Source organism: Drosophila suzukii, chromosome 3 (assembly GCF_043229965.1).
Source record: "Drosophila suzukii chromosome 3, CBGP_Dsuzu_IsoJpt1.0, whole genome shotgun sequence".
Lineage (NCBI taxonomy): Eukaryota > Metazoa > Arthropoda > Insecta > Diptera > Drosophilidae > Drosophila > Drosophila suzukii.
In genome coordinates this window covers 80,996,894-81,100,478 of record NC_092082.1, presented here as the reverse complement: position 1 = coordinate 81,100,478, position 103,585 = coordinate 80,996,894, and the positions used below count along the sequence as shown (strand labels likewise).

At 42.5% G+C, this 103,585-nt stretch overlaps 11 protein-coding genes across 15 annotated transcripts; 7 read left to right on the top strand and 4 right to left on the bottom strand.

Annotated features, from left to right (window-relative positions):
• The first annotated feature begins 17,789 nt into the window (after positions 1–17,789).
• LOC108007621 (uncharacterized) lies at positions 17,790–18,304 on the top strand. Its single transcript, XM_017071328.4, has 2 exons — positions 17,790–17,947; positions 18,016–18,304. Exons 1-2 carry the CDS (start codon positions 17,890–17,892, stop codon positions 18,201–18,203), a joined length of 246 nt encoding a protein of 81 aa, XP_016926817.3. The 5' UTR covers positions 17,790–17,889; the 3' UTR covers positions 18,204–18,304.
• Positions 18,305–25,926: 7,622 nt separating this feature from the next.
• LOC108014753 (uncharacterized) lies at positions 25,927–27,344 on the top strand. The gene is made up of 3 exons (XM_017080936.4): positions 25,927–26,033; positions 26,088–26,480; positions 26,712–27,344. The coding sequence occupies exons 1-3, from the start codon at positions 25,991–25,993 to the stop codon at positions 27,317–27,319; spliced, it is 1,044 nt and encodes a 347-aa protein (XP_016936425.3). The 5' UTR covers positions 25,927–25,990; the 3' UTR covers positions 27,320–27,344.
• A 3,359-nt stretch (positions 27,345–30,703) lies between these two features.
• Positions 30,704–32,373, top strand: LOC108007613 (uncharacterized). Its single transcript, XM_036817690.3, has 3 exons — positions 30,704–30,797; positions 31,303–31,695; positions 31,763–32,373. The coding sequence occupies exons 1-3, from the start codon at positions 30,749–30,751 to the stop codon at positions 32,371–32,373; spliced, it is 1,053 nt and encodes a 350-aa protein (XP_036673585.1). The 5' UTR covers positions 30,704–30,748.
• Positions 32,374–33,159: 786 nt separating this feature from the next.
• LOC108014757 (uncharacterized) lies at positions 33,160–35,451 on the bottom strand. Its single transcript, XM_017080941.4, has 3 exons — positions 34,912–35,451; positions 34,559–34,853; positions 33,160–34,505 (listed from the first exon to the last, which is right to left on the bottom strand). The coding sequence occupies exons 1-3, from the start codon at positions 35,427–35,429 to the stop codon at positions 33,255–33,257; spliced, it is 2,064 nt and encodes a 687-aa protein (XP_016936430.3). The 5' UTR covers positions 35,430–35,451; the 3' UTR covers positions 33,160–33,254.
• Positions 35,452–35,999: 548 nt separating this feature from the next.
• LOC108014759 (uncharacterized) lies at positions 36,000–37,718 on the top strand. Its single transcript, XM_065866377.2, has 4 exons — positions 36,000–36,177; positions 36,273–36,480; positions 36,555–36,953; positions 37,008–37,718. Exons 2-4 carry the CDS (start codon positions 36,414–36,416, stop codon positions 37,658–37,660), a joined length of 1,119 nt encoding a protein of 372 aa, XP_065722449.2. The 5' UTR covers positions 36,000–36,177; positions 36,273–36,413; the 3' UTR covers positions 37,661–37,718.
• Positions 37,719–37,823: 105 nt separating this feature from the next.
• LOC108014043 (uncharacterized) lies at positions 37,824–40,465 on the bottom strand. The gene is made up of 3 exons (XM_017080059.4): positions 39,970–40,465; positions 39,593–39,887; positions 37,824–39,537 (listed from the first exon to the last, which is right to left on the bottom strand). Exons 1-3 carry the CDS (start codon positions 40,440–40,442, stop codon positions 38,287–38,289), a joined length of 2,019 nt encoding a protein of 672 aa, XP_016935548.4. The 5' UTR covers positions 40,443–40,465; the 3' UTR covers positions 37,824–38,286.
• A 1,335-nt stretch (positions 40,466–41,800) lies between these two features.
• Positions 41,801–72,934, top strand: LOC108014761 (ankyrin repeat domain-containing protein 50). Its single transcript, XM_065866764.2, has 6 exons — positions 41,801–42,538; positions 64,561–70,157; positions 70,232–70,542; positions 70,719–70,908; positions 70,968–71,226; positions 71,300–72,934. The coding sequence occupies exons 2-6, from the start codon at positions 64,715–64,717 to the stop codon at positions 71,481–71,483; spliced, it is 6,387 nt and encodes a 2,128-aa protein (XP_065722836.2). The 5' UTR covers positions 41,801–42,538; positions 64,561–64,714; the 3' UTR covers positions 71,484–72,934.
• On the bottom strand, positions 72,492–74,781 carry LOC108014751 (FERRY endosomal RAB5 effector complex subunit 3). The gene is made up of 3 exons (XM_065866765.2): positions 74,509–74,781; positions 73,148–74,447; positions 72,492–73,090 (listed from the first exon to the last, which is right to left on the bottom strand). Exons 1-3 carry the CDS (start codon positions 74,693–74,695, stop codon positions 72,970–72,972), a joined length of 1,608 nt encoding a protein of 535 aa, XP_065722837.2. The 5' UTR covers positions 74,696–74,781; the 3' UTR covers positions 72,492–72,969.
• A 457-nt stretch (positions 74,782–75,238) lies between these two features.
• Hrb98DE (Heterogeneous nuclear ribonucleoprotein at 98DE) lies at positions 75,239–81,317 on the bottom strand. 5 transcript variants are annotated; one of them, XM_065866768.2, is made up of 6 exons: positions 81,171–81,314; positions 80,024–80,501; positions 78,199–78,383; positions 77,830–78,133; positions 77,433–77,523; positions 75,239–75,556 (listed from the first exon to the last, which is right to left on the bottom strand). In XM_065866768.2, the coding sequence occupies exons 1-5, from the start codon at positions 81,225–81,227 to the stop codon at positions 77,450–77,452; spliced, it is 1,098 nt and encodes a 365-aa protein (XP_065722840.1). In that variant the 5' UTR covers positions 81,228–81,314; the 3' UTR covers positions 75,239–75,556; positions 77,433–77,449. The 5 variants fall into 5 exon arrangements, with proteins under 5 accessions (XP_065722840.1, XP_065722839.1, XP_016936445.3 ...); XM_065866767.2 differs by lacking the exon at positions 75,239–75,556 and adding an exon at positions 75,929–77,046 and having other exon boundaries at positions 81,171–81,311; XM_017080956.4 differs by lacking the exons at positions 75,239–75,556; positions 81,171–81,314 and adding exons at positions 75,929–77,046; positions 80,661–80,833.
• A 464-nt stretch (positions 81,318–81,781) lies between these two features.
• On the top strand, positions 81,782–83,367 carry Noa36 (zinc finger protein 330 homolog Noa36). Its single transcript, XM_017080959.4, has 2 exons — positions 81,782–82,341; positions 82,789–83,367. Exons 1-2 carry the CDS (start codon positions 81,850–81,852, stop codon positions 83,245–83,247), a joined length of 951 nt encoding a protein of 316 aa, XP_016936448.3. The 5' UTR covers positions 81,782–81,849; the 3' UTR covers positions 83,248–83,367.
• Positions 83,368–97,436: 14,069 nt separating this feature from the next.
• fkh (fork head) lies at positions 97,437–101,583 on the top strand. Its single transcript, XM_036817647.3, is given in 1 exon segment — positions 97,437–101,583. A coding segment is annotated over 1 exon segment (2,100 nt). The 5' UTR covers positions 97,437–98,065; the 3' UTR covers positions 100,166–101,583.
• The last annotated feature ends 2,002 nt before the right edge of the window (positions 101,584–103,585 follow it).

The window sequence follows — 103,585 nt, the reverse complement described above, 5'->3', positions numbered from 1 at the left end:
ATTAGATACACAGGAGCCGACTAATGTAATGACTAATTGAGTACACGATATATGTTCACATGCAACGCGGACTTCAACGGGAATGTTGAGCCCGTAAGGCTACAGTGTCCGACTAAAACAATGGACTAATCCTTGATTTAACATGGACAATCATGAAATTAGAGCCAGAAAATCTCTTGCCATTGCGGTCAAAATACGGTCATTACCGTAATCATTTTATTTTCTTGGAACTATTAAGATTAAGTTAAGTCTTGGAAATGTTTTTAAACCTTTAAGCCTACGAGGACGAGAAAAAGATGCTTAAAAGGCGTGAAACGCCGCCTTTCGATATGAAATTCATTCTTTATGTATACTTATTAGTAAAAAATTATTTTATAAAGTCATAGTTAATTTTTTCCTTAATCCATTTATAATTTTATACATATTATGTCAATAAAGACGGAACCGCTTTGATTTTGTTTTCCTACACCATAAGTGCTTCTCTTCAAATAATGCTGAACTTTTGATTTGATTGCTTAGCCAGTGTAATATTTTCATTTTGGTTGTTATAAGTAATAGAACCAGCACACTGGGTCGATGATCCCATTTTCCCTTCCCAAATAATAAATAAATACAACCATTTCACACTGAATATAACGTTCAAATTGTTATTTTCTTGCGGGCAAAAAAGCCCGAAATCAATAAGCGTTATGGCGCAAACGAGCCAAAGCCAAAGCCAACGCCAATCTTCTATGAATTCCAATTCATCAAGCCCAGAAACAACAATTAAAAATTGTGGGCGAGGGAAAACAAAAGACAAAGGGATAAACGCGGGGGCGGCGGGATAAATAATGGAAAATAAAGCGGATCGATCTCATTACTTAGCAACGGCCGGGAGCACAAAGCCAGTTGAAGTGGCTGTAAGTTTAATAACAGAAATGCTCAAAACATAAGCCACAAAGGCGGAAATCTCATAGAAATGTCCAGCGTTGGCAAACAGAACAAAAAGTCTGGAGAAAAACCCGAAAGCAGAACTCAATCAGGCATAAAACATTAAAAGCTCCCCAAGTAGCACGAAAGAAATGGCACAGCAATCGCTCGAAAGAAAAGGAAAATCCAGCTGGAAAATGGGGGGGGGGAGGTCCTGCTGCTGACCCCCGAAAAATGGCTGAGGAGGCGGAAAAGTGTAGCAGGAAAACTGTGAGCTGGGGAAACGGATGTAGTGCAAGTTAAAGTTTGTAGCAACGGACTCCATCTTTGAATTAGTGAATTTCCGGTGGCAGCAACTGTAACGGGTAAAAATGTTTTTAATTCTGTTTTTCTTTTTTTTGTTGCTGTGTTCTGCAATCTCGGTTGCATTGCAACAATTGTAAGGGCCAAAGGGAAAATGCTTCATCTATCTGCTGGTCATTTGTGTGCTTTCAGTTTTAGTTTTTGTTTCAGCTGGACAGCTGGATAGATAGATAGATAGATAGATGTGTTTTATTTTTCCCTTTTTGTTCTTTTTTCTTTTGCCAGCAAAGCTTGGCTCAAAGGAATGCAGAAGTTTTGCTTTGACTGCGATAAGCCGCGTGCTGTTGGCCAGCAAATATGGAATCGGTTAGCGCCAACCAAGTTAAGTCAATGCAATGCAAACAGTTGGTTTCGAACCCAGACCGAGGCCACAAAAACAAACATTAAGGCCCGGCCACAGGAGCCATCAACATGCTGGCCCGCAAATCGATTAACTTTGGCTTCTTAATTAACATCTTTTGCGGTCCAGGGGCACATTGGTAAACTCCGGACATGTTGCTTGAATAAATTACATGCGACAAGCCGCAACATGTTAATCCCCACGTCAACACAGGCTCGTTTGACGATGGTCGATACCATATGCACAGGCATCGCTCATTTAACTGCTTATCAAGTATGGATGGGGATTGCAGTTCTGGAGATGGGTGAGTCCTGTGATGTGGTCACCATGTCACTGCGCCCATAATAACAATAATAATAATAGGTAATTCCACAGACCGGTGTGCAATCAGCGGATGCGCCTTAATGTATGCAATGATTGATATTATGGCCGAATCGAGGGGTCATGTCACGAATTAGGCCTTGTCGTTGGCCATTAGTTTTTGGCAGGCAGATGGATCGGTGTATACGTATCTGTATCATCCGGGCAGTGCTCAAATTGTTTGCGTTAAATAATGCATTAAATTAAATGGCCGACATTGAGACTGCAAAGGCAAACAGCTGGGCAGGTAAGAGCTACTTCTGTGGAACCAAAACGATTCCGATTCGAGAAAAATGCCCCCGCACACAAACAGACCGTAAATGCAGTTGCAACCAACAGCCAACGAGCAAACGACCAAAAACCAAACCGAAGCAAACCAAAAGCCGAAACGCACAGGCAAACCCGCAAATTGCATACAAATGAAGCAATTTGCACTTGAGGCTGCCTGCCTTCCAGGCGAAATCAATTTTCAATTAAGAATTGCATATTTTTGTACACCCGCTTACACACCTTTACATATCTCTCTATATATACATATATATATATGTATAAAAATAGTGTATAGATGCAAGACTGCAATGGTTTACACACATTTCACACATTTTGACTCGTGAAGCGCTGGCGCTGGTTTAATTGGAAAATCAAATTAAATTTCGAGGCTTAAGCACATTACGTATACGCCACGTTGGCCGCACATAAAACTCCTCCACTTCTCTCGGCGCTGTCTGCGCAAGTTAAGGCATTTTTAACAGCTTCCGAGGAGCTGAGCTCAGTTTGAGTTGAGAGTTCCGAACCATCCCCATCCCATCATCCTCATCCGGACTCGCATCCCCATACCCATACCCATACCCATCCGTACTTTTAGCCATCGGCTGTTGCTCCTCTAAAAGCTTTGCCCCATTTGCAACAACAACTAAAAAGCAAGAAGAACAACAGTTACAATAATGGCAAACCCAGGAGATAAAAAGATAATATCCATTTGTCTGTTTGTTGGTTGTTTGCAGTGAAAGCAGCAGCAGCAGCAGCAGCAGCATCCACAGCAACAACATTTTAAGCGGATTTCGCTCTGCTGGCTGTCAACTTTTGGTCAGGATCGACCGCTTCGTCCATTTTAATTGATTTGCATGGAACATTTCAGCTGGGCAGATGGATTTTGGCGGTGGGTGTGGCCATGTGGCTATGTGGCTCCGTATGCCATTGGTTTTTAGTTTGTATTCGGCTGGACATTTTCGCTGATTTGCGCTGAATGTGACCAGTTCAAATGAGACCCGGATACCAGAAAGTTGAGTTTTTCGGCCAGGACAATGTTTTAAATCGAACCCCCGACCATCGATGCGTAACGGGAACAAACTCTAATTGGAATGGATCGGCCGGAAGGAATGCTAATGTGCCGCATAACTTTGGATGAGTAGGGGGGGTATACATCCCATATGTATAAGCCGGGCAAACACATTTGTCATCCAACGTCAGAGCTTTATTATAATGTCATCATGGTTTGGCAAGTGTCAACCATTAAAACCGAACATCATCATCTATTTAGAACGTTTTTATTATTATTTCTGTTCGCTGGGCGCAAAATAAAAATCCACATCGTTAAAAATTTGCGCAACGCCACGACATATTGGCTAAAGTATTTCATCAAATTGAATTCAATCACGTGCCAATGATCAATCGATACTGTCAACGTAAAATACAATGCCAACGGAGCCATGAATGAGGCATCGTCTAACTGGATTGGAGCTTTCAGTTCAGTTCGGGGTCGACTTTGCTTTACTCTCGGCATTCTGGCTGATTGAATGACTTTTGACATTAGTGCACAATGTCGTTAATCAAAATGCTTTCGAGTATCCAGCATCCCGCATCCAGCAGCTGAAATCCCGACTCCCGAATCCCGAATCCAGAATCTAGAATCCTACACATCCAGCCAACTGGCAGCCTAATGCCTGGCATGTGTCGAATGTCAATGGTTGGCTGGTTCTGGTTTTGTGGAATGGGTACGGATGGATGTGGAGCTACAGCTATGCGACCTATGCCCAAATCGGAGCACCCACAAAACAGGCCCACCACACTAATTCAATGAGATGGCTTACACAGACAGCAGTGGCATTATGACATGCCAGGGAATTCCATTTAGCGACCTTGAAGTGATTTTTGGCCAACCAAATGTTTTGGGCCACTTCATTGAAATCGCCTGTGTTGTCCTTTTTGGCTGTCTGTCTGAATGTCTGGCTGCCTGCCCGTCTGGTTGTGCGTGCTGCAAAGTTAATTCTGGCACAATAAAAATCTGTTTTATGGCGCCGAGTGTGTGCCTGCTCATTAAGCATCTTCCGCTGGCAAACAGCTGCGAATGTGTGTGAGATGGGCGCGGAAAAGGGGGGTTTTTAGGGGGCCATAAGCGCACTCTTATGTAAATGGAGCCAGGCACGAACTGAGGGGCTGCTACCGCTGCTTATTTCCTGTGCACTGAAATTAATTTAGGAATATTTGTAAACGAAAAAAAATTAAGAAACTTAAGGTTAAAGAACCTAGGTATTTAAAGTGGATTACCAACAATAGAACTAATAATTTGTTCTTCAAGAAAAAAAATTTCAGATCTGAAAATTTCAGTACTCAGCCTTATATCCAGAATCATCAACTAATTATTTGGGTAGCCATTTTAGCTTTAATCTTTGTTATTGCTTAAATGGACCCCAAAAAGTATGCAAGAATTTTCACAAACGAAGTACTTGTAGGCAATTTGACATCGATAGTATTGCTGCAAAACCTTCGATAGTGGTATCATCGATTTTTTTCGAAAACTTGAATACCCTAAAATAAAAAGTTTTTCTGTGTTATTATATATATAAAATAGCTAAGAATTTAAGATTACAAAATTTGTCAACGCCTGAGTTGGACCCTTTTGACCTGTGTCTAAGAATTGAATAGGCATCTAAAACCAAAAGTACCTTTCTTACTTTAGGTTCTTAAATATTTTGTGAAGCTTTATTTTTTTAAGTATTTTCTTTCTGTGTATGTTAGTGTGTTCGTCTGCTGTCCCGCTGTCTGCACGTTCTGCGTGGTGCATGCATTTCGTAGTAATTGTGTAAACAACCTCACACACACGCTCGTATGTACAACAGACACTCCCGGGTGGCCATATGCCAGGTCCCCTGCCCCCCCCGAAAACCCCCACTCCTTTGGCCACTACGTTGTTGCTGCTGCTCCTTAGTCAAACGCATAATTATGTCACGTAAGTTTAGAGCAGTTAACTGTGATGTTGCAATTTAGTAGCAATTCACGCTCAAGTTTGCAAAGAGAGTCTCGACTCGAATGGAGTCGACTCGACTGGAGGCGCCTCACCATCGCCATCACCATCGTCGGCCGGAGCGACCCGCAAGTGGCCTTTAGTGTTTTACGGTTGACAGGCTGTCAGCTTGTCCTGGCTCTGTGTCCTGGCTGGAGTGTCGAGTTAATATGACAGAGCCTTGTTTGCCGGTCAGCGGTAAGAGCACTCATACGCCCCATTGGCCAATGGCCATTGCCTCGACTTTTCCAGCCATTTTAATTGAGCTGAAAATCACTTAACCCACTTTTGCCCACACCAAAACTAAAGCGAGAAAATCAACAAAAAACAAAAATTGTGAAAGAAAAGCGGAAAAGTGGGCCAACCATAAGTGCATGAGCACCCAAACTGGAGGAATAGAGACGCAACATCCATTATTGCGGTCATTATGCACCTGCAAAAGGTGAGACTGGCAGCATGTGTGCCATGCCTTTGGCTGAGTTCATGAATGCACTCATTTGGTTAGATAAGTGTGCGGAGTGAGCTCCTATTTGCTGTTAATGGATTACCGCAGTCGGAGAACTCCAGGGGATAGAACTTCTAAGGACTAAATCAGATTGGATACGAGATTTACCAGGGAAAAGGCTTAACCAGAACAGTGGGAAAAATATTACAAAAATGAAATTAAATATAAAATATAGTTAACATTACTTAGGCTTAAAAGTAATTTGAACATGTTTTAGGAATATAGATTTAAGCCAAATATATACAAAGATTTTACACAGATACCGGCTTAACAATTTAACATTTTATGGAAGTTCAAGAATATATTTTAACGAACAGAATGGAATTATTTAAGTTTATACATAAATAAGATATTTTAAAAACTATTAATAGATATATTAGATTTTATCAAAACGGGTCTTTCAAAACTATACTTTAACAAACTGATTGAGTTTTAAAGTTTGTTATACATTATTTAAGACTGAACAACATTTTTATATAATATTAATAGTGACAGATATATCTGAAATTCTCGACTACTTTGTACCCAAAAATCGTACAAAATTCCTAAACTCAATCGGACTTGTACCATTGTGCAATGTTTAAGGAATTACCCACTCACCCAGTTTAAGATGCATTTGTGCACGTAGAATAGAAAGAACTGTCGAAAAAACAAAAGGAATCCGAGCCTTCGCTGCCGAATGTCTGCATGTCCCCGCGATGTTTTGTACGCCATCTTTTTAGCTGGCTGCAATAAAACATGCTCAACTATTTTGCATTTATTGCTGCAGTAGCTGAAAAGTCCTTTTGTCGTGAATAATTTATGAAAAACTAGGGAAAAATAGATGCACATTGTTTAGCCGGCCCGGGCATTGCATTGTCTCACTGTGCTCGCTAATAGCTCAAATATTCAGCTGCCAGAGCTTCTAATTTTCTCCACTCGGATCTCGGATCTCAAAGCTTTGTGCCAGAAAATGAAAAATTGAAAGTTTTCCCTGGCAAACTGCAGCTAATTTCATCTGCAAGTGGAACTGAAGCACCACGACTAGAGATAGATGCAAATGCTTATCGCGAAAAAGTTGAGGCAAGTATTCCATTGTGTCTTTGTGATCCAAATTCGAAACTGCTAAAGCATTTAAAACTACAGAAAAAGGGGGGCAAAACCCGCACAGATGGGGTAAATTTTTCGAAAACTGCTTCGGGGCGACGACTTCTATGCTAAAGTTTGGCAACTGTTTGTCGGATTAAACAAGCTATATTCCATCTCCTCCTTTTTTTGTGTATCCAAAAGCTTGCATGCGAGATAAAGGCCACTTATGAAGCATTCAAACACACATAACAAAACCCTCGAGGCAACCAGTTGGTGTAAGCAAAAAGTTAACAAGAGTCCCGGAATAACTGGAATCGGGCGATTGACCAAATGTTTTACCACTTTTGCGGAGAATGCCAATTAAATTCAAAACGATTGCCAGTCTCCTAATAATTTCGTCAATGAATTATGACAACAAATTGGTAGTTAGGTAGAGGGCTAAGAAAAACGACTGCGTGGCACATGGCACATAAATTCGAAGCCAAATTATATGGCGAGTGTAAATAGAAGGGGCGTTCTTCGGGGGGGGGGGCCTGAACTGAAATTTATGAGAGGCACTCAACCGAGTTTCAAAGGGTTTTCGTTTTCGACACACAAGCACACACACACAGCTTAAACAACTCGGCAGGCCAAGTCCTGAGACCTAAGGACTAAGGATGTGTGCCACGCCCCATTCGGGGCGGAAATCCGCAAATGTGCAAGTTAAATATTGAAAAGTATTTGTTGATTGTACGCAGTAAACGAACATTTTATTGTATTCAGGGCGCACTCAAAGCAAAAGGCAGCCCCAAAAAGTAGATTGGTATCCGGGAAAAGGGAGTTGGAAGTTGGGAAGCCCGGGTTCGAAAGCAGATTACCAAATCGTAGCAATGCCCCAGAGGCGCCGATGCTAAAAGGTAATGCACACACGTGTAGCTGCCAAAGGAACACGATCCCAGAAAACAAGGACCATCAGACTTTGGACATCCAACTTTGGACACTGGACATTCGACAATGAAGTGAGGACCAGCCCTCCAGCCTGCCTTCCAGCCTGCCGTTTTCCTTCTAATCGAATTTAAATATTCAAATGCTCCCAAGCTCCTTGGGAATCTCAAATGGAATGGCTGGAATTTTTGTAATTTAGCTTGCTTAGTGCCGATGCAGAAGCCGAGATATGCATATGAAAAATACACAAACTGATTGCATTTCATTTGCATCCTGCATTCATTTGCATTCGCATTGTTTGCCGCAAGAAAGCTGCTCTGCTCGCAAATAAATGACAACGTTTTTGATCCCGAGAACTGCACTTCCGCACACACCCAGAACTTCTGTCAAATGTAAAATATATAAATTTGTGCGTGCCATCCAGCTGCGCCTCGAGTAATTTGTCAGATTTGTTTGACATTTGTGGGGTTTTTGTGTGATTATGTCGGATGCGCTAACTTTGCCAAAAACCCATGTTAGTCTAATGAGAATAGTACACAGAAACAGCTGCACACTCAACAGCAATGAACTCTGAACAAGCAGTTGCATATAATGTTTACAGATATGTTAAAAACAATATGAGGCTTAGAAAATAATTTTAAATACTAAAAAATATTGAAGATAAATAAATTTTCCACCAAATAATATCCTATCATTTAAAATACTATTTGGAGAATATATAACCTATAAATGAAAGGAATATTTATATATTTACTTATATTTTTTTTCCCCCTACCTGTGCATTTGCGAAAAAAATATTCCGCATCGATGAAATCAACCAGTAAATCTGCTGAATGCATTTTTAAAAGGTAAAAATGTTGTATTCTGTGGGCGAAATAAAATGCAACAGCAACCGAAAGCCTTTTATAATTCTATCAAATTGAAATGCTGGCATTTTAATTGCTTACAAAAAATCTGCTTCATTTTTATTAAAATTTTAAAACAGAATCTATAATTTCAGCCCGAATATACCGAATATTTTTCCACCTTATTTTTTGGTTGGCCCCAAATAAAGTGGGCTTTTAACTGAACCTTCGGGTGAGTGACTGCTGCAAATCAGCGTCAATGGTTGGCCACAGTAGACACGTCTGTGAAAATCGCTCAGGAGATGACAGTTTGTGGCATGTGGGGAGTGTCACACATTTCGAGTGGCATATTGCACTGGCAGAAGGCATTTTTTCATTTTTTTTTTTTAATATGCCAGATCGCACAGTTGGATCCCCAGATTATCAAGGAGAAGGTGGAGGTGAGGAACTCGCTTTTACGGGCCAAAACTTCAGCACTTGACAGATCGAGAACACGGCAAACTTTCACACAGATAAGCTGAAAAGGACAGGGACAAACTTTCATGGCATAATTATCGCTATCTTCTGATTTTAGGGCCACTTAAAAACGTCGGAGGAATCGTTTGGCCAATCAAAGTGAATTGAATTCAGCTGCCGGCACAAGGATATTAAGCCGTGCTGAAAACTGAAGAGCCGAATGAAGAGCGATGGCCATGGCCAAGATAATCTGATGGCGGTCTTTCCTCTTTTGCGACGATAGCAATTACCCATTGGCTATTGGCCGTTTCCATTGGCAGCCGGGACACGTGTACCGATTAAACGCTATTGCCGCGGAGCATAAAGTATGCTAAAGTTGTTACCATCGAACATCCTCATCGACCTGGTACATTGTCTGTTGCTCAGTAGCATGAACTCATGCTACAGCGTTTTGTCGGCAGGTTTTTCGGTGAGTATTTTATGGCCACGTGGCGTATGCGCAATATTGCTCACTATATCAACGGAAAAAATATATAGTTAGTGCATTCAACAACAGGCAACAGCAACAAATGGCAGGCCATATATATTCAGGGGGAGGGGGGGTATAAAATAAATGTAGTGTGCGGGTGCAAAATGGAAACATGCCACCGACAATTTACCCCTGATTCCGTAATTCCCGGCGCCTTTAATGCACTTTACTGTACAACATGGCAGAAGTTTCATTAACTTGCTGCCGCTGCTGCTGTCCGATTCTTGAAAAATAAGCCAGACAAGCCAGTAGCAGCCATCGAAGTTCGGTTGGAACAAAAAGCCTTGTCTAACCAATCAACTGTGGCTAACTTTTGGCCACAGAACTTGAATTACACAGTGGAATGGGTGGGGATTGCCTCCCCCCCTCCCCAAGCAATGCGACACGAAGGAGCCAAGAAATAAGAGGAGAAAAGTCGGAGAAAATCGAGGGGGGAAAATGGGAAAATGGAAAAAAAATAGTCAACTGGCAGACACAAATGAGAAATCAAATAAATACTCAATCGAGCGTAAAGCATTCAAAGCGACAGCGTGCCAAAGAGCAAGAGCAGCAACAAATGGGCCATGCCATGTCGGGTTAAGCCCGGTCGATGGGCGAATGGCGACTGGCGAATGCCTGCCAATGGGTTAAGTGGGCGCTCCATGGTGGGGTTAAGTATCCGCCTTGTAGTGCGGTTCACCTTGGCGACGTGTGCATTTCGCACAAACTGCTAAGCGCATCAATCGAGCCATCAGCCATCTGCCTCCGCCCCTCAGCCAAAAACGCTTATGCAATTGTTTCCCATTTCCCGTTTACGACACAATACAAAGCATCTCAAGTGTTTATAGGAAGTCGAAACTTTCTGCGCTGGCAGAACGTGATCGGATTTTGTAATTCTTTAAACAGTGTGTAGCATTTTTGCCGAGATTTACGAGCCCGCTAGAAATTAAGCCACTGAACACAGCAGCTCGGGAGCAGCTTAACTAGCCCTGGGCAATGGGACGCGCAGGACTTGTATCCTGGGGGGTGCTTTAACTAATTTCCAATAAACAGCTCGAAAGTTTTTGTGCGACGCGCGTGCAGAACAGCGTAGAAAATTGCTCAGGACTCGCCCTAAATATATATATATATATATATATCTAAGTATCGCCTATATATGTCTCTGTTTTTTGTGTTTTTTTGTGGCACTGGCCCCAACAAGAGTATCCACTTATACACATGCCCCAGTGTGGGTGAGTATCTAAGCTCAGTGGCGCGTGTGTTTGCGTGCTTGAAATTCATTTAGAGGATTTATATGAAAGCATTGTCTTGCATATTTAATATAATTTACAATACCGAATGGGAACTGCTGCTCAGCTCATCCAGATCTGGAGACCAGGATCCCCAACAAAACAAGCTCGATGAGGACAATGTGAGACATGGAATACAATTTATTATACTAAACGTCAATTTGGTATATATCGACAATCGACTTTGCGTCGGCAAACAGCAAGCTACCAACAGCTCCTCCTTCTTTTCAGCCTTTCCGCCATATCGTGTATGCAAATGAGACCTAGACGATACCCTGCGATATGTGGGGTAGTATGGGTTTGGTAAAAAAATATACATACAAACAAGTTCTATGCTATATAGTATACCGTTTTTGCTCTACAGTGACCCTCCGGAAAACTTGGGGCACTAATTATAACGATTTTATAAAAATAACATTTTATAAATTACAACGTTACTAGAAATTCTTTATCAGAAAGTAGCAGCCATAAATTTTAATTTAAGAAAAAAGTCTTAGCTATGATATTCATCCTGTTAAGCTTGATACTGACTAAGTTCCTTTTTTCTCCCTACTAAGTATCCCCCTGTCGAAGCCCCTTTGCATTTGCATTCTAAATTATATATACAGTCGATGTATGTGGGTTTTATACCAACGGCTTATCTGCTTGTTTACAGCACAACAATTTTTTTGCATGTTTATTTTGCAAACAAGGCGATGCTAAGCAAAATCGGCGGCAAATTTCATTTGGCACTTGTTGAACGAACCTTGGCTTATGACATCGCACGCATATGGTTCCGGCCTGGCCAATTAACGATTCGTATATTTATAAATTATTCAAGTGAAATTGAAACGCCACTTACACCAAACCCAATTGGGGAGCTCGACAAATTAATTTCGGGCCATGTCATCCATTTGTATTTATAGGTTGGCTAATGACATGTCACGCATACGACAGGGTGGCCCGAGACAAGTTACTTATACGCCCCGTATGCCGCATATGATGCGGTTCCTAATTAAACGCGACTAACGGGGGGAACACAATTAAACCTCATTAAGCATTGCAGGACATTGGCATTCGAGGAGCTGTGGCTTTGATTGCCAGCAGCTACATACATACGTCAGAGACTCCTGGCCGCCAAATCGACACAACTGACACTGGCAGAAAGTTTTTGTCGGGAAGGGTCGGGGGAAATCATTAATTTATAAGTGCGACCGGAACTTTCTCTCTAACTCCAATGCAAAACCAATGAAAAGTGGAAACTTTTGCAATTTGCCGAATGCATTTTTGCAGCCAAACCCCGAGCCCGAAATCCGAAACTCGACGCTGTGGCGTTTTCGAACAATTGATCTCGATTCGCATCTTAATTCATTACTTAATAGAGTCAACGTCAGACTGACTGGCTGCCTGGTTGGCGGTTAGGGAGCAAAGTTTGCTCTGGTTTCGGCTTTCGTTGATTACATTTGAGATGCATGGCCAATGCAAATGGGGGAGCAGAAGGAGCAGATGGACCAGTTGAAGCTGGGAACCTGGAATAGGGATCCTGAAACTAAAAACTGAAAACTGAAAACCGGGAACAGGACGTGGATAACTTTGCATTGTGTCATTTGCATGCGGTTCTGTTGTATGCAAATTGCGAGTAATTGGTGTGAAACGTCTGCAATGAACGTGACCCCTGCTCAGCAGACACCGAGGAGTCCTCGGAGTCCTTGGAGTCCTTGGAGTCCTGCAGCCGAGCGATATGCATTCATTATTTATAAGCAAAATATCATAAAACTTAACAAGAGAACGAACAGCCAGCGGGTGGCACAACTATTGGGGTTACTACTGGCAACATTTTGTCACGTGTTTCGAGTTCCAGAATAAAATCAGAATCAGTCCATCTCGGCAGGGGGCAGGAGGTGTACAAGATGGATGTTTAGCAACAGCTGAAACTACAAGGGCGAGTCTCCAACTGCTGCTAAATCTGCGCTTGGCCCACGGGCCATGGCGAACTAATAAACTACATAGTTTACGCATTAAGTCCTGGCATAATTTCCTGGTAAACGCTCGAGAGCAAAACCGCTGAGTGGCAAAAGGCAACTGAACTGTCGTTGTCCTAGCAATCGGGTTTTTGAGGCAGGACACGAAATACGAAACAGCCCGAGGGATACAAGAAATAGCGAAAGCTTTCAAATGTACTAAACCAGCTAAGAGAAGGTTTAAGAGAGTTTCCAACAACCCTTGAAAGCTGCACTTACGATATTCGCCTCCAAAGGATAATGAAGGACTTCCCCCTCAGGAGTCCTTCCTTATGCATGCATGTAAAATGTTAAACCGAAATTGTTATTTGTGCAGTCCGCTTGTTTAGGCTACATGCAACTACAACTACAACGACAACGGCAACGACAGCAGTGCTAAACACGACTGCGAATTGTTGAACAGGCCTCGCAATTTCCATTTAACCAGCCAAGTTTCACATTAACCGAACGCTTGAGCTAATTGACTAGACAGCCAAACTGTAGTTGAAACAATTTTGTACCTGTTTTTGCAAAACCCTCGGCTTTTCCTCTTTTTTTTTCCCTTCCCTAATTAGCTGGGAAAACAGCAAAGGGGCGTGCCATGGTGGGCATATAAATTACGCCATCAACCCAATAAGTTTACACCTATCGAGAGTTCGTAATGGATTGCATTGCAAATTTGAGGTGCCTCTGCTGCCAATTCAAAAATGATTTATGCACACGCACTCTGCCCCCTGAAAACCCAAAACGCAAACGCTGCGTATACGTAACATATATATATTTTGGGGCATCCAGCTTCTGACCGAATATCTCGTACACCCCAAGTTAATTAATGTGCGGTCAACATAGGTTTTTGTGGCTTCCAGCTGCTTGGTGGAGAAGCAGGAGCTTCATCTCCTCATATATTTATGTTGCCATGTGTTTTGCATTATTGTGGCCAAACATGGTTGCTATAAGGCTGCGGGGTTCAACAACACACAGGGAGAAGGAAATGTCTGCGGCCAGTGCATATCATTTAATAAGAATTTTAATGCAGACACTCGGCCCGGCACAGTACACACATTCCAGCAGGAAATTGAATTCCTGCCTCATTTCATGATGAATTTATGTTGTGTGGTTAAATTAAATAAGACATTAAGTGCTGCATTATGGCCGAGCAGAGTGCATTCTGTTCCAGCTGGTTGGGCCAGGCAGGCTGCCAGGCTCACAATCAGTTTGTTTCCAGTATTAAGATTCCGGCTCGGTCTAAGCCAAATAACTTGCCAAGGCAAATAAGCATGCTGCCAGTCCTGGTGGTTGGGCCCTTCAATTTTAATTAGCATTCCAGGGCAGTTGGCTACGAACTCGGGCCCGTCTTATCCCAATCCCAGTCCCCCTCACTCGGGTCCACCGCCAGGTAATTAACAATAACAACTACGACACTCTGGTGACAAAGCCGCCAACCGAAAACATGACATAACAACAAGCCGCCAAGCTTATTTGCCTGGCAATGGTCGGTCAGCCCGAGTTGAAGTCAAAGTCCTTGGGCCCGTGTGGCTAATTAAAATGTATTGCTTTGTTGCTCTGTTTTGAATAGAATCTGAGTCCGAGTCCAGTGGGATGTATTAAGTTGGCATAGTGCCTTTAAAGATTCTCCCCGCACATAAAGGGGGAAGGTTTTTCGTGTTTTACATCAACAGCATCATTATTCAAGGAGTAGACATTTCGCCGAAAGTTCCCTGGTAGCGCTAACGATCTGCCAATGTCGAGCTGTAGATGAAGCTGAAACTGATGCGAAATCGAGCCGAACCGAACCGAGTTGAGCTAAGCTGCGACCATGCACCATTAACGATAACATCATCAAAGAAAATCCTTTACAACCATGTGTCACGTCAGAACGCACCGCCCACCCATCCCATCCCATCCACCCACTTGCCTTTCGAAGGACACACCCACATCCTCATGCTCGCAGGGAGAGGCGCAATAGAAGCCTACGCTTCCTGTCACAGGACAAAACGCACAGCAGCAAATTGGCAGCAACGACAGCAATTGCTACAAAAGGGACGACCACCCGAGTGGGCCCCGGTATCCGAGAATCTGAGTATCCCCGGTATCCCCAGTATCCCATCCCATCCCGTCCCAGTATCCCTGCTCCCGAACATCCGAGCATCCTTCGGCGCCGGAGACGCACGTCGCCAAAGCTCAACTGCACACACATCAAAAATAAACCATCAGGCCAAGGCTGGGAAAAAACCGACAACAAAAAACGACGACATATCAACATTAGTCAATGTCGTGTAAGGGAGTACCCGTGTCTAGGCCACCCAATCTCCCTATCTCCGCTCTACACACCCGGTTATCATCGAGTAAGGGGTATATTGCATTGGGGTAAATTTAGATTTCAAAGGGAAGATTATCCATTCTTAGGGTTTTTTTGTATCGCAGTTATTTTTTTTAGATCCCTGTTATAAATAAGCTTGGCTTATCATATGGAAAATAATAGCTTCATGTTTATTTTTCAGATCTAAAGAAAACAGAATGCAAATTATCTAAAAACATCATTCATTTGATCAGAACTCTCACAATAAGAACGTTATTATTATAAATACCTAAAAATAGAACAGAAAATAATGTATGGATCAAATAAATATCTTAAGTTCTTTTATAATAACCACTTTCTTTAGACTTTGCTCAACACTAGTTAAGTTCTGTTCTCTAAAAGGTATCCCTTAGTCGTAGCCCTTGGTAAAACCTTTTTTCTTTGTTTTTCGGGTGCGGGCTGCGCAGCTGTTTTGAATAATTGAGCTTCGCTCCGCTTGTGGATTTTGTAAAGTATGAAAAATATGCGTGTCTTACTTAGAGCCGCGCCAGAGGCCTAATGAAGTGCTCGGCCCCCAAAGGGCTGTCCCGCCCCAGCCAATAATTAAAACGTGTCGGGCAATTCCTCTCAATTTACACGCCTCTGGTTCCGTTTATCTATTTTTTTCCCCCTATTTTTTTTTCTTTTGGCTGCCACACAAGGTGGCATCGTTATGGCACTCGGGCTGTCTCCAATTCAAGCTGCCTGCTGGTGCGAATGGAATGCAATGGAAAGGATCGAGTGCACCCAAGATGGAGCTGCATTGGCACGAGCTTGTCATTTATCAGTGGGTCTGGGTATGCTCTTGAATTTCAATGCAGCTTATACAATTTGCCGTACTTTGCATAAAAGCAAATGCTTGCCACTCGTTGCCATCATCGAAACATTTTCAGAGCCCCTGCTTATGTGTGTTCCGATGTGCCGATGTTTGCTTAGTCGTGGAAATTTTAGTTTTTGGAAATTTGTAGGAGCACGCACCGTATTCTCGATTGGCAGGCAATGGGATTGAGAGGAACAGGATGGGCAGGATGAGCTGGAGGAGCAGGAGGAGCAGTCCCTCAATCCGCTGGCTCTTTTATTGACTTGCACTTTGTGGCGCTTTGCGGTATTGCGTGGCGCATACAAAATGGCCGCAAGACAATTCGCCAAAGGAAAGCGTCAGTTCCAGAAAAATAACAGAAAAACAAAACAACCGAAACAAAAAACAATTTTCACTTGCGGTTCGTCTTTGAGCGTATTTCACTTTTCGGTTTTCTTCTGTTTTCGCAACTCTTTTTGGGCTCCTTGTAACACTAGGGTATCGTCTTTGGCAGCTTACACTAGTCCACAAAACAGGATTTATTTGGGATTTAAGAGATTAAAGCTCAAGATTATGCTCAACAATTTTCTCTTCTTTCAGATTTTTAAAAATCGGTGTATTTTATATTCTGTTCATCAGTACCAGCAGTAAATCTCGATTACTCCAATTTCAATCTTATCGGTCGCTTTAAAAAATGTGTTGGCTTACATTTTTTTAAGAGTTTATCAACACTATAAAAATAATTTTATATTCTTAGATATTTTAGTATTTAGTAAACTTATTTGGTAAAATTTATTAAGGGCTTACCAAGAAAATTAAAGTGCCTTAGATATCTTTACCTTCTTTTGATAAACACTAATTCATGATTTTCAAGAGCTAAGTTATCATTTATTTTCTATGCACGAAATTCATGTTTAATTTGGCGTAGACAAGGAAATGGTTCTAGATCCATTGTTTTTTACTTGTTTTGTTCAATTAGCCTGGCACTTTTTGTTCCGACGTCCATTCAAAACTTGCAATCGCTTATTAAGCGACCTACGGGCCATGTGGCGTATGCGTAACGCAGACAGGGGAATGTGACACGTAACAGGTGATTTGACCTAGCCAAGCGAATGCAGACAATGGCAAAAAACCGATAACGATAACTTTATCCCAAGATCTTTTGACATGAGCAAACAAATAAAGAAGAAAGCACGCAACAGCCAAAGGAGCAAAAGGCGAATGAAATGGAAATGCTGTGGGGAAAAAACGTGGAAAAATACAAAGTGCTGTCATTCATTGTGCTCTGCTATTTGCCAAGGCAAGGCAGTTCCACTGACATTCTCCTGTCCCCCACTTTTGTTTTCCCCCCCCCCCCCTCAGGAAGGACAGCGACACCCACCCACAAGGACATATGGGTGTGTATGTGTGTGTTTGTCCAAGTCCAAGTCTTTGTGCGTGTGACGTTTTATCTCTGTCACTAAATTGACACTTTAGTTAATGGATTTTGTGTGTGTGAGTGTGCTATTTGTGGCGCTTACTTTTTATCTGTGCTCCTTGGATTTTGCCACTGTTGCTTGCTCCTTAACATATCAGAATCAGGAGAATCAGGAGCAGGAGCCCTCAAACAGGACACGCACTTGCCCGAAACGTTCAGTCGCAATCGCAAGTGTAAGTACTTTGAATAATAAGAATGCTCACTTTGATGGATGCGCAACAAATCTCTTTAGATTTATCAGCGGAACGATGACAACACTGCGGATGGTATGGTTGATATACCTCCAACCCCCAAAGGCCCCATGATCCCCCCACAACAATTGAGGGATTATTCACATGCTTGTATCACAGTAAAACGATTTGCCATGACTTACGTGTCACTTTAAGCACGCCACCCAGTGTATAAATATTTGTTAAGTATATGTGTCTAGATTTCGGTTAAACAAAATGCCTCGTCGTGTACTGAAAAACTATGAATTTGAACCAGCCCAACAGCAATGTCTGCGTAAGTTCCTCAAAATATTAGTTGTGTATACATATACAGTATATATAATATATGCATGCCATATGCAGGCAAGTCAAAATTGGATCCCAAAGGTAAATGTGGCGTTGCCATCAAGAAACAACCGAGGGAGCAACCTGTTGAGGAGGAGAATCCATTGCAGTTCCTAGAGCAAAAGGCCGATGCGGCACTCGTCGTGCATTGGACTCGTGCTGAAGGACGAACCTTTTCACCCATCAAGTTGTTGCCTCCCTGGTAGTAGTGTGTAATGTGCCCAAAATTTACGATTATCCAGGCGCTAGCAGAACTCAGGGTCAAATCAATAAAAATGCTCAGTATTTCCTAGCCATACAGAAAACACTTAAAATGTTGTCAAAAATTCCTAGAAATATTTTGCAATATGCTAGATATGATACAAAATATTTGCATATGTAGTAATACTATTATGCAAAATGATTACTAGAGTTTAAAGTAAATCACTAAATGAGCACTTAAAAATTGCTTAGCAATATGCAGATTGATATATAATCGATTTCCGTACTGCTTTTTTAATGAAAAAAACCAACAAAAACCCAACGAAATAAAATATTTCATGCTAAAAGAGGTTACCAACTTTGAAAAACTTTGAATGATTTCTATTCACATCATTCCAACAAACTTTTTCGAAATTATCATAGCTCAGGGAGTTTGATGATTGTAAAAGCTCTTGTGGGGACCGTACCGTATCGTAGAATCCGAGAACACACTTTAAGCTTACTTTCCGGATTTTCGAGGGGGCAATACAAGGCAGATCCTTGGCGTTGAGTTAAAAATAAATATAAAATATTTAATGCCCCCCGGCTTATGTGCTGGATTCCGATTCGACCTGGACCGCGTGCGATAAATACACATGTGTATATCTGTCACAGTGTGTCAAGTTTTAAATCGGCTTTCGGGTCACCCCGGCAGCTTCAATTTGACGCAATAATTTATATGTGATTTGGTCGCATTGCGGCGGCTTGTCAGGGCTCCAATTCGTTCGGGGGCAGGGATTTGTAAGTTCTGTTGACAAAATAAGCAAAATAATAAATTACAAAAGTTGTGGCACGCGCATCCGCCGGGATTTGGTTAATCGAATATGCACACAGTGGGGGGGGCTATGGGCTTCCGATTCCAATCACTTTTCCCAACCGACTCATCATCATCATCATCATTATGATCATTATTATTATTATCGTATGCAGGCCCTTGACACATTAATTGGCCCAAGTGCACGGCAAAGTTGAGGGGGCTCCTTTGGCAGTATTAAATAAATATATGGTCATGTGCTTTATGCAGCACCCAGGTGTGCTTCAAACTGGCCAAAGCCGAAGTGGTAAACTTTCCCTGAATGTGCCAGCACATGCAAGTTGCAAGTTGCCAGTTGCCAGTTGCAACATTCCCATCCATCCAGCCATCCAGCCACCCACCACTTGGGCACTGGGCGCGAACTTGGCCAAGCAAACTTTTCCTGTTCGGTTGTGGATCGCTTTAAAGCGACTCTATTTGTGCCAGTGGCAGACTAACCTCTCACACTTGAAGAAATATAGTTTTTTGAGTGAAGCAGATACTATGTGGCCAAAGTTAGGGTTAACTTGGAAAGGTAAGTCGTTGATTGGATGGAGACGGCATTATTGCATTATAAAGACAGCTTAATTTAATTGGTTCCCTCAACACATAGTCCTAAGAATATTTTAGCTATATCATAAAGTAGGTCAGAACATTATTATGGATTTATTAAACGATTTGTGGGGAATTTTTTCATTGAATTTTTAAGAAACTACTAAAATTTTGCTATGATCTAAGTGTTAAATATCGAATAATAAAGACCAGAAAATCTCTTTCATTTAAAATTTTTTCTGAAACAAGTGTAGAGCAAAATCTCTAAGTCAAAGTTAATTAACAGCTACCATTAAATACTAATTAAATAGTTTTTTTTGTATTTTTTATAAATACTCGTAGTCTAGATAAAAAATCAGAAAAAAAACCTATTAAAAGTGCCATAATCCTACTTTCTGAGTGCAGGATGCAGGCTGAAAGCGGGCTTTGGTCACCGGGTGCTCATTATGCCCATTGCCGAGGGTATCGCGCTAAGTGGCTCCTGCATTGGGAATGAAAACTAAATGAATGGCCGCTTTAAATGCCTTGAAGCCCAAAGGATTAAATGCTCGCTGCACACACAAAGGCGGCGGACTTTGCCACCGCATTGTGAAAACAACTCATTTATCATAAGCGCGCTGCAGTGGGATGATGATGAAATGGGGAAGGGGTTGAGAAGGGGTTTCAGAAGGGGTTTCCGAAGGGGGTTGAGAAGGGGATTTCAGGGGCTCAAGAGGACAGCGGACTGAGGCTTACTACAAAAGTAACTGACAACTGCAGATGAAATGTTGAAAGCGCGAACTGAACACACAGCGCAACAATTAATTGTCTCCGCATTCATTTGCCCTTCGCCAAGATGCCAGATGCTTTTCACGGGCGGAAGGGGAAGTGGCAGGGGCTCCAGCAGGGGTCAGGGGTCAGTGGGCAGGGGGCAGGGGGCAGGTGGTCCGTCGCCCGGTCACGGGTGCGCCAGATCGTCCGCCTGGCACGCAATAATCGCCCGGCATTTGCCCTTAATTAATGGTTGAGCGCAAAGTAATAAACGATATTTAAACAGAAATTGCTTTGTTTTTTCTGTTCTGCTTTTGTAATTGAAAGCAGACGTAATTCATATTTTATGCGGCTGTCATAAAACTTTAACAACTATTTTACCCAAAACAAATAAAAAACAAACAACAACGGCAGCCATTTTAATTAACTCAAAAGCTTGAGCATGCGATAAAGGCATTGGCCAATAATTACTTTCCTTTAATTAAAATATTATTAAATTTGATATGGGTGGTCAGCAAAAAAAAAGAAAACAACGCACTAGATTCGGGTAAGATAAATTATTTTAATGATGACAGACTACGACTCAGGGGTCTGTGCGTGCCATGACAAAAGCCAAGAAAAGTAGGACCAAGGATGGGTCACAGGTTATCAGTTAAAGGAAGGAAAGTGTGAAAAAAAATATGAAATATATTATATTGAATAATGAATATCTAATAAAGGTTTATTGGTTTAATATCCAATTTGTCATCCATTTTTTTTGTTGTGCTTTCAAAACTTATAACCCTTTACCTCAGACACCCATCAATCAGCGGAGCATTCACCCCATCACCTCAATTAATTCCGAAGTCCAGCTCTTTTCGACTTGCCGCAACATGACCAATCACTTTCACCAGCCGCAACGATCTAATTAATTTGTTGCAAAATAATTTATTAATTAGCATGTCAGTGTCAGAGATTTTCGGCCATGGCTTATCATTAAACAAAGGAAAAGCCACGCGGCAGATGGATATTTTATGCGGGGCGAGAGGTAAATAGGCAATTAATCTGGCTCAACTGCGGACAGGTGTGCGCGAAAAAGTTGCATAGGAAAACCAGGAAAAGCGGAAAAAAACTCAATGGCCAGTGTTTCTGTTTCTGTTTCAGTTTCGTCCGGACACCGAAGAAAATACAACAGGAGACCGGACTGGACAGTCAGACAGTCAGACAGGGAGAGTCCGGCGCAGATGGAGGACAGCCAGCGGGAAATTGAACGAGCAATTATTTATTAATTTAACAGACACGCAATGCACACGGAGTTATCTCGATGCGATTCCTGACATCCGTTCCGATTGCGAGCAATTCGAATTTTTGCATCGCACTGCAGTCGAATGTCAGGATGTCCAAGGATGCAGAATGCTGTTGCAAATGCAGCTGCAGATGCAGTGCGTGTGTGTGGCCATTAACCATTTATGATGTGCATGTCGACGGCGGGATTCCAGCTCCAGGCAGGATTCGCAGGACTCGAAGGACTCGCAGGACCCACCGTTGCACTGATTTCCCTGGCGAACTGGCAACCTGGCAACAGGACAACCCGTCCTCCTCTCTTTCACAGGACTTTCCGGCTGGGCTGCTTTAATTCAACAGCCCGGCTTAAGAATCATAAGACAATTAATCAATTGCCTCGATAAGTTGCCTTTAATTGGGCAGCTCTCGACGGAATCAAGTGATTTTTGTCACATCCCCTTAGAGGAAATCAATAAAGTGTTAATCAAATGTCAGTTGTCAGCTCTTAAGAGTTTAATAAAAACCAACCCTGTGTTTTTGGCTTTGGCCTACTTGTTCCAAATCGCCGGAAGGGCTTGGCATTTTGGCTGGGTTTTAGCAAATTGCAGGGAGGCATTTTTCCCAAAATGAAAACTAAAACGTCGCATTTTGCACACTCACATCTGCAGAGCTGCATTCGAGTCTCTGGGTCAGCAATTTGCCAAGTTTTCTGGCAAGTGAAAAGTGAAAGCCCTCAGTGTCTGTGTGTGTGTGTGCTTGCAACGGAAGTGGGTAAATAGTGCCAGGAGGAAATGTACAAATAAATATTTGCAAATGAAAATGAACAAGGAAATGGAAGCGCCATGTGGCAGCGACAAGCGCTAAAACGTTTTATATACGTATGTGTGTGTTGAGTGTCCGAAAGGATAATAAATGCGGCTGTTTTGGCCACACAACAATTTGCAGCAACCCTGATCCCAAAATACCTCAGAGAAAATTCTTTGAAAATTCGTGCATTGTTTCACTACTGCACAATGGGCGGAATTGTCGTTGGGTTTTGTTTTTTTTTTCTTGACACAATTTCAAATTAATTTTCGCTCGAAATACCTCAACTCCAATTCATGGAAAATTCACTTTCCCATTAATGTTATTCATTGATTCATGCTGTGCGAAAATAACAAAGGTAACCCTTTGACAAAAGCAGAATTTAAATGACCCCAGATTGATATTTTCAATACAAAAATTTAAAGGTAAGCTGATGTTTTTAAAATTCAAGCAGTTTATTATTATCAGTTCTTCTTTAGTACAAGCCATGAAATCCCCTAGGATGTCTGAGCCCCAAATCATGATTGAAAATTTAATGCCCGAGTTTAAAGCCAAAGATTATCGCCAGTGAATCAAATTAATTCGAGTGCAGAAATTCCAGATAAAAAAGGAGCAAAATATGTAAAGGCAAAAATGCTAACCAACTGAATTATTTTCAAATCATTCTAGGCAAAAGCAATTTGCATCTCAATTGGTGCTCAAAAATCGTGGGGCGGCGAAACGGGAGTGGATAGAATTTGTATGGGGGATGGGATACGGATGGGAGCAACAAAAAAATGCTGCCACAAAGCGGCAATCAGTAACAGTTATAGCGGAAAATAGCTATAATATGTATAGAGCCTGATATGAATATCTAGCCCAAAACAGGCAGAAAATTGCAAAAGTGCCTAAAAAGAGGAATCCACAGAGAAAGAGGGTCGCAGGCAGTTGCACACATGACTGAAATTAAAATAGCAATAGCAAAGGCCCAGTAGATGGGTATACGAGTATAGGGATACTGGGGGGCCAGTTAAAGGAGGACGCCCGGCAACCACACAAAAGCAATTTCGATCAGGCTCAAAGATAAGGAGCGGATTCGAGGAGCCGAGAGAGAGAGCCAACGCAGCACATCAGTTACAAAAATGTAGGCTACCCCTCAAGAACCCCCTTAAAACACCCCCTGGAAAACCCTAGGACCCCTTGAACCATCCCCACACCTCAACAAAGGACCCGTGAAAGCAAAGCAGATAAAGACGAGCCCAAAAAACGAGCAAGTATAAAGGACCCGAGTATCAGGCACACACAAGGATGCGCTGGAGGATTCGTGGTTTAGGCCTCTTTTTTTTATATTATTTTTCTTTCGTTTTTTTTTTTTGCGGCTGCTGTAGGTGCGCTAAAATTATGCAAATCATCGTAATACTTTCCCGGCGAAAGCAAAGCGGAAGGAAATTGTGTAAAAGCGGCAAGAGGCGACGGCTTCTTGTCTGTCTGCTGCTGGCAGCCTTTTTGGCAGGCTACAAAGCAAATAATTGCCCCAGAAATTGGGGCCATGCAAACTGTAATGTAATGGAGCCGTTTCGCTTTGAACGTTTCGCTCGTAGTCGCATGTGTAGTCCTAATGATGATATTTCCAAAAAAAAAAACCAACTCGGGAATCAAATAAAGCGGTTGGAAAACAGTAAAATGAAGTGAATTTCTTTGGCAAGTGTTTACTCAAGCGACCGCATTCGATGGGTGGGTAAATGCTTAAAGAGTTAAAGTTCTCGCGCAGTGGAGCATAAAGTGCAAACCCACCCAGAAAACCAGGATGCAGGATGGAGGATTCGGCCTGCCAGCTTCCTTGGTTTCCGCTTCCTGTGGTTTTCGGTCGAAAAATTTAATAAACGTCAAGCTGCGAGGCAACCGAGCGACGGACCAAACATTGCACCTGCCGTTGACCGCATTCGAGAATGTTAGTGAAAAGGTGGGACTCTGAAATGCATTCTTGTATGCCCAACCGTTCGTATACGTATTGTCCACACGAGAAGGCGGCGTTCGGGAAATATGCAATATAGCGTATACGACCCGTGACACATTTGGGACAGCAGCAGCTCGCCTCCTTGATCCCAGTGATATCTCAAGAAACTTCATAAGTCCCATCTCTGATTTATGGTCTTTAACTTGCTTAACTTGTAATCGCTCATATGTCTTTTCGGGCTGCCTTATAATTGCACTTCTAAACATGAACCATTTATAAATCTTAGACTTGCAAAACTTTTCCCATTTCCCCGATAATTTCGCGCAACATTAACGAGCTTATTAATCGTTGCCCACACACACACACAACGCGGAACAGGAACATCAAGCACGATTCACCATTTTGTTCCTGAAATGAAGGACGCCTGAAAGGACACACATTTCCCTCAGAACCACAGTGATGTGGGGTTGGGGTTAAGGTTTAGGTGGGGGTTAAGGCATTTTATTGGTCTCCCTGGCGTTTGGCATACCTTTTTTGAATAGCGCGACACATTAACTTAATAATTTAGTGGGTGTCGAGTGGGCTGTTATAAATATTTATAAGCGGTGGGCGATGGGTGATGGGCGTGGCCTGAGTGGGCCGTCGATGGCAGGACTAGATCTGCTGCTAAGAGCTACTCCAAACTATCCTGCCGTACAGGGATTCTCGGGGCTTCTCAGGCTCAATTGCGCGTAAAAGTCAAATGTCTTTGCCTCTCTTCCAAAAAGCTTCCTTGGCACTTGACACTTGGCTAACACACACCAACCTACGATGCCAATACACACACATATGCAGAGCATGCACGTTTTGGCATATCCATACACATAGCTCTCTAAGTCGGCGTTATATATGCGCATGTATTAGTTTTTGGCCGCCATTTCTGCATGCCGCACAAACGGAAAAGCTTACAGCCGTTAAGGGATTTAGCAGGCAAATATAAATTTATGAAATATTCGCCAAGGATGTGTGCGAGTGTTGTGTTATTGGGGGGATTGCCATTGCACCTTTCCGCAAACAAACCAGAAAGTCAGACCGTTTTGGCCATGTTATAGCCCAGCTTTACTACAAATACAATCTGCAGCCACAGCAAATGGACATTGGGACTATGGACACTGGCCACTGGCCACTGGACACATCGAACATGGACAAAATCAATGCTAAACCAAACCGAACTAATGTTATTTGTGGAACAAACAACGATAATGAAATCATGGGGCGCTGGGCAAATGGAAAGTGATTCGGTTGGCTCTGGTCAGGTTGTGGCATCGGGCCAATAACTAATTTCATTTACTCTGCCAGGCACATTTGCCATCGAACGGCAGCAGCATATGCACACAAAAGTTGACATTATCCACATGAGGCCCCTGTATATTCCGCACATTACCCGAACCTCAATCTGCAAGTAATTAAGGTGATTAATCCAGAACTTTAAAATGGTAACCTTGTGCTATCAATTCTTATGTAATAATACTTTTAATTTTGGGTCGCAGGTGTTAAATGCAATTGATAAAAATTCCACAATGAATTGCAATTATAATAAAACAGTTGTGCAAATGGTTCCTTAATCATATAAATAGACCTGTTATCCATCAGCTGTCGAGTTGAATCAAATTGAAATGTTGAGAATTCTGCTGCCGCTGCTGGCATTCTGTGCCTTGGGTAAAGAAAATATTTTTAAATATTTAAAGATTATTATAGATTTATTTCTTATAGCCCAGGCCCAGTGTCGATTCACCAGGGCTCAGGTGGAGGGCACCAATCGGATATTTATGATACGTCTTCAGAACCGCCAGCTATCACTTAAAAGGACAGCCAGTTCAGCGAATGGAGAAGTCCTGCAGATGTGGTGCAGTCCCCAGGACATTGTGGCCACCACCTGCCAGGCTGCTCGACCTCCAGCCTTCCGACCACCGTTACCCATGACCTGTCGAGCTGCTCCGGCAGCCCTGACCACGCCTGTTCAGGATCGCAACTGTCCGGCTACCATGTTCCGAGTGGGATACAATGTGGGCAACAACCAGTTCCTGGAGCTCTATCGCGCCTGCTTCGATACCAGAGCGGTAAGAGCGATTTTCGTGGACCATCAGGTGTACGCCAAGCCATTCTGTAAGTACATTTCTTTATTCATAAAAAATCTAGTTATATATTATCGCTATTATCATCAGTTAAATTTCAAAAAATGTTTAAGTTTTGTGTTAAAAGCTTCATTACGCGACTGAAAAAACCAAAGAAAATATATCGGGATTTTATTCCGACACATTAGTCGACACTTTATATGCAATCTTATCAATATAAGCTTATTACAATATTTAATCAATTCGTTTTTTAAATTTTTAGTTACAACCCGACCCTGTGTGCAGTTTACCTCCGATGGTGTGATTAGTGGAGCCGATGAAGCCAGTTATACAACTCGCAATATACACGCCACATTCCGAAGGCTGTTCGGTAACAATCAGAACTTTATACCCAACAACCGGGATGTGGTCATCAATCGTGGACATTTGGCAGCATCGGCTGACTTTTTCTTCGGTGACCAGTTGTGTGCCACCTTCAAGTACGTGAATGCAGTGCCGCAATTTAAAACCATCAACGATGGCAACTGGGAGACCATCGAGCGATGGGTTCGCAGCTCGGTGACTGGAAATCAGTTCGTGAATGTGCGCACAGGAGCCAGAGGAACCCTCTCTCTGCCCTCGAGCAGTGGGCCCAAGAACGTCTTCCTCAGCAACAATAAGAACCCAGTTCCTCTGTGGATGTACAAGATAGTTAGAAACTCCAATAACCAGGCCATCGTGGCCTTCCTGACCCTTAACAATATCTTCGCAGGAGCACGGCGGCCTGCAGCTCCTAACTTTTGTCAAGCTGTGAACTGCCCCATTGGATTGGCTAATACTGCACAGGCCGGTTATACCTTCTGTTGCAATCCCGCCACTTTTAGACCCTAATCGGAATTTAAAATAATAATAAAATCTTTTCAGCACTACTTATTAAAGAAATTTATTTAGAGTAATCCTTATGGTTTGTGTACATTATTTTAATTACTAGCCGAGGCGCGCACTAAGATTGCATAACTTTAGTAATTGTATCCCGATGTAGACGTGGGATACCTCTATGAGTTTGTGATCGAATTCTCTAATAATCTGCATTCAAATATTTCTTTTTAACTGGGGTCCAAATTTCAACCCATTTTCATGTTCGATTTTCCGTACTTCCAACGGCTTTCAAAAAGGGACCCAAAAATCAACTTCTAAGTTTCATAACTTTAGTAAATGTATCCCGATTTAGACGTGGGATACCTCGATGAGTTTGTGATCGAATTCTCTAATAATCTACATTCAAATATTTCCTTTTAACGAGGGTCCAAATTTCAACCCATTTTCATGTTCGATTTTTCCGTATTTCCAACGGCTTTCAAAAGGGGACCCAAAAATCAACTTCTAAACTTCATAACTTTAGTAATTGTAATCGGATTTAGTCGTGGGATACCTCTATGAGTTTGTGATCAAATTGTCTAATAATCTACATTCAAATATTTCTTTTTAACGGGGGTCCAAATTTCAGCCCATTTTCATGTTCGATTTTTCCGTATTTCCAACGGCATTCAAAAGGGGACCCAAAAATCAACTTCTGAATATCATAACTTGGCTAATTGTATCCCGATTTGGACGTGGGTTACCTCTATGAGTTTGTGATCGAATTATCTAATAAACTACATTCAAATATTTCTTTTTAACGAGGGTCCAAATTTCAACCCATTTTCATGTTCGATTTTTCCGTATTTCCAACGGCATTCAAAAGAGACCCAAAAATCAACTTCTGAATATCATAACTTGGCTAATTGTATCCCGATTTAGACGTGGGATACCTCTATGAGTTTGTGATCGAATTCCCTAATAAACTACATTTAAATATTTCTTTTTAACGAGGGTCCAAGTTTCAACCCATTTTCATGTTCGATTTTTCCGTATTTCCAACGGCATTCAAAAGGGGTCCCAAAAATCAACTTCTAAATTTCATAACTTTAGTAATTGTAATCGGATTTAGACATGGGATACCTCTATGAGTTTGTGATCGAATTCTCTAATAAACTTCATTCAAATATTTCTTTTTAACGAGGGTCCAAGTTTCAACCCAATTTCATGTTCGATTTTTCCGTATTTCCAACGGCATTCAAAAGGGGACCCAAAAATCAACTTCTGAATATCATAACTTGGCTAATTGTATCCCGATTTAGACGTGGGATACCTCTATGAGTTTGTGATCGAATTCTCTAATAATCTACATTCAAATATTTCTTTTTAACGAGGGTCCAAATATCAACCCATTTTCATGTTCGATTTTTTCCGTATTTCCAACGGCTTTCAAAAGGGGGCTGAAAACTCAACTTCTAAATTTCATAACTTTAGTAATTGTAATCGGATTTAGACGTGGGATACCTCTATGAATTTGTGATCGAATTCTCTAACACTTAACATTCAAATATATCTTTTTAACGAGGGTCCAATTTTTAACTGGTTTTTTTTGTTCGATTTTTTCGCATTTCCAATGGTTGGTTCTGAGACCCAAACAAATTCAGTGCAGTGCCATAAATATTAAAGCTACAGCACTCAATTCGGTACAACACATTCTTATTGCTGTGTAAGTATCCCCCAACTTGTATAACAAAATTTGCGTTCTATTTTATTAAGACCACAATATTCATTTCTGCAAAACCGCAAGGTATCCACCACTTAAGACAAATTAAAGTCAAATTAAATATGTTTTTATGTCTTTGTGATGCGAATCAATTTTCATAAATCGTAAAAGTTTGCGTGGCAGTTTAAAACGCATCCAAACTCTTCGAATTCATGGCTCATTCGGAATGGACTCCAGCCGTCAGTTTTAATGGTCATTCAGCGGCTTCTCATAAATTCAGACCACCCATTCCTCAGCCCCCCAACTTTTGGCCCATTTAAATTCAAGCTGCGATTGTGTAGATGCGAAGGCAAAATGCTTTTCAATGCGTGCGAGTGCAATAAAGGCCATGGCAATTGCTTGTGCTGCTGCCGGGGGTTGCGCCTAAAAGTAGACATTAAATAAATTATTCAGCAGGGCATGGCTGTGTAGCTTTTAAATACGCACGCCTGCGAAATTGTTTTGTGCGTGCGATGGAGCTGATGGATATCAACGGAACCAAGGGGATCGGACACTGGGAGCACATAAAAGTGCAGAATAAATTTAGCAACCCGGACATGCGTTGAACTGGGCTCTCATAAAACCTAACAGTTGTAATTGTGCTGTAAACACGCAACTCAATGGCATTGCGAATGGGCTGAGCACTTGCACCACCACCAAATCGGCCAACTATATATCCACCCAACCATCTACATCCTGACCATTTCTATGCATCCATCCTATTCATCCTGCAGTGCGGCACAATTTAATTTATGCCCCGTTTTGTGGCCGGCTTGTTGATTTTGCTGCTTTGCCCCTTTTATTTTTATTGACCATTACAATTCAACACAAGCAGCCAGACTCACACCAACCACACGATTTGAGTCACAAATTTTATATGGCATAATTTGGTTTCGCCCCTGTGAGCATGCATTAAAAGTGCCCAAATAGCGCCAAATTGCTCGTAAGCTGCGGAAATTGCGTTACGCCCACTCCAAAGTCCAAATCCAGCCAAATGGAATTCAGACAAAAGGCTAGCATACTTTACCGAGCATTAACCATTTCGCAACATGCACATTAAAATACTCAGCCACTTATACAACTCCCAAAAACATTTCGGCATGAACCATTTCAATTGCCAGACAATGACTGTCAGACGGATAAAACAAGGCCATTATTTAGCCTTTGTCTGGCTACGATTTCGTAAAAGTTGCACCTTGATTTTTAGCCACAAAAATCTATAGCCCAACCACAACACCTTCCTTGGCAGTCGAATAAAACTGCCATCTAGATACCACAATCCATATGCAACACTAATGGCCAGCTTTGCTCATCCATGCATAAACTGTATATATTTCCTTTTAAGCCAGTTACTGGAAAATCAACTGAATGGTTTTTGGAAAATAAATTTCATCAGCAGGCAAGAAAATATGTACAAATTACTACGCAAATTTTCAAGTGGAAAATATTCCCAGCTGCAGAGCCGCCCATCAAGTGCAAGGCACAATGAAAAGCCATAAACACTCTTTTCAAGCATTTAAGCCAAAAGGAAAATTGGGGAAATAAGTTTATGGCCAAAAATAGTCTGTTGTCTTGGGCTGAGAATTGCTGAATGAGAACACGTGTCTACGAGCTTGGCCGGAACAAAGGAGGCCGGCCAACTGAGCGGGCCTAAATGGTATTTAAGCACCAGTGGCACAGCCCATCGATCAACATACGCGATGGAAGCTCAACAACTGCTGCTGATCGTTGCCATCGGACTGGGACTGGGTAAGAGATAGTAAGAGCCACTAAAAACATATGGTGATATATAAAACGTAGCTTTTGTCTTAATTCATGCCCTGCTAAATGTATATGGAATATTTAGTAATGAGAAATCCCTCTATTATGCAGCAAATAAAAGGTTTGAACCTATCATATGTACAGGATTGCATTTAAGTCCACATTCAAAATTAGTCATATAAATTATTTAATTACTACATTTATTAGATAAACTTAAATTTGAATTTTGAAATTATTACCTCCCATTAAAATAAATAGTTCAATATTAATCGAAGTTTTTAGGAAAAGTTAGTAGTTATACTTATTAATTTTAAAATACAAAATATTGTAATATACAAACTATAATAATTAGTTTCGTTTTAATTAAGGTTAATCAACTTAACTTTAATATACAGAGCTACATGTTAAACCTCATTACTTCGAAGAGTTAAAATTAGGAATATTTTTTCGAAAGTCTATAAAGATTTGGTAAATAATTCCCTATGCTTTTTAGTGTTCCTATCCCAGGCGGACTGCCCGCTCTCCAGGGCCATGATCGAGGGCACCAATAGGATATTCACCAACCGCAATGCCGCCGGGCAATACGAACTGAAGCGTCTCCAGAGGGTTCGAACCAGCGAGGTGCTCCACATGTACTGCCAGGCGAACGATATTGTCCAGACGACCTGCCAGCAGAATACCAACTTCAGTAGGCCACTGCCTCTCCGGTGCCAAAGACCCATTGCTGCCACGGCAACGGTGGTCACCGATGCCTCCTGTCCAGCCACCATGTACTCCGTGGGCTACACTATCAACAATCGCCACCTGGAGCTCTACCGCGCCTGCTACGATCGCAATGGTGTTCGGGCAAGGTTTACCACACATTCCGTGTACCACAAGACCTTCTGTGAGTGATAGATAGTTTTACCTGTTGTTTTTATAAAATCTAACAAGTTGTTTCCTATCCCATACAGTCCCCCAACGTCCTTGTGCCGATTTCACCAGGGATGGTCTGCTCAGCGAGACCGATGTCCAAAGTTTCCTGCCCCGCAGCATTTTCCGCGCTTTCCGTACCATTTTTGGCAATACCCAGCGGTACATTCCCAACGAACGAGATGTGATCATCAATCGTGGACATCTGACCCCATCGGGTGACTATCTCTTTGGAGACCAGATGTGTGCCACCTTCAAGTATATAAACGTGGCGCCCATGTTCAAGAGTGTCAACGACAGGAATTGGGAGGCGGTGGAGAGATGGGTGCGAACCCGCATAAGTGCCGGTGGATTGCTGAGGATCAAGACTGGAACCAATGGTGAACTTACACTGCCGGACAATCGCAGTCGCCAGCGCCGAATTATCCTCGGTGCCGGAACCAAGAACATAATGCCCTTGTGGCTGTACAAAGTGGTTCGCACAGCCACCAATGGACCGCACAGCGTTTTCGTAACCCTCAACAACATCTTCGCCCGTGCCCGTCCCGCTGCCCCCACTTTCTGCACCAGTATTCCCTGCCCCATGACCCTGGAGAATGTGGCAGCCGCTGGCTACACCTACTGCTGCAATGCCACCACTTTCACACTTTAAGCAAGAATCAGGTCGGCATAATAAAAATATCACAAAGCAGCAATTTAAAATGATTGGTTCATCATTAAATTGATTTCAATATATATAAAGATTATAATATAATCACTATCACTGATTAGCTTCAATAAAATCGTTAGTCATACAAAGTTTTCTAAAAATAAAATATTTTAGTAGCTTGCTTTCATTCTAAATACTACAACTGAAAAATCCATAATTTCTATCAACACCACCTACCCCTCGACTGAGTCACGTAAACTCAAAGCCCCATCTGATGATGGAATCCGAGAAGCTCCTACTTAATGATGGCTCGCAACGAACGGTTTCAAGTGCGGAATCTTATTTTATTTCCCTCTGCTGCACCTTAGATTCAATTTTAGATAGGTTTTTATGAGTGCTGCTGACAAAATGCAAGCCACATAAAGTTCATTGGATGCAGCTTGAAAGGAACGGAAGGGCAACTCCTTTGTTATTAAACGTGCGCTGGCAAGGTAAACAAACCACCCGATGATATGCGCAGATAAGGCCGACTGAAAGGCACAGGCACCACCCTTCGGACCACCCTGAAAAGACCTGAGTGGGGGAACCAGCTGCTTATCACTGATGACCTGTGTAGCGCCTTGACGAATGTACAGATTTTTTTTTAACAAAAAAGATAAGAAGTACTCTCTTGCAATTGCACCATTGATTAGTCAGCTTGTTCAGAAGAACATTAACGAAACATTAATAATGATGATAGGTACACAAATTGTGTTAGTGCAGTGTTACAACTAAGGTTCCTCCAGGAAATTTTCTCTTAATCTTAAATGATACGTATTTAGCAAACTGGGACAAAAGTTTGTGAGAAATCTACATTGTAAAGTGATACTAAGGTCCTGTTTATTCTATTCTTTGATATCGCACTTGCAAATGCAATACATCTTATCGGTTTTGTCGACTACACATGATGAATCATCTTCATAACTGTCCAGTCGGCTTATGGTGGGCACTTCGACTTCCACGGACCCCGTAACATTGTTGAAGAGAACTGTGGCACGGAAGTCAGCGGAGTTCTGCTCCACCTTGAACATTGTGCGATAGGTACCGATCTCTATAAAGGGCATCTCGTCATGGAAGTTCTGACCCAGATCGATTTTCATCTCTGTCTCGTGTATGTAGCTCAAAGTCAGCTCCGAACAAATGCCACTGAGATTCCTGCCGGCCAAATACTCGTTTATTCGACCGATTACAAGGGGGGCTATACGCTTTGCCCAATCCATCTTTAGTCTTTTATAAGGCACGCAGGTGCAGTAGTGCTCTGGTATTCCAGCATCCTCACACGTCCTAGAATCATCGATAGGAAGGAAAACGGACTGGCACTTGGGGCAGTCGGCAGCTTTAGGAAGCTCCGGACCATCTGGAGATCCGCCCAGTTCGATGATGTGCTTCAGGGTATTGTGCAAATCGTAGGTGGAGGACAGGCGGTTTTTATTTAACTGCATGGCCCTCACATATTCCGGGTACTGAGCCCGAAACCAGGGCGGCAAGTAAATAAACATCGATGGTAGGCGTTCCTCCAAGAACCCACTGGGCAGGGACATTATCCTTCCATAACGAGATCCATGATCCGAGAGGAATATCATAATACTCTGTTCAAGCACACCATCTTCCTCAAAGTCCAGCAAGTACTGCAACACATAGTCCTCCATTTTTGAGGGCATCTGAAAGCTATCGTGACTGAAGCTATTCGACCAGAAGAGACCCCACACGGGACGCTTGTCCACGTAACGCTTCGCAAGATTTTTAGCCATATCGTAGGCGTAGCTGCTAGCAATCCGTCGACCGATGCAATACCTCATCGAGCAGTCATTGCATTTCCAGACGTTCATGCCGGACTCGAAAGCCTTTTGAGAGGGCCTGAGGTAATAGTCGGTGGGTTGTTCCAAAAAGCCAGGCTTGCAATAATTGAATGTTTCTATGCCACTTTCATCCTCAGCATAGGCGGTGAGATAGCTGGCATTGTGAAGGTACTTCCAAATGAAGGGGGTCCTGTCCAGGCATCCCTTCTCGTGCCAGTCGCAGACCTTATTCAAGGCCGATTCTGGATTGTATCCCGTCAAAAGGGCTAGCAGGTTCGGAAAAGTATTGTCACCTATCTGGTTAGGTAATGGCTTTGATAAAGACTATTACGGATGATTGCTTTACCCACCTTATTGTATCCCTGCAGCTCGAACCAACCGGCTTTCGTTAAAAACCTGTATACCTTGGGCATGGTTCGACGTAAATTAATTCGCGACAAAGAGTCTATTCCGAACATTAAGACACTTGGCTTTCGTTTAGACGGTTCCATGGAGAGTCCTTTGGGAGGTGGCTTATATTGAATGAGGCTATAGGCATCGCTCTGCAGAATATCCGACTCGTTGCCAAGACGATGGCAGGCCAAGATCAGGCCCTGAACATGCAAGGGCACCTCGTAGTTCTGCGTGAAGTATTTCCGCTCCAACCTGGAATAACCAGTAAAATATTAATAATGATTTCACGAAGTGTATCGTGCTTATTTACTTGTCATAGCTGTCATGCTCTCTTTTGCGTGTTATCTCCTGATAATAGCAGTTGTACTCCCCCTCGGTAGAGTTTAAATGGATAGAGGCTAGGGTCTCATTGATAAACAACATATATCTCTGCCGACTGATGTCATAGATCGGGGTCACCAGGGCGGTTTCGTTTGAGCAGGTCTCAAAATGCTCTGGATGGAATATAGCCATGGCATCCGGCTCAAAGGGATCCACATACGGAATCTTGCACTTGGGGGTATCCACAAAGAAAAGTGGCTTTACTGCCTCCTCCTCTTCAGGACTAACATCCACTGCAGAGCCATCAGGTAGAGAGCTTCCTGAGCCATCCTCTTCGAGATCAAAGGCTCTAGACTCCTCGGTAATTTTCCGATACTTAATATTAGCATTTCGCCCTGAAAGACTGAGGAGAACAGTTATAGCTACTAAGCTAAGGACTAGCCATTTAAGGAACGGATGGAATAAGGTTATCATCTTTTGAAGCTCGCTTACAGACTGAGTAGACATCCCACTTTCCCTTACCTATTTTTAGTGATTCGGAACAGGTGCAGTTCTTCCGGCGGCATCCATTGATTACGGGTGCTCTTGTTAAAGGCACGAGTGGTACCAACCGGAAGCTGCCTTTTAATTTACTAAAAGAGTTTGTTTCTAATTACACATGTTGAACAACCAAACTGATAATAAAAGCTTCGTATCAGTATTGAATGCTGCACTTAGTTAACAGACATACGCCCTGCAAGTTGAGCGAACTGCAACTGGTTGAAGAACATGGCATTTTAAAACTTTCACAGAGTCTCTTGAGACGTCCAAACCCAATCAAAGCGAAAAAATGGCAACATAAAAAGTTTTAAATTTCGATAATGAGATCTACTAAGAGATCCCCTCCCCACCTCTAAATTGCTTTCAACCACTAAAATAAGGAACTGCATATAAGCATACAAATATTTAAAATTTAACTAAAAGAAAACTAGGATAAACTCGCGATAAACTACCAGAATGGTGTCTACGATATTCAGCGCAGTGATATTGAGTCTGTCGGCCAAAAGTTTTATTAATTTTATAAAGAATTCAAGTGCAACAAAAAATATTCAGACGAAAGGCCGGTTTTCAATCCTCCATTGTTCTATTAAACCAACCATTTTTCAGGTACGCCGTCGGGTTTAGCTCCGCTAAAAACATTATGGAGCTGTATCGAAAATGTTTTGAAGATGTTTACTTAGCATTGCAACATTCCATCCATAAGGCTACCAAAATAGTAAGTTAAAAATATTTTATAACTTTATTAATTGCTAAATGCAGAGTACTTGTTTTTAATGAAATATGAACAAAATCACAAAATTCATCATTCAGATATTCCTCCCGAAATCAACCGCAAAGCTATTATGACCTTCTAACGATGACTTGATGAATGAATGGATTTTGAAACCTAGAGAGATTAGAAAAAGCTCGACTATTTGTTTGGTCAGCTCTGTTTTCGACTCTCAGTTCTAGATGGATGCCGAAACTCTGAGGATGGACAAGCTAAAACATCTGAGCATCGGCCTAAGCCTGTTTCTTTGTGAGTACAATTAGAACATAAATATGATAAGGAAATCATTTGCAGAGGTTACGAATTTAAAATTATATTTTCAGTTGTAGGAACTGCCGGCACAACATGTATTATCCATGAGGACCTTTTGAAAAGCCAAAATATATACTTGAGTAACAATAATTGGGTTTACGATCTTCAACGTAGTGATATTGTAGCAGATGACACGAGGATTTTTCTGCTGTGTTTTAATGGAATACACCCTTCAGGGTTTCTATGCAGGAACAATGTTTTCGATCCACCGCTAGAATCGGTTTCATGTTCGCGGGCGCTCAAAGCATCTTTTGTAAATGTACCTGATACTTCGTGTCCCACCGGTTCCCTTACGTATGCAGTGGGTTATTCATACAATGGACGTTTAATGGAGTTATTTCGAAACTGTTACGATCACGGAAGACTATCATTGGACTATTCCATCTACAAGACATATCGCTACACAAAATGTAAGTTTGAATTGTTTTATACCCACCAGCTTATCTTAAAAACTGTATTCTTAGCTGCTACTCGTCCTACAAGTCCATACTGGTATAGGGATTTGATGATGACAACACAAGAAGTTTTGGCCTACAAGAGACAAGTTTCGCAAGCCTGTGTCACCACTGCCCTGGGTGGAAGCCAACCGGACTGTGTATTTGATCGCGGTCACGTAACACCAAGTTCTGCTTTTATATTCTCAGAGTTTAAGAGGGCAACCTATAGATACCTAAATGTCGTCCCCCAATATAACCTAGTCAATATTGGCAACTGGGAGAACATCGAGGCCTGGGTAACCAGACTAGTTATGGGACATTATGATCTGCCCTATCGAGCTTACGACGTTCTCAAGGTTTGCACAGGAGTTCTGGGAGTGCATAACTTGCCACACTCTAATAATCAGATAGCTGGACTTATATCTATTTACCTGTATAAAAACAACAAAATCCCCGTTCCCAAATGGATGTACAAAATTGTTAGTCATCTCTCCGGAGATAAATGGGTTTTTTTAACCTATAACGATGTAAATCTTCCAAGTTTAATAGACTTAAATCAGATCTGCAACCAGGTCGCTTGCCCGAATGGTCTTAATCGAAGTGGAGTGGGATACACTGTCTGCTGCGAACCCTTCGGATTTATAAGAAATAACATCGATTATTTGACTGGTGTTTGCTAAAGCTGCAAATAATCGAAAAACCTTGAAATGAGAAAGACAGTCCTGTTCCTAATATATTTAAAAATTAATTTTATTAAAATATACAACCACTGACAAATAAAGAATTTTTGCTTTACAAAGATAACAATGTATTCTCTACTCTATTACAAAAATTTTCTCTACATATATAAAATGGTAAAAAATCAACCATCCCCCAATAAACGTAATAGATTAGAGGCAGTGATATGTACACAAAATAATTAGACGGCAACCTAAACAGCAAAGAGAAGTAATGCCAGCCGCTTATCAGTAAAGTCGGAAGCGCCTTAGTAAATGTCGGGGACTCCCGGCACTGTATAGATAAGAATATACAAATAGAAAATCTTCGTAGCCCAACCTGGAATACTCTGCTATAAATTGATACTACATATTACAATTATAATAACTAAAACGCTGCAATCCCTTCAACTTTATTAAAAACAATGTTCCAAATTTGTCGGTTGTTTACTGAGGTCTTTAAGACAATTTGCTTATAATCTTAAAAAATCCATAAATTTGTTATCAAATAATTTTGTGTAAGAACTAAATAAACACATGTAGAATCTACATTGTAGATAGTAACAGCATAATGTGACCCTAAACCTATTCTATTCTTTGATATCACTTTTGCAAATGCAGTACATCTTATCGGTTTTGTCGTCGACACATGTTGAAACCTTTGCATAACTGTCGAGCCGACTGATCGTTGGCACTTCGACTTCCACGGATCCCGTGACATTGTTGAACAGAACGGTGGCTCGAAAGTCGGCCGAGTTCTGCTTTACCTTAAACATTGTACGATAGGTAGCGACCTCTATGAGGGGCACATCATCATGGAAGTTCTGATCCAGATCGATTTTCATCTCTGTCTCGTGTATGTAGCGCAAAGTCAGCTCCGAACAAATGCCACTGAGATTCCTGCTGGTCAAATACTCGTTGATTCGACCGACTACCAGGGGGGCAATACGCTTTGCCCAATCCACCTTTAGTCTTTTATAAGGCACGCAGGTGCAGTAGTGCTCTGGTATTCCAGCATCCTCACACGTCCTCGACTCGTCGATGGGAAGGAAAACGGACTGGCATTTGGGACAGTCGGCTGCTTTGGGCAGCTCCGGACCATCTGGAGTTCCGCCCAGTTCGATGATGTGCTTCAGGGTACTGTGCAAATCGTAGGTGGAGGTCAGGCGGTTTTTATTCAACTGCAGGGCCCTCACATACTCCGGGTATTGAGCCCGAAACCAAGGCGGCAAGTAAATAAACATCGAGGGTAGTCGTTCCTCCAAGAATCCACTTGGCAGAGACATGAGTCTTCCATAACGCGATCCATGATCCGAGAGGAACACCATAATACTCTGATCGAATACACCATCTTTCTCGAAATCAAGCAAATACTGCAGCACATAGTCCTCCATTTTTGAGGGCATCTGAAAGCTATCGTGACTGAAGCTATTCGACCAGAAGAGACCCCATATGGGACGCTTGTCCACAAAACGCCGGGCGAAATCTCTGGCCATATCATAGGCGTAGCTGCTGGTAATCCGTCGACCGATGCAGTATCTCATTGAGCAGTCTTTGCATTTCCAGGTAGACAGGCCCTTCTCAAAGGCCTTTTGAAAGGGCCTGAGGTAATAGTCGGTGGGTTGTTCCAAAAAGCCGGGCTTCAAGTAGTTGAATGTGTGTATGCCACTTTCATCCTCAGCATAGGCGGTGAGATAGCTGGCATTGTGAAGGTACTTCCAAATAAAGGGGGTCCTGTCCAGGCATCCCTTCTCGTGCCAGTCGCAGATCCTTATTAAGGCCGAGTCTGGATTGTAACCCGTTAAAAGGGCTAGCAGGTTTGGAAAAGTGTTGTCACCTATCTTGTTAGGTAATGGCTTTGATAAGGACTATTACCAGGATGACTGTTTTACCCACCTTATTGTATCCCTGAAGCTCGAACCAACCGGCTTTCGTTAAAAACCTGTATACCTTGGGCATGGTTCGACGTAAGTTGATTCGCGACAAAGAGTCTATTCCGAACATTAAGACACTAGGCTTCCGTTTAGACGGTTCCATGGAGAGTCCTTTGGGAGGTGGCTTATATTGAATGAGGCTATAGGCATCGCTCTGCAGAATATCAGACTCGTTGCCAAGACGATGACAGGCCAAGATCAGGCCCTGAACATGCAACGGCACCTCGTAGTTCTGCGTAAAGTATTTTCGCTCCAACCTGCAAATGTTAATCAGCAGCTTATTCCATGAATCGTATCGTGTCTAACAAGAATGATATCAAAATGGCACAAGGAATTTACTTGTCATAGCTGTCGTGCTCCCTGTCGCGTGTTATCTCCTGATAATAGCAATTGTACTCCACCTCGGTAGAGTTCATAATGATGGAGGCCAGCGTCTTATTAATGAACAACACATATCGCTGTCGACTGATATCATAGATTGGGGCCACCAGGGCGGTCTCGTTAGAGCAGGTCTCAAAATGCTCTTGATGGAATATATCCATGGCATCCGACTCAAAGGGATCCACATACGGAATCTTGCACTTGGCGGTCGCCACAAAGAAAAGTGGCTTTACTGCCTCCACCACTTCAGGACTAACATCACTTATATAGCTTTCTGATCTTTCTCCTGTAAAATTCGAAGCTCTGGACTCCTCGGTAATATTTCGATACTGAGAATTTCCATTTTGGTATGATAAACTAAGAATCACAATTAAGGCTATTGAGAAGAGGACTAGCCACTTGAGGAACGGATGAAATAAGGTTTTCATCATTTGGAGTTCGTTTACAGACTGAACACCATTTATCCATATCACACCCATTTTGTGATACGGACCACCTTGTGTGCTCGAGTTATCAGTTCTTTTGGTGGAATCCATTAATTAAAAGGTTGCTTTTATCAAACGCACGCGTATTACCAACCGGAAACTTAATTGTACTTTTTCATATGTGAAAGAAAGGATTTCATTTCGAAGGAAAGTGATAAGCAAACCACTAATTCGAATAATATAAATACAACTACCACATTTTCTTTGTATAAGACTTTAAGATCCTTGAGAACTATCAAGTTTAATTATTATTGATATTATTATTAAAATGTCAACAATTTTCAGAAGATTGAAAATATTGGTTGGTCTTTCAACGGTCGAAACCTTTAAATAATGCGTCATCGCTGAGCTTATATATATGATTTGAACCAAGTATGTAAAACCAAATGTGGATCCAGACCTTACTAAACTTTTACTAAAGCTTTATCCACACGTCAAAAAAACACCTGTACCATATTAAAACATATAAATATTTACAATTACAAAGTTTTGCCTACTTTAATGTCCAAATAGGAAAAAATAGTTTCCCTCCAAGCTCCATTAGCCCAAAGCTTAATATCAAAAATGAAAATGCTTAAATCTAGGCGCCATGTGTTCCTGCTCTTCCTGCCTATGAGTTATATTTTTCCCGATCTGGTAGCACCATGCTCTTTTTTCTCTTCAACCCCATTTCTTCCTCACGAAGACGAATAGTATTTTTTGGGCTCCGCAGCAACAACCTTTCACCTCTCTCTTCTCTGCATATTTTCACCCTTTCACCCCTGTCTGCTCTGCTTATCATCTCCCATAAATAATCTCACCTACCTCGCGTTGCCACATAGCTCTCCAGTTCATAATGGCTCGTTTACACTGTAGTCTGTACTTTATACATTTTGTTCACAATATTCAAATAATTACTATGTTATTATCCTAACGTTGGCAGTAGCACAACAAAAACGTATGTCCTTATTAGAAAGGGTATATTGCCTAACGTAAAAAAATTTCAAGATGAACAACAACTCATTTCTGGCTCAATCGCAGATATAATAATATCATAATAATTATGTATTGGAAACAGAAAGAGGTTTTAATTTTCAATTACCTATATGAATGCACTTTTGAGTATAGTGGAAAGCAGATATTTTAGGTAAATCTACCCCTGCTCTGCCACTGTTAGAAAACGTTGCATCCTAACATTTCTGTTAAATCAGCTGGTGTGACCATCCGCCAACCGCTGCGAAATCTATAAAATATTAAATCCTAAATATTTATTTTTATTCAAAAATATCGATATATATATTTTGATATATCGCGTTTGTTTGTAAAACGAAATCAGAATGGTTTCGGAAAAGTGCACGATTGGTCGTTAAAATGGTAAAGTGCGGCTGGGCCGTTGAAAAAATTGAGAAAAATAAATCGCGACTGGTCGGACGCGGAGGAAAACGTTGTGAAAGTGCCGAGTTGAGAGTGCAAGTTCAAAACTATAGCCCACAAGGATTTACGAGTTGAACAAAAAGGAAGAACGCAAGACATCCTGGCCCACGCAGGATAGCTGTGTGAAGCAGACGCGTGAAGGATTAAAGGGAGGGGGCAGCAGGAGCAGAAGAAGAAGCAGGACAACAAGACGGGGAAGAAGAAGCTGAAGGCGGAGCCGCATCTGCCGCAGTCAAAACACAAGAGGAAATGCAACAAAAGCGAGATAAAAGTGCATTCAGCTGGGGGAAATGGAAATGTGAAATGTGAACGATGTTGCAACGTCGCGCCGCTTGCACAGCCAAGTAAAAGCAAAAGCAAAAGCAAAGCATAAGCGTAGCAAAGCAAAAGCAAAGTCAGAACAAACAAAATACACAAAGTGAAAGAGCGAGTGAGAGAGAGAGAGAGGGAGTGTTTGGTTGGTGTATCTGTGTTTAGTGCGTACGCGTGTGTGTGTGTGTGCTCACAACAAATTGTCGTTTAATTTTCTTCGATTCTGCACAAACAACAAGCACTGAGAGAAAGGGGATGTCCTCTTCACCACCCCTGGAATCCGCCACCTAAGGTCATAGGTCACCAGCAGCCAGGAGGTAAGTAAATCAAAAAAAGATATATGATATCTTTACCCATATCACAAATCTATATAAACACCTAACAAAACGATGAGTTGACCTCGCTGCAAGCCGCGTAGGAAACGAATGCCAAATTTAACCAAAATAAAAAAACACGTTTGCCAACGCCAGCAGCAGCAGCAACAACAACAACCCATGTCCAATTAAAGTTGCAGTAGGGAAAAAAAGAAATTAAAAAAAACCGGCATGCCGGCTGCTGCAATTCAGAGCTGCTCAAAGTTAAACGAGCCAAGTAACAACAGAAACAACAAGAACCAAGCACAGAACTACAGTGGAACCTCCCAAAACTCAAACTATGTAATTTTACTTTCATGAATCGAGTTTTCGGAACTATAAATTCAACTTTTCTTCTCCAAATTGGCTTAAACCAAGTGATTTACTCGAGATTGATGTTGTAAAAGATAGATAGTTTTTAAAATACGAATATTTTAGCCTTTGTTTTGACAACATCCATTTACTTAACATATTCTATATTAATTTGATGAATTTTACCAGATTTTAGTTTTCATTTTCTAATATTTTTAGTCCTGATTTGTAAATTAAAATATTTCATTTCAAACAGTTTGAAAAAAGTAGTGACCAGATCATAATATTTAAATTAAAAAATAAACAAAATATTTTAACAACTGAAAAGACTTATACATAGTAGTTATACTTGTAAAATGAACGTTACATTTTAAGTTAATTTCTTTTTTTCGAAATAAAATGTTTGCTTGGTTTATTTTAGATATTCTTAGTCATCATCCTAGTTATTTATGATACCGTTAGTTGATAAGTTTTCCATGCCCATTTAATCTGTTACTACTTCATCCCAGGTTAATTTGATTTTAGGAAGTACCACTGTATAAAGGCTTTACAATCGCGTGAATGTTGGTGCCCCCTCGTGGGTGTGTGTTACCAATACTACACCAACTCGAGGCGCACTTTAAATATTTCACCTAACTACACCGAGAATTCTGCTCGGGTTGCGGTTTTTCTGCGCCGCCAACTTTTGAAATGAAAATAATCATAATCAAGGGGCTGGGAGTAGATGGGGAGGCTCTCAACAATGCCACACCCACTCGAGTCCCCCAGCACTTTTGCCCTACCACTTACTTTTTCTTTTTTCTCTGGAAAAGCCAGAACGTATGAATGAGTTAATCAGAGAGCGGAGGCAAAGCGCCAAAAGGCAACAGTCAGCAGACGCATAGTCTGCCCAGCTCTCTGGTTGCCATCGCCATCATCAACAAACAACAAACAAAACGGCAAAAACAATTGCACTAAAGTTTCACTAGAATCTGCAATGAATCAGAAGGAAAAACCAGAAAAAAGGGGCAACACGAAAAGTTCTAGCTGGTAACTTGATACCCTTCTCAGCGAGAAAAGTAATTCAAGTTCTTAAAAATGTATCTCAAAGTAACAAAACTTAAATGATAAGTTTCATAACGCAAATAAAGCTGAGATAGTTAATAATAACCTCTAACTATAGATATAAAGAGATACATTCCATGAGTTATATTTAAGAGCTTCGACTGGAATTTTCTATGTAATGTCTTAAAAAGAAAGTTCCAAATGTCACAAATTAGAAACAGGTACTACTATCCAATTTAAAATGTTCCCCGAAGAAGATTATAGCATTGTATCAAGTCAGAACCATGTTCTAGCTACATTACCCATTGGCTTCGGAGTGTATCAAATGCCATGACAAAGATCCCGACGATGAGTCTGCTATAAATTGCGATGGCATTCTGCGCTTAACGGGTTTTTTGTTTGTTACATTTTTCGACATTTACGCCATTGACGTAATTGTCAGACCCGGCCCAGACAAACTACTCAACTGAACCGTCAGCAGTCAGTCTGACACCGCCACTCCAGAACTCCAGGGTTCCCGACTATATACATATATATATGTGCAGCTAGCTCCATTGCCATTTTCATACCCATACCAACCTATACCCATTTCCATTTCCAACTCGCTCCCGTCTGCCTTTTTCAAGCTCAAGAGCAAAGTCGGCTTTGCCTTGGTCTTTTCATGAATTTGCATTTGCGGTCGCCGGGAAAATACTCGTATTTTCAGCGGGTATTTTTCATAATTTTCCGCTCGCGCTCTCCGATTTTTCCAGCACATTTTTTTCCTTTCGACTCGCTGGCCCACGGTTCGTTGCACTTTTGTCAAGCTTTTCGCCAAAGTTTTCGGCTGAATTTTCGTGTTATTGTCGGAATCGCACAAAAGTAATGAATGGTCTGATAAATTCTAGATGCCTAGTAAACCCAGCAGACCAAACAGCAGCAGAGCACCGCTGACTGCCAATTTGGACGGACCACAAGCAATTAAAATTTAATTTTCCCCAAAACCTCCAGATATAACAGGCACATAAACCGCAGTATTAAAATTTAACAACGCAGCAAGTCCTGCGGCCAAATTGCCTACTGGCTGAGGCCACTTTAGGGGCCAACACTTTAGAACCCATACCCATCCAACTTCAACTCTGCCGCCCCGGGCACAAATTAATTGAATTGAGACACATTTGCAAGTGGCCGCAAAAAAGAGAAATTATTTTGGGAACGATTCCTGTGGGCGGCTGGCTGGCACATCAAATACATTTATAATTTTATTAGCAGAGAGAGCCCGAATGACAGGCAAATGAAAGGTCCTTGGCAGTTAATGCCTGGTATTCACGCAGTCCATGACAGGGTATACTAAGGGTATACTAAGAATAATATTTCACTCAGTATATGAAATAAATTTTATGAATAAAATATAGAAATCAAAAAGAAAAGGCCAAGGTATAGGGAGATAAATAGTTATAGATATAGATATATAAAGATATAAATATTTAATTTAATTTACAGATTTTCTTCATGAAAAAATCTTATAAATTAATATGTATTTCAATAAATTTTTCTGAGTGTCAGGTCAAGCCGGGCTGAGTCATCCGATTTCAAAGTAAGAAGAGCTGCGAAGTGTGAAGCGCCTCTTAGGATTGGCCATAAAACAGTTCGTGTGTTCGACTGTCGCGCAACCTTGTAGCCAAGTGTATTGTTTATGTGTCGGCAACACGCTGCGGTTCCTGAAAAACCCCACTCTATTCTCGGTTTTTGGCCCACTGTGTGTGCTAATGACGCCGCACTTAACCCATGTTGCCTGAAAATAGGCGTGCCCAATGTCGCCCGGTAGGTAGTCCTCAGGTCAACATAGACGGCGAATTTTATGAGCACACTTGACAACTCTATAAACACAGAACGCTTATCACCCCAAAAACACCTTCTTGACCCCCCAAATCTCCCATTATTATATTTCTCATTTTCTGCTTCACAGTGTCCAACACTTGAGCCTCAATTTTCACACGGCTTTAATGTTCAGTTTTATGGCTGATATGCCAGTTAGATAGCTTTAAGCCCGGCTCAACTCGAGTCTCCAATTTCCCTCCAGACATTGGCCCCTATCCCAAGACACAAGGGCCAAAAGAAATATGGCAAAATGAAAGCATTGCCAAAGAAAAACCTCGCCAAAGATGAAAAACTTACGGACTAAGTTTTCGCTTTTGGGGAGAGAAGGGGAGTGGTATATACCATACCATACGAAGAGCAGGCTGTTCCAACTCAATCCGAAGATGTTGTGTAGGTTTCTGTGTGTTTCTGTGCCTTCTCGAGATCTCCAAGTTGCATGTTGTCAAAATTGCTTTGACGTTTTATTAGTTTCCAACTGGCCCCCAAGCAGCCACACTCTAACAAACCGACAACATCATCATCATCCTCATAGTCGTCATCTCGGCATGGCAAACACAAGAAACAAAAAATAGAAAATCGACAGAAAATTTACATAAGAAACGTTGAAGGATGCTCCACGGACAGGGCACACTTCACTCTAGCCGGCGCTAAAAATAACAAAAACAAACTCCCAATGCGCTGACCAAAGCGAAATGAATACTTTGAAAGAAAAAACGACTTCGTCTACGAATACATTCGAAAATAGTTTGCGGCATGTCAAAAAGCCAGTGACCGCATTAAATTTTCCTCTCCAACCCAGGTTTTTTCTCATTTTTTGGAACACTTCCAGAGGCCCAGCGCAAAAAAAAGCCGCATAACCAGGCAGCCGTTTGAATTTGATCGGCCAGCCCCAGCTGAAACCCCAGAGATTTACGTTCTCATCCAGCATCTTTTACACTTTTTATATTTTTGGGGGAATAACGATTCGCGTGCAGTTTGTTTTCCCAGGGCAGCAGATTTTCGTCTCTGATTAATCACACGAAACGAGAATTTATTGAGGAAATCAAACGATCAAAAAAGCGTCTGAGAATTAAACGGATTGCTAAGGATGCTAAAATTAGCCATTACAACAATGTGCTTAATTATCGGTCTTTGGCTAATCTGGGTTGCAGCTCATAAATTATTCCCAAATTTCATTTTGGTTTCTATTTTAGGTAGATCCCATTTAATATCGTGCCTGTAAGGCAGCAAACATATTAAATATTTTTTCATTAGGAAGAAAACAAGCTTAAACATTATTCAAGAGCTTCATTTATAAGTCCACTTAATCCAATAAGATCCATTTTACATGGAATATAAATCCATGTACATTGAAATATAAATTTCTCATTATTCAGCATCGGATTTTATGTTAAATCGTTTTCTTAAAATAATATATATAAATATATATATAAATATATATATATAAATATTTTCATAAAATCGTAATTAGATTTTAACACTTCTTAGGTGAAAGCTTGAGGTTTTAAAAAAAATTGTAGACATTCAATCAGATATTATATTACTATATAGAGTAAAGGGCATCTAGACTTCGACCCTGAAAGCTACCACTTTTTTCATTTATTTCTGTGGACCAAATGGGGCACACAGCGCAACTCCCAAAAATGAGATTTGTGCACACGGCTATTTTTGTGGGCAATGCAACCGGGCAGAGAATACGAAAAAAAAACGCATGACAAATAGTTCAAAGGCCCAACTCGTTGAGAGATATTTTTTTTTCCCGGCGTCAAGTGTGTGTATTTTATGTTATTTTTAGCACAAACGCCGGATTGGATGGACGCACCCAAGAGGGAAAGATACTACTATACCATACTATACTGCACATGATGGGGGGAATAATTAATTCATTGCATTGGCCAAACAATTTTCGGTCGGCCGGGTCACCTCACCTCACCTCTGAAATGGGTCAGTTGTAAAGCAATTGTAAAGCCGGCAGGCGGTTTCCTGCCTTTTGTCTGACGATCATGATTATGACGACGACGCCCATGTTGCGTCACAGTCTCCATTACACACGCCCATAAAATATGGGGCCCTCTCTTGGAGCAATTTGCCCTTTTGGCCCTTGCTCTAGAATCAGATAAATTTGGATATTGCGTTTTATTGGCGTGTTAAATTGTTGCAACTTGTAGCCCATGTGTTTATCGATGGTCTGCCCCACAGGCCCAACTCATTAAGTGAAATTGCCATAAAGACAAGCGGCTTCTCTTGGAGTTTCCCCTCAGTATTTGCCCATGTGCTGGGTTTGCCTTTTGTAACTCAACTGATTATGAGATTGTTGACTTATGTGCGCCTTCTCTTCCTGTGCGTGTTGTTTTTGGGGGAAAGGGGGGAAAGTGCCGGGGCTTGAGCTATATATATCAATACAATGGGAGACAGAATAATAGCACTGTGAATTTAACTTTGTTTTTCTTTCTGAACTCTTAAAAAGTTACAGTTTTCAGGAGGTCAACAATGTACAATATGGTAGTGAGCTTCTGGAAGAACTTTAGTTAGTTACACAAACTTGGAAACTGAGAACATTGCCCTGAAACCCCATACAGTTCTTAAAGAAAATATTATTTTTCATTTATCAGTTATGTCGTTTAAAATGGAAATGGAAAAATACAAAAATTGGATTTTTTATTTTCTTTGAAGTTAGATAGATATTTTAGGTAGATAGATTTTACTTCAGATTTAGGATTAAATAATATTTTCTTGAAAGCAACTGTTGGTACTTGGGTATGGTATTCTTACTCGGCCCTCTTTATTATGCTTTATTTACATTCCGCTTCGGCGTAGCTCTTCGCCATGGTCAATGGCCGATCCGCTGCATAAAGTGGGTTCCGATTCTGAGGCTATGGTATATGGTATACGGGGATACGATAGATGGCGTGGGGCAAGGGCGGTGGCGATGACGATGACGAGCTGTGTTATGATATAATCTGCGGTTGCCCAGCGAATAGAATAACATTTCTTCTAAGACTTCCATAGTGTGGCTGCTGTACGCGATGGCAGCTCCATCATTTGTTCTGCGATCCCCAATGCCCCAAACCACTCACCATATCCACACACATTGCAGCTTTGTCAGCTGCCAACAGCAATGTCTAAATTAAAAAAAATGGATGGGTAGGGGTAAAAAAAAGTAAGGAAATATAGAGAGGGCCGCCGCCAAGTGCCGTTTAGTTTAACTAACGGCCTGTCAAATGGGCGTGGTGTTGGGGCTTTCAGTTAGTTTTCCATTTGCTCAAAAGATGAATGCAAACAAATATGCACAGTATGTTCAACATAAAGGCGGAATACTCCTAAAAATTAAACTGGGACGACGAATGGTATGGGTATGGGCAGACCTTGCAGGTCCTTTTAAGCAGCGCGCACCATAATTTACATAACACTCACTTGCACTTAGTGCCTGACCTAAATTTGACAGCCACCTGCTAACGAAGCTTTTGCTGCCAGAAAGGAAATTCCATGGGGCCCTTTGTGAGGTGGAAAATGTGGGGGAGGATGGGCGGTTGTTGCCCCGGGAAAATCCAGAGATCGTGGGCTGTAATTAACTCGCGGGCGGAAGAGGATACAAGGGAAGGCACCGCAAAGGTCAGGGATTTCGTGTCTGCCTCAAAAGGCGTGAGGTGAAAGCGAAAATGTTCGTAATGCGGGTCTATTTAGAGCTTTAGCTAAATATTCATAAATTCAGCTATTTGCTTAATTCGTTTTTGCGCCCAGGAGGAATGGAGCAAAAGCCATTAGGGCACTTTAACTGCCTAATGAATGGTGATTCGTAATTTGTTTTGTAGTACTACTTTTACAAACATCATTTATTTTGATCAGCAATTTAACCTTTGGTCTGAGGCGAAGACTTTCCAATTTTTGTTTATATTGGAAAATTAAAATGTTATTATTATACAAAGTGTTTACAAAGCTTAAAAAAATAGAAAATAATCATTTTACTTTCAATTTTTGTTTATTAATTTCTGGAAAAACACTGAAAAGTAAAAGTTTATGTTGGGAGATGATAAATATGAAACGTACAGTACAGATATAGATGTTGCAGGCGTTATAAGTCATTTTTATGGTTATGTTGCTACGAGATGAACTTAAGAATTGAAAAGTTTTTCGATTTGAAAGGGTGTTTGGCTTTTAATGGTTTACATTGTACTTATGCTCCCCTCTTGGTATCTCGAAGACCATCATTGATAGCCGATTGCAACATGCTTGTGCAACATGCAGCGAACATTTATCATCGATGGCAGAGCTCAAATGGCACGTTTCGATGGGCGCCCAGGCAATTTACGCAATGGAAAGTGTGGCTCTCTGTGTGTGGGTGGTCTCGCCCACTCAAATAGTCATCCCCTCAAGCACCCAGTGGCGTAGCTGGAGGATTTTTCCTACAAACCCCACCCCCCCTTTTTTTTGCAACAACTGATGTGTCCAACTTGCTATCTCTTGGATTTCCATTTAGCTTTATTGTGTAGCAGCTACAATTTCAGTTTCTATAGACGTCGGAGGAGGCCTGATTAATGAATGAATACCCAAGTCAAGTGACAGAAATGTTGTTTAATTTACGGCTCCAGTCGGTGGATGAATAAGTTTAAAAAAAAAGCAAACAAGGAAGGGGAAAATGTTGACAATAAACCGGAGAAATCCTTACGTAAACAGCTCTGCGAGCTGACTCATTCTGCTGAAATTGTTCCGCCTCTTTAGTGCATATTAAAAATGTAATTTGCAGTGAGCCATTTAGGAAGCAGGAAGGGAGGGGGTATGTCTGTCAACCCTAGGCACATCCATTGTGTGGAATAAACCAAAAGTTTAGAGTGCCTGGGAACTGGGTACGGGTAACACTTCCCAACCCCCGGTTGCATTAGCCGAGCTGCCACTTCAGTTTGCCGATTGCCATTGTAATGGCCTTTCACTGCTCGAGTTGGCCGACAAGTGGCCGAAACTTTTGCCAACCTGACCCATATACGTCAGTCGGTTCCGGGAGGCCATTTTAATTGCTTTGTTTTATTGCCCCAATGAAGTTGTTGGCTGGTGGAAATTTCTCTGCTTCTATTCTGACCGCAGGATACATAGATATTACTGCCCCATCACCATTAAAATCTGTCTGTAATGTTGTTATAATACCCGAAATTGTGCAATCTGTGTGCACGAGGCACATTTTGCACTTCGCTAATGCCAAAGCAAACACAATACTCAAATTGTTTACTCGTTACTGTGGCTATTTTTATACCCGTTACTCGTAGAGTAAAAGGGTATACTAGATTCGTCGGAAAGTATGTAACAGGCAGAAGGAAGCGTTTCCGACCCCACAAAGTATATATATTCTTGATCAGGATCGCTAGCCGAGTCGATCTAGCCATGTCCGTCTGTCCGTCTGTCCGTCCGGATGAACGCTGAGATCTCGGAAACTATGGGAGCTAGGCTATTGAGATTTGGCGTGCAGATTCCTGAGCTTCTTACGCAGCGCAAGTTTGTTTCGGCACAGTGCCACGCCCACTCTAACGCCCACAAACCGCCCAAAACTGTGGCTCCTACAGTTTTGATGCTAGAATAAAAATTTTAACTGAAATGTATTGTTCTCATCAATACCTATCGATTGACCCAAAAAAAAGTTTGCCACGCCCACTTTAACGCCCACAAACCGCGAAAACCTGTGACGCCCACAATTTTCATGCTAGATAAAAAATTTTAACTGAAATGTATTGGTCTCGTCGATACCTATCGATTGATCCAAAATTCCACGCCCACTCTAACGCCCATAACGCTTAAATCTGTATACCGCCGGTAGGTGGCGCATTTTAATCTCGCTTTGCTGCTTGCATATCTCCATATAGCTGAGTAACGGGTATCTGATAGTCGAGGTACTCGACTATAGCGTTCTTCCTTGTTATTTATTTATTTTTCTATCGCCCCCCAGTCAAAGTGAGGCAATCGAGGCTTATAGTTAAATGACTTAAATCTATATATAAGTATGGCCAGGCACCGCACAATTATGGCCATAAATATATCAACGTTAATGTATGCGATTTGGAACCAACTGTTAATTAGCACTCCCTGCTCCAAAATGCCAAAAACGAGGCAAAGACAAACCGGCAAATGAAGCGTGGTAAAAAATAATAGCCAAATGAAGCGTGAACAACGAGAGCGGCACAATCTGGCCAAAAAAGTAGCATGAATGAATGAATGAATGGGTCTGTGCGTATTTTTTCCGTACCAAACGGGTTGTCTGGCCACGCCCACAAACGGCGCCAGTTTGCTGTTGTTGTTTATCAGGGTTTTACGGGCATTATAAGGGGTATTACCCATATGGACTTTGGCCGCAATGTCGGAAAATGCCAATGACTGCGATGGCATCGCCTCGAACACTTCAGCTAATTGTTTGTGGGCAAGTGGCTTCTCTATTCCTTTTTCATTGTTTTTCTTGGCTTAAACCGAAACCGATAAGCCGAATGCTTTGAATAAGTTTGTTTGAGTAAGTTTCTTAGGACTTGGCAAGAACAATGCTTGCCAATCAGGAAGGAATCTTTGTACGCAAAACTTTTCATTCTACCCATCATAATCGCATTTGTCATTTCTCTTTTTTTCGGTTGACTCAACGTGAAGCATTCTTCATCGATTACTCGACTTCTATAATAGCGCTTATCTGAATCGTTGGGTTTCGTCATTATTCGAAGAGCTCTTCGTCGTTTCCGTTGCAAGAAGTACAGAAGTACACACTTGACTAGAAATTTAATTACGAGAATATTAGCACCGCATTTTGGCTCTAACCAATCCTCTTTGGTTGCAATTAAATGCAGCGCTTTTGGCATTGGACTACCAAATCAGCAAATTGCAGCAGCGCCAATCGAAAACCATTTAATTGGACAGGGTTTTTGGGGGGGACTATTCGCGGTGGTGTCTATGGTCGTGTCTGCCCGATTCTCGGCCAGCGGATTTGGCATTAATGCTGTTTGCCAACGCATTAACATGCAGCGCATTACGCATACGCCACGTGTCCCGCTAACCATGTTCGCCAAGCCTGCCTGCCAATTACCCATTACCCATTGCACATGCAGTTCCCAACCGCACAAAGTGTCGGCATCAATTATTGACTGACAGTCGAAACGAGACGAGAAACGCGAGTCAGCCTCCTCCAGTTTCTGCTCTTTGTGATGCAAATCCAAATGCAAATCTTATCGGCGTTGACATAGTTAAGTCAACTAACTGGCCAACTCGCCGGTAGGCGGAAATTCGATTGTAATTATTAGCAGTTTTTAGCAGCAAACAAGTTTACTTACAAGCATGTCTCCCCGCAGGCTTTTCATTATTCAGCAAACCAAACCAAACAGAAATAGAGAGCAACAAACTCGTTTGGGGCTTTAACAATTCAGATTGCAGTTAGCCATCGCCCACTGGCCTGCAAAAAAAAAAAAGGATAAGAAAAACGAGTCAAATTGAAATGGCAAACAAACAGATTTTACACTCGGATAGCCGGGCAATGCTACCTTTGTTTAATCACAGTAATACGTAGAAAAGCAGTGGTCCCTCATATCAATGTGGTTTCTTTTTATACGCCGTCTAGATAAGGTTCATTGGCTATTCAAACGCAAAACATCAGAGATTAAATGGAGGCAGCACTTAAAATATTCAATTTTTTTAAAGCATTTTTCTCATAAGCTCATTAGCTGACCGCGCCAATTGAACCCACCAAACAAACGCAACCACCCACCCACAGTCGGTACTCTCAATTGCATTTTATCGCCAACCGCAATAAGTCAACTGCTCTTAATTGCAAAATAATTGACTTTATTTTTAGTTTATTACTCGAAGCTCTTATTTTCTTTCATTTTCCGTAGTGCATTCGCAATTTGTTGAGTGTTTCAATTAAATTAAATGAAAAACTTTTGCGGCAAATTGAAAATTTGCATTGGGGAAACAAAAGCAGAAAAGAATCTCAACTGAGTTGCGGTCACCAGCCGCAAAAAGCATTTAACCCACATTCGCCAGCGATACGAGAAACGAAAACAACTGCAAGCCACCGTTGAGACTTCAGTTCGCATTATGCAAAGTGCTGTTGGCCAGCAGTTTCAAGTTGGCCAAGAAAATAGCGTAGGCTTAGCAGAAAAAAAGTTGTCAGGACAGCAGTAAAGATGACTTCGAGGATACCGACAGCTGCAACTGGCACTGGCTAAACAGCATTTTAATTTGCACTTCACTCGCATTAATTAGCCAAAAGCAGTGAACAACCGCTGTCGGCCAAGCGGGAAAAGCAAAAACAAAAAACCAGTCAGGATGAAAATGCAATTGTGGCAGCGAACGAAATGTGTATCAAGTGACCAATTGACGGACTTTGGAAGGGGGCATTTGCATGGCTCCCACGGCTGTCGTTTCTTTGAAATATATGGCCAGCGAATGAAACCCTATAAAAAAGTAAAACTCTGGGGCCGAACAGTGGCAATGGCAGTTAAAACTTAAGCGAGTGTTGAGCGATAACAGGAGGGTACATGTAGAAAAATTTGGTGTTATTAGTAATAATATGTATTAATTATATGCAAAAGGTTCCAAAAAGAAGAAACATTTTAATTTGTTTTAATATTATAGTTTTTAATAAGTTAAAATTCAACTTCATGGAGTTAAAGAATTTTTAGTGTGACCACACTTTGTAATATTTTATTTTTTAAGCAGATATAATGAAAAAATAGCACTGTTTGAAGTCCCACATAATTTCCTGGAATTAGTTTTTAAAAATATTTTATATTCAATCTTATTATAATCATTAAAATAATACATTTGGTGTGACCATAAAATATTCAATCGTTAAATTGTATTTTCAAAAAAAGCTGTGTTTAAAAGGCAACTTAACTCCCTTAAATTTCCCTATAAAAATATATATATTTGAATGGTATATCCCAAAATTCACCTCAATAAATCTACAAACATTTTTTCTCTCTGTACTTTACTTTTCCCCTATGTTTACCCACTGTTTTGCGAGCGTTTCTTGCCCCGCTTGAAATGAATATCAAGTACGACAACAACACGCGCCGGACATATAGGATGCCATAACCATGCCCAACTGTTCAACTGACACAATTCCAATTCCGATTCGCCACAATCTAAGCTTCTCGGTGGTTCCAGCCCCAATACGAAACTCCAACACAAAACACGTGCCCCATCCACATGCATTGCCATCAAAATATGTGCAGCAATAAATTAAATAAAATATGCAATATGTGGAGAGTTAAATATGAGCATTGTCACTGTCGCATCCACTTTTTGCGTGGGGCAGGAACTGAGTGGTTGGAGGCGTGTCTGTTGGTGCGACGGTGGAAATATATATGTATTTACATGCTAATGGAGGAGCGCTGTAATTTATGCGATCCGCTATTGTTGTTATCGCGTTTCAAGCTGGTACGGCGCTACGGGTTGTGCCCTGCCCAAGGTCGAAAGTGTGCCAACTTCCGGAGAGGCAAAATTCCGGAATGGCAAAAAAGTACGCCACAGAGATAGCAAAAGACATTATAACTAAAAGTTATATAATAACATTTAGCAATTCAATTCAAAGTCTTCGTTCTTCATCAATTAGAATGAGGAATGTCATACCTCGTTGAGCTCGTAGCTTAGTTTCCAATCGATTGGCATTCAAAGCTGAAAATTTTTAAATTTTGCTATTTTTCACAAAAAAAAAATGATAAAAAGTGCGAAAATTGGTCAAAAAATAAATTTTGCCCAAAGTGATAGGGATCGTTAGCATAGCTAGCCAGCTGCTCAAAACAGTCGGTCTTTTAGCTGTAGGCCTTGATTTGGCTAAACTACGCTTAAAAAACCGGCAAAAAAATATAATTTTGGTCAAAAATCTGAATCTCTATTTTTGTGCTCTAAGAAATCAGTATTTTGGCTGCCATAGTGCAAATAATGGTCAGAATGAGGAATGTCATACCTCGTTGAGCTCGCAGCTTAATTTGCAATCCATTGGCATTCAAAGCAAAAAATGTTTATTTTTAGCCATTTTTCGCAAAAAATTGCGATGTTACCCCTTATAAAAAGTGCGAAAATTGGTCAAAAAATAAATTTCTCCAAAAGTGATAGGGATCGTTAGCATAGGAGGCCAGCTGCTTAGAACAGTCGGTATTTTAGCTGTACGCCTTTATTTGACTAAACTACGATTAAAAAACCGGCAAAATAAAGATAATTTTGGACCAAAATCTAAATCTCTATTTTTGTGCTCTAAATAATCAGTATTTTGGCTGCCATAGTGCAAATAATGGTCAGAATGAGGAATGTCATACCTCGTTGAGCTCGCACCTTAATTTGGAATCCATTGGCATTCAAAGCTAAAAATTTTTATTTTTAGCCATTTTTCGCAAAAAATTGCGATGTAAAAAGTGCGAAAATTGGTAAAAAAATAAATTTCTCCTAAAGTGATGGGGATTGTTAGCATAGCTAGCCAGCTGCTCAAAACAGTCGGTCTTTTAGCTGTACGCCTTTATTTGGCTAAACTACGATTGAAAAACCGGCAAAAAAAGATAATTTTGGACTAAAATCTGAATCTCTATTTTTGTGCTTTAAAAAATCAGTAATTTGGCTGCCATAGTGCAAGTAATGGTCAGAATGAGGAATGTCATACCTCGTTGAGCTCGCAGCTTAATTTGCAATCCATTGGCATTTAAAGCTAAAAATTTTTTTTTTTGCCATTTTTTGCAAAAAATAAAAAGTGTGAAAATTGGTCAAAAAATAAATTTCTCCTAAAGTGATGTGGATCGTTAGCATAGCTAGCCAGCTGCTCAAAACAGTCGGTATTTTAGCTGTAGGCCTTGATTTGGCTAAACTACGATTGAAAAACCGGAAAAAAAAAGATAATTTTGGACTAAAATCTAAATCTCTATTTTTGTGCTCTAAAAAATCAGTATTTTGGCTGCCATAGTGCAAGTGATGGTCAGAATGAAGAATGTCATACCTCGTTGAACTCGTAGCTTAATTTCCAATCCATTGGCATTCAAAACTAAAAATTTTTATTTTTTGCCATTTTTTGCAAAAAATAAGAAGTGTGAAAATTGGTCAAAAAATAAATTTCTCCTAAAGTGATGTGGATCGTTAGCATAGCTAGCCAGCTGCTCAAAACAGTCGGTCTTTTAGCTGTAGGCCTTGATTTGGCTAAACTACGATTGAAAAACCGGCAAAAAAAAAGATAATTTTGGACTAAAATCTAAATCTCTATTTTTGTGCTCTAAAAAATCAGTATTTTGGCTGCCATAGTGCAAGTGATGGTCAGAATGAAGAATGTCATACCTCGTTGAACTCGTAGCTTAATTTCCAATCCATTGGCATTCAAAACTAAAAATTTTTATTTTTTGCCATTTTTTGCAAAAAATAAGAAGTGTGAAAATTGGTCATAAAATAAATTTCTCCTAAAGTGATGTGGATCGTTAGCATAGCTAGCCAGCTGCTCAAAACAGTCGGTATTTTAGCTGTACGCCTTGATTTGTATAAACTACGATTAAAAAACCGCTAAAATATGATCATTTTTGACTAAAATCTGAATCTCCTTTTTCTACTCTAAAAAATCAGTATTTTGGTTGCCATAGTGCAAAGTCTAAATCACGCAATCACCACAACCTAGTATTTAAACATCATTCTATTGGTAAATTATTTATAAAACCATACTACATTTTCATTGGTATACTTCTAATGAAGCTTGCCATTTTTCTGTCGAAAAACTAGCACAAAATCTCTGCTTTAAATCCAGGCCATGTCAAAAACCTCAATTTAGTTAAGCCTTTTCCTCTGCTTCCTGCATCCTGGTAAATCTTCTGCTCCGATTCAATTTACGCTTGACAGGAAAACCAACAAAAAATAATCTAAACTTGCCTGGTAAATTGAAAACTTTAGTAGAAGAAGAGTTTGGGCTTGGTGCGTTATACCTGGACCTCAGTATTTTGAGTGGCGTGCGTTGCTCATTTGGGTGTTGTTGATTTTGATTAGCAACCCCATCTCTTAGACCCGATGGTTCTGCCACCTGCCTCCGGAATTAGCGTCATCCATCACGAAAGTTCACTTAGCCCCTAAGTTGGGAAGACGGCGGAGGCGGAGATGGAGGCAGCTGGTTAACACTTCGCTGGCCCAAATTGATGCCTCGCTATGATTACATGCTTCATTAGGGCAATCCCCATCGGTTGATCATTTATAAGCACCCGCTTATGTGGTTTATTGATTTTTACCCAATTAGGGCATATATTAGTATCACTTTTTCAATATTCGAGTAGCAAATGATTTGTTTACCATATGGGGGATTGGAATATTTAATTGAATCACTTACTTGTATACAGGTAATTTTGTGCGGCACTAATTGGATTACGAACTGTAAATACACATTAAACCTAATTCTGCTTGTCATTTAGCTCCATTAACTTCAATTGCTTTTGATTTTATCTCTTTTGTGATATCTGCCTAATAAGTTTAAACAACAAGTGGCAGAATATCTTGAGGCAATAACTGTTATCACACTGATAGCACTCATCATGTTTTTAAGTGCTCTTTAGCCGACACTTGCCGTCTTTGTTCTAGGTTGAGGTTATTCGCACATAATCCAGTCTGGCAGCTCACTTAATGTCAAGTTGAATTCTTGCACTTGACCAGCGGAAATTCTGCAATTAAGTGACAATAAGCTGACCCAAAGTGCACACGCACCGCCCACATTTTTCCCATTTTCTCCGCGATTTTCTTCCTCTCCATTTTCCGCTGAAAAAAAAAAGAAAATTCCAACGACAACGGCGACAACATGGGTAAATCAATGCCAAAACGAGGGTCATTTGTTAGTGCATACTTAGAGGAGCGACTGGGTCCTTCTGTTGCTCCCTAGAAGCACCCTCTTTGTAATCAGTAGAAACATTAATTAAACCTGAGCTTAGGATGCCAGACAACGGAATACAACGTGTTCCTGCACTCCACTTTAATTGAGCTTAATGTGCCCTACGTTCTAGGGGCAATGGAAAAAGAGTCCTTGGTCTGGACATGGACATGCTCTGCTGCTCCTCCGATCGAATTAATTCCATTTTCTTTTTGTCCAGCACCGAAAAGCTACTTGCCAATGCCCTTTCATCCTTTCAGACATTCTGTCAGCTTTTCGTATTCAGTTCAATTAGATTGCAAGTCAGTGTAATGAAAGGCAACTTGGGCCCGAGCACAAGTTCCCCTTAAAGTTTACACAAAAAAGAGGCCATGAATTAAATTTCGTATTCATGCCTTCCAGCACCACTACTCGATTCCCTTCCCTTTTATTCCCAACAACCCACAGCCACTCCTGCTCATTCATCAATAAACGGCGGAAAGGACAAGGTTGTAAAATGTCAGGCAGCTGTCAGGACAGCCGGGTCCTTCTGTCCCAGTTGCGTCTGCCTGTGTGTGTATTAATTTGATTAAATGTTGCTCGGCACACACATGGAACATAACCCAAATCCAACAACTTTTTCAGACTTCTTTGGCAGGTTTCGCCGATGCACGGGAAAAAATGGTTGTGACTTTGAGGGATACGTTTTTGCTGAGAATTTATTACCCATTATGTTATTATTTTTGTTTACGCAAGGTGATAAAGAAGATAACTTAACAGTTTTATAATTTTTATTAAGACCATATCGTTTAATGTAGTACCAACATTGAGTGATAATAAATCAACATATCTTCTATACATCTATGTAGAGCACAAAGCAGTAAAGCTACAGCTTCCAAATTTTTACTACATAGATTTACAGCAGTGTTGATTTATGCTAGGCAAGGATTTTGGCTGAGGTGACCACAAACAGTTTCAATCCAATTATTTTCATAATCATATAAGGGACCTATTTTGTCCCAGTGTGTCTGATGACATTTACACAAGACGGCACGCAGTTATTGAAAGGCAAACCCAGAACCATGGGCCAAACCATGGAGCGGAAACAGGGAAACTGGGAGCAATGGGCGGAATAAGGGCGACGGAAATGCCAAGAGGCAAGTGCGTGTGCCTGCATTTTCCGGGCGGAGCTCACAGGCATCATCATCAAGGGGCGGAGTGTGAGGTCGGTTGTAGTTCAGCTGAAAAGGTGATATCGGGGGCATATAGTGTTTGTCAAAAAACGATGTCAATATGTTTGCTGGGAGCAAAAACAGACAGCGAACAAGGCAGTTGACACAGATAAACCAGAGGAGAGCGTTGCCAGGGGCAAGCTTTTCAATATGTAGATACAATGCAGCTGCCTGATAACAGAGAATGGAAAACAAATGCGATTGCAGTCGTTAGGAAAGCATGACTCGAATAATTCATATGGTTTGTGAGTTTAATTGGTAAGCACTTTGTCTTAAAACAATAACCAGACTTTCAGCCTTGGCCAGATGCCAAAAAGAATCATCATTGCCCAAAGAAGAAAGCAGCTAGAATAAAAGAAAAAGTGGGCGTTTTCCAGTTCATCATATGGCGCTCAGCGGAATTACTTTTCCAAGTAAATAAATGTATCAAAAGTTTGAAAATCGCGTAAAGTAAAAGGCACGCCATGGCATGTGCCCTCTGTTCTTTTTATTTCGGCACTTAAGAATTCTTGTATTTTCCCCGAAATTTTGTGTGCAGCGCTGTGTGTGTGTGTTCATTTTCCGGGAGAGTGTTGAAAAATGAATGGCACACAGGAAGTTGGAGTGGCATGCCAAGGAGTAAAGGAGGGCAAGGATATTACACAAAAATCTCTGCCAAGAGCGATGACGGTGATGATGATGATGATGATGACGGCAGTGTCAGCCTTAATGTTCGACCTTATACAGGATTCTCATTTTCATATAGCCATAATGTCCTGTGAATGCATAAACTGCATTTACGGAGGCATGAAAAATTTAAGTTTAATTAAGCGTTCATCCCGAGGGTCCACGGATATCGCATCCTGCTAGCTCTGTGACATCCTGTTCCCATTTGTGATGCTGCTGCACCGTGTACACACCATTGTCCTTTCCGATGCCCGCATTGAATCCGCTTCCGGTGCAGCCGCAAATGTTGGAGAAGTGGGATAGACGGGCACCGAAAGCCAGCCCACAGCTACCCGTGCACAATGCCATTGGTTTTGGGCACGTTCCAAGCTGCAAAAGGAAAACCCGAACTCGAACCCAAACCCACTGGGAGTCCTTAGGTTGTTTAGAAGGTGGGGAATTGCTCAGTCTCCAGCGGCATTGTATTACAAAATTAAGCGCATCTGTAAGCGGAGCCCAGAGCATTTGCTTTGATTCCAAACGATTTTGTTCTCTTTTTTGATTGGGTTATATCATATCCACCCAGGTATTGTCTTGTCACCTGGAAAATCGATAAGGGATTAGATTTCCTATAAAGGAAAAGTCACTGATGTGTATTAGTTATAGTATATATTATTATCGATACAAAAATCATAGGATAAAGTTTCATGTTCATGGAATCGCTATCCCATTATTCATCATTTAAGATATTTATTTTCATTTTCTCTTTGGACTTTTCACCTGAAAAATCTCGGACGTGTATTAGATATAATATATTTCATTTTTGATAAAAAAATCCTATAGGAAAAAGTTTCTTCTCACTGAACTAATATCCCATTGATCAGCATTTAAGATGTTTATTTTTCAAGTTTTAAACTTTTCTGCAGAGTATGCAGAGTTTCAGTTAAGCTTGCCCCCTTTTTCAGCATCATTTGTCATGGCTTGCAGTCGAGGGAGCCTGAAAATCTGAAAATCGATACGGAAGTGCTCCTGAGTTTCGCAAACTCTGGTTGCCTCTAAGCTGCTTGTGCCACTGTTTTTTTGCACATGATTCTGCACGTACAGCGAATTTCGCCTGATTTTTACCTTTTTCCGCCGCTTCCTCGCAAACAATTTGATGCAATATTTGATTTAGTATTTGCACTCGCAATTGTCGCACTGATGAATCGTGGCAGCCAACCAGACATGCAATAAATATACACAGGTATATATGCTTTTATCTAACTCGGTTTGCATACATTTATTTGCGCCTGCAGACTGTTTGCCATGCATGGAATATATTTTGTTTACGAAAAGTTATTGCCTGAATAATTGAGCAAGTCAACAAGTCAGAGAGTTATTATTTAAACATGAGCAGGGCGCAAAAAATTATAAAAAAGCCATTCAGCCAGGCAAAAGAGTAAAATGCGAAACCCAAATATGTAAATACAAATTAATGGAGTACTTCCTGTCTGCATCCTTTTGAATGCCAGGCAGGCGGTAAGTGTAAATGTAAATGTGGAGTGCATTAAACGCCTGTCTGTGGATGCAACATTTCAATTACGTCCCAAACCGACCGACCACTGGCTTCCTTTTCTTCTTGGGATTTTCCATCTTTTTTTTATTTTTGGGCGGGGCCGAGCTGTTTTTCCAGGCGAAAAATTCCCATTTGCATTTTTTTGTGAGCCCACGGCAGCAGGCAAAATATTCCCACGCCGCCTTGGCTCAAGTTCACCCAGCTGCCAGCCGCAGAAAACAAAAAATATATATATAAGATGTATATATTTCAAGCCCCAGATCCAGATGTCTGTGCAAAAGTATGCCCCATGTGGCTTGCCGACTTGTCTGATTACTTCCAATGTGTTTGGGGGCAACAAATAAATGTATATACATTTGCCCATTTAATTAAATCACTTGCTCGCCATTTGTTTAACATTTTTCCCCCTGTTTATAGACATTTACAATGTGCGAGCGATATGAAAAATTCCGAACAGCTGAGTTATACGTATGCAAAATATTTGGTTCAATTACAATGCGTGATTGGCTCTTTGCGTTTAATTAGCATAATTGCCATGGAGAACATCAATTAAACTTTGAAAACTACGAAAAAAAAGGGGGGAAAAAGGAAACTTTAATGAGGGAGTTACATGGTCTGCCAGTTTGTCAAGTTTTCGAAGGCAAAACTTATGCCGAGCTGTAGAAATTGCAATTAGCTTTGGGGTTGCACCCCCTATTTTATTCCTTCTAGGTTTCCATGCAACACGCACTCGTCTCGGAAAAGCCATTAAACTTGCATAATTAGCACATTTTCATCGTTGTTCGAGATCTTTAAATTCCGATTCGAAATCACAGACATTTTCATTTACAATGGCGAATCAATTTGGTGGCCATAAAAAAAGGGGAGAAGTGAGGAAAACGTGCGATACTCGAATGTGGCAAAGTCAAATGCAACTTTGTACGTGCTGAATTGTTGTGGCCTTTAGTGGGTGGATGGGTGAACAGAGGGATATGGGGATGATGGTTGGCGGAAAACCGCGGTGGCACCCGGCAAACCGGGTTGAACAATGCGGGCATCCATCCAATAATTACGGTTAAACGGCCGCAGTGCCAAAAGCAGATGAAAAGCAGAGGAAAAGCAAGAGCACTCACGTGCCATCGCGGTCAGGAAGCTGATGTGTCGCCAGTCCGGACCATTTCCATTTGACTTTCCTGATCCTGGCGCTCCTGGCGTTCCTGTTATCCCGTCTCCCTCGCCTGTTATCCCGTCTACCTGTTCCAACCCATCACCCGTTCAATCAATGGATTTTACAGCTGACTGGTTAACATTATGGTAATCCATCCATCGTCGCTCCTTTCCTCACTGTCATTTTGGGAAATGGCTTTTTCCCCTCTTTGCAGCAGGCGTAAATCATTCATTTCACTTGGCCCGGATTCTTTTTTTTACGGCTAGAGTTTTGTGGCCTCGCCATCGGAGGACCAATAGAACGTGCTGAATTTGCTCCATTTCTGTCTGCAAGTTGCACAACAAGCGTGCTGGGACGTATCATTAGTTACATTGCAGAATCACCCATCCCATCAGACTCAACGAGTAAATTGAAGTTTAAAATAAAAACTTTGTGGCATGAAGAACATTATTTACACAGGGATGTGTGGGTGCTTCGCACTAACCATCCTCCTCAGCGACGCACATAAATGGCATGTAAGCTTAGATATGGCAAAAAGCATAGCAAAAGCAAAAGCAAAAGCCCCGAGAACAAAAGACACTGCGCGTAAAGACAAGCGCAGGAAAAATGATGACAAGTATATGTATTTTTGTGTGCACAGCGAAGTGGGTGTGGATTTTTATGTGGATGGGGATGTGGGTGTGGATGAGGTGAATGGCTGGGAGCAGGAGGAGCATGGAGGTGCATGGAGGAGCTCGAGGAGGCCAGCTGCCAAAGGGTTAAAAATGTATAGAAATCAGGTCAATTGTTTGCAGGATGTTAAAAAAGTGAAGCCACTGGAAAACGTGGCAGAAGAAAGTGCTAGTTAAGTTCAAGTAAGGACACATAAAAGCTAAAATGTAGAGGAAGATGGGGAAAAGGTAATTTCAGTTATCTTAAGGATATAATGGAACTAACGAGGGAGGAGATAACGAGGAAGAATTGCCTTTAATAATTGTATAGCCTCCAAAAAGATATCATTCTTTGAATTTCTTAAATGTATAAATATATAGGATTATGTTTTATCAGCAGACTTCTGATTGGGACCAATCTTAACGAAGGCAACTCCTTATAATGACTGTTTAGGATTGTAAAGCTTACCGACTCGTTTATTGAACGGTACTTTCGGAGTTTACTATCCATTGCATGATATCTCAATAAATTTAACTACCTATCCGTAATCAAATTAAAATGCCATTTACCGAACTACCCAACTAGTTACCAAACATCCACTGATCTCTTCATAAAAAGCAATTAAACCATTTGGCATTCGCTTCCAACGATTAGTTTTGAGAGTCGGTGCATATTAAAGTGATAAAACTAAGCCCATTTCCCCTGTCTTCTCTTCATTTGCAGTCAACCGAGGAGCGGCTTAAGTGAAAGGCAGACACACAGAGCCAAGAAGCCAACGAACCCGGGAGCTGAGAGCTGGGAGCCGACCAGACAGTTGGCAAACGGATTACGCACATCCTGTAGAGGAGCTCGAAACCAGGCTACCAACCAAGCCACAATGTCTAAGCACACGGACAACGATAATCTGCGCAATGACATCTACGAAAATCTGCCCTGTCAGGCGATGTACAACGATTCGGTGCGCAAGATGCAGCAGCAGAAGTCATCCACGGTGAATCCCAATGCCAACTCCATTGGGAACTGCAATTCCGCATCGGCGGTAATTAACAAGAACCTTCCGCCGACAGCCCCGGTAACCAACAACATGCCCAAGGAGATGTTGTATGCCACACCCCTGCGTAAATCCGATCGCTACAAGAGCGGCGAAAGAAGTCGTTCTGGAAATCCGGAGACCAAGCTCTCCAACTTTCGGGACTCCAATCGATTGGCCAGTGCTCGCAATGGCAATCCCGTTCAGATAACTGATCTAGATGCGGACGAGGACGATGGCAAGGTCGGACTGGGTGTGGATGGCTGTGCTTCGGGCTCCAAGTACAGCAGCAGTCAACAGCCACCCGGCACAGCTAACCAGCATCTAGAGGATCGGCGCATCTTGAACTTCCTCAAGGACACCACTCAGCTGCAGAAGAAGCTGGAGATCACCGGACGCGACTGTCCCAATGCCAGCTTTTCGAATCTGGCGCGGGAGGAGCACTTTGCCAACCTGGTGCAGCAGAATTTCCCTCAGGATATGGCCCACCAATCGAATGGGGATACCAATGGAGGATCAGCGCCCGAGGAGGATGGTCAGGAGGCGGCGGGTGGAGTAAAACCCCAGACATCGGAGGATACGGATGGCAATCTGGAGGCTCTGATGCAACGCAAGGTGTCGCCGGATAAGGAGGTCAATGGACTGGTTCACAGTGGAGGCCTGGAGCAGAACAATCGAATAGTGAGCACCGTTTACATTCACCGAGAGTGGGTGTTGAAGAAGATTGCCCTCTGCTTGGAGCAGCGAACGGCGGGCAAGAAGCCTGTGCCTGTGGCCTTGGGAGCAGCATCCTCCAGCTATGTATCCGCGAGGGCCAAGGCGGCGGCCATCTCGAGTTCCAGTTACAATGGCTGCCTGGTGCTTGGTTCGAATGGCTCCGGGAAGACCTCCATCTGCCAGGCCATCATGAAGGGCAACTCCGGAACAAAGGGCATCCTGAACAGGAAGCTGCTGGCCTGCTACCTCATCGAATCCCAGAATCCAGAGTGCCACAGCCTGTCGCTGTTTATGAGAAAGATCGTACTGCAGTTGCTCAGCCATGCCTCGCTGATCAGTCGGGATGAGAGCCAACGGATCATCGACGAGGGCTTCTCTTTCCTGCGCGAGGAAGCCCAGCAGCAGGAGTTCAAGCTGGACGAGGCCATGAACAACATAAGTCTGAGTGAGAATGCCGAGGAGCTGCTGATCGAGGAGCTCAAGCGGGGAGCCAGCGAGTTGGACACCAAGGAGCTGGATAACTTCCAGTCACAGCGCACCTCCACGGTCAACAAGGCCACCACCAGGACTAGCCTCACGCGTCAGCAATCGGAGCCGGCTCCATTGCAGATAATCGACGCGGATGCAGTAAAACCGGATGAGAAGGCTGGCGGTAACTATGGTACACATCCACCAAAACGTGCATCCCGGGAAAGAGGAGATGCCGAGCAGGACAAGGACTTGGGCAGCGAAAAGGAGCAGCAGAAGCAGCTGTCTCAGGAATCCAAAGAGCCGGCCGCCAAGTCGAGTCCGGCCAAGACCAAGTCTAAGATTCCCGTCAAGCGAGGTCGTTCTGGCAGTGGAGTGCTCTCTCCCTCCAAGCTGTCCACCATCAGCAACGGAGGAGGTCAGTCCATCCAGCAGGGTGGTGGCGAGGACATTGCCGATCTCAACACGGACCAGGAAAAGCACGAAATCGAAGCGGCCATCAAGGATGATAAGGTGGAGGAGCCACAGACCAATAAGGAGGATAAAGAGGAAGATAAACCCGAGGCGGATAAGGAGTTGAATGAGCTACTCAAGGAGGAGTTGTGTAAATCCAGTCAAGATGGAGGCAAGGAGACAGAGCCCGAAGCCCAAGCCGAAGCTGCAGCTGATAGCTCAACCGAACCCCTCATTGATTTCACAGAGACCAAAGTTAATGGCAAGCAGGAGGAGGAGGAGGTGGAGGAACCAAAGCAGCAACCACCACCAGTGCCTGGTGAGAAGCCCCGGATGAGCACCAATACCCTGCCTCCACCACTGCCCAAAACCAAGAGCTGTCGCACAATTATAGCCGATGGCTACTACGAACTGCTGCTCTCCAATCCGGAGATCCTAGAGTGCCTCAGTGTGGACAACATCGAAAAAAATCCCGATGAGTGCTTTAAGAAGGCCTTTCTGTTTCCTCTGCTAGAACTCACACCTCCAAAAACGGCCCTACTCCTGCTGATCGATTCCATTGACGAAAACTACATCAACGAGGGCAACCTTATCTCCACCTTAAAAGGAGGAAGGGGCACAGCCACCAATCACAAGAGTCGCAATGTGGCGGAGCTGCTCTCCAATCACATCCACCTCTTCCCCAAGTGGCTCTTCCTGGTGTGCACCACCAAGAAACAGACTAAGCAGATAACCAAGATGTTCACGGGATTCAAGAAGATCACTTTGGATGACTTGCGCAAATCGCACGTGGTCAAGGATGTGCAGGAGTACATAATCAACCGATTGAACTCCGACTTCAAGGACAGCATTATGCTGACCAAGGAGATCATCGAGTCGCTGCACCAGCTGTACATCAAGTCGAATGGCTGCATCCTCTACCTGGAGAAGGTGCTCCACGGCATCAAGGACAACTTCTTTAGCTTCCGGGAGATCAAGCTGATTCCATGCACCCTAAACGGATTGTACTTATACATTTGCCAGAAGTCCTTTAACAAAAAGCAGTACATGAAGATCAGACCCCTGCTAAATGTACTGTTGGCCTCCTCCGGCTACGTGGACAAGCTCTTCCTGTTTAACTGCCTTCGCACCCACAACTACACCATCGATTGCCAGGAGTTCGAAAAGCGTCTGCAGCTAATGAGGAACATCCTGGCCTACGACTCCAATGCCCAGCGCCTGAAGATCTTCCACAACTCCTTTGCCGACTGGCTGGTGGACGTCAAATTCGCCACCAAGAAGTTCATCTGCGACGTGAACGAGGGCCATGTCATGATCTCCATGTACTACCTCCTAGTTGCCGATACCCTCTGTGCAAATACTGTGCGTAAGTTCGCCTACCATCTCATCCGATCGGGGGAGTATCTGACCAGCCGGCACGTCGACCTGGATCTCATCTTGATGCTGTTGGAATCGCGACTTAACCTAAGCGACTGCTTCTATACGAACCAGATGAACTGCTGTGCCCAATGCGAGCATGACTTCAAGTACGACATGAACTTCCTGCCCAAAACGCGGGCCATGTTGGAACGCTTTCTAGCTAGCGAGTTGAGCGAACCCTTCGCTCAGTTCCTTTGCGATTTCTTCAAACCCAGCCTGCCCACAGATGCCAAGATGCTGAAGCTGCTCATCGAGACGGGCATCAACAACGCGGAATCCCAGAACTCCTGTGAATCATCTTTAATGTCGCCAGAACTCTCGGAGAAATCCCAGAACATTGACTTCGAGCTGGCCGATCTTCTGCTGTCCAGTGAGAAGAGCTGCCTGATGGAGACGCAGCGAGCAGGCAGTCCCTCGGAGCACAGTGAGCCACCGGCTGAGAGCCAGGATGAGAATGCCTCCAGCACCCTACACCAGCTCTCCGATTCCCATCACATTGAGCTGCACAAGGGCAAGGCTTTGATTCACATCCTGGCCAACGATGGCAATCATCAGCTGCTGGAGCGGGCCCTCAATGCCTGCAAGAGTCCCATCGATCTGGAGATTGAGGATTACAATGGTCAGACGGCCCTGAATATAGCCGCCAGGAATGGACACTTGGAGGTGGTGAAGCTGCTTCTGAGCTTCTCCCAGCCTTGCAACGATGGAACTGGTCGGATGAAGCGGGTGGATGTCAACCATGCCGATCGCGATGGCTGGACTCCCCTGAGATCCGCCTCCTGGGGAGGACATAGTGAGGTGGTGCGTCTGCTGATAGCTCAACCCGCCTGTAAGATCGATCTGGCGGATAAGGAGGGACGAACGGCGTTGAGAGCCGCCGCCTGGAGTGGCCACGAGGACATTCTAAAGCTGCTGATTGAGTCGGGAGCGGATGTCAACTCGGTGGACCGTCAGGGACGCACTTCCCTGATAGCCGCCTCATACATGGGTCACTATGACATCGTGGAGATTCTCCTCGAGAACGGTGCTAATGTCAATCACTTGGATCTGGATGGACGCAGTGCTCTGTGCGTGGCCGCCCTGTGTGGATCCTCTGGTTACAGTAAGGTCATCTCTACACTCCTAGATCATGGTGCCAACACGGATCAGTTGGACAACGATGGCATGTCGCCACTGCTGGTCAGCTCCTTCGAGGGCAACGCCGAGGTGTGCGAATTGCTCTTGGAGAACGCCGCCGATCCGGATCTCGCTGACTTCATGGGACGCACTCCGCTGTGGGCAGCCTGCACGGCAGGGCACGCCACAGTTGTCAAGCTGCTGCTCTTCTGGGGCTGCGGCATCGATTGCATGGACTCCGAGGGTCGAACGGTGCTGAGTATCGGTGCCGCTCAGGGAAATGTGGAGACGGTGAGGCAGCTACTCGATCGGGGATTGGATGAAACGCACAGGGATAATGCTGGATGGACACCGCTGCACTACGCCGCCTTCGAGGGATTCCACGAGGTTTGCCTGCAGCTGCTGGAATCGGGGGCCAAGATCGATGAGTGCGACAACGAGGGAAAGACCGCCTTGCACCTTGCTGCCCAGGAGGGACGACTCCACTGCGTCCAGGCTCTGCTGGACATCCACTCGAGTTTCGTAGACCAGAAGGCCCATGATGGCAAGACCGCCTTCCGGCTTTCCTGTCTGGAGGGCCACATGGACACTGTTGAGTATCTGCTGAAGTTCTGCTGCGATGTCAACTCTAAGGATGCGGACTCCCGCACCACTCTCTACATCCTGGCGCTGGAAAACAAGCTGGAGATTGTGAAATATCTGCTGGACATGACCAACGTGGATGTCAACATTCCGGACAGCGAGGGACGAACGGCTCTGCATGTGGCCGCCTGGCAGGGTCATGCCGATATGGTCAAGACCCTGATCGAGGCCGGGGCGGATGTGAACTCCATGGACTTGGAGGCCCGCACGCCACTGCACTCCTGCGCCTGGCAGGGCAACCACGACGTGATGAACATCCTGCTCTACTACGGAGCTCTGGCGGATCACGCCTGCAAGCAGGGAGCTACTGCGTTGGGCATCTCCGCCCAGGAGGGTCACGAAAAGTGCGTGATTGCCCTGCTCCAGTTCGGAGCCAATCCCTACAAGTCGGACCACTGCGGACGCACGCCCATTAAACTGGCGGCCAAGTCTAGTCGCACCAGCATCCTGAAGATCTTCGAGAGCTACACCAAAAGTAAGAGTCCACCGCGCAGAAGAAGCCTGTTACTAATGCTTTCCCTTTTGTCCTACTCCTCTCCTCTCTCCTAGATGAAGCTAGCAATCCCAACGAACCCAAGTTCCATGCCCATGCCAGCATGCTGAGATCTCCGGATCAGCCTCCGGCTCTGCCGCTTCACCAGAACCTGGCCCCGTATCCGGCCCATGCCTCCGCCAACTCAGTCTGTTCGGCAGCCACCACGGCCACGGTGCACAATGGCAGCCACCTGCACGTCCTCAACGCCTCCAGTTCCACGCACAGCTCGAACAACTTCTACCAGAACACGATGCAGTCGGACACGAGCAGTTTGCACAAGCGCAAGAGCGTCATCTCTAGTCAGTCCACGGGCAGCAGCAATGATGTGAGTATCCCTTAAGGGAATAGCCCAGTGGTCACCAACAGAAGCAGCGCAGGCGGCTTTCCCGCGGGATAGTAAATGCCTCTGTCATAGGTCATGCTCTGCATCTGTTGGGTATCACTGTCATAGAACAATTCATTACTTAATCTAATCCTTAATCCCCTTTGGAATCCCAACAGCAAGCGCCGCTTACCTTTACCCAGCAATTGCAGCGACAAAGCAAACTCAGCTCACGAAACAATCTGATGGTCAATTCGAAGCACGCCTCCAGTTCAGGAGCAGCAGGACACAAATCCAGTGGTGGTGGTGGAGGTGGAGGTGCCCAGCGGCACTCGCAGGTTCTGCCCGATCTCAGCGAGCATCAGCTTGGTAGGTCCAACACCATTTTAACACTCCAATTTAAAGCTAATCAAATTGTATCCAAACAGCATCCAACATGACCAACGAGGCCGATATGTACGACATGGAGTGCATGTCCCCTCTATATGCCACGCCCCCGCATTCGCCCAGCAGCGAATTGAGTTCACCAGGACAGCTTCCGGGTCTTAATGCCTTCGCGGATGATGAGAGAGCCGGAACAAGCGGTGGTGGAGGCGGTGCCAAGCTGCCGGATAATCATTTCGCGCGAGACACACACATGCGTATAATTCTGGGCAACCTCAAGGAAAACCAGCCCAGCTCCTCGAGGTAAGTGAAGCTCTTTAATGGATAAGTCACAGAAATAAATAACTAACTCGATTTTATGGTTCCCTCAAAAAAGCAAAAGCAAGCGCAGCGGAGTTTCCAGTAATCCCGCAATGCGGCTCATCCGTAGCCGCTTCGATGCCGCCTCCCAGTTGATCCGGCGCACCAACAACATACTCTCCTCCAGCAGCAATCAGGGCTCCTCCAGCATTAGCGTCAAGTCGGGCACCTTCCAGTGGCGCAAGGAGAGTCAAATGTAAAGGGGGAATTAAAAGATTACATATTTAGAAGTTCCCCCGAAACTCAACTCACATCAACCTACACACCCACTTGCATACTCAACCCTTAAATTAATTTATTTGAGTTTATATACCTTTGTACTTTTGATAAAGTATTTGTTTTTTGTGATAGTTTCAATTTTAGTAAACTTTTTAATCTGTATTCTGATTTAACTAAATATATTTAGGCATACTACCTATACGAAGTAGTTTAAGGCATGCGCCAAGTATTAAGCTAAAGACCCATATATAGAATACTTCATAACATTTTTGGCATGCGAATTGTAGCAGATTCTTCTTCAATGTAGCGAAAAAACTAACGAAATTTAAATAGACCACGATGACACGAATGTATACTTAAGAGAGCTCAGACCACAGCACTGTTCTCAGAATTAATTTTATAGTATTTATTAAATCACCTTGCGTAAGACAGAGCAATGGCTTATAATTTAACTATAATATAATTTATGCTGGAACCTCTGAAGTTCTGAAAGCCATACTACTCCAATGCGCATTTATTGGCAAACGGCTATAGAAATGTAATTTATTAATACGAGCTACTTTTACAATTAATTACGCTGTTTACGTCAATTCTTTTAAATGCAATCCCCAAAGTACCAAATACCCATTATCCTTTCCCATCATGTGCCTCTGATGGCACCAGAAGATCCCAGAGAAACGATATATGTGTATTATATTGCTCGCACCCAAAACTCAAAGCGGTCCGTTCCTGTACCTTAACACTTGTCACTAATTTTATGTAACCCTTAAGCCGGACACACCAATCGAATACACAGTCGAAGCATTAATTAAATATTTTCTGAAACTCTACTCCCCACTGCAAAGCAGCAAATCACAAACACAGCAAACAACGCACTGGGCTAGATCCGAAATAAAAAATCGAAGAAAAGTTGAACAGCGAAATGTTAATGAACAGAAACAGAACCTAATTAATTGTTAACAAAACCTATAAAATACCGCAGAATACAATTGTTTAGATATACATAAATATATATTTCAAAAGCATATTTACAAGTTAATGATCAGAGTTATTCAAAGTATCATTATTATAATCATAATAGATAACCGAACAGACTAAAATACAATCCGCAGAGATACACACACTACACGAAAAATGCATGAGGGGTCGAAACCAAAGATAAACATTTACATTTGGAAGTAATATACACATGATACCTATACCTAACATATAACTATATATATGAGAATATGTACTTATACATCGTAGTGTAGTAGTTTTGAAAAAGGTTGCGATGAATTATTGACAAAAATTGATACAGGAACATTTACAGAAAATTCTGAGTGTGTTGAAGTTAAAAAATAACAACTTTTTGAGCGAAGCGACGAATAACGAAGCATATACATACATATATAACTCTGAATCCGAATAAACTGTATATTCATACAAATAATTTTAAAGTCTTTCTTTGAGGAATGTGTTCGCTGACTACTTGCTGGTGTCCACAAGTATCTTGGGATTGGCCACATGGAAAACACTGGGCACCATTCCCGCCAGGGTGGTGAACAAGCTCTCCGATATGTCATCAGGCAGTAGCAATTGCAAGGTGCTGAAATGGGCAATCCAATTAAAAACCTTACAAAATTGTAATACCTTAATAACAAACCTTAATTCAGCTCCTCCCCAAGAGGCAGATTCTATCATAAATCCCTTGGCACACTTGAAGACCAGCTCTGCTCTGCGGATGCACCACTGGACGGTCATGTCTTCGCTCATCTCATGGCGCAGCAGTGCCGGAATGGTCAGTGTGGTAATATCATGCCTGCTGGCCGTCTTCAGTATGTTCCTTAGGCCCAAGATCACCGGATGCCGCGAGTTGATCTCACTGGGACTATTGATGGGTTCGTCCGAGATTAGGTGGAAAATTACATGCGTTTGCGAGAGATTCGAGTGCTTGGTAATGAAGAAGTCACCCGTTTTCAGTCTGGGAACGCCCTTTTTGGTCGGCGAGGATGTGGCACTGCCCTCGGCACTACTGTTGCTATTGCTGCTGCCACTCGAATCCCCAGTGCTCAGATTCTTAATCTGCTTTTCAATCTTCTCCAGCTGAACATCGATTTGCTCAAAGTGAAATTCGGTGGATTTGTTCGCATTCTTGATGATATTCTTGTTGGCCTGAGCCTGAATCGAAGGGGTCAACACGACGACGCCACACAGGGAACTGGAGTAAAGTCCCAGAGCCATGTTCAGACCATTGAGACTCTCCTCGGCGTGCAGTGGACTGCAGAGCTCCGTCACATTGGCGCTGAGGATGCGTATGTTGTGCATGTGCTTCAGCTGGGAGCCCAGATGAATGGTGAAGCTCTCCTCCATCGAAGGCTGTTGCGAGACGAACATCGAGGAGCGATTGCCCAGCGGCGTGGCCACCGGCGATACCTGAAACATCTGACTGACTTGGCTGGTGATCCAATCCCGGTACTCGTTCTTCTGATGACCCATCATCGCCTCCAGCTCCGATTCGTAACGCTTGCGCACGAAGTTCTGTGTGGTATACTGCTGGGCCAGCAGATTGTTGATATCCTCCGAGGTGGTGGTGATATCCAACTGATTAATCTGGCTGTCCATCTCCTGCTGCTGCGAGTTATTCAGAGTTTCCACCTCGCTGTCCATGTGCTCTGTCATGTCGGACACTACCTTGGCATAGGTTCGCTCCCGCTTGAGGATGTCCTCCAGGGAGGAGGAGTGTACCAGTCGGTGGAAACTCTGAGCGAATATATCCGCATCGCTGGGACCAACGCGATCGGCAAACTGGAGCAGCTCCTCCTTGTACAGCCTCTCGGTGTCCCGCACAATGACCTCGATGTCCAGTTCCCCGTTGGCCGCCTGATTGAGCAGCTTTTCAGCATGGTCATCCAGAAACTTTTGTTGCTCCGTGTCCACGAACTCCTGCAGCTGCTTTTCCAGATCTTTTGGGAATTCACATGACAATTAGAGGTGGTTTCTGTGCCATAACATCCCAGTACTCACTGATGTTCTCGTCCAGATACCGCATCATAGGATCCATCTGGGAAGGAGCCATCAACTGGGTCACGCACTCCTCCAGATTCTCTTGATCGAAAGGAAAAGTGATGTCCAGCCGAGATTCGCAGTCTTGGCCTTCATGGTTTTTGTAGTTATACACAAAAGGCAGCGTGCGAGTGGCAGTGGAGTCCATTTCGGGGCCTTTAGTTGGTGTTTTAGTTAGTTACAGTCATTAATTCGCAAGTTAACGCCCCCTCCCAAAAAGAAATGCAATTAGTATGACCGAACTGCGACCGCTTAAATATACCACGGAATATTACTCTAATTTAGCAGGGACATGAACCAACTCCATTATAATACACTACACGAAGGGGGCCCAAAACAATACATTTTATTCCATTTCTATATAAGTTTAAATTGTATTTCGGACAGGAATATAATTAATAACGACTGGTTAAATTATTTTTTAGTTTGGTACCAAGTGCCCTCTAAGATAAACTCCTCTGATCAAAATTGCATTGATACATGCCAAGCATATTTATATTAAAAAAAAATGGTAGGAGTAGCACACGTCCATTCCAATTTCTAAACTTTCAATATTTTTGCTAGTTTTTGTAAACTCAGTGCTGTTAGACGCAAAATAAGCTGCAATATACTAAGCTATTATTCCAGGTGTGTACACACTGGTATTTGAATATCCAAGTAACCAAACCGTTGAAATAAAAACTACTGAAGATTTGTTTTCTGTAATATCTTTATTAAAAAGTGTAAAAAATAAAAATGAAATAATAAAGTAAGATTAGTCGTATATTTACGCCGATTCAGAGGGGAACTCGCTCAGTCTTCTCCATTCTCCAGGGCGCAGACCACCTGAAAGTTACAACTTTTTCCGGTTTTGGGATTTTCGGATGATACTTACCCTTTTTGAACGCAAAATGAAGGAACAAAGTCCCAGCGACGGGGCTGCAAATTCAAGTGCGGATGACCTCTTCCGTGGCTGCTTTTAGTAGCGCGGCGGCCGTCTTTCAGCGCTTCGCATACTTTTCACAGCCAACTTGCAACAGAAATTACAATAATATACATGGTTGTAAATGACATGGTACAGGTGGTGATGGGGTGGACAATTCAAATAAACGGGGAGAATGAAACCTGTTAGGCGAGTAACAAGACAACTCTCAAATGATGTTAATGGCCCGCCCACAACGAACGCTATAGTTTGTAGAACAAAAATTTCTTGGCTGGCTTTTGGACTTGGTCCTACTTGCTTGCTCCTTTTTCTTTACCTCTCCAATATACACATACTCCTCCTCTTTTTCTGATCGAGATCCTTCTCCTGCCGTTGCTGCTACAAAAATAATATACAAAACTACGAGTCTTAGGCTTAGCTAAATAGTTTTGGTTCAGTCGAGAGTTTTTTTACATCAAATTGCTATATAATTGTATATTTTTTAATCTTGTATTTTTTCGCTACATTAAAATGTAAATTTTGTTAAACATAAGTGCGCTGACACCTCAGACAGACTGCTTGCTAAAAGATATAGATTACAATTAAGTGTTGTTTGTTGATCGGTTACATCTAAACAGCGGGGAAAGGTTAAATCCATGTCGACACTTACAAAGAAGTCTAAGTATCTAGGTTCCTCCACACGGTCAGGTTCGCTTGGAACTTGAATAGTAAAATTATTAAGTCTAGGGCAGCGTGCGGATGGATGCAGAAGATCGCCCCGCACGCTCTACTCGATTTAATTCTATGAGAACTTAGTCTAGTGAAGTCGTAAAATGTAATACATGTTTTTTTATATTTTGTGTTTTCTGCTCTGATTATCAAAAGTTGCCAGCAGCCGATGAACTGGAGCTGTCTACAGATACAAATAAACATATCTCTCGGCTGCCGCCTTGAAGTTTTACATAGCTGATGCATTAATGGCTGGTATAATATAGGTTGGTTGTGTGGAGATACAAATGTTTCGCCTGTCGTCGGCTTTTTTCTCTAATTACAATGTTACTTATTATGTTGGTTGGTTGGTTGCTACAATGTGAAATAATAGATTACAATTCTATGGATATTGGATAGTTATCGATGCGCCTCTTAATAATCAATCAATCAATCAGCATGTGCAAACACAAATCGAATGGAATCCTGGCCAGCTGCTGTGTACGTGTACTGCCACTTGCTGTGTGCGATCTCTCTGAATGATTTGTTAGTCTCTTCTGCTTAGCTCACACACTGCTCTGCTCTGTACTGTACTGTACTGCTGCTGTAATGGACTGGACTGGTCTGGTCTGGACTGGCTTGGTACTGATCTCTCTCTGTCTGCTCTAATCCAAGTCTGAACCAAACTCCTTACGACTGCACTGCACTGATCCTGATCAATCTGATCTCTTCTCCTCTCTTCTCTGTCATGTTTGGTTTGGTTTTGTGGTGCTCGGAAAACTTCTTAGGTCTATGAACGTGCGTTCATACTCGTTATTGATCATTGAATTGCGTATCGTTTACTTGACTTTGAATTTTGGGCTTATACTGAGCGACTTTTACTTTATCACCTATAAAATGTCGATAAATGAGAAACGTTATTTTAAACAATTGGTATGCACAAAAGGGGGTTCTTAATTGGTTGATGGGTTGTTGTTCTCTAAATACGTTTATAGTTTAAATACGTAAGGCTTAATTAAGTTTGTTGAGAGTAGGGTGGGTCGGACTGTCTGAGCCGGTTTGCTTTTCATCAGTCCCAATATTATGCTGTTACAAACTACCAAAAACAATGCCGATAAGGGCGCTATTTAAAAACAAAAAAAAAAAACCATACGTTTGTCAAATCAAACGGAAGGCTGTTAATGGTCATACGGGTTAGATTAGCGTTGGGTTGGTTAATGGTCTGACTTCGCTGGGACTATAACTAGGTGTTAGTAGTGGTTATGGGATGTCTCACCTCGTCTGGTATCTCTCTCAATATCTGCGGTTGTTGCCACCGTTATTGAAGCCCTGATTGTTGCCGCCATAGTTGCCTTGATTGCCACCGCCTAAAAGAAAACCCAGGATCGTTAGGAAAACATCCACAATCTGTGTCTCACTTGCTCTCATTCTTATCTAATCACTAAACCACACTGGTGGTGACTACTCTAAATAAATGTAACGTGGCTGCGTGTTAAGCCGTATTGGGTTTATCTTACATACGCTTAACATAGCGATGGCCATCGTCAGTTAATCTCACAGTATTTTTAAAAGCTAACTGCTAAACTCTATCGACGTTCTAACAGTTAGGTGTCAGGGTACTGTGTCTCGTTATCCGGTGGTTATTGGCTATCAATGGTTCTTGGACTGCTCACCTGCTTTGAAGCCACCTCCACCTCCTTGATAAGGTTGCATGCGATTGCTGTTGAAGTTGCCGCCACCTCGCTGAGGGCCGCCGCCATAATTCTGCTGGTAGCCGCCAAAGTCATTGCCACCACCGTTCCAGTTGGAGCCACCACCGCCTCCAAAGTTGCCACCACCATTGCCATTGTCCCAGGGGTTGTTGTTGCCCCAGCTGTTGTTGCCACCGCCATAACCGCCGCCGCCGCCACCGAAGCTGTTGTTGCCCCAGTTGTCGTTGCCTCCGCGGTTGTTGCCCCAGTTGTTGCCACCGCCATTCTGCAATTTCAATTAACCAGCTGTAAAATCACAATTCGAATTGAAAACCACTTAAAGGCACTTACCCAGTTGCCTCCTCCATTCTGGTTGCCGTAGTTGCCGCCTCCACCGCCCATATTGCCGCGGTTTCCGCCAGCACGACCTCCTGGGCCACCACGGCCTCCACCACCGCCTCCCTGCTGGTCATTTTGTTTGGGCAGGGCCTTCTTCACGTCCACCATTTTGCCATTGAGCTGATGCTGCTTTTGCACTGAAATTGGAAGGAAATATGCTATTAATAGGGTCCAAAAATAAAATATCAAGGATGGGTGCATCCAGATTATAGTGTGCCATATACTCTTTCATCGTTGGTGCACAGAAAAGCACCGACAACAATGATATAATACTGGCTGGGATTTCATCTTACAGTCGCAAACGCCGCATAAGCACATCAAACATTGCTATGCGGAGCTGGGACTGTGGAAATGTGACTAAAACTGGAATTATGGGGGAGAAAATGTTCTAGTATATAAATCAATTATGGTATGATAAGACTTGCCCTTCTGATCGGTAGAAACTTTCTATGCAAGTCCTATTAAAATGTTTACTATTGTAACGAGGCTGCGTGTTACACCGAATTGGTTTATAATATACATTCGCATAACATAGCTTAGCCGACGCTTTGATTTATCTCACAGCGTTCAAAGGAAAACTATCCAGGTGTCTGTTTCAAACCTGTCAATTTGTCAGTACTGTGAAGTTAAGGATAGGGTTGAGAGTCGAACTAAATTAGGAGTATCTAACATACTTATAATATTAATTAGCTCATTAATCGATTCCTCTTTTTGTTTTATCCAGATGGTAGTGTGCCAAATACTCTTTCATCGATGGTGCATAGAAAAGCACCAACAACAATGATATAATACTGGCTGGGGTTTTCTCTTACAGTCGCAAACGCCGCATGAGCTCATCAAACATTGCTATGCGGAGCTGGGACTGTGGATTTTCGATTATATTTAAGTAATGCAATGTAACGAGGCTGCGTGTTACACTAAATAAGGTCAAAGTTTACATTCGCATAACATAGCTTAGCCGACGCTTTTATTTATCTCACAGCATTTAAAGGAAAACTATCCAGGCGTCGTTATCAAACCCGTCAATTTGTCAGTACTGTGAAGTTATATAGGGGTGGTCTGTTTTGGTAAATTCAGATGGTGGTGTGCCAAATACTCTTTCATCGCTGGTGCACAGAAACAGCACCAACAACAATGATATAATACTGGCTGGGATTTATTCTTACAGTCGCAAACGCCGCATGAGCTCATCAAACATTGCTATGCGGAGCTGGGACTGTGGATCTAATTATCAATTCTAATTTATGGAATTGTAACGAGGCTGCGTGTTACACTGAATAGGGTTCTAATTTACATTCGCATAACATAGCTTAGCCGACGCTTTGATTTATCTAACAGCGTTTAAAGGAAAACTGCCCGGGCGTTTACATGAAGCCCGGCAATTTGTCAGTGCTGTGTAGGCATATAAATGATTAGGGGTTGTTTTAACCTGGAGGCCAATGTGGCACATACGTTTTCATCGACTGCACATACGGGGTGTCCAGCCAACAAAGATATAATACGAGCCAGATTTATCTAACAGTCGCAAACGCCGCATGAACATATCGAACATTGCTATGCGGAGCTGGGACTGTGGAAAAGGGGTAAGTTTAATCTGAGGACCAGCATCTTTCTCTGATGATAATCATTATCTTTAAAAATGGTCCTTTCTGTGATATCTTTTAAAACTTGAACATTCCAAATAATTGTAATTGATAAAATGTGTACTAAATACTATATAAATCATATTAGATGGTACTGTACACATAGAAGATGTAAGATAAGTCCTTGTACTTACACACAACTTTGTCCACGGGATCGTAATCGTCGAACTCCACGAAGGCGAATCCTCGCTTCTTGCCCGTCTCCTTGTCCATGACGATGTTGATGTCGACGATGTTGCCAAAGTGCTGGAAGTAATCCCGAATGCTCTGCTCATCGTGGTCGTCCTTGAGGGCGCCCACAAACAGTTTCTTCACAGTAGCCCCTGCGTTGGGGGAATCGATGTCCTGACGTGGAACAGCCCGCTTGGGCTCCACCACGCGGCCGTCGATCTTGTGGGGACGCGACTTCTGCGCCTCGTCAATCATGCTTGAGTGGGAGTAGGTGATGAACCCGAATCCGCGGGAGCGCTTCGTGCGGGGATCCTTCATTACCACCACGTCCACGATGTTGCCCCATTTCTCAAAGTGACCCTTCAGGTTCTCGTCTGTGGTGCGGTAATCCAACCCACCGATGAACAATTTGCGCATATGCTCCGGCTCAGTGATGGAGTCCTAGAGAAAAATCGTAAATTATTGATTTTTTCTATCACCAACCGACCTAACCTCACTTTCTGCCCCCCGAGACACATGCGTAATTTTCAAAATGGCGACCGGTGAGGTGGGACACCAGCCCGTATAAAACTAGAAAAACCCCACTACCGCAGTACTTACATCATCGTGGCCATTGGAGTTGCCGTTCTGGTTTGAGTTATTCACCATTTTACTACTTTGAGCGTTAAACTAGTTGTATATAACTAATTTTCTGTTTTTGAAAATGGAGAAAGTGCCTGACACACACACGCGTCGAGTGAAAAATTTTAAAATAATGAGTGTGACCGTGGGAAGACCTATCAATTATACCTCCGAATCAAAAAATATACTGAATTTTGTTTAATGAAATATACCAAAAATAAAAGCGGTGGGTCAAGGTTTCGGACTTGGGAAAATAGTTTTAATCCAATGTCCCAACCAAAGTGGAGGTTTGCTGTTTTAGAAAAGGTGTCAATTTTCTAGCCTTCTGCGGCTTAATAAAGCGGCTTTGTATATATATGTCTTTAAAGTGGAGCTCTTGAAACCCAAATAAGGTTTATCACGGTTAAAATCTTTTGGAATATTATCCACAAGGCATATCAATTCTGTAGTTTCTGCAGGGGAAAAGTGGAGGAATTTGGTAGTACTTACATCGTCCTGCTGTCCGTTGGAGTTGCGCTTGTGGTTCCAGTTGTCGTGACCGCCCATTTCACTGTTCTATAATGTTATTTTATCTGCACTGAATCTGTTTTTCCTTGTAAAACTGGAGACTATGTATTCTGTTACTAGCTCTGGCGTATTTTCTTTCAATTTAAAATATTATTTCACTGACATTAAACTGCGTGTTTTTTTTTTGGCGAGGTACCTTGACACAGCGCTTTTAAAATGCCTGAGAGTAGCGTACGGTCACACAGTTGAAAGGACCACATCTTATAGGCCGATTCCACTAACATTTCTTTATGTATTTTTATTGCAGCAAATTAAAAAAATTAATTGGAAAAAAATTAAAATATATAGATATTATTTATATTTTCAGGTGATATGAAAAATGAGCTATAAACTAAATAAATTACATTTAATTGTGTTTACTATTATAAATGAAAACAATTGTAAATAATTTTAGCTTCACTTTAGCCATTTTTGAGATGTAGCCATTTTAGCCTTTTTGGCGCACTTGGGCAACTCTATTATTCGCTTTTTTTAAATACCGACTTGCAGAAAAATACCAACAGTGAGTTAGAGAGCTTTTTGTGGTATTTTTCGCCGGACCTGCTGCAGTGTGCCGCACACGTAAGGAATTAAGATTTTCTGTTTTTATTTTTGTGCCAAAATGCCGAAAAAGAAAACGGGCCAACGCAAGAAGGCTGAAAAGCAGAAGCTGCGCCTCAAAGAGATTCGCAGCAGGGAAGTGCCCTTGGCTGATTTGCCTTGCAATGCGCCCATGGAATGCGACAAGTGCGAGAAGAAACAGAAGTCTCGAGCATTTTGCTACTTCTGCCAAAGTCTGCAAAGATTGCCGATTTGCGCTCAGTGTGGAAAGATCAAGTGCATGCTGAAGACGGGGGACTGTGTGGTGAAGCATCCCGGAGTCTACACCACTGGACTGGGCATGGTTGGAGCCATCTGCGACTTCTGCGAGGCCTGGGTCTGCCACGGACGCAAGTGCCTCCAGAATCACGCCTGCACGTGTCCGCTGCAGAATGCCGTCTGCCTGGAGTGCGAACGCGGTGTCTGGGAGCACGGCGGCCGCATCTTCAAGTGCTCCTTCTGCAACGGATTCCTGTGCGAGGATGACCAGTTCGAGCACCAGGCCAGCTGTCAGGTGGGTACCCCCATCATCGTCCCCTTAGAGGTCAACCAATCAGTCACTATCCAGTTTTGACTCAAAATGTGTCTTAACAACTTCAGAAACGATCTCTAAAGAGATATTCAATCGTTAAATGCATATTAATGGACTGATACTATCTAGTCAAACCTAGAAATCCGTCCCTTTCCAACTTTCACCTCAATTATTTATTTACAACTATTGAAAATAACTCAAGACAGACTTTGCCCGTTGATTAAAAAATGTGACTTTGAAATACATAGAGGTGCCTAAAAACTATTCATGATTTAATTGTGATTTGGAGATACAATTGTTTTTGAAGTCTAATTTTCGGTTGGCCCCAAAATCTATCAGTTGACTATAATCTAAGGTATTGGTTTTTTCACACTAATACCTATTTATCCATAAGACCTTCACTAATCATCTCTTAAACACCAATTCCAGGTGCTGGAGTCGGAGAACTACAAGTGCCAGTCGTGCAACAAGCTGGGTCAGTACTCCTGCCTGCGCTGCAAGACCTGCTACTGCGAGGATCATGTGCGCCGAAAGGGATTCAAGTACGACAAGAACAAGGCCATTCCGTGCCCCAAGTGCAATTACGACACGTCGGTGACCAAGGACCTCAGCATGTCCACGCGTTCGCACAAGTTTGGGCGCCAACAACAGGGCGGCAACAGCGACGACGAGGAGGGCTACGGAGGCTACTACGGAGCCAGTGGCAGTGGAGGTGGCTACTATGGTGGTGCAGCTAGTGGTGGTTACTCCTACGGCGATGATGATGATGATGAGGATGAATCCGATGATGATTACGAGGATGAGAGCGATGAAGATGATGATGATGAGGAGGACGAGACCACGGAAAGCGAGCCGGAGAAGGAAACCGACAAAAAGGCAACCAAGTAGGGCTGAATTGTTTATACATATATACATGGCCTTTTGTTAGATCCACCAAGTGAGTGAGTTCTGGGCTGTGCACTCGTTGCTCTCAATGTAATAGTGAAATAAATTCTTTGTCAAATTGTAGAGCTACCAATTCTGTAAAATGCAACAAGCTGCAAGTGGGCTTTGCTCCGAAGACGGAAGGTAAATGTGCCAACGAGTTCGGCATAAAATTCCTGGTGGCAGGATAACTGGGGAACTAAGGGTGCGGAATGGGAATGGGCAGAGAGGAGCAGAGCCAACCCATACGCATATGATGATGGCGATGCCAACGGCTCTGCCAGCGCCGACTTCTCTGTTGATAGACTCATCCATCTCCAATCCACTTACGAGCGCAAATATTTACACAATTTACTCGAAAACGGAGGTATGAGCATATAATATTTCCAAAAACGATGGCAAACACACCACACACACCAAGAGAGAGACACGCACTTCGGCATTTGGGAATGTTTGGCAGTTAGGCAGAGCGGAACAGCAACAGCAATGGAATGGGATGTGGGTTGGGGTTGGAGCAGACCCATCATCAGGCCGAAACATTTTAGGCATTGCAAATCAATGAGCGGCTTGATGGAAGGGAGGAGCATAGTTCTTCTGCATATGAATGAAATCATATGTGGCGTTACTTATGTAGGGGAGTCCTGTGCGAGGATGTGGACGGAACGGGAATGGAAATGGAAGTGGGTGAGTGGCAGGCAAATCAACTGTGTACATAATACAGATTAGTGTGAGAGGATATGGGATGCACATACAGCTGTGGTCAAAACAATAGCGATGCGAATGCAATATGTAAACAAAATTATATCATATTTGGGGATTAAGAGATCAAATGGGAATAGTAAATATCAGTTTTCGGAATTTTTGAATATTATCTTAATAACCATTTACCATCTTTTAAATTTACTTTCAATTTTAAACTGTTTAATAATTGTACATTTTCAAAATATTTCATCGACTGTAAAAAGACAAATTAAAATTCGAACCCTTACTCAATTTCTTACATTAAAATTAGTTTTATGAGATGGAATTTTGGGCATTAAAAAAAACAACTTTAAAACATTTTTTAAGAACCCTTGAAAATATGGAATCTTTAATACTTTTACTCTGTGGATATAAATTCTTTTAAATTTCTATTGTATCTTACATTTATACAACATTGAAAATCCTTAATTAGTCTTGCTATTATTATAGTTCCTGCTGTACTTTCCCATGAACATACTTATGTATAGATCGGAGCCAGCTTAAATATAATGGCTGCCTGCCAGCATTTTGTGTCTGCATTTCAATCAAAATGGCCTGTCTATTCCGGCCGAAGCAATGTCCAAGCCATCGGAGTTAGGGCTACTCAACAAAATTAGAAATGGGGTGGCTAATGGGGGCCTGAGTCGGCCATTGCCTGGGTTTCGAATATTTCTGGACACTGGGCTGTGGTGGTCACTGCCAAACATCAATAATAATTTCATAAATGTAATCAGAGAGAGGCAAACAAGACCCCGAGTCGAGTCACAGTGATTGAGCTCTTAATTGCACTGCGATATTAATCCTTGAGCCGCATCTCCACCCTCCGCATCCCACACTCTGTCCAGCCAATTTGGCCACTTCCCATCACGATGGTCGTTTTCATTAGCCGGAGTGCATTCTCAATTACCAGATGGCGAAATGGGTATCGTGTTATCTAACCAAAGTTGGTTGGTCAGTTGGCTGTTTAAAGTCTTTCGGGGATCTCAGGATTGCAGCAGACCGTTGTTACCAAGAAAACTCGCCAATGCTAATCACTTCCGATCAGCATTATCTATTGCTTATTTATCCAAACGTAAATATTTTTGTCAGCCAAAGTCAAGCCATAACAAAAACACAGCCCTGGCTAAGGATTAAGGTGGGAAAATCCTTTGGACAATCCGAAAAACACGTGGAAAAGTCAAAAAGTCCGGCTTATGGTCGAACGCAATTAGCGTTAATTACGATGGGTAACAGCTTCCCATGGTTACGGGTTATGGGTTGGAGGATTCAGGACTCTGGACGCAGCAGGTCCTTGCGGCCACTTGAAGTTCAATTAAATTTCATCTTGCGGCTGCCGTAACGTCGCTGGCTTCAAGTGATTGCGCCAGGGGATTGGATGGTATCGTATATGTAGGTCTTGTGGGTGGGGGTAGTTCCTAACGTCATCATCAACATCATCATCCACAACCACTTCGCCATCGACGTTCGTCAAAGCTTGCGATGATTGATGGTGCGTAATTTGGAAAATTAGAACCAGGATACGCAGCAAAAAAGGGGTGGCTCTCGTTTTTTGTATTTTTTTGGCCCCTGCTAATGTTGTTGGCACAACAAGGTGTGTCCTGGTCCGATTGCCGCGTGTCCTGGCCGCCGTTCTCCGCTTGCCGGCGCGTGTTTCGCGTCCAACAAAGTTGCGCGTGGTTATTAGAAAACAATTTAATTAAATATTCACTTGAACCGGCCAACAGGCAGAGGAAAAAGCGTAGGCAGTGCCAGAGCGATGGCCTCACTTTCCCATCATAAAGCGCTCAAACAATGTCCATCAATATTAAACGATGTTGTTCGGTGTCCATTTAGAGCGCTCCAGTTGTCCTTGTTGTTTTAGCCGTCCTCACTGGTCCGTGATGTAATGTGAGAAAGTTTTTTGTTTTTCGGTTTTCGATTTTCGTATTTCGCTCGAATTTCAACCCAGAGGAGGTGGAACGGAAAGGAGACTTTTGGGTCGGGTCTGGGGTTTTTAACGCAACTGGAACGCCTTTGATCTACTTGGCCGTGAGGGCGAGTCCCCGAAAATAAGTCCTCAAAATATCGACGGGTTAATTGACCCTAGCTTTTCCCAGAGGAAAGTGTCAACGAATGATTAATTATATTTTTAAGTACTAATTAGGTATTTGTATCTTAAATAACTATTTTTATTTATTGCCTACAAAAATACTTTTGCCAGTTATTTGTATTTCAACAGTTGAAAACAAAATTCTTTTTACTTTAAATAGAATTTAATTTTTAAATTTAAAGATATATATTTAATATAATAATATATTTAAAGCAAAAGCCTTATATAGTATATATGGCAAGACAGCTAAATCATCTTAGGTGGAGTGCTCAGAAAAACAACCTAACCTTTACTTTAAAAATTCATTGCATACTTTTTGTACACCGATCTTGAGAATTGAAGACAGCCTAGGTTTTTCTTTGACGATCAAAGTTTGATCGCAATATTTGTTTAACCATAATACAAAAAAGTTTTTTTTTTAATTTTACATTTGATTTTTCAATTTTTAGAATTGTTTAATAAGCCTGTAAACAATATTCAGTCTATTATATTCGCGCTAGCTAAAATGTTGAATGCCAAGACTAAGAGATCAAAAATGTGAACAGAACTACAAGTTTTGTAATTAAAACCTTATAGACAACAGCTTATGCATCCCCTACCTAAAGCTGTTGGAAAGTCATCTCTATTGATCCAGGAAAGGGCTTTGTCCAGGTACGCCGCACTGCACCCGCACAATGGGACACGGACATCCAGTGGAGAAACAGAAGCTACCGGACACGGAAAGCGATACCAGGAAGCCCGCACACAGGCGATTCAGTGGTGAAGTCACGGCAGGACAATGGGAAAGTCGTTGGCTTGGCTGTCTAATTGCATCAGCGGCGCTTCCCTGGGCACGCGACCCTTTGCGCCTCACCTGCAATTAAACTGTCACATTAGGAGGAGGAACATGGGCATAGCTCTTCGCCCAAATGCAAAGTGATGACGCAGCCCAAAATGCGATTCCGGTACACAATCGAAATGGCATGTTAACAATCGAGGGTCACGTGTCGGCGGGGGGTGGAAGGTCGTGAAAGTCCGGAAAGTCCGGAAAGTCCTGGACGCCTCAAAACGACCTTCCACCAGCCGAAAAGTTTAGCTTAGGGATTAGCCGCACGACGGGCTTGGTGGTTTCACCCATTGTGTGTTTGCCAACGCAGTTACATATTTTGCACCCGGCAAGCCGCCTAATGAAAGCAAATCTCCGCATTAATTTCAAACGAATTTGTTTTGATGCCAAGATAAGCCGTCAAAGGGGGAGTACAAAAAAAAAGAGAAAGAAAATAAAAATCTGGGCAACGCTTGCCATTTAGCCCACTGATCCCAGTGAGCCCACCCATTTTGGGCCCATTTTGATTTCTGTCAATAGCCCGGCGGGCTGGCACTTGAGCGGCGAGACGCTCAACTTTGCCATCGAATGAAACTGAATTTTGCAATACGCCCGGGGGTCCTGGGTTCGAACTCCACTCCACTCTACTCACGCACACACGCGCGCGCGCTTTGCATTACAATTGGCGAGCGGGCACGCCCATCCCTTCGACCTACGCCCACGGCATGCTACAGTTATTAACCTCAGATTACACTGGACTGCAAAAGAAATATACTTAAATTTCAAGGTGCACGATTTTTTAAATTGTTTAAGTATACAAAATTTTGAGATTGAAATTCTATAGGAACATCTCATAAAATGAGAAACCTATACACCATAAACTTAGAAACCTATATTAAAATTTGGTCAACGAAATTTTGAAAATTTTAAAACATTTTATTGGATTATTAATATATTAAAAAATGTTGTTTGATAGCAATAGGGTAGGTAAATTGTATTACAAATATGTTCTGTATTTGTCTTTTGATGTCATAATTCTTCAGGGTCAGAACAATTGGATATTATTTCTTAAAGATTTTTTAATCAAGGTATCAACCCCTATTTATCACTGAATCTCCTTGTGATTTACTGGACTCAAAATCGTGCATGCCAGTGTAATTTGTCCTGCGGCTAACAGTGTAATTAAAGTAGTTGCGGTTCATGTAATGATGTCGATGATGATGCCGATGATTATGATGACCTGCACTTGTCGTGAAGTACCCGTAGAACTGGCCTGGGAATCTATTTGTACATCCCTTTACATGTCCTGGCCGACGAGTCCTGGGCACTTGTCTTTTCAACGGCCGCGTGCTCTGCACGTGAGCTTCGGCATGATAATGATCTCACAATCCAACATGCAATCACAATTGTAATAGACGGTGGGAAAACTCTTCTTCAGAGACCCATTGTAGATGGCTAAATTATTTATTGTCAACAGTCGAGAAATCGAATTTATATATGCCACTAGGTTATTGTCTTAGCATCTGTGCGCGTACATCAATTCAATGTCAAGATTAATCGCCAGCTGTGGGACGAGGTTAGCGGACAGGTAACATCATCAGCTAACCGAAACCGACCCACAGATCCAAACCCAGCGAATCGAGCCAGACAAGGAGTCAGACTTCTATATGCCATACTGTATGCCGTACGGCTGGGGTAACAATGAAATATTGAGGAAAAAATTTCAAGTTCGGCAGCTTGTCAAGTGGCACTTGTCGTCAGTTGAACGTCACGGCGTTCGGGCACTTTGTCAATTCAAGTGAAATTTTTATTAATTTCGTTTTTAAACTGTATGCCCTGTGACAGATACGATTGTGTGTTAAATGTGCATATATATATATACCTATATTATAAAAGGTTCTCGATGCACGTTCTCATCAATGGCTGGTGTTTAATGCTAACAAATTGCCGGCAATTCGTCAGCGGCCAGTTCCCGAAAAAGAACCATCTCATCGAGATCCTAAAACCGGCGGTCCCTTTGTGCCCCGTTCGTATGACCTGTATCCTTAATTCAATGCTCTTCGCTGGACGATCTCATCTTTGGCTCAGATCTGTTTGGGCCGCTTGCTTTGTTGCCAATTGACAGTTGTAAATGTTTGTTGTAAATTGTGCTTTAAAGGTGCTAATAGAGTGCCACCGCCGTGCGCGTTTTCCCAAGTTCTTCGTTTTGTTTCATGTTTTCAGATTCGTTTTTTTCCCCATTTCTCTTTTATTTTTTTGATTTTTGATTGAGTTGCCCCCACAGAAAATCAATGAACTCTGCTGGTGGACACAAGATACCACCTTTTTATGACGCTTTTGGCCGCCGCTTGGCTGGAGATCTCTTTGATTTCGCACCGACCGAGTGAATCACAAGAACTTCACACCAGCATTCTGTAGATTGGGGGATTGGGGATCGGGAATCGGGGTATTGGGACAGGAATCAAATCAACGGCTTCTGCTGCAGTAGCCGTCAAGTGCAAACTATTTATGAAGTGTTGTGCTCCACCGCCCGGCGAACTTTGTTTGTCCAGCAAATTATTGTGGCCGGCAATAAAAAACTTGGCTTTTAGTGCCAGTTGATTTTAAGTGAAAGGAAAATTTGCATCCTAACATTTTTATATTTCTTTTTTTTATCTTTTATTAACTAATTTAAATAAAATTTATTTTTTTTATTTATTATTTTAATCTTTTAATAATTTTCGAGGGTTTCACTTTACTTTATATATATTCGTATACATTTCTAAGATATCTTTATGCATGGTATTTATTAAGTGATACAATTATATATTTAATCTTGTTACTATGTTTTCATATCCCTTTAGATTTTTCGTTCAATTACCTCCAGAGTAACTAAGGTTCTCTCACGAATTTTTCTCCGAGTCCTCCCTCCTTTCACTTATCGATTGATTCAAACTTTCAGTTTTGCCGGGCATTTCTCCTGGGCTGTTTGCTCTGGATGTCATTGACTTTGTAGCTTTGACTTTGGTGCAGCCAAGTGTAACAATTATGGGCGGCAGCGACAAGGCAGGAAAACAAACACACCTCCCGTGCCGGGAAAGGTGCCACATATATTTTCGTTTTGCACCAAATTATTTTAACCCACTGAGTAACAATTTTAGCCATTATTAAATTAACGCTTTTGCCGCTTGCTGCGTCATCTTGCAGGAGGAGGAGAATCTATCCTGTGCAGCCCGTTATGCGTCGAAGGATGTTCGTTTCGGGAACAGGCCAGATACCAGATATATACCATATAGAGTCCCAGTCAGAGTTGGAACCAGAGAGACGGCGACAGCTCCGGCTAACAAGGGTGCCGCATGTCCAGTTGAAATGCCAATGACTTGCCATTTTCGATGGCACTTGGCACGTCAGCGGGCCGTCACGTCATGCGTTCCAGGCCAGAAACACCAGAAACACAGAAAACCAGGAGAGCCAGTCGCCAGAAGTACGATCCATGGACCAGCTATATCCAAAATTCTCTTATCAAACACCGGATCGATGGATGGACCACACACGAAGAAGCGGTGCTGCATTTAACAACTCCATGGTACACATAACACGTTCTTATCAGCTCAGGCACCACGAACCCAGATGGCGACTACCAAAATGATGATGATGATGGCGGTGGTGGTGGTGATGTGATGACTCTTACAAAACGATGAAGACAAGCCATGGAACTCTGGACTGACTTTTGGCTGCTCGTTGGATGCGCACGCATCATCGGGTAAGCGCCACTTATGTCACTTGTGCCGTTGATGTAGAGATGGAGCCTCCAATGGAGCACATGAGCACTCACCACATGCAGCTCCAAATCCAACGTAGGGTTCCAACCGCAGCTTCAGGTTCCACACGGAGAAAATTGTTATAAAGTGGGATTTTAGGTCCTAAATTAATAATATTTATGATTACTTGCTTATAAGATCACTAATAGAGTTAAGAACCTCTATGGTATTTTCATCGAACCGCTCTGAAAATGTTTTTATATCACTTCCCTTTTTAAATAAAAATTACTCAATCTTCTCAGTTAATTTAAAATTTGTTTGTTTAATATTCTTCTATGGATTGCATATTTATAATAGGCCCAAATTCGAATTTTCTAAAAGTAAACTAGTCATGAAAATGGTTTATAGGTCAATGGTTTTAAAAATGAATATTTCTTCTTAGTTTGAGTAATGAATCTGAAATATTCACATATTTTCAAAGCAATGGTATGATGATGTAATTTATATTTTTTCCTGTGCAGCTCCAGTTTGTGCTAGGCCGATCCGATGCTGGTGGTGCTACTTCATAATGTGCTGGGTCTTGATGGGATTAACACAAACGGCCAACACATCTCAAGCATCCAAAGCTGTGTGCCAGTTTGGTGTTTTTACTTTTCGTTTTTACGCAGTCATCACCATGATCAACAGCCATGCTCTTCAGGTCTCCATCTCCATCTCCACAGTCTCCAGCTCTTCACCATTGGAGTTCCAGCCTTAGACTCCGATCTCCGAGACTCCGATCTCTGTGCTGTCTGCCTTGGCTAAAGAGCTAATTTTCATGTCAGCCGGGCAAAAGTTTATGAATGATAGCCAGAAAATGCCAAACCGGTATTCAAATTGTATTTATTTTATTATTTACCGATGCCATTGCTTAAATCTCGTTGTAAATTGATTAATGCTCGGGTACTTTGCTTCATATCGCCACTGGTCATCATCATCATCGGTTGTCATTGTTTTCGGAAGTAATTTAGACCCAATCGGACGGGGCTGAGTAAATAAAACTCGAATCATATTTGCTTTGGCGTTTCGACACTCCAAAAATCACAACCACACAGCAGCGATAAGTCGGTTCCAGTTCTAGTTCTAGTTAGGTATACGTACTTCAGTGGACGCCAGCCATAAACTTGCATCTATCTGCGATAGGGGGCCGCAGCTTGTAAATCAATAAACTACCGAAAAGTTCGGGCTTATGTATAAGGTATGCCTCCCCCTAAAAGCACCCAGTCCAAAGCTAGCCATCCATATCCCTCCGATGTGACATATTCCGCTCTACAACAATTAATTGAATTGTTTGTACGGACATGTGTAGATACAAATGTATCTCTGTATCTGTATCTTGAGCTGGAGCTTCGTGTGAAACACGGCCACTCAATAACGCGCAGCACGATAACAATAATTTTTTTCGACAATTTTGACAGCTTTTCGGCTGCCGCAACGCAACGCTCGTCATTGAAAAGGGAGGCTTCTGGACTCAGTTCATAACATATTGTTAGATAGATAGATATAGATAGATAGATGGATATTTAGGTAGATAAAAAACTCATATTTTTTTTGGGATTTATAAGACTGGCAGCAGTCTCGTTGTCGCCACTGGCCTACAACAATGTTCGCCGCTGGAAAGTTAATTTTTCAGGCAACGAATAAATAATTAGCAGCCTGGTGCTAAGTTGCATGAGTATTTTGTGAGGAGCGGACAGAAACAAATCTCGATGTTCAAAACATTCTTTCGCATGATCAATTTGGACGATGGCGATAGTGGTGGTGGTCATTCTCGGAATCTTCCCTATAGTTGGGGTTGCATAAACTGGTTTGGTGAGAGAAAACCGGCTCTCTCGGCCTGCTAATCAATTTAACCACTCCAATCGATTTCAGCCAAAAAATAATTTGTTTGGAATATAACTTTAAAATGGATAAACGTGAATTCAAGATTTCCTTTGAATTTTGGGTAAACAAATTATGGAAAATTGGCCAAAGTGAGAATTATTTAAATTAATATGGAAATAGTAGAAGTGAAAATAAAAATAAAACAAAGATTGCAAGGCAGCGATACAAGATAATTTACATTTTTTTTATTTTACTTTTTATCATTTAATAATTACCATTTGTTATGTACATCTTACATACCATTTTAAGATACATTTTCTCTTTATCCCACATTTATTTAGCAAATTCCGTTGCCATGCTGACCTCAATGTTTGGATTTCGGGGGAGGGGTTCTTTCTCGCCTGTGGTCTTTTAATTAAAAGAATAGAATTCGCTGTTTTCTTGGTGCCCAGAGGAAATAAGGTCGCCAGGGCCTTAATAGCGCTGCTTTCCCGTGTTTGCACAAAGATAAAAACCAGAAACTTTATAGCCAGCCGCAGCGAAGTAGATAAAAATGGAAATAATCAAGCAAAAGCGCGACTAGGCTGTGATTTATGCGATATCGTAGTGTCGTAGCCCCGTAGGCTTCGATAAGGCACGCACCCCAAATGCGCCAAATTCCCTCGATTCCAAAAACTGCATTCGGGTGAATCGACCCTTTTCGGTCTTGAGGAAATGCAGTCTTGAGTGCAAACAGTGAAAAGAGGGAAAAATGTGAATCACGATGACGACGAGGTCGGCTGACGCGCCAAAAACTGATAAGACAACAAAGAAAATCACATGTGAAAGTTGGAAAAAGGAAAATCTCGAGGCGGCAAAAGGTGCGCTGCCGCATTCGCCGGCAAACACTCGCCAGATAAATTGTGAAACGGAAATGAAACACCTACGCAAATAGTGAAAACGAAACGCAGACACAGCCGCAAACAAGCAACATCCTAATTTAGATAAGAGCCGTTTTATGGCCCTGAAGAAAGTAATTCCGATCCTTAAACCTATGTGTATATCCGTATATCCGTAGCATTCTAATTAATGCAGCGTGCCGCTCGCCATCACCCTTTCGACCCATTTGCTCTAGTTTCGCCGTCACCTTTTGTTTAATGTATATATAGTATGCAATATACCATATATGTATCTTATGTTCCTTATATCGGCGGACTGGATGCTGGACTTGGACTGTCGGGATGCGGTTCTTTTGGGCCATTGTCTGCGTGGCAGGGGCAGCCATAAAATTGGCATTGTTTTCTATGGTAAACACGCGCGCAATGTGGTCGTAAAACAAAAGACGCTTTTATGGTTACGCTCATTACGGCACACGCAGTACAAAGACCTAGATACACACGCAGCTAAAGATACGGATACCGATTCATAGACCCATGGCGAAATACCTAAGAGATACACCTCAAAATTCTTAATGCCCAATTAAATTAAAATTAAAAATTAAAGTCCAAAGAAAATCATGTTGGTGTTCTTAAACCTATTAAACAATAATAATTTCAGAACTATTTCTTGCATTAATTTACATGTATGTGTATTTCTGTGAAGTATATTTAGTTATTTTTGATAATTATTACAATGACTTTTGACATTGATAAAATAAAATGTATTTAATAAATTTCACCAAAAAAAATGAAATCTTACAAAAATAAATGATACTGCATAATACAAACCTACATTTTCCTAATTAATTTCATGAAAATTTGATGCAAATTAGTTCAAAACAGCCGAAACAAGATTTAAGTGCTAACCAAAACAAGTTAGTCCACATATTGATTGAAATAAACAAAATATTAAGTTTCTTTATTGACGGAAATTCGACTATACTTTACTATTTGCATTTGTTGCCAGAGAACAATCGCTAAAATTCATTATAGAGTAAAATCATTTAATTATCCCACCAAGAATGCAAGATCTCGATTTGTTTGCGCTGCACGTTAGAACATTGTGATCATCTGTTGCTAAAGGTTTGCAAATGATTAAATATTCACTAATGAGACCCGATAATTGGGTTAAGCCAAAAAATACAAAGCAAATAAAACAACGAAAACAGTTAAAACGACATTGATGCTCAATCGTCGGTTGTCCAATGGTGTCGATTCAAATGCGGCTGGGTATTTTAATTTGTGTGAAAATATTGAACAAACAAATAAATCAACAATAACAAATAATAACAATAAAAATAAATATTATACATAGGATGGCAATTCACCGATATAGATATATCTGAGAAATGTTGGTCAAATGGTTTGATAGATATATATATAATTTTGTAAAGTCATTGCCACACGGCGCATGCGTCACACAAATGCTTAAAACAAACAGAAAGCGCAGCATTTTAAAGCCATATCAACACACCGAGTTCCACCAACAAAATCAAAACAACAGCGGGAAAAAAGTAGCAAAGCAAATATTTTCCATAAATATCCATTTGTGAATGCATGCAGGCGTTTTTTTGGGGGGGGGGGGGGGGGGGGGGGGGGGGGCGCCAGCAATTGAAACTAATTAAAAAGTTTGAGCAGGGCTTAGACCCGGTTTTGTCAGATAGCCGAGTGCAGCCGAACTACTGTATCCAACTGTATCAAAAACCCAGCCAAAAGCAAACCGAAACGAACCCGAATCCGACCTACAGTGGCGCACTTTTTAAAGCAAATAAATAAATAGATAAATGACTAAAAGGTAAATAAATACACATTTTTGGACTGCCTGGCATTACTATTTGCAGAGAGTCTACGCCAAAAAAAGCACACATTTGATGCGCTCTGAACAATCAAACCCAAATGCCCGCCCACACCGCAAACATTAATGAGCCAAAGCCACTTGAATTGCCTGTGAAATACAATAAAAATATTAAATATTTAAGCACATTACGGTTATTAGAAGTGCACATAAAGACTTGGATACATATGTGTTCAGTCACCTAAAGTGTTTGATGTTTAATGATCATGATGATGGGATATAGATATCCGAATGGGAAGTCAAACAGTTTTGAAAGGGAAAATATTATGAATATTTTATTTTGGAGCACGGCTTTTTCCTATTCAGTTTCATTTATCTTTCTATCTTATCTCATTCTTGATAATTATTATATTATTCAAACAGTTTGATGATAATCGCGGAAATGATAAAAATATTACTCAGTAGTTCTTATGTAAATTGGAATTAGCTATATTTGACAAGATCATGAATCATTCGAATTATCCAGAAATTAGGTGATCTCAGGATAATAATTGAGGTACTATGGTGTGTTCTTTAAATACTTTGAAATATACTTAGCTTCCCCAAACATTTAGAACTTATTTATATTATTATTATACAGTTATACAACTTTAATATAGTTATAAAACATTTGTGTCGATTATCTTGAGATTTTGTAATTAATTCAAAATTAAACAGAAAAGACAAACAAAAAACACACAAGGATCACATACAAAAGATTTTGTTTCAATAATCTATGGACCTTGCGCCTAGATGTAGACTATAAAATGTGAGAGGAAATGGAACGCTTGCATTGACAAATGGAAATGTAATGCGGAAATTCCCTGCATTTCTGACTACTCAGGTATTTCTTAATTGAGTAAAAACTTTCATTGAGAAACGAGACAATTGTCGGTTTATGGCCGCAATAATGAGCCTGGCTCACACACACTTGCACAGATACACACGGACACTGATACCAACACACACACACAGACACTCGCAGATACACTTGGCCAAACGAAAGGGTTATGAAAGGCGTCTATGGTTTATGGCCCAAAATTGAAATACGTTTTGTCCGTAACCATAAACGTTGATGGCAGCCAGGATACCAGGAAGTTTTCCGCCAGCACGCGCTATCAATGAACTGTGGATATGTTTTTGTGGGTATCTCAGGTAGGATGTATCTCAGCTGAGATGTGGAAGTGGTGAGCTGGGCAAAAGAGGATGAGATGGCCTGCAGAACTGGGTCACTTTCGCAATGACTTGCCAAAAAGGAAAACTGCGCCGCTGTTCTGATGTTTTGCTGCTGCCGCTCGCGATGCCTCGCCACGAATGCGAATGGGAATGAATGAGAGTGACATTGGCATACCTTAACCTCAAAAAAAAAGAACAGAAAATACGGAATACGAAAAAAAACTGACAGTAAAAAACACACACACATCCATAATATTAAATGTCTTCTTTGGGGGAGCCAGGCCAAGTCGGCTTCCTGCGTTCTTTTTGTGTCTCTCGCAAAAACAGAGCGTCGCGTTCTCAGTCTCCCCAGAGATGCCGTCTCCAGACCTCGTCTATAGGGTTTTTTCTTCTTCTTCTTCATTTTTTTTTGATAGCACTCTATACCACACTCTATAGAGCGAGAACGAGAGCGAGCGATTATTGATCGCATTAGGGAAAATCGTTAACTGTAACATGGCGTCGCTCAGCATTAGGCTATGCCACGACGTATCTGTATCTGTGCGGGCAGAGGCATTTGTATCTCCCGCTGAGGGTGTGTGAGTGGAGGGCGTTGCTCGGCATTGGATTGGCCACGCCCCCCATATGGTTTGTTGCCTGGCAACCGGCACTGCTCTGTTGATACAAGAGGCCTTCCAGCCAATGCGCTTGCGCTGTACCACCACTGTGTACGTAAGAGAACCGCCGCCTGTCATTGGTAACTCCAAAATTACCGGGTGGTGAGACACACTATACCACTGGGCCATTGGTGAGAACGAGTCGGTTGTTGTTGCTGCCTCTGTCGCTGCCACGGCCAACGTCGCTGCCTCGGCCAGCGTCGACGTAGGGCACTTGAGCGCGGCTCGAACAATATTTGTTGGCAGCAAGCGCAAGCCAAATAGTAGACAAGCGTTCCCCTCTGCAAACAGTCACATTCAAGAGCTCAAGCCAAAGAGACACTCGAGCGGACCAGCAGCAATAGCAGGAAAGCATTAACAGCAGCATCGGCCAAAGCAGCAAAAGCAAAAGCAGCGGCAGCAAAAGCAGCAGCACAGCAACCAATTCCCAGCTTCAGACTTCAGTGGCCAACAGCCAGCTAAATATCCACGTTCGTGCGTCGGTTTTTTGTGGCCAAATCGGTGCGGCAGAAAATAAATATTAAAAAAAAAAAAGGAAATAGAATCATAACAAAAATAGTAAAATAGAGATATATCTCTTTTTTTATATGATTATCCCATACAAATAATTAAATCAAAGTGTTTACAAACAAAGCTTAGAAGCAAAAGCAAAAGCAGAAGCAGAAGCAGAACCTTCCAACAAGTGACAAGTGCCCAAGTGCTCTCGATAAAATGCCAGAAATATGCAAACTAAAGCAGTGATAGTGCACTGAAAGCCCAGTCTTGATTGGTTAATCAATCATATAAGGCCACCTTAAAAAGACCTCCTTTTTGATTTTTCGTTTTGAATAACGCGTCCCAGAACGCGTTGCCTTTTCCATCGATCCACCAGAGGGCAGCGCGTCCGAAAGCCGGCAACATAACGGCGCAACTATTGAACAGCTTCCTGAAGGGTAGTCCCCACCAGACCACCATTGACATCATGCAGAAGCTCTACGCGGAGCCGCCTCCGAGCAGTGCTCCGGTGAGCATGGCCAGTTCGGGTGGCGGTCCTCCATCGGGCGGGGGAGGCGGCGGAGGAGGAGGAGGCGGTGGGCCCCCACCGCCCAGCAATAACAACCCGAATCCGACGAGCAATGGCGGCAGCATGAGTCCCCTGGCCCGATCCGCCTACACAATGAACAGCATGGGCATCCCGGTGGGCGGCATGTCGTCCGTCTCGCCCCAGGCGGCGGCCACCTTCAGCTCCAGCGTTCTGGACTCGGCGGCGGCGGTGGCCAGCATGAGTGCCAGCATGAGCGCCAGCATGAATGCCAGCATGAACGGCAGTATGGGTGCGGCGGCCATGAACTCGATGGGCGGCAACTGTATGACCCCCAGTTCGATGAGCTATGCCAGCATGGGATCCCCACTTGGAAACATGGGCGGTTGCATGGCCATGTCGGCGGCTAGTATGTCAGCGGCGGGTTTGAGTGGCACCTATGGAGCCATGCCGCCGGGTTCACGGGAAATGGAGACTGGTTCCCCCAATTCCCTGGGCAGATCGCGAGTGGACAAACCCACCACCTACCGGAGAAGTTATACGCATGCCAAGCCACCATATAGCTACATCTCGCTGATCACCATGGCCATCCAGAATAACCCCACCAGGATGCTGACGCTCTCGGAGATCTATCAGTTCATCATGGACCTATTTCCGTTCTACAGGCAGAATCAGCAGCGCTGGCAGAACTCCATCAGGCATTCGTTGAGCTTCAACGATTGCTTCGTGAAGATCCCTAGGACGCCGGACAAGCCGGGAAAGGGATCGTTCTGGACATTGCACCCGGATTCGGGGAATATGTTCGAGAATGGCTGCTATCTGCGGAGGCAGAAGAGGTTCAAGGATGAGAAGAAGGAGGCCATCAGACAGCTGCACAAGAGTCCATCGCACAGCAGCTTGGAGGCCACCAGTCCGGGCAAGAAGGATCACGAGGATTCGCATCATATGCACCACCATCACCACAGCCGGCTGGATCATCATCAGCACCACAAGGAGGCGGGTGGAGCATCCATTGCCGGAGTGAATGTCCTGAGTGCGGCACACAGCAAGGATGCGGAGGCCCTGGCCATGCTGCATGCCAACGCGGAATTGTGCCTCAGCCAGCAGCCGCAGCACGTGCCCACCCATCACCACCACCAGCACCACCAGCTGCAGCAGGAGGAGCTCTCGGCGATGATGGCCAACCGGTGCCATCCGTCGCTGATCAGCGACTATCACTCCTCGATGCATCCGCTGAAGCAGGAGCCCTCCGGCTACACGCCCTCCAGCCACCCGTTCTCCATCAACCGCCTGCTGCCCACGGAGTCGAAGGCGGACATCAAGATGTACGACATGAGCCAGTACGCCGGCTACAATGCGCTCAGTCCGCTGACCAACTCACACGCTGCCTTAGGCCAGGACTCCTACTACCAGAGCCTGGGTTACCATGCGCCCGCCGGCACCACGAGCTTGTGACATCACCAATACCCGCTGGCTTAAGGACGCGCGGAACAGATGCTGCGCTCGCAGCAGCAACAGCACCTGCAGCAGCAGCAACAACACCACCTGCAGCAGCAACAGCAGCAGCAGCAACAGCAGCAGGCGCAACAGCAGGCGCAGCAGCAACAGCAGCTGCAACAGCAGCAGCAGGCGGCGCAGCAACTGACATCCGCTTCCAATACACCAGCAACAACGGCAGCAGCCAAGGCCAGCGGCAAGGCGGGATCGGCCTCGGGATCGGGAACGGGCTCCGGATCGGGTTCGGGCTCGGGATCAGGATCTAACTACTCACAAAAGTTGCATCAGCAACAGCAACAGCAGCAGGCGCAACAGCAGCAGCAGCAACACCACCAGGCGCAGCAGCAACAGTTGCTGCAGGAACTGCAGGAGGACTCCTCGAACATCACCAGCGATCTGAGCGAGGAGCAACTGCAGCAGCATCAGGCGGCGCAGCAGCAGTTGTACAACAACTATCAGCAATATGCCGCCGCGGCGGGCTACAGAAATTGGAATCACAGCCTGACTTTCAATGGAGCCGCCGCCCTGCAGAATCTGCTGTAGCACTAGCTATAGACCCCCGATCCAAATCCCCATACCAATACCCATACCAATCTCGATCTCGACAAGCAGCGGCTTTGTTGCTAGCTGCCAATTAGCGAGTGCAGTGCCAGTGGCTTTTAGCACCTGACACATCCAAATCCAAATCCCCATCCAAATCCACATCCTCATCCTTTGAGCACGTGAGTCTTCGGCCGCCAACTCGCACTTGTACATATACATATATATATAGGGTGCGCTGCCTTTTGAGTTGTTCAGTTTCAGTTCCAATACTATATATATATATATGCAAATACCATTCTGTTCCGGGGGGGTAATCAAATCAAAGAGGAGGACAACGACGAGGAGCGAAAGAAAAAGTGATGTAGTTGTAAGTGCAGCAGAACTTTTGTTAACATTTTTACGTTTTGCTAATACACAAATACAAAATAATAATTCCGTGCCATTTGTTTTCGTTGTTTCGAAACAAGCAATAACAATCAAAGCGGTTAAAACTAAAAAATTTAAAAAACATTTTAAATGTATCCGAATGAGGAGGAGTAGTAGAGATAGAGAGAAAGTGGGGATCGTGTGTAATGTTCGTTCAGAAAACAGAAAACCCTAACTAAAACAGTCCCAAAAAGAGAGATACAAATACTAGAAACCTTTATCCAAAGGCAATCGCAATCGCAATCGAATTCGAATCGCAAATGATCAAAAACCAAAAAGAAATCTGAAATCTAAACCATCATATTCAGCAGTCCAGCAAACACCCTAAGAATCTTCAAACTATCTAAGCAACAAAATCTGGCCATGCATATAAGGAAACGTCACGTTTTTTATTGAATAATTTATCAAATTCCCATTTATATATACGCGCATCGATATACGCCGATATATCGCAAAATCCCGCATTTCATTTACATTGTGTGTCTTCTGTTGTTGTACGAATTCGTTAGGCTAAGGCATTTTGTAAATAATCTATAAATAGATAAATTTAAGCAACACCCCATAAAAAACCCCAATTTAACTAAGCAACCAACTTTTAACTAACTCGAGAATTAATCAAATTGTATGAAATTATGCCACACCACTTGAAAATAAATATAATATAAATATAAATATTGTATAGCATTTAACATTTAATTAGCATAAATAATGAAGCAAAACACAAAAAGAAAAAAAAATCACATAAAAAGCGAAAAACTGCAATTATTATTCAATAATTTTTAATATTAGTTACATTGTGCGTAAAGAGAAATAAAAAAACACGAAATGCAAACACAAAACAAAGACCCATTTTTACATTGAGCTAAGCTAATTAATTAAACTTGATAAAAATAGTCTAAATATAAACACACACACACTGACACAGAAACAAATGAAAATTATTGTAAAATACACAATATAAAATTCAATAAATGTCAATGCAAGAATTAAAATCCAACTCTAAAGCTAGTAAAAATTAATATTATTATAAATCATGCAAAAACAAACACAACGTCAACGACAACCAAAATCGACTATTTTAATGTTTGAAATACAAGAAAAAGGAAAAAAAAATCATAAATTAGTTTTCATTTCCCAACCTTCTTTGTTGACTTAAACAACTGACCTCCAACAATCATTTATATATTGATTGGGCTGGCTGTCTCTATCTATCGACGATATCGCCTATATCAATGCAGCGAATTCGAATTGAACGACCGATAGCCGAGGAGTTCCAGGAGTCGCTATCTTATCGCCGTCACTCAGATGCAGAGTGCAGTTTTCCACAACTACTACTACTATATGCACTATATCTGCCCGATGTAAACCCTTATCGCAGCGCACTCATAAATTGCAACGGAACAAGAAGGTAAACAACCAGGATGGGACATGGGTCCCGTCCCGGACCTGACATACTGACTAACCCATCTCAGCCCAACCCAACCCCACGGAACACCTATCCCTCGATTCCACTTTCCCAAATACCGGGGAGGGAAGTCTTTAGCCCGGCTCGATTTCCACTCTGTTTGCTTTCTAGTAATATTCATGGAGCAGTTCGACTCGTCGTCTATGAGTACCTTCCCTATCGTGGACCTTATCTCGTCAATATAAACAACACACAGAGCCTGATCCGACGCAGTTCCCCCTAGCGAACCACTAACCATCCACCTTTGATTAACATCGGTGTGATTCATTTGGAAGAATCTACGTTTCTCGGACATTCCGCTGACATTAAAATTTAGAATTACCCGTCTAACTTATCTTGGTGGCTGGGGCATGTTTGACAAGCTGTTGTCATTTTTAATTAACCAGGGAAGGTCACCATTTCTATATATCTATAAACGACATTTTATTTATACATGTGAGGGCGACTGGCTTTAATACATTTTTTATAGCCTCCAACCCCCTGGCTGGAGTTGTTCCATAAAGAGTTCGCTTTGTATTTGGGGTCTGGAAATGGGTCTGGGGTCTACAAAATCGAGAAATGGGGGACTTGGTCTGGGTCGAGACCGAGGTCTCTCCTAAAAGCGACAACAAAATGGCGCTTCGTTTGTTGTCGCTTCAATTTCGATTTTTCCTTGACATTGTGACTGTCAGCGTTCTGGCGGAGTTTCTTCATTTTACCCCGGCTAGCAAACAACCCCATCTGGCCGGGCTTAGGAAATCTGTGTTTTGGGGTTGGTTCGGCTAAACAGACAACCACCCAAAGCCGCCCAACCCAACCACTCGAACCCCCCACACAATTTATATATCGATGCCTTAATGCCAGACATGCGCTCTAAAGACGATCCAGCTCTAGAGTTTGTTGAGCTCTCTAGACAAGGCTGCCCAGCTATATTCCGCAGCTATATCTATATCTATTCATAAACGGCCCGCCGCCGCCGCCGTCGTCAATTTGCAATTATTTTTCCTAACATGGATTTAATATTCCATTTCCCCAAACAAGTTGAGTTAAACTCTCTCACAAAACAAAACCATTTGAAAATTGGCAAATAGGAAAAATTTGTCATGACATTTGCCTGGTCATTAAAAATGTATGATTGCCACAGTTCTGGGGAAGTCATCGCATGTCTGTGAACCCCCTCTTTCAATATTATGTGCATGCCTTTATTTGATAAAATGTATATTATTTACACAAGCAGAAATTTACCAAAAATACCAAGTTTAAATTGAATTCAGAGATGAAAGTTTCCGACACATTTATAAAGCAACCGAATTTCAGTTTTTATTTAGGTTTTGCCGCAGCCAGAGATTGTGGCAACAAAGTTGAATTCAGTTGAGTTTCCAGCCAAAAGCCTTGCCTGCTGCTGTTGCTGCTAATAAAGAACCACAATCTTGTAGTAATTTTCTAATGGAATATTTAATTTTAAAACGAGACACAGGCAAAAGTGGAGGAGAATCTCTGGGAAGCGTAGAAAAAGCGGTCGGGCAACCCTTTTTTCCTGAGCTTATGCC

What these genes read in the sequence shown, in the direction of transcription:
- LOC108007621 (XM_017071328.4), top strand. Translation starts at nt 17,890, where the DNA reads ATGCCTCGTCGTGTACTGAAAAACTATGAATTTGAACCAGCCCAACAG. An exon ending in AGCCCAACAGCAATGTCTGC is followed by an intron (nt 17,948 to 18,015) that starts GTAAGTTCCTCA and finishes TGCCATATGCAG; the next exon opens with GCAAGTCAAAATTGGATCCC.
- LOC108014753 (XM_017080936.4), top strand. Translation starts at nt 25,991, where the DNA reads ATGTTGAGAATTCTGCTGCCGCTGCTGGCATTCTGTGCCTTGG. An exon ending in GCTGGCATTCTGTGCCTTGG is followed by an intron (nt 26,034 to 26,087) that starts GTAAAGAAAATA and finishes TATTTCTTATAG; the next exon opens with CCCAGGCCCAGTGTCGATTC. An exon ending in GGTGTACGCCAAGCCATTCT is followed by an intron (nt 26,481 to 26,711) that starts GTAAGTACATTT and finishes TTAAATTTTTAG; the next exon opens with TTACAACCCGACCCTGTGTG.
- LOC108007613 (XM_036817690.3), top strand. Translation starts at nt 30,749, where the DNA reads ATGGAAGCTCAACAACTGCTGCTGATCGTTGCCATCGGACTGGGACTG. An exon ending in TGCCATCGGACTGGGACTGG is followed by an intron (nt 30,798 to 31,302) that starts GTAAGAGATAGT and finishes TATGCTTTTTAG; the next exon opens with TGTTCCTATCCCAGGCGGAC. An exon ending in CGTGTACCACAAGACCTTCT is followed by an intron (nt 31,696 to 31,762) that starts GTGAGTGATAGA and finishes TATCCCATACAG; the next exon opens with TCCCCCAACGTCCTTGTGCC.
- LOC108014757 (XM_017080941.4), bottom strand. Translation starts at nt 35,429, where the DNA reads ATGTCTACTCAGTCTGTAAGCGAGCTTCAAAAGATGATAACCTTATTC. An exon ending in GAGCATGACAGCTATGACAA is followed by an intron (nt 34,854 to 34,911) that starts GTAAATAAGCAC and finishes TGGTTATTCCAG; the next exon opens with GTTGGAGCGGAAATACTTCA. An exon ending in AGCTGCAGGGATACAATAAG is followed by an intron (nt 34,506 to 34,558) that starts GTGGGTAAAGCA and finishes TTACCTAACCAG; the next exon opens with ATAGGTGACAATACTTTTCC.
- LOC108014759 (XM_065866377.2), top strand. Translation starts at nt 36,414, where the DNA reads ATGGATGCCGAAACTCTGAGGATGGACAAGCTAAAACATCTGAGCATC. An exon ending in CGGCCTAAGCCTGTTTCTTT is followed by an intron (nt 36,481 to 36,554) that starts GTGAGTACAATT and finishes TTATATTTTCAG; the next exon opens with TTGTAGGAACTGCCGGCACA. An exon ending in GACATATCGCTACACAAAAT is followed by an intron (nt 36,954 to 37,007) that starts GTAAGTTTGAAT and finishes CTGTATTCTTAG; the next exon opens with CTGCTACTCGTCCTACAAGT.
- LOC108014043 (XM_017080059.4), bottom strand. Translation starts at nt 40,442, where the DNA reads ATGATGAAAACCTTATTTCATCCGTTCCTCAAGTGGCTAGTCCTCTTC. An exon ending in GAGCACGACAGCTATGACAA is followed by an intron (nt 39,888 to 39,969) that starts GTAAATTCCTTG and finishes TAACATTTGCAG; the next exon opens with GTTGGAGCGAAAATACTTTA. An exon ending in AGCTTCAGGGATACAATAAG is followed by an intron (nt 39,538 to 39,592) that starts GTGGGTAAAACA and finishes TTACCTAACAAG; the next exon opens with ATAGGTGACAACACTTTTCC.
- LOC108014761 (XM_065866764.2), top strand. Translation starts at nt 64,715, where the DNA reads ATGTCTAAGCACACGGACAACGATAATCTGCGCAATGACATCTACGAA. An exon ending in CTTCGAGAGCTACACCAAAA is followed by an intron (nt 70,158 to 70,231) that starts GTAAGAGTCCAC and finishes CCTCTCTCCTAG; the next exon opens with ATGAAGCTAGCAATCCCAAC. An exon ending in AACCAGCCCAGCTCCTCGAG is followed by an intron (nt 71,227 to 71,299) that starts GTAAGTGAAGCT and finishes CCCTCAAAAAAG; the next exon opens with CAAAAGCAAGCGCAGCGGAG.
- LOC108014751 (XM_065866765.2), bottom strand. Translation starts at nt 74,695, where the DNA reads ATGGACTCCACTGCCACTCGCACGCTGCCTTTTGTGTATAACTACAAA. An exon ending in GTATCTGGACGAGAACATCA is followed by an intron (nt 74,448 to 74,508) that starts GTGAGTACTGGG and finishes AATTCCCAAAAG; the next exon opens with ATCTGGAAAAGCAGCTGCAG. An exon ending in TGGGGAGGAGCTGAATTAAG is followed by an intron (nt 73,091 to 73,147) that starts GTTTGTTATTAA and finishes TGCCCATTTCAG; the next exon opens with CACCTTGCAATTGCTACTGC.
- Hrb98DE (XM_065866766.2), bottom strand. Translation starts at nt 81,227, where the DNA reads ATGGGCGGTCACGACAACTGGAACCACAAGCGCAACTCCAACGGACAG. An exon ending in TCCCGTGGACAAAGTTGTGT is followed by an intron (nt 78,384 to 80,023) that starts GTAAGTACAAGG and finishes TTCCAATTTCAG; the next exon opens with TGCAAAAGCAGCATCAGCTC. An exon ending in AGAATGGAGGAGGCAACTGG is followed by an intron (nt 78,134 to 78,198) that starts GTAAGTGCCTTT and finishes TTGAAATTGCAG; the next exon opens with AATGGCGGTGGCAACAACTG.
- Noa36 (XM_017080959.4), top strand. Translation starts at nt 81,850, where the DNA reads ATGCCGAAAAAGAAAACGGGCCAACGCAAGAAGGCTGAAAAGCAGAAG. An exon ending in AGCACCAGGCCAGCTGTCAG is followed by an intron (nt 82,342 to 82,788) that starts GTGGGTACCCCC and finishes CACCAATTCCAG; the next exon opens with GTGCTGGAGTCGGAGAACTA.